At 36.5% G+C, this 144,179-nt stretch overlaps 1 pseudogene; it reads left to right on the plus strand.

The window, feature by feature from the left end:
- The first annotated feature begins 29,681 nt into the window (after positions 1–29,681).
- On the plus strand, positions 29,682–116,386 carry LOC121146403 (annotated as a pseudogene).
- Positions 116,387–144,179: the final 27,793 nt, after the last annotated feature.

Genomic DNA, 144,179 nt, shown 5'->3' on the forward strand with positions numbered 1-144,179 from the left:
CAACAATAATTTCTCACCAAGTAAAAGAAAACAATACTTTCTTCCCAGAAACCAGAACACCGAGACCATTAATTAGTATGTCTATGGGTGGCATTTGTAACTCCACCAGGCCAAACATTCTACTTGCGGGTAAAGTATCAAATTCACCCCAGGGAGAAGTCTCCTATGGGTCATAGAATGTGAGCAAAACTCCCAGCTCATTTCAGGTTGCAGAGTGAGGAGCTTGAAGGACTATTAAACAGTCTATAAATGCTCACAACAGATCGGCATAGAGCCATACAGTGCAGGTGTTTCTGTAATTGGAAAAATGCTCTGTGTTCAGTGGCCCCCCAAACTCACTCTCTTCTTCAGTACCACTCTTGAGTTTTGCAAAGAATCCGGGAAACCTAAGTGCTGACTTGACTTTTCTGACAAGCCCAGCCACCACAGCTAGTGTGAAGTCAAGAGATGGGTTTTGTTTTTCCACCAACCTCTACTTTTGACATTCCCGACAGGGATACGGGCATAAATGCTCCTCTTACAAATCTGTTTGAAATAAAAATTCCAGATACGTGACAAACTCACACATGGGGGAATAAGGAATACCTTGAAGGCTGAAAGCATTACAAGTGTTATGAACCCTTTTATTTCTGAAACTACTTTACAACCCTGAATCAACAAGATTATCACATTTTAGTTCAAATAGTTCAAATATCAATCCAGGTAACATGATCATATGCTTTATTGGAATGCTTACTACATGGAATAATTCGTGGACTACTGAACGCTATCCTAAATTTCAAAGATTAGTAATGATTAGATGCTGATACAAAATGCAAAGAACTAATAAAGGGAGAGTATCCTTTCAGCATTTAGCAGGCAGAGCGCACACATGAGCATGTTCTCTCCTCAGCTGTGTAGCACCTTTGGCGAGCCAGGCTCCATGTCAGGAATGAGATGCATCTGTTTATGATGTTTTAAATGAAGCCTGCACCTGCTGTATCATCCAAAAGGATGGCCAGTGGTAAGTCCAAAAAGCAAGGTGCTCTCTTGCACAACAAACAGCACCTGCTCACACATTTCAGAACCTTTTTTGCACAAAATGCTGCTCCTATGGAAAACGGACTCTTTTTTTAAATAATAAAGACTTCAATACTGAAGCAGTCATCATATTTGAGAAGCTTTTTATGTAAGAATTTGCTTTAGTGCAGGCATATGAACTATAAAAACACAGGTACAAAATCAAGACTTCCAAGCATGAGAAATCAGACTCCTAGTATTAGAGCGAGAATGGTCTATTTCAAACTGCCAAAACTTTCCAGAAATTAGAGGCAGAATCTGAGATCATACTTACAAATGCCAAGTAGAAGCCAGGGAACAATTGGAAGGTTAGTTAAGAGAAAACTGATCTGAAAATAGCTTTTAAAAAAATCTAGCTAACAAGGAATCTATCATAGGACATATGGAATTAGATCACCTTTACTTAATAGAAACAAAACTAGACAAAGCCTGCAATGGATATTTTTTATTTTTCTTCATAAATTATAAAGTGATGTATAATGGAATAAGCGTGTGTGTGTGTATATATATATATAGAGAGAGATATAGAGTCATTTAATTTCATTTGCTTGATAGAGTGTGAGAGAGAGAAAGACTCTTTCTGATTTGCTCCATAAATTCCTGCCATAGCCATGACTGGGCCAAAATGCAGGAACCTAGAACCCCTAGGTTCCCACTTGGTGCAGAGACCCAGGCACTTGAACTGCTACTTGCTGCTTCCCATGGTGCATTTGCACAAAACTAAATCGGAGGGAGAGGTACCAGGACTTGAACTGGCATTCCGACTTAGGAAACAGGCTTCCTAACCAGCAGTTTAACCCCCTGAACCATAGTATCAGTCTTGAAAATATATTTGGTTTTGGTTATAGGGGTTCTCAGCAGAAGGTTCATTCAATTGTATATATGAAGTACTGTAGTATGCTTACAGACTCACTTTGTAGCTCAGATTTCACTAATGATGTGAAAATTAAAGTATCTGAAATACAATTCAAAACTGATAGCAGCACTGGAAGTACTTACCGCTATTGTCCTAGATTGTTCCAGATTTTGGTCACCACTCAGTGTATGCATTATGTAGAATATATACATTTATCTTTTACAACAGTTGCATTTCATGTTTTTCATGAAGATCACATGTCAAAAAATCAGATATTTGTAATGCTTTATAGTATATATTGCTTGATATACATACCATTTGTCAATAATACATGAATATCAATGTATTAGAATGTATATTTATAAAAATATTTCACCTCACCAAAGGAAGAAATATTCATTTTGAAACCAAACTCCTATCAAGTGCTTTGCGCTGATGCGAGGTATTCTCAGGTTCCTGTCTCCCAGCCTCCTACCCTCTTAAGGTGTCCTCACATTCCACTACGATTACTCACCAATCACTCACTGAATTTTGGAGTGGTGCAACTGGCCCTGGAAAGTTCTAATCACTGGAATCTGTGGATCATCTGTTTCTCCAATATCTAGCATCTTCATGGCCAGCACTGTCCCAGGAGCTTTCTCTTTAAGGGAATTCCAGGCCCAGGGAAGGAGGTATACACACGTGCATGCACATAGAGTCTGTGCAGAGCTAACCCAAGTCCACTCTTCCATAGAAAAGGGCACTGGATTGCCAACCAGCTGAGAAAGTTCTGGAGTACTATGGACCAAACAAGCACCGGGACACATTTGAATATGTACTTTTAGTCCCAGATGCAGTTCAAAAATGCTTTGGCTTCCATCCCCACTTCTAATACCATTCCCCACGCTCCCCTCCCCCCCCCCGCCCCCGCCGAGTCCTGGAATTGAATAGTAAGTACTGCCCAGCTCCTTTACTCTTCTCATTGCAATAGATTCTTCCCTCTTCCACCATCCCATTATTAGTGATTAATTTTCTGCACATCAGATACTTTCGGAGGTTCAAAAGTAACTTCTTGTTATAGATATTATTAGTTTGAATATTTGTTGATGTATACCATTAATTTACTATCATTTTCTTGTAATTAAAAAGTATCTTCTTATGTTAGATTGATAAATTATAATTGTACTTGGATTTACCTCCTGAGAAAGAGTTCAGGTTATAGATAAATATTTCTTCACCATGTGTAGGAAATGTATAACACCAACGATAATAGAGCAGTGAATTTTAAAATACATAAATTTTTAAGGAATATTAAAATTTCAACCAGTTGATCTTAGATTAGCAAGTTTTATAAATTATAATTACATTAATATTTTTAGAAGAGAATTTAAAGGACTGAGACACAGGCATGCTTTATTTGGCACAATAGTTGATTCTTGTATAGCTGTTTTTTCCTGGCAAATTATTCTCAAGTTACATATCTGAGGGAAGACTACTAATTAAAAGAATTTGATAATGAATTTCTTTGTTAATATAAAACTTGACTAAAGTGTTTTATATGGCACAGGCTTTTGTTTATAAAATTAATTTTAATATTCATTTCAATTGGCTCCAAAGCTTTCTTTAGGGACAGTCATGCACGACAGACCACTTTGTTCATATAGGACTGTGGTCTGCTACGACCTAATGATAGCATGGTTGACTATGTAAGTCCACATTCCGTAAAACTGGCACAATGACAAAATTAGCTGATTCAGTTCTCAGAATGTATCCTTGTGATTAAGAGACTCATGACTATGCAAGTATCATGTTAACGCGGTTTTTTTTTAAAGATTTATTTATTTATTGGAAAGTCAGATATACAGAGAGGAGGAGAGACAGAAAGGAAGATCTTCCGTCCGGTGATTCACTCCCCAAGTGAACCACAACGGCCGATGCTATGCCGATCTGAAGCCAGGATCCAGGAACTTCTTCCAGGTCTCCCATATGGGTGCAGGGTCCCAAAGCTTTGGGTTGTTCTTGACTGCTTTCCCAGGCCTCAAGCAGGGAGCTGGATGGGAAATGAGCTGCCGGGATTAGAACCGGCACCCACATGGGATCCTGGCACGTTCAATGTGAGGATTTTACACGCTAGGCCATGCCGCTGGGCCCAATGGTGTTTGATAGTGAAAAAATCTAAGCAAACATAAACACTAGGGATGTGTCACTTAATATCTATGATAGTCACAGTTGCCCAAAATTTCACATTATCCATGAGTGGTAGAATGTTCATTAATAGCTGTGATGGGATGTGACAAATCAAGGCCAATGTCACAGGTGCTCAAAGCATGCACCAGAGCATATGAGGGGAGCAGAACTACATTTACTGATCACAGTACAAGGGAGCAGCAAACAGACAGGACAGGTATCAGCCGACTCCTGGTGCAGTATGGAACATAATCTAAGGGTTAAACTTACAAGCACCAGTCTCTTCTTACTTAGAGTGACTGTTAACTGATCCTCGCAAGAGAACAGCAAGCAAGACAGTCAGACTACAATATGGACCACAATCCAAGCACACTGTTTTGGTGAGTTTTCCAAGTTGGATTGTTTGCATCTCTGGGCAAAGTTGGAGAGCCTGAACTACCTTAGCTTAGGAAGTTTACCAAAGTTCTAAAGCCACCCTTCACAACAGCTACAATATCTTGTCAAGCCCAACTTGTAGATATTGATATTAAATGTGAGATATAGAAAAATATGTAGAAAGTATGTGCTGCTGCTTTCTTTAAACATTATTTAAGAAGTTGGAAATGTGAGGTTTACATCATGAATGGGATTGAAGTAGGTTATTTAATAATTCAAGTATTTTGTTTAAAACATCAGAATTGTTCGTCTCCTCATACAGAAATAAACACGGAATATATACCTGAAAATATTTACAACAAATGTATCCTAGAAAAAATACAGTATGTCACAAAAGTATCAGCAGTAGAGTTTGTGTATGTGTCTACTGAGAAATAAGACGCATATTGGCAGTTTTCCTGCTTTCTTTATCTAACAAGCATCATTTCTGTTATGTCTTTGAGATATTTTAAAATTTTATTACAACACACATAATTTAACTGTGATTCTTACATGCACGCACTCAAAACACCACATATCCACATGTACACAGAAAGATGTATCAGTAAAATATAATCAAGAATATTAACAGATATGTTTATCCAAAATAAGATAGAGATGTGAGAGCAGAACAAAAAGAAGTGAGGGGCCTACATGTAGTGTAGTGAGTTAAGCCACCACTGCAACCCCAGGGTCCTATCCTAGAGTGCCATCTGGAGTATTTTCAGTAAAGGTCTCTTATAATGTATCTGGGCAGTGAAATATGGCCAAGGTGCTTGAATCCTTCCCACATTAAAGACCTGGAGTTCCTAGCTCCTAACACTGATATGGCCATTTGGGGAGGGAAACAGAAGATAGAAGATCTCTTTGTCTCCCAATATCTCCTCCTTTCTCTGTGACTCTGCCTTTTTCTCTTCCTTCTTTTTCTTTTTTGTTTTTGTTTTTATTCTTCATGATACAGTTCCATAAGCTCAGGGATTTCCTCTTCCATCCATCCTATTCTTCCTCCGCTACATTGTTTTCTACAATATTATTACAATAATGTAGTCCTTCAGCAAGAGTCGTGTCTATTATTCTGTTAAAGTGTATCATGATATTGTAGGTATAGACAACGGCAGAAAATCCATAATCCTATTGTCAAGAAATATTTAACAGTTTCATTGGGAATTCTTGTATTGAAGAGCATACAGAATAAATCTTCAAAAAAATGAGACAAGCAGAGAATGCAGACTAACACGGTTTACTATTGGTGTTTAAAGAAACAGAAAAAATTTTTAAAAAATGTGATAATAAAGTTTAGTTAAATAGGAAGCCATATACAAATTTAGACAGATCTAATAGCTGCTTCCAAAAATATAAGGAGAAAAACAAGCAAAACTAAGGGGAGGAATAGGCAAGCAAAATTTAAATAATTTCTCAGTATCTCACAGAAATGCAGAAAAAAAACATTGAATGCAGCAAAAAATTGAACACAGTCAAAATATGATAGAAATCATTAACATGTGAGAGAAATTCAAAAGGTTTGAGGTTAAGCAAGGAAAGGTGCATGGACACCTTGAAAGCAAGCTGACATTTTAATGAGTTCTCACTTGACAACTTTGCAGACAACATCCCTTGCCAGGGAATCTTCCTGATCAATGACATCTGAGGGATGGCTCTCTTCCTATATAATAACACTACAGGGGGTCCTGCATGCAGGCATATTTCCATAAGTAATATACATGAAAGAGGAGAAAAAGGGGAAAAAACAACAAAAGCAAGATGGGCCTCTGCTTATTAAAGTCCCAGTTAAAATGCAAATGATACGATTGCATTTCTGCCAAACTGCCCAACCTGGTCTGTCAGGTGTACCCATTCATTAAAATTGCCTCGGTCAACACCTTAGCTTATCAAAAAGGCAGAGGAGAAATATCTTCCATACATGCAATCTTTGCCATCTGATTTGATTTTGTTTGTCTGTTTTTCGTGAGAAGCCTTACCAGTTAGTTTGCTTCCTTGGATGATGTGAAGATTACCCCAGGAGCTGCCCATGTTCAGTTTTCTCAGAAAAACTCTTCAGCTTCCCTTGGTGTTGCATTCACCATTTTGTTCACTTTGAGGGAATATATATATATATATATATATATATATATATATATATCTCAATTTTGGAAGCAAAGAGCTTCAGTTTCCAGCCTTATTAGCAGCTGAAAGAGTGTGACTTTTCTAGAAGATTAGGCTACAACTTTAGAATATGGATTTGTTTTAAGATGTATTTACATATTTAAAAGGAAAAACTACAGACAGAGAGGAAAAGACAGACGTCTTTTGTGTCCATAGATTCACTCCCAAAATGATCATAACTGCCAAGTCTCGGTTTCAATCCCCACATGGTCATAACAGCAAAGTCTCAGCCAAAAGTATGACAGGAGACAGCAGCTACATACTGGTTTCCCACATGGATGGCAGGATCCCAACTACATTGCCATTACCTTCTCTGCACATCGCTGGAAGCTCAATAGGAAGTAGAGTAGCCAGGACTTGAACTGGCACTCTGATACAGAAGACCTTCATAGCAACAGATAGCTTACCCCATTACATCACAAAATAACTCCAGAATACATATTCTTTGAGTGAACATAAAACATTCATCAAGATAGATGGAAGGCCGGTCAATAAGTCAAACCTTTTATAACTTTAGAGTATCAAACTGATTATAGCACATATATTCTCACTTCCTCATTACTATAATAGCATTAATAGATACCAAAGTAATGGAACACTTTAAAATCTCCAAACATTTGGAAATTGAACAATACACTTCTGAATTACTCAGATCCAAAAGGAAACAAAGAAAATTAAAATATTTTATATTGAATTACTTGGAAATGTGCTTGAAAATAAGTGAAAAATATCAAATCAGTAATGATGTATGTGATCATTCAAAAGGATTAAAAGGTGGAATTAATGATTTGCTCTTGGCAGGAGTGATCAAGCAAAAAGTAACAAAATAATTTACCAGTGTGAGGAATGCAAAAAGGGACATCATTATGTGTCTTCCAGACATCAAAATCTATCAAATTTTTAAATAAATTAGATGGACTAGAAAAAATAAAACCATAACTGGTATGTCAAGATGCAGAAATAAATGTGTGTATTGAACTCATGATTTTAAGATGCACATGAATAACTATACTTGGTAAATTCTGTCAAATATCTCATGAAGAAATATTTCATTAAGAAATAATGTTAGTATTGCAAGCTTTCAGAAAGAGGAAGAATTCGTAACTTATCTAATAAAACTGCCACTAACTGGTCAAAATTTGGTAAAGCTATAAGAACAAAAGAAAATCAAAAGTACTTAGTTACTGAGCCAATAAAAATAGGTTCAAATTCTTACAGAAAATATGAAAAATTAGAATCCAACAGGAGTAAAAGCACAACTCAGATTTATTCTAGGATTTAAGCAAGATTGATTAAACATTCAAAAATCTGTCAAAGTAGTTCACTATAGCAATACAATATTCAAAAATCCAATTGTTTCAAGAGATGAAGACCAATAATTTTATAAGATTATCAGATACTTTAATTTAATAAAGATTGTTGTGACTAAAATTTACTTGGTTTGATGAAAGATATTAAAGAAAATCCTAAAATTATAATAGAAAATGATATTTGTACAGTTAGACAATCTGTGTAATTTAATCTCAAAATAGATGAATAGTCAACTTTCAATGTTTTCTATGTGCTTTACAATATATATAAATTTCTCAGTTGTTAGGTGTATTTTATAAATTTACCAGATTAGGCTTATTGTTTGTGCCACTTAAATTACCCACACATGTATACATTTTTGAGTGATAGATGTGCATTTTAAAGTGACATTTTATATCTCTTTATTTATTTTGGAATTTCTGATTTCTGCATTTAATTCTTTCAATGCATATTTGCTATGTACATTTTCAGACTAAGTTATTCAATATTTCCTGGTAGGTTGCATGGTGAACACACATTTTCTTATTCCTTAATTTACAACATGCTATTAAAGACCCTTCCAACCATTGATGGTTGAAGTTTTTTCTCCAGCTTTTGAATTTAGCCATTAGACTAGTTTTAACAAAGGGGATGTTAGGAAAGGTGATAAAAGCTGAAAAACTAAACTCACAAGAGCATATCAGCACACATCGCTACTCTCCTTGTGGTTCCTGTTGGATCCTTTAAGAAGCCAATGATAAAGCCCATTGGCCAAAGAAACACAACAGACACCATTGTGCTCATCACTCAATCTGAGGACCATGAAGATGCTCTGAGCCCAAACTGCCAGCCCACTGACCTGCAAGTCACATAAACGATTGCTTGAAGCTACAAAGTTTCTGGGTAGTTTGTTAAGTAAGAACTGCTGACAGAAGGCATGAGTTTAAAATTGCAATAACTTCCTATTTTGTTTTGATTTTCCAGACATTACTATTCAGTTATTTTTTGAAAAAAGATTTATTTTCTTTTATTAGAAAGGCAGATTTACATAGAAAAGAAGAGATGGAGAGAAAGATCTTTCTTTCACTGATTCACTTCCCAAATGGCAGCAATGGCATAGTTGAGCCATCCAAAGCCAAGAGCCAGGAGCTTCTTGGATCCCAAGACTTTAGGCCTTTCTTTGTTCCTTTCCCAGACCACAAGCAAAGAAGAATGGGAAGTGGAGCAGCCAGGACACAAACCAGCTCCCATATGATATCCCAGCGCTTGCGTAGTGAAGAATTAGCCAATGGAGCCATTCATTGCATGTATGCCCAGAATTGCACTGACTTAAGAGAATTGTTTTCCAATTATACCATGACCCACTTTAATGATAATGTCACTTAATAGGCTACTGCTATCTTATATTGGTTAACTTTCCCTTGATTCATTTACTTACCCTAATTCTATTTGCAATCCTTTTTTCTCTCTGTGCATTTCTTGTGAACAATACATAATGGGGCATTTTGTTACATCCAGTAACAGAAGATGAGTTATATTTCGTAAATTAAATATTTATTTGCATTCACTGTATTTCGCATTCATTGTGTTACTATACATTAAGGTTTCTCTTTCTTTTTTGCAGACATCTTTTATTATGTTGTCTCATCTGTGTGGTATCTTCTTCCTCCTTTTTGTGAAAAGACTGTTTATGCATTTGTAAATTTATTTGAAAGGCAGAATGACGCAGACATTCAATCCCCAAATGCTCTCACTAGCCTGAATTAGGCCATCCTGAAGCCAGGAGCCAGAAATTCCACCTGGGTCTCCCACATGTTTGTAAAAATTAAGTCATTTAAGCCACCTTCTTCTACGTCCTTGGTGTGTGCTGGTAGTAATCTGCAGAGAAAGTAATGGTAGGACTGGATCCAGGCATGCTGTTATGAGTTATGGGCATACCAAGTAGCAGCTTAAACTGCTGTGCCATAATATCTGCCTCCTCTATCTTCTTCCTATATATAGAAACTTGCTTTAGATATCATGCAGTTAAATTCTGCGCTTTTTAAATATTTTCATGTGAATGTATGAGAATCATTCAGAAATCGAAAAGTAACTGATATCCTAAACTTAGTCCCTGCATCACAATGTACACATTTGACAATGCTTTGGGCTCTAATAATCTCCTATCCAATTTCTACTTGATTGCTATTTTAACATTATATGCTTATAGTTTTATTTTTTAATTTTTGGTTACCATTCATTTTCATCCTTCTAATATATTTAATTTAGTTTCCATTTCCTGAAAAATAAACTGCAAGCTTGCTTTAAGATTAATTATATCAGAGTCAACATTCTCAGTTGTGGTATTCCCGCATAAGTCTGTTTATTTTGCTTGGGTAACTTTGTCATTTAAAGACAACTTGAATAAGTAAACATATATAACTTGTAAGCTAAGTATATTATTTTTTTTCTTCTGACCTCCATTATTTAGTATTGACATTGTACTACTGTTTGAATTTTGTTCTTTCTTTAATAGGTAGTATCTTCCTGAATTATTTTCTTATTCATTCTTTATCCTAACATCATGTGGTCAATGATAATATTTCCAGTTTGGTTTTCACTTATACTGTTTATTGGCAATTATTCTTTTTATATACTTGCATTTGTCACTTGTGGAAAGTTTCCAAACATTACATTTTCAAATACTATATTTTTGTCATTTTCTATCATTTTAGTTATACTTTGTTGGAATAACATGAATCAAAATGTTGTCTGTGGTAACCTAGAAGACCATGGAACTCTCTCAGGTTTTTTTGCATCAAAACTGTTGCCTTGAAAAACAAAACAGAACAACAACAACAACAACAAAAGATGTCATTTTCCACTGTGTTCATGAGTTTTGTGAAAACAAAAGTAAGTCCTGAAAACAATCTGTTATGTTAACCTAGTCTGGATTTAAAAACACAATTTAGAAACGTATGTTTTTGGGCCCTGCGTGGTGGCCTAGCAGATGAAGTCCTTGCCATATGGCCTCAGGTTCTAATCCCGGTAGTCCCGCTTCCCATCCAGCTCCCTGCTTGTGGGCTGGGAAAGCAGTTGAGGACAGCCCAAAGCCTTGGGTCCTGCACCTCCGTGGTAGACCTGGATGTGCTCCTGATTCCTGGCTTTGGATTGGTGCAACACCAGCCACTATGGTCACTTGGGGAGTGAATCATCGGGTGGAATATCTTCCTCTCTCTCTTTCTTCTATGTATCTGACTGCAATAGAAATAATTAAATCTTTTTTTAAAAGTGTGTTTTATGCAGTTTTCAACTATTTACCTTGCTGTATTTTAATCTATGTAATGTTCCTAAAGTTCTTTTATTGGCACACCCCAATATTCGTATCTGTTGATCATTATGATGTCAGTCTGCTCTTCTGGGGCAAAACCAAGGTGTGAAGAACATTGAGGAGCTTAAAATTCATGACTGTGATTTGCCCAGCATCTGTATGCTATATACCAATGGGAATTTCAGAACGTTTACTACCCCCAAAGTAATGTAAACCTGGATTCTAAGGCATTTTGGTATCTTCTAAAATAATTTCTTAAATACTGTATCAGGGTACACACAGAAAGATGAAACTTGCCATCATTTTAATCTATGAAGTATATGCCTAATTTGCTGCATTTGAAAATTTTCACAAAATGGTGAGTGTTAATTAAGATTACAAAGTTGGTGTATTACAAAGCTTAGTTATAAAGTTGATGTATTAGTTAGGCAAAATTAAAAGCCCCATGGTTTCACGCAACAAGAGAAGAGAAGAAAATTATTGTTTTAGGAATTTGGACCCCAGAAAATATGGTTCACTCTATACCTGCTCCATAAGAAAAAAAAAAAAAACACAAATTTATACAGCTGTGAACACAGCCACTATAATTTCCCAAACTCCTTCATTTTCTGAAGTATTTTCAGACTTTCTTCTGAGTCATCTGGTTTCAGAACAAAGCCAACATTCAAGCCCTTTCCTGCTGTATTTTAAACTAGATGATTTGTTGAAAATTATAGTGCTGACAAGCCTGATAGGATTAGAATGCTGACACATGGACAATCCAACTGTTTCTATTCAACTCATGTGGTTTGGCACAAACACTGCAATATCACCTGCCTCCTGCATGCCCGTTAAAAATGCAAATAAATCCTGGCTTGTTTTGGCTTTAATGGTTACAATGTCTGCATTTTTTTGTTCTCTACTATCTCAGCACTGTTCTAAATCCATCCAAAGTGTGCCCTCCAACAACTTTAACTTTCTTAAACACAACTTTCTTTGGTAGTACTCAACTGAGGAGTTTATTTGGTTTTCAGTCAACAAGCATGGTCCATCTACTGCAAGTTATTGATGACATAATTTGTGGCGAAAAAGTGATGAGAAGAGTCAAAGTCGGGGTTTCCTTTAGAAAAATTTCTATCGATACAATCAAACCCTGGAAATCTGGAGTTTACTTTTTAATGCTATGCATCCAGTGAAATCTAGCCTGACTAACAAAACAGTTTCAATCACACAAATGCCGAAAGAAACAAAATATGTAAGTTTGAACCACTGAAATATTCATTCCATTAGCTAAATATATCATTTTCCAAATTAGACAGATTAAATAAGTTTTAATTTTTATTCCTAAGCTTCATTTATTTGTTTATGAAATAAATTTTACAGAGAGAGAAGAGACAGAGACAGGTCTTCTACCTACTGCTTCATTCTCCAAATGCCTGAAAGAGCCAGATTGGCATTTGAGCAGCCAGGATTAAAACTATGCCATGTAAAATGGTTTCACTGGTCGAGGAGTCTTGCGGAATGTTTATTTGTGTATGTGACAAGAATCCTCGCACACTGGAAGAAATCTCAGAAAGGTATTTGTGACTCTCCATGCTCAGAACAATCCCTGCACACTTTTCTTCTGAGTTGTAAGTTAGCCTAGATATAGAGGTCTTTTGGCACCTTTGGCCCTGTTTGCAAAGAATCAGCAATACACTTTAGCATTCATGGTTATAATTTATCCCACACAGGGTCAATGCTTTGGTGTAGGGGTAAAGCTGCCACCTGCGATGCCACCGTCCTACACGAGCACCAGTTCAAGTCCTGGCTGCTCCACTTAGAGAGACACACACAAAAGAAGGAAGGAAGAAGAAAGAAATAAAGAAAGAAGAGAGAGAGAGAGAGAGAGAGAGAGAGAGAGAGAAAGAAAGAGAGAAAGACAAGAAAATAAATAAACAACCCTGCATCTGGAATATTTGAGAGAACAGCATTCCAGAATCTGTATTCTGTCATTACAATGGAAACATAGTCTGGATCACATTGTGTATAGGTATTTTTTTCCTGAAATAATTTCTTGAATATTACCAAAGCACACATACACGATAATGAAACTGGACATGCTATTTTACCTGTTCTCCTGGTTTACTGCATTGCTCCATATTTTGCTAATATGCCCCAGAAAATGTCATAATTCTCCAGTGCTGATTATAGAAGGCATGCAACTAGGATATTTTTATGGATAAAATGTATCTCCTTCCATTTCTTATGTTAAAGCATTAATCCTAATGTGACTGTATATGAAAGGAGGGGCTTAAGGAGTTATAACATTCCATGAGGTCATTAGGGTGGACCCCTAATCCATATGACTGGTGTATTTATGGAAGAGGAAGAAACATGACAAGTCAGTGCGGCATGCATACATGAAGAACATACTACACGGAGACACCTGCTTTGCTGGAGCCTAGATGTTGGATTTCCAGCCTCCCAAACCATGAAACTTGTAAGTTTTCCATTCCAGGGTATGTTGTTTAGACAGTCCTATCCACAAGGAAGTAGATGCTCTAAAACAATAATTACAGAAAAGATCTTCAGTTTTCTACTTGGTGTTTCTCAATCTATGCAGCATGAATAACATATATGTTCATTCAGATCATTGATGGCTAAGCAAAAGTAACTGTAAAGTTATACAATACATTCTATGACACCAGGCTCTTCTGATGAGTGAAGATCATGGTAAAGTTATTTCTGAAAGTAACAATGTTAATGGTGAAAACTATGCATAATCATTTTAGTAACAGGTTTATTATATATTATTTGGTTTAATATTATAGTAATGTGTTTCCTCCATGCCAAATTTTTACTCATTTTATTATTTCTTAATATAATTAAAAACATTACCTCATTTACTGAGAAGCAAAGTGAGTTTGGGGTATAAAAATTAACTTAGGAGTAATCAGCAAGTTAATAAATGTCATAAGTACTTGGCACATTCCCAGGGAAGCACTTGAGAGAGTAACAAAGGAATATTCTTCATATTGCAGATTCAGAAAGAATAAAGATCATATAAAAACATGAACTTGGTCCAAGCTTGCATTTTAGAATATGAATAAACTGAGTGCTAACAACATTATCTTTAAAAAATACATTCAAGATTAGAAATATAATTAGAATTTTAAAAAATGGGAAATCTACCCAAACAAAATCAGTGACAAAAATGATCATCTGATTCACATTATTTATAATTATACTATAGTTACATTTCATATTATCACAGTAAGAAAATTTTTATTCTTATAATTTGCCCTAACTGACCAATTTCGTCACTAGTGACACTAAAGCAAACTGTAATACAAAACTCTCGCAAAACACCTCTCAAAAGATAATTAAGGGAGTTTGTGTTATTAAAATACAGATTTAAAAATTCAGCTGTGGGATTCCATTGGGAATCTTAAATATTTTCACATTACACCAAACATCAGAGAATTTACAATTAGAAACATCAAATTGTAATTTCAGTTAATAAAAATTTGTAGAATATCTTCTGAATTATGGCTTATTTTCTTGTAATAATCTTTTCTTCATCCATATCATTTGCCTGAAATAAAGTTTAGATAGGATGATCATACAAAATTGTTGTAGTGGACTTTTCAAGTAAAGAAACATCCAAAAAAAAAAAAAAAACCTTGATGGAATGTTTTAAATTTACTGAAAGACAAATTCTGCAAGAAAATAAGTATTTTGACATCAGCAAGCTTTGCTTTTTTTTTTTTTTTGGTTGTTACAGAAAAATTTTCAAGACATGTAATGGTTCCCAGATCATAGAAAGATTCCTCGATGGACAAGTCTCGTTAGACAAACGTTAAGTCGGAATCACCTACCCTGGGGACCACTCCTCCTGGGATGCCATGTGGAATCTATCATAAAGTGATTTGAGGAACATCAACTAAAGAATGTCAATTTGTTCATGTTATACACATTAAATAATGTCAAATATTTAAGGTTCATTTAATCAACTGAAATCCAAATCATCATATTTTCCTTGTACAATGTCACAGACGAAATAGTCAGAAGAAATTGCAATTATCAAAAATAATGAATAGCTTACAAAATTTCAGTTTGAAGGTAATTTCCAAATGGCATAAATTTGCAAATAGCAAGACTAAATTCTTAAATATGTAATTATATATATACATAAATATGCTATAACTTGTAATGATTCACTAAACACTATGAAGAAAATCTGGAGAAAATTGTTAAAACATAGTTAGAAAATATAAATTATGTAAACAAAAGAAGTTGTATTTTGAAGTTTTACAGAAAGCAAAATAATCCACTATTTTGAAGTTAAAATTGGCATTCACAAATGATTAGACTATGTGCAATCAACATCCTTAGGACTGAAGAATTGACTTTTATCTGATATCAATGTCTTCATGAGTAATAAATTTAACTATACCAGTGGATGCATTACTCCATTAAGCCAATATGCTGTGTATCAAATCAAGAGAAATAGGCTTGATTAAATATACAAAATGCAGTTTTACTAAGCAGCTACTTGAAAGTACTAAAGGCTCAGCCATCTTTCCCACTGACCTTTAAATTTTAGGTTATTGTCTTCTTTCTTACAAATTTAATAATATATCATTGATTAATATAAATTGTGAGTTTATTGTTGGCTTGAAGGAATATTGGATTTATATACTACCAAATAAAATTAAAATAAGAATGTATTGATTTTGGAAGTATTCCCTCTTAGAGATGAATTGAATATATAAATACAAGAACAGTTGTTGAGCAGTACAGAGTCATATGAGCTAAGAATTGGAAGTAGTTGCAGACATTGAATTTCTTTTCAGAAGAAGCTAATATATTTCATATATAGTTATTTTGCTTTTTTTTTAAAGGACTTGTGAATTCCTGTTACTCTTTAACCATCTGTTGGTTACTGAAAACACATATTGTAAACTGGTTCATAAATTATTGATCCATCAATTTTGGTGTTTGAAACATAGCTTTCACCTGTGAAACTACAATATTTGGAGAGTTAAAGTGAAATTTTAAGAAATAAAATATTTAACTATTGAATAAATTTGGTTCTCATTAATATCTTCCTAACCAGATAAGTAAAAAATAAAGTCACTACTATAGAAAGAGATGGACAAAGTTTAACCAACCCAAATAAATTATTTATGGATGAAAAATTCCATATATATATTTTGTGTTGGAATTTCAAATAATTGTAATTATAGGAATCCCTTTGACGTTCCAAATTGAGTCACTTCTGAAGAGGAGACTAGAATTGTAGAGAACATGATTCATCTATGAATTCAGATACAACTTGTCAAGAACAACTTTGTGCAATTTTGCCTTAAACAATTAAATAAATGTCAGCCTTTTATGACTATTATTATTTATTTTCTGGACATGGAAGGAACTATGTAATGTACCACCAATACTGGGAAAGAACACACAAGCCTAACTTTTGTTATCTCCAAAAATCTCATTCAATTTTGCCTCCAGCCCTTTTATCAGTGTTTGTTTTTTATATAACTTTCCGCCAGAAGACTGTGTCTAGTATGCTTTCTGCCGTACATACGCCTACTCATGCAATGAACTTGGACGTCAGAAATGCCATTTCTTTTTGCCACAATGTCTCATGACTTGGCTGTTTCTGATTTCCACCATGGTGTATTCACTTGGGTCTGTAATTTGTGATGTTTGATATTCTTTAGGTTGGTGTTTTCCAACTCTGTCTCATGATTAATGTTGAAATTACAAATTGACTCTACTTAAGGAAAGGTTGAAATTGTTGTAGAAAGTTATTACAATCAAGCAGTTCTGAACACACTACCTTTAATTGATCCATATTTCCTCCCTGGTCAGAAAAGGGTGCCTGGGGATTACAGAATAATGCCACGTGGATCATGCTGATCAGAATTGATTGGACTATATCTGACAAATCTCTTCCAAAACAATTAAAATAAGTCACTCCAATTACATGGCCTGTTCTGGGACTGTTATTTTTAGACAAAAGTAGGATAAGATTTTCCATGTTTTAGAGAAAAATGAGGAGGGTCTTCTTGTGGCATGCCAGACATCTAAGAGATCACAAATTAATGTTGGATAGAGCAATCAAGCCAGAAGACACTGGCAACAGCTTTAATTTTCTAGTTAGAATTCTTGGTGGGTGGGCAGGTCAATCACTGCCTTTCAAATCCTCACACCTGGGTATCTTCACAGTTTGGCTCAAAGACAAATTTAAAAACAAAAGAAAACAAGCTTTACTCCCCAGAAAAACACAAGCTTTGAAATGATGAGTGACAAATCCTACAAGGGAAGTGCTGTGCTGTGATAGTCTTTTAAAAAAAAAAAAAATTAAAACAAGATTCATGTTGACTGTAGGCAGGTGTGCGTGTCTTTGCATACTGATGAGGTCTCAGAAGCAGTGTCATTGAACTTGAGAAAGCAAAGCTTGAAAAATGAAAGAACGTAGTTACGCAGAACTACTGCATATTGCAACCACCTGCTTTTAGCCTGGTTCAGTAAGTGCTGGAAGTGTTGGGATAACTTCTTAGAAAACAGATTATCTACAAATATTCTCATAGAATATCAATGAGTAAAACTATTCTCAAATTAATTTCAATTTTACTATCAGTAGTTTGCATGAAAGAATTTAAAGGGACAATCCATTATTAAGAATAGATTTGAGAAGAGGCAGTGTCAGAGAAACTACTCAGGTTCTAGCACCAATTTATAAATCATAAATTTAAGTAATAACACTGTAAAGCATTTAATCTCATGTTACAATAATAGTGATTGCTCTATTGCAGGCTCAGCAAAGGTATAATTTCTTATTTATTTATTTGAAAGAGTGAGAAAGAGATGATAAAGTGGAGAGATACAGTAATCATCCATCTGCTGGTCCGTTTCCTAAATTTCCACAATGGATAGCACTTGGCCAGAAACCTGGAACTCCATCTGAGTCTCCCACATGGATGAAGGTATGTAAACTCTTGTGCCATGTTCTGCTACTTTCCCAGGGACATTAGACAAGAGCTGGATTGGAAGTGCAGCTGCTGGGGCTTGAACTGACAGTCCATTACAGGGTGCCAGGGACAGAGGCAGCGGCATCACCACTGCATCATGACACCAGCCCCTGGAATTTTTTGGGTAAATTTATTTTTTCTGACACCTTATTTTTCACGGTACTGTGATATTCATACAAAGAGAACAGATGCAATGTGGTTCATGGATATAATTCTGATATAATGATATGCTCTTCTTCCCTCCCACTTAGTCCCCTTCCTCTCTTCCTTCCTTCCTTATTTTTTTTTGTTTCTGAGGTAACATCTTTATTAGCATTATAATCAAGAACCTAATAAAATATATTAAAAAGTAAAAATTGTTAAAAATCCTAGGACAATGGTAACATAACAAGGGCTATACATGGTAATCAAATGGAAGGAACATTTTAACCATATATAGTACACTTTAAAATTATAATAAATCACTGAAAGTATAATAGTATATGATTCTATTATATGCATATAATAAAGTATAATAAATATGTTATATAAATAATATACAAACATAAATATAATAAAGTACAATAGTATATGATTGTTTTCACAAAAATAAGACTAAGTTTTATAAAAAGATTTTTGCAGCAATAATGATGGATGGAGGCATTTGTTTCTTTTTTATTTTTGTTTTGTGTTTTTATTTGTTTTTTTTCTTTTAGCTCCCACATAGAAGGGAGAACATGTTATTTGTCTTTTTAAATAAACATGATATTCTCCAGTTGATTTTTTTTGTTCACTACTGTATTTTCTGTGTATGAAAATACTTCATTCTTACACATATTTGGTAGAATAACTGAGTATATATATTTGGAATTTAAAGAATTCTTTGTAAATGCTTTCTATTCTATTCCCACCTATGGCCATTTAGTAATCTTGCAATCAATAGTACATGACGGTCAAAATAATCCCTCCCAACATGTGCCAGGTACTTTCACACACAATGAATCATGTAATATTCATATAAGTTTACTATATCGGAACATTAATTTCCATATTGCAAATAAACCAAGAAAAATCTCTAACCTTTTCAAGACTCTCCCAAGGTCACTCAGTTAACACTATGTTTCAAATGTAATCCATTCTCTCTAAAATTCACCTAGCTCTCAAGCCCTACTGTGAATTATTAGGGGGACGGGAATGACCTGATTGTGACTAGAGCCAGGACCTTGGGAGGTGATTAGGTTGAATGGTTGAATTGGAGTGGTTTTAGAGAAAGACAGAGAGGCAGAGAGGCATCTAGAGATCAGAGGGAGCCAGCTGGAGGATGACCCCTTCTGATCTCAGGGCTGACTGGGAGCCATGTTCCCTGCAACTGCCCACAATTAGGAGACAGCGTGCAGCCAGCCTGTGCAAAGATCAAAATTCAAAAAATAAGGTTAACTAATGCACACCACTTTTACACGATGGTAAACTTGAAAGGTTATAAATGGAACCATTCTAAACTGGAGATTGTCTGCATAGCTAATCCTTTCATTCAGAGTCCTTCCATTTACCTGTGCTCCTGGAGTTAATAGATGAGTATTAAGACGTGTTCTGCATATTATATCATTTCATCTTTAATTATTTCAGCCCATATTTAAAACACATTAGTAATTCATTAGTATAATTAAATATCCTGAATCTTTTATGTGATTTTTTCCAAAGAAAATGTGTGTGAACATTCACTTGGACTCATGCATTTGGGTAGCCTTCTGAAACCATTAATGACTACTGCCTATAGCCCTCATAAAGTATTACAGGGTAGTAACTTTTTTTCTTTTTAAGATGTATTTTTATTTATTGAAAAGTCAAAATTAGAGGGAGGGACAGACAAAATAGTCTTCCATCCACTGGCTTTCTCCCCAAATGGATGCAATAACCAGGATTGGGCCATACCAAAGTCTCCCATGTAAGGGCCAGAGCCATCTTGTGATTCCTTCAAAGGCACACTAGCGTGGGGCTGGATCATAAGACTAGCAGCCAAGACTTTGGTTGGTACAGAATTACAGAAAGACAGGAGAGAGTCTTCTGTCTGTTATTCCACTCCCTAATTGATCTTAATAGTCAGGGCTGAGCTAGACAAATGCCAGGAACCAGGAGCTTCTTCTGGCTCTCCCATTTGGATAAAGGGACCCAAGCATTTGGGCCGTTTTCCATTGCTTTCCCAGGCACATTATCATGGAGCAGGATAAGAAGTGGAGCAGCCAGGTCTCTAATTAGCAATTGTATGAGTTGTCAGCACTACAGACAGAGGCATAATTTGCTACACCACAACAATCTCCCCTTCCCCACAACAGAACACTTTTGAGAGTGAAAGGGGGATGTATGCATAATTATGCTTTTTGGTGTAAACTTGTTATAAGTTCTGGGCAGTTACTTAAGTATAATTCATTATTACTTTAATTTCTTTTAAGCACTGATTTTGAGCAAGGACATATTAGACAAATTTCCAAGCATGGCTATCACATAACTCATGCCTTTATGAAGATTTCTCATAGATATGTTAACATAGAAGCATACTCAGAATTTCAGAAATCAACATAACGTGTATAATGTTAGAAGTGTCAATTCAAATTAAAAATCATGAAAATTAATTTACTAATGAGAATACCACCTTAAAATAAATGTTTTTTTTTTAATTTCATTTATTTATTTTGTTATTCCATGACACAATTGCATAGGCTCCTGGATGCCCCTTCCCACTTCCTAATCCCCCTGCCACTAATTTCCTCCCATGGCATTACAACTGTAAAGTCCTTCACATTCAGTCATAAGTCCATCATTCTGCTATTTAAGTGTATCCTGACATTGTAGGCATGGACAATGCCATAGAGTTCAACATTACATTGTAGATATGCATTCAACAGTTTCATTGGGAGTCTATCTTTGATTTGGGAGTAGAGATGCACACTGCATTGTATCTTCCCCTCTGGATATGATACATCCCCTTAAATGAAAAACCACAAAACAAAATCAACAAAATTCAATCCTCTAATTTTCAATTTCACTATGTTGACATACAATAATTTCTTTTTTTTTTATGCCAGAAGTGGTTTTCTTATCACACACATACATGTATACTTAATGGCTTTAAATGCCCATCTCTTTATTTCAAAACATCAAATTGTAATCAAAGGAGCCTTTCAATGCTGGGTTACTCCAGTCAGTATGCTCAAGGGCAGCAAAGAGGTGGCCACCACCTTTCAGTTGACCTTGCTTAGCAGATCATTCTCTTAAGTGGAAATGGGAGCCTCATGTTGCAATTATCACAAGTGTGTTCCATCAACCTTCTTGCAGATTTTTATTAAGAAATGGGAATTTTGGATTTGGTATTCCTCAAGGTCAAAGAGACAAGAGGGGGAAGAATGAAAAGGTGTTGCCCACTGAGCGTGTGTGTTTCTCCACTGCAGACCTGCAGTCTTCTCCCAGGGTAATGACAGTCCATGAGCTGCTGTACCTCAATTTAAAGACAGATGATTGTTGGCCTGGGGCTCTTCTCAATGCAGACTGATAGTTAACTTCATGTGTGCATAGCAATAAATGACACTGGATCTCAAGGTCTACAAGGTACTAACTACAAAAGGATGGAGGTTTTCTTTAATTTCATGCCAAACTCTCTCTAAAGTGTATGAAATGTAATAGAAGCAGGCAACTTTGTCCATATACAAAAATGGCATCCAGACTTTGAAACGCCTTTTCAACATTTCCACCCAGGTCCAATCCATGAGCCTGGCATTTGTAAGAATCCAATTGTGGATCATTTTAGGTCATTTGTGTAGGCTGAATTATGAACCTACAACCAGGAGAATTTGCCCTGGGATATTCAGCGTACATTTGTTCACAGAGGAGAAAATAAAACTAGGTTTTTCTCATTTAATGAAACACAAAATAAAACATTATCCTCCTGACTTGAAGATGAAAACTGATTTCAGCAAATATCCATAATTTTCCTCCACTAGTAGAGGATTAATATTTTTTTGGTGATATCATTCATGGGATTTTCAAGGTTTCTTTCTTTTTTTTTTAAAGACCTACATGTAATTTAATGCTTGGTATATTTCAGACAATTTATATTTTGGCTATGTTTCACTCTCAGAGGGAGATGGAAAACCAAAGCCATAATGAAGTAATTAATCAAACTAAATTTCATAATGCTTTCAGTTTTCCATATCTCTCTGCATGTAGACACAGACACGCTTGAATAAATTGCAGAAAAATGCTATCATTGTATTTATAAAGAGAAAGCACTATTTATGTTGCTCAAAACTTAGTAAAGTCAGCCTCAGCATTCCTGGGTAAACTGATAATGTAATTTATATCAAACAAAACTAGGAGATTACTGATATTTTAAAATACTCAATCCAATTGCTCTGCAACACCCCAAATTAACCTAAATCTAACTGTGTGGCTCTCTAAGGCAGAGGTTATCCAGGGCAGAGGCTATTTAAACTATTCTAAAAATTGTGTATTAGTTTTCCTCACTTCTTTAGTGAGGGTTTGAATTTAAAATATGCTTATTTGAATAGTTTTCTCAAATTATTTTATCACTAAATTCAGAGTGTAAAATATCAGTTTATCCCTATACTCCTGCGCATCAACCTGATACTAAGGGGATGGAAGCTTCAATAGACTATTGTACTTCCCTTACTCCTTATAATGTAATAAATGAGCTCCTGAACCCAAAATATAGCATGAAAAACAAATATTATCCACCAGACAGTTATTTAGTAAGTGAACAAGTGAGCCATGTGCTGTAGGTCCAGATCCTAAAAAGTACACTATCTAAACTGGCAAACTGCATTCAAGGTTAGACCAAGAAGGGAAATGTTAACTTTAAAAAAAAATCTTACTTTGCATTACACCGTTTTTTAGCTATAGGGCTTTCTCCTTTTCCTCCCTCTCCTTTCTTTCTTCCCCACCCCACAACTGTCCCCTATGTTTTACAATAATACAGTCTGTCAGCTACAGTCTCGATCCAGCATTCTGCTCTTCACGTGTGTCATGGCATTGCAGGTGTAAGCATGGCAGAGTCTTGTATTCTGTTGTTAAGGTAATATTTAACAGTTTTATTGGGGGCCTATTTTTATTTGGGAGTAGAGATGCATATTGCAGTTCTTTGATTCTTGGTACTCTGCTCTGTATTAAGTCATTCGTTTAGGAGATTACAACTGTCTACTTCTTTACCTTCATAACGTTTTATTTTATATTTTGGATGAAAGTTGTCATATCAGAGAGAACATATGATTTTTGTCCTACAGGGACTGGCTTATTTCACTGAGAAAAGTGGTTCTCAATTGGGATCACTTTGTTGCAAGTGGTAGAATTTCGTTATTTTAATGGGTGATTAGTATTCCATAGAGTAGATGTACTACAGTTTATTTATCCAGTCCTCTTTCATTGGGCATTTAGGTTGCTTCCATGTCTTTGCTATTGTTGATTGTGATGCAATGAATATAAGGATGCAGGTTGACTTCTCATATGTAGATTTCACTTCTTTAGGATATATTTCCAGGACAGCGGTTGGTGGGCCATGTGGTAGATTAACTTTCCATTGCCTGAGCACTCTCCATACTGACTGCCAAGTGGCTGCACAAGTGTACAATCACACAAGCAGTGGAGTAGGGTACCTTTTCTAGGGGAAGGTAATGTGGAAGAGCTCTACCAAAAGAAAAACAAGAAAAGAACAAAAGAAAACACAAACTTTGACATTACTGATGCATAAAGAACAATCTGTTCTTCAAGGGAGTAATTGTCCATAACAGATTGATTAGGAACCAGAACAGAGATGGTCTCCCCAAGAAACTGTTGAATTTATCTGGACAATAAGATGCTGTACTTTATGCATGGTACATATTTGCAATGAAGGAATTATGACTGGATCTGAACTGTACTACCACAACAATGTGGAGGAATCCACCATGGGGGAGAGTATAGGGAGGGAGTTGAGCCTATGAAACTCTGTCGTAAAATGAAATGAAATTGATTAATCAAAAAAAATTTTAAAGGTATATTAAAGCCCTGATTAACATATCTGTGTTGATACTGAAGTTTAGATGAGAAGAATAAGAACAATCACATGCTGAGAGTTTCATAATATCACTTATGGGTTCTGGAATTTATTTTTAAGAATATAGAACAGGGACCAGTGCCATGACATAGCAGGCTAAGCCTCAGCCTGAGGTGCAGGCAACTCCTATTGGTGCTGTTTTGTGTCCTCGCTGCTCCACTTTAGATCAAGATCCCTGTTTATGACCCGGGGAAGCAGCAGAGAATGGCTTAGGTTGTTGGAGTCTAGCACCTTGGTGGGAAACCTGGAAGAATCTCTTGGCTCTTGGCTTTAAACTGGCCCAGTTCTGATCACTGCAGCCATTTGGCAAGTGAACCGGGAGATGGAAGATTTGTCTCTCCCTGTGTCTCCTCTCTATAATTTTGCCTTTCAAATAAAAAATTTTAAGTAAATATTGTTTAAAAGATAGAATAGATATTTAAGTATCAATGTGATGTATGTTATATGAGCAATGTTTATAAGTGTTTAATGTGGAGACTGTACAAATTGTGTTGGAGAAGAACTTAAAGGGATCTAAAAGGTCAGGATTCTAGTTTTTCTGAAATCTAGAAAATCAAGGATATAGTATTGGGCACAGAAATGAAATGAATGGAATGAATATAAATAATAGATTGAAGGAAGATTCACAGATATTTAATGACTGAATTTTGTCTAAATTTGAAGTTGATATTTTTATTAAACTTCTGTTACTAGGAAATGATATTATTGTAGACAGAAATAGTTAATAAATCATGAGATGAAATAGTTATATCTAAACCCATGAACTCAAAATAAAAATCCTATTGGTATATATGTTGTCTCTAAAATTTATTATGGAAGAACCTTTGAAGAGTTGCACAATCTTTATGGAACTTTTTTGTAAAGTTTCTGAATTGGAATAAAAACAAATGCCTGCTTATTGTTAGGATTAACTAATATACCAAATGTTAAGTGACTTAGCACATGATGGCTCAATTAATGTTAGTAGCTGTAGTCTTTGCCAAAATAAGACATCTGGCTATATGGCAGTTGTTATATTATTATTGGTTTAGGGATCAGCTAGACGATCCATTAAGGATGAAATTTGAGCATGAGTTAAATATACCTACCACAGTGAACTTTTCAACAGATAGCTAGAGATATGATTTTGGTTCAGACAAATCATTTCTTGAGATATGGGATTGAGACACACATTTAATTAAGATGGAATAGTAAAGTCATATTGTAGGATTGGCTGCCTTACCAGGATGAGGTAGAATGAAACAAGAGAAGTCAAATATTTTGTTTTACTTCACAAAAGATCTGGTGTGACCATAATTGTCCACTAAAGACTCAAAAAGTCAAGTCTAGAGTAATAAGTCTGAAAACATGTGTACCAATATAGCAAATTTCTTTACTTAAAGGGGCCAAGACATTGTCAGTTTAGGATTTCCTACTGAATTTTCTGTAGAGTCCAAGATCTGCTAGATAATATAACTTTGGAAGTTTCTATGATATAACATACTTCGAAAATATATTAAAATTATTAAAAGACCTGCAGGAAATCAGGTGGTTTACTTTATTAACAAGAATTCCCTAATGTTATTCAGACAAACTGTCCCCCCTTCTCAACACTATCTGTTCTGAGAAATTTGTGTTCCAATGCACAGGCTTTAAAGCAGTTTCAGAATCCTTTCAACTACTCACAGCGATAATTAACCTGTTTCATATATTTCAAGAAGCAAGAGCCTTAGAAATCACATTTTACTGCATTAAGAATCACACAGAATTAGCATTAATCAAAAGTAAATGTGTTGTTCCCCATCTTCTCTGGTGTGTGTGTGTGTGTGTGTGTGTGTGTGTGTGTGTGTATGCACACTGCGACTTATGAGCCCAAACCCCTCTGTTCATACCTACCTACATGTCACACAGCCCGTCTGTGTACCTCACTCTACTGAATTCAGGGTAAGTGCTACTCCCAAGCATGTTTACTGACTGCCTTGTTTGCTATGATACAACACTGAAGGGGAAAATGTTGACTCAGGTGTGCCAAATTCTGAGAAAACTATGTATTTCAACAAGTTCCTGTCTCTACTTTGAGTGTTGAAGCTCAACCAAGAACTATTTCAATCTGTCTATGATTTCTCCCACTTACACTCTGTTGTGGCTCAGGGTAACTGCACATACAACTAACCCTTCTCTCTGAGAGCTGATGACAGAGGCGATGACAGCATCCTTCCTGTACTAAAACCTTTCTCTGACACGTTCAAGGGGTTACAATAAAGTTATGGCCAGCCACTCTTCCCCACTGCAATGCAAGTGAATTTTCCTTTGGTCTAAGGATAAGAACAACAATGATAACATATGGGAATGTTCAGTATGAAGGACCAGTCACCTCTAACTGAACTGCTTCAGAGAGAAATTATATCTATATTAAGGTAATAGAAATATAGGGCTTCATATTGCTCAAACTAAACAATCACTTTCAAAACTCTTCAGGGTATATACTCTAGCATTGCCCAAATTTTACATCAGGTGAATTATTTTACAAAAATAAAATAAAGTTTCAGAGACTAAAATTAAGCATTATTTTTAAAAATAAAAATTTAGTGATGCTCAGATAGTTACAACCACAAATGATACTGCAGGACAGTAATCAACTAACATCATTTTTGGTTTCCATTTCCTAGTTAGTGTTCATTTCATTGGCCTGTATTATGATAGGCATGTCTGGGATGTGTGTGTGTGTGTGTGTGTGTGTGTGTGTGTATTACCTAGTCCATGCTAAGAAATTAATAACCAGCAGCTATTATACAAAAGATGCCAAAATTGTTAGAATTAGGTCCTTACTGTCTGAAAACCACGTAAAAAACATGAATTTTGTTCTTTTCCAATTTGTTATGGAATGATATCAAAACACTAAATCTAAAGGAACTCATGCTTGTTTCAGAAGTTAAATATAAGTGTTAGATATATTGGGATATCAGACATAAAAATTGGTGTTAGTAACAATATAACACTAATAAGTGTATGTTTAGGTGAAAAAAATCAATTAATTGTTACTTTGCACTTTTCCCGACATCTGATTGTAGGTATTCCATGTGAATGGAGTGTGGAGAAGTGACAGGTCTGACTGCCTTGGTAAATTGGCAGATTGTATAATTTGAGAATCTGGTGCAAAAATATTTTGCATGCCACAAATAAAGTGACTAAAACACTGAGGAAACAACGCCAAAAACTCATGTTTAAAAGATGTGCTGAGAAGTTTTCTGCCATCAGTCACACTGTACAATAAAAGCAGATGACTTGTAATCAGAAATGCTATTTTATTGTTATTATTGATCTACATTAATAGGAAAACCAACTCAAATTGACTTAAATAGTTCAGGAATTTATTACCCCACAGACAGTAAGTTCAGGGATAGTGCAACATCTGGCCTTGTATTTACAGAGCATCACTACTTTGTAATTCTCTTGGCTCTTTCGTGCTTAGTATATGGGTCTCATCTTGATGATACAAAGATGTCTGAACAACTCCAGGAATCACTCCACATATAACAAAAGACTAAAAGAACTAGCTCTTTCAGAATCTTCTTATGATTAAAAAAAAATCCTAGAAGCCTCTGGTCCTGCTTCTTTAAAGCTTTCCCTCAAATTTCATTGGCTAGGAGTGATTTAACAATCTACACATCCATTTACATGCCTATAAAAGATAAGGATGACAGGAATCAAATTTTAGTCTTTGGTTTCAGCTGAAAAGTATGTAGCCAAGCATTTGTAATATGAGGCTACTGAATTCTGAGTAAGAAAATAGTCTGGTTATTTTGGAAGAAAAAAACAACATAGAAAAAGCAAATTAGGGGCCATGTTATTTTTGTTTTAAATTTAACCTTTTTCCTAAAGTAATTTGTAGTCTAATAAACAAAAACTAACAGCCTGTTGAGTGGGATGTCTCCTTTTTTCAGAAAGATGGTGAGACCTGAAAGCATCTCTTCATTTGCAATTTCAGAAGGATGCTTGGCACAGTGTTCATGAATAAATCATGAGGAAGAACAGGGACTTTGACTTTCCTTTATTGCATTAATTATTACTCTGAAAAGATACTTCTGCCCAAGTTTTGAGTCCATAAAAATCTCCTTCATAAAGGAAGAAGGCTTTGGACATGACTCCTGGACTGTTACAGTAGTAGTATTTTTTTTTCTTTGAAATGTGCAAGAATAGAAATGAGAAGGAACAAAAGGCTGAGAGCTAAATTACTCTTTGATAACCTCTGCCCTAAAGTTACAGACCATGACCAGGAGCAAACACCTGAAACATTTTCTTAAATGCCTAGAGGGAGGCTACAGATTATGTGCCCACACACCAGACAGGGCACAAGAGGACAAACTAAAGAACACATAAACAAACCATTTGCAATTCATATGACGATATTCGGTAAATACTTTCCAGTTTAAAAAAAAAAAGCTTAGACTATGTTTCCTCATGGACAGAAACCACATGATCCAACAGGAATTATATTTTTTTCAAGCATGCAAGATTTGCTTGGATAGCAACAGACGCCTTCTTCTCACTTTCAAGCACAAAATAAATGTGTGATAGAATGTTTAGCTTAGGCAAGAAAATCTGGGCATAGCTAGGTGGCAATCCTATTTCTGTAACATTTATCAGACTTTGGGCAATGTCGGGACACCAAAGAAATGATATCCAATCAGTTAAGAAGAGATTAGTATGTTAGTTGAACAATAATTCAAATTTAAGCCAGATACATAAAATCCCAAATAAGGTCATATATCCCATTGTGGTTCATCATTCCAATGTGCATGAGGAAAAGCAACCTGAATTTCTGGAACACGTTCTTAGACATGAATTTATTTCGGTTGTCAAATATGACATGAATCAGGATTTTCGTGCCTTATGATGTTTTCTATATAAACACAGTATTACTTATCATTCTGTAGAAACTGTGAAACTAGCAAGATGATTTGCATATTCACCATAACTGTCTCATGAAGGCTTGACACTCCTCGAAAGGGGCAAACAAATGGGGCTGGCCTCCTGGCACTTGGATATTTCATGCAGGCTAATGACCTCTGCCAAACATAAAATTCAAGTGTCCTCCTCCATAAGAGTGGTCACTTAACCTCAAGAGTCCCCACTTCGGTAACAGAGCATTACTTGACATTTCTGAATGGCTAATCTAGGCATCAAAACTTAGAAGCAAATGGCCAGAATATCACTTCTCAAGGCTTTCCAATGAATCTCACTTCAATCCTCTAAAATCCATTAAGTGTGATTTAGATGCCAGGTTATATTCAGTGTAGAATATTAAAAGCAAGCATGGCCTGAGACCTACAAGACAAAGCGTAACTAACACACATGGAAGCAACTTGCCTGAGAGTGCAGGACGGCATAAGCTTTGCCGTCGATGATGACAAAACCTTGTACTTGGCCCAGGTTAAACTGCGTGCTAAGCACCACCCACAACAAGCAGTTACTCATGCCACTTGTAAGACAAGGTTTGAACATGAATGGCACAGGTAAGTTCTTCAAAAGCGGCTCATGTTTCAAACAAAACTCCCTGTATACAGTATGTGGCCCTTGATTTAAAAGTATTTAAACGTATTTGATAAACAGTCATTCACTTGGCATTATTTTTGATGCATAGTTTTGTTTATTTACATTTTGCTAAGAAATAATTTACATGTTTACTTTATCACAGACATGGTAAAACTGCTCAAAATAATGTGTTGACAGACTCTTATAAAACAATACTTTGGGAATATAATATAAGATAATATCACAATTCAAGCAGCTACGAGAAAATTCTGACCAGAATAGATCAGAATTAAATTCTCAAGATACCAACTGGTAAGGGCAAAGCCTGGTGCTTATTAAGTGAAGTAAGATGAAACTGGATTTATTTTACTAATAGATGGTTCTAAATGGTCTTACAACAATTTGAAACTGAGAAGTCTATCCACAGGGATAGGATAGATAGGACACACATCAATGCTGGGACAGTCCAAGTCCAGTATGCCAATCAAGTAGGGATAAGACAGTGAAGAATTAGTAGATATGAAAGATGCAGGACAGCTCCTTTCTGAGATTTTTTTTTTTTTGGCTAGTATTAAGTATCAATGCTCTAAAATTTCTAATTCACTAAGGGAAAGCCACCTATAAATAAAATAAATGTTGGAAAAATTAGATTAAGAGCAGGCTTTAAATATTATTTAAAAACTAGAATGGAACAACATAATTTACAAAAACATGAATTAGGAAAATAGTTAGGTCTCTGTTATATTAAGGTTAGAGCAGGATTCTATGGAGAATTCCATTAAAACTCGGGTAAACAGCTGCTGAGTCTCCTACAACCTCTCCTGCAAAAAAGGCAGGATAATCCTAGGCTTCCATCTCCAGATGCTCCAATGAAGATGGGATGTTGATGTTTTCTTCTCCCAGTACAGATAAACTTGACATGAGAAGCCCTATTAGAATGTAATATGTGTATTGTGCCTCCAAACTTGTATTTTTTCTTTGTTTATTCTGCGTGTCTTGTTGCAGAGACAGACACAGGCTACATTCCCCAGACTCTAAGAAGACTGGTCAGGTTGATTAAATGTAAGAAATTACTTCTGTCACATTTAAACTTCAGTCAAACTACTGTGCCTACCCATTGAAATGTTATAAGGAGGTTATTTAGATGAGGCGTCTAGGAGGCACTGATCTTGAAGAACAATAAAAACCAAAAAGAAGGTCTGGGTATAAACATTCTTCCATCCTGTTTTATATAATATTCAGGGTTAAATACTAGTATATACAGCAATTTTGGATCAATCAGCTTCACATCCTATGAACAGTAACATATTTCTAATTCAAATCAAAGACTGATTCTAGAATTTTACATTCAAACTTAATATGGAAAAAATCTGAGTAGTCATGACAAAGGACTTTGGACCAAAAGTTTAAAAGTTATTTATTACCACTAAAAATATTTCTAGATACTATTGACTTTTTAAAAAGATTTATTTAGAGGGAATCCCAGTGCCAAAAAAATCTGTGTCAATAATGCAATGTAATAATAAAAAAAAACGAAAAAAAAAGATTTATTTATTTATTTTTATTGAAAATTCAGATATACAGAGAGGAGTAGAGACAGAGAGGAAGATCTCCCATCTAGTGATTCACTCCCTTTGCAGCTGCAATGGCTGGAGCTGAGCTGATCCAAAGCCAGGAGCCAGGAACTCCTTCCCGGTCTCCCACGTGCATAGGGTCCCAAAGCTTTGAGCCGTCCTCGACTGCTTTCCCAGGCCACAAGCAGGGAGCTGGATGGGAAGCAGGGCCGCTAGGATTAGAACTGGCACGCATATGGGATCCTGGGCATGCAAGGTGAGGACCTTAACCACTACGCTATCGCGCCGGGCCCACTATTGACTTTTAAAATGTTAGGCTCCATTTGATAATGCAGTCATCCTCTACATTCCCAGTGGGTTAATTCGAGGCCAGTTGATTCTCACGTCTCATGTAAAAGTATGAACTATTCATATGTAATATATACACAGTATTCCACATATTTGAAATCATCTCTGGATTAATTGTAGTAGCTAATACAATCTAAATAATGTACAATATTTACTATCCTGCATTGTTTGAAGTATACGGACAACAAATCCCGGCAGCCCTGCTTCCCATTCAGTTCCTTGCTTGTGGCCTGGGAAAGTAATCAAGGATGGACCAAAGCCTTAGGACCCTGTACCTGTGTGGGAGACCTGAAGGAAGGTCTTGGCTCCTGGCTTTGGACTGGCGTAGCTCCGGCCAATGCAGGCACTTGGGGAATGTATCGTCATCGGAAAGGAGATCTTCCTCTCTGTCTCTTCTCGCTATATGTCTGACTTTCCAACCAAAATAAATAAATCTTAAAAAAAAGAAGTCCTTACAAGTTCAGTACATACACACATTTTGGGGGGCATAGTTTGATCTCTGATGCAGAACCCATGAAGAGAGATGACTGTGTATTCCTTACATTCAAAAAATTTTACCTGAGGCCTGCTATGTGGTATGTGCTATTCTACTATTTGATCTGTTTAGGCAACACATCAGCGTATAAAGCAAATCAAAAACCTTGCTGGCTGGAATTTACTTTCTAGCAAGAGGAAGCAGAAAACAATGACTACAATAAGTCAAGTATATTGTAGGTCATGGACAACGAATTCTTCACATCAAAATGGAGCAGAATCAGGAGACATGAAAATCTGTAACATACACAGGTTGCAATTTTAAATAGAGAGGTAGGTTCTTTCCACCCATGCAAAGCCCGTTTTAATCCCTGCCCCATTGTACATGTTGCAGTCTTCTGGGAGTCAAACAGCAGATGGAAGTGCCTGCATATTCTTTCCTTTTCTCTCTCTCTCTCTTTTTCTCTTCCTCAGTGTCTCTCTACATTTCAAATAATATGAATAACTAAGTAGTAATTTAAAACAAGTAAGGTTGAAAAACAATATGGTATGGATAGGAAGAAACAAAGTAAGAAACATATCTGAATCATCCATTAAAATTTCCCTAAGTTTTAAATTGTATCATAGCTACCAAAACAACAAACATATTGAGTCTTTTACTTTAGAGTTAAAATAGTTTTGTTACATGGTATTAAAGTGTTTCTATATTTAAGTAGATGGTAAAAATTAAGAATTCAGACAAATATCCTGGGGATGGGAACCATATTCTTCTTTGGAGAAGTATAAAGAATACATACACATGTGGGGTATTTTAAATTCTATTTTCTACAAAACCACCCAAGCAGAATATATTTCAACACATAAATGGGTGGGTAAATTTTAGATTTATTAAATTTTTATTTTGTGAAGGAAAAAATCCATGACACAAAAGATGAATGAGGTGTGAACACACTTAATGTAGGAGTAGGAGAGATCTGCACCGCATGAAGCTGGAACCATTAGACTACAAATGATGCGGGAGGGCTTATTTTATTCCAGCAGAGAAATCATTAGTTTGAATGAGGCCTTTCTATACTCAAAGCCTCAGCGGAGATGATTAAAATAGAACAAAGATTCCAGCATATGTAGAAAGATGATATTCCATTTCATTTCAAGCAGACCTGTCATCTGAAGTACACACTTGAATGATGTACAAAATGTGTCAATGATTGCTTACATATTCAAAGTCAAATCATCATTCCAGAAGATTACAAATGTCCTTAAATAGACTGTTCAGCAGTTGTAGCTAACACAAGCCACAGAACTATCTGTTAACTTTGAGTCTACCTTCAGTAAATGCCAATAAGGCACTTAGAAAAAGCTATTCGATTTCGCACACTTCATATTATTTCCTTTAAATGTAGTTATTTCTTTGGAGGCCTAACCACATTCCAGATTTTAAATGGTTTTGTTCAGCTATTTTAGTTGTTGGTACATTTATTCCTTCATAATTCAAAAATAATCGAAAGGATTATTTTTCTTAGAGCTTTCCAAAAGAAACACCTTATCACTTAGATGAACTGTAGAATAGCTGAATACTGAAGCCAAAATGGTTATGAATGTCCAAAGCACTGAAAACATGGGGTTATAAGGACAGCTTGGAACCACAGTTTCTAAAACCATGTTTGCCACTTTATACACCACATTTTTTCACTCCATTGTTATGGCTATGCTTACTTTTTTTTACAACTTGAGTCTACCTATACATAAATTAAAAAACGGAAGTACATTTGAATTTTTTCAAGTAAAATGTATTGAAACCTAAAGGAAAGTGAAAACATAGTATAAGTAAAGGGTGGAATGCAAACCATCAGTCTTTTCCCTAGACACAGTCTGCAACCCCTTCACGAAATAAGTTACTTGTATTTCACATATACAAGTACATATCGTATAGTCAAAACTAGTGTTGGAGACCATTTTCATTTATCCTGAAGGCTACTATCTTTGATGCATGATGCTTAGCAAACATAAAATGCCAAGTTTCAGCTATTTCACTTGCAATTAATGATTTATTCCACTATCAAAATCATGATGCCTGACATAAGGAGCCCAACACAGTAAGTCTCATTAAGTTCCTCTCTAGGCAGATTCAATCCCCTTATTCTCAATACATGCCCATTTAATAAATCTGAAGTCTTTCTCATTTAACAGTATCTACAGTATTTCTGCTCTGAGGCAAAGTTACTTAGGTAGCAGTAAGTTCAGCTTTGCCCATTACAAACACATCATCATTTTTACTTTGCTTTGAAGACTTAAGTTCTGTCAGGCCCAATGAAGTACATTTCTGTGTAGATATGTTTGCCACGTTCTTCCTCAAGGATATATTTCAACTGAATGCTGTGAAATGAATCATAACCTGGTAAAAGCTGACCTAGTACTTGGGTTGGTCCAGTGGAAATGGAATTTACATGGAGAAAGGGGAAAGAAAAAAGATTAGCTTTTGCTTAAAGGTCACTCAATTACCTTATCATGCTATTTGAAATCGGAAATTGATTTCTTAGAAGCTTTACTTCAAGAGTACCTATAATAGTCAAATATCTCTGAGATTGTTAAGGACATAAAGACAGAAGAAATTTATGCCAAAGGGTTCCTACACTAGGTGGTTGATCTAGGGAGTAGGTATCTGTGACAACACCTTCTATGTATATGTAAGTTCAGGAGAAAGTGAAGCTGAAAAGAACTGGGCAAAAAGGATAAAGACAAACGTCATTCCCTTCAGTGTTTTTCCCTGAGTCCACTAAGAGCAAACCTTGGTCCAATTCTAGTGACTACTAAGCAACAATTAACACAACTCCCGTGAGCAATGAGGTGACAGGTTTTCTACTGCTAAGAAACTCACAAATTATCATTTCCTGAACCAAAACATTGTCAACGTTAGTGACTTATTCACCCATATAGTCAGATGAATATTTCTGAAACTATAGGAAGAACATTAAAAGAGATAGAAATGAGTAAGATATGGTCTTCTTTTTCCTCAAGGAACTCAAAATCCCCCAGGAACACTTTTTCCTTTTTTTTTTTTTTTTTTTTTTGAGAAACAGGTAATAAGAAGTGAAACGCTCAAAGGGTGACAAAATGTTCTGGTAATGTGTGATATGGAGAGGGAATTTTTCCACAAGGAACATCAGTAAGAAGCTGGATTGGGAACAGAGCAGCCAGGAAAGGAACCAGTGCACAATATTGGATTCTGGCGTCCTGCATACCATAATGCTAGTCCCAGTAAGGTATTACTAAATGAAATAGCTGAATTTGGCACCAAACATTAGTTTAGGGAAGTACTTTGCCAAAGTACTTCGCTTTAGTGAGAGAAGCGTGATCTCCATGCTACACAACAAAAATCCTCTCACTTTTCCAGTGCTGGGGACAGTGCCAGGAAATTCTGGTACTAAGAAAATATGATTCAAGGTACTAATTCTCTTCCTGTTTACTACAACACTTGCATATATTACCTAAGAAGTGTAACCTTTTAAACAGCAGTACTCCACACCAAAACTACAGCACCATAACATTTACACAGCATAATATTTACCATGATTACATGAGAGATATCCTTTTGAGTCACACAAGAATTTATTTTGTAATGAATATGCCATGAAATATCACTGCATATGGAATGTTATTTCTTCTGTCTCGTGTAAATGTGTGCCAATTGGCAGGCCAAGAAAAGAAATCCCCTTACTATATGCTAAAATGGTACAATTATAAAGAGTTTAAACTATATGTTGTATCAGAGTATATGTAAATATCAATTTGTTTATTCTGAGTTTTCAGATGGATAAACAGTCCCTTTATTTTGAGCATTAGTAAAGTCTTTTCTAGCTACCCTAAGGTTAGACAGAGTTGCTCAACCGTGTTCATGTGCCTAAAATGCCTGTAGAATTTAGAGAAATCAGTTAAACATCTTAAAACAATTACAAACATATAGATAATTGCAATGAAGCAAGAATATTTTTGTGGTCCATAGTGGCTTTTATACTTCTTTTTAGACTGAAATTATTGACATAATGGGTAATTATTTCAAGATTTAGCAAAGGCCATAATTATAGATTAGATAAAACCTGAAATAGGTTTGTTGTTCGAATATACTACTGACTTGGGGGTAGAATGAGATACAGTGATGTTTATTTACTGACGTTTTGGACACATCACTGAACTATTCTGGGGATCTGTACCCTCACTGGCAGAAGAACAGTGTATTAAACATGTATAGAATTCAAAATGTTTTTCTGAGATTTAGAAATACCATATGGGGCCAGTGATGTGGTATATTGGTAACACCTTCGCCTGAATCAACCACATTGCGTGTGGAACCTGTTATAGTCAGCTGCTCTGCTTCTGACCCACTCCCTTACTGATGGCTTGAGAAGAGCAGCGGAAGATGATCCAAGCACTTGGACACTTGCACCCAAGATCTGGGAGAGGTTCCTGGCTCCTGGCTTTGAGTTGACACAGTTCTGGCCATTGCACCTAGTTGGGCAGTGAAACAGTTGTTGGAAGATCTCTGGCACTATTTCTCTCTGTAACTCAGGCTTTCAAATAAATAAAATAAATCTTGAAAGAAGAAATACTACATGTCACTTAAGAAAATTGACAAATCGTATTATGTGCCTTTTTCCATTCACAAAGACTGCTTAATGAGCCCTAGTGACTCATTGTACTCAAATATTCAAGAGTTGTATTTGTTTTTTATCATCATTAGTGGAAACAGATTGACTTTCATTTTTGCCATAATATACACATTAAAAAATATCTTATTATGTCACCTGCTTCAATAATCAAATAATGCTAATAAATTGAATTGTTTAGAAATCAAAATAAACCAGCACTTAAGATTTATTCAATATTTCACATTAGCATGCCTTCAGTTACTTCACTTCATTACAGCTTACTTACTTTTAGTGAAAATTTCTGGGGAAAAGCATAATTAAATACAAATTTAATGTAAAAACCAACACAAGAACATGCAAATAGTATATTATTTTGCTAAACAGGTAAATATGATGCCTCATAAATTGATATATCTAGTGGATTTGGTTCCTTTATCATTTATATTTATATTTAGAATTTTTAATGTTGTATTAGTGTTATAATTTAGCACCTGTCACTTGTAAAACCTTTGCACTGGGATTAGTATACTAATCCATTATGCTTTGTAGAACTGTTTTCTGTTTTCTGTTTCAGAAAATGTTATAATGTGCTTAAAAATAATTCCAAGAAGAGAATAAATTGGCTTTAGTTTTTCTATACTTCCATTTTGTTAATCAACTTATAAATGTTCTCTTCATATATTTCTGCTTTCCTCTTTATCTCCTACTGATTAACTCTATTTTAGCTATATAGCTGCATGCGTTACTTGCTAAGCAAATGTGAAATTAAAGAGTACCATGACAGCATTTCAATATAGCAACTATTTTGCTAAGGGCATCTCACAGTGAGATACAAAACAATGCATAAGAAGAGACATCACTTAAACATAACAGAGCTATTAGTAAGTCACAAGAAATCAAATGTGCATGAAAAATCTGGATGTAATATATTCTGAAACTTCAGGTACAAGTTTTCTTTTAACAAGGATTTATTAACTGTGCAATTGCCCTATTACATAAATATACATTTCAGTATATTCTCACTAATGGAAAAAAAGATTCTTCAGCAGAGAAAATTCCAAGTCAGGACCGCAGTACCTCTCCCCACTCATACCTCAACATGGTCTTAGGTATACAAGAGGTTTGGTGGAGGAAAGGATACAAATGAAAGCAAGAGGACCACTATGCAAACTCCTATTCACAAAAGGGAGAGAAAACAGAAGATTGCCCCTGTACTGCTGCAACAGTATGGATATATGCATCTTTCTCCAAAGAAGTGGCTCATAAAGGTGCTTGCTTTTAGAGTCTTTTTAATTTATTTGAAAGGCAATTGCAAAGAGAAATATGGAGAAAGAGAATGATCTTCCATCTGCTAGTTCACTCCCCAAAAGCTACAATGGCTGGAGTTAGGCTGATCAAAAGCCAGGAGCAAAGAACTTAACTCTGTCTGCCGCATGGTGGAGGGACTGAGCACTTGAGCCATCTTCCACTGCTTTCCCAGGTGCATTAGCAGGGAGCTGAAGTGGAAGTTGAGTAGCCAGGACTTGAGCCAGCACCCATGTGGGATACCAGTGTCACAAATGGCAACTTTATCCACCATCCCACAGCACTGGTCCCAATAGAGTCTTATAAATGAAGAAGTCCATGAACAGGAGCTGCATATTGCTTTTCTTATTCATCTTAGTCTTGTTATTGGAAGTACAACACCACATCTAAAAAGCCTCTGTAAAAAGCTGGGTGTGGTTCATTAATGTACGCCAATGTAGACCTTGGGAGGCAATGATGATGGTTTACTGGATCAGGTCTCTGCTAGTAACTTAGGATAACTGAAGAGAGTTGCTGGCTCTTGATTCTGAATCTGGCTTGATCCATTGCTGGCCATTGCAGGCATTTGGGAAATGAGGCTTCTTTATTTCTTTCCTGTTTTCTTTCCTTCTTGCTTATTTTCTTCTCTCTCTCTCTCTCTCTCTCTCCCTCCTTCTCTCATTTTTTCTCTCTCTCCAACATTTTTTTTCTCTCTCTCCAATGTTTTTGAATAATATAGAAAGTATTTTAAGAACAAAGTCTCAACAGGATATAGAATGTCATCAAAATAGGAGCTTTAACTACACGTACTTGTTAAAACAGCAATCAAGACACCATATGTGATAATTACAAATAAATTCCAGGTAACCTATGCCAAAGACATAATTTTTATACACCCAGTTTTCTCCAAAATAATTGAATTAGCATAGCATTCTGGCTTACAAAAGATCAAATAAGAATAAAAGAAGATGTATGTCCTTTTTAAGCTTCTGTAATGGGTACTTGATCCACTTGTAATAAATATAAATGAGTATTTTCAGAAACCATGTTTTTCCAATCAAAAACTTAATTTCTAATCAAAGAAACACAAGGACCAAAGCAGTTGAAACTATCAGAAATACTGGTAAGATTTATAGCTTTTGAAATTCACTTAGCGAATGAACTCCCTCGGTTGGCTACACATTGTCTTTGTTGACACAGGTATTAAAATCCAGTGTCACTGTAACTTTGACTCCTAACTTCATGGTGATAATAACAATGGCCACTGGCAGGATAACTGTGACCTGGACTGACCGCTGCTGTGATCAGAGTTCTTGTTCTCCAATGAGGGTACACTGATTGATTCCATGTGTGTCGGCTGAATGAACCAATTTTGAACTGCTAAGCAGGAAATGGTCTGCTCATTCAAAGAATAGCTAGGCCTCTTGGGGATGGGGTGATGGCAGAGAGTAGCTAATTGACAGGGCACTGTTGGAATTGATATGGAAAAGGGAAATCTCTGTGACTGTTATACACTTGAGCTCATTCTGACCCCCAAAGTGTGCAGAGGAAGTCACTAGGGGTCCGAAGGGTCCCACTTATCTTCATAAATGCTGTCCAACATGTTGTCTGAAAGCTACCTCCAAATGATGTGAAGCACACGAAGCCTTCTCTATAACTTACACAAGTAAAATTGTAAAAGATATGCTAAAGATAGGAAAACAGCTCAAAGATTTCTATGTACTATCCTTGGAAAATTAAAGAAACATAATGGCATAGTACAAAATTCAAGGATATGACTGACAAAATAATACTGAATGCATGAATATGTGAGTGTTGGCAGATGTGCCAATAGAGAATTTTTGTCAAGTCCACTAAAAAAAATGTACAGTCAGGAAAATTCCAATCATAATATAATGTCAAAATGATGACTAGTGTCTACAAAGGGATGTTATTCCATATGCAGTCCTAAAATTTAAAATATATGGACAGGGTTCTATCATTGTGTCTAAAACAATTTGTTGGACTGAACAAGTCCCATCTTGATGGAATAACCTTTGGGTTCCTTTGTTTACCATTGGATGGGGACATCAGGACCTAGAGAAAGTATAACAGCACCCAAAATGATTCCCTAGAGCTGTTGAATCATTCTGGCTTTTCATTTTTGTGAATGATCAAAGATTAGGACTGCTTGCTCAATGGAGATGAACAATCCAATCTCACTGCAGGACTAACTTAAAACTGATATCCACAGTAAATCCTTGCTCTTATGAGGTACTGAATCACATAAGTCTGATGCATCAAATCTAGAACAAGATGTTGGATCTTGACAGCCAAATATAAGTATAATGAACTGAGACAATGCTTAATCTGTAAGAATTGTTAATCACAAAACATAACAGATAATTAAAGTGATTCATATTTGATATTATTTAAAAAAGTAACATGAACTAAATGAGCAGAAAAAGAAATGTTTAATGAACATAATGTTTCATTTATTTTGTTCCTGTTACAAAATATCTTCCAAGTAGTGACATAACATAGCCGTGATTTCATGCTTTATCTTCTGCACAATGGCCACTGCTCAGTCCTTCTGTTGGTTCAACATGTATTCACTCAGGCAGCTGTAGGCTTCTGATGACTTCAGGCAAGTGTGGGATCCAGGGTGACTCTACTCCAGGGCTGGCTATCCATGAACTCTGCTGTTTGGAGCACCTGAACAATTTACCTTTTGACCATATTCTACCATTTTCTACCAGTCACATCAAGTCAAAAATTCTAGAATGGATGTGGCAATATATTTTTGGAGGCATAATTCAATCCTAACTGATTTTTATGATATTCTGCTCCATTTCTTCCCAATTTGCCTTTCACAAGCTATTCAGTATCTCAGTCGAGTACCTAAGGAGGTATGTAATATCAAAGGCAAAGGAAGCAAGAGACAGAGGACAGGAGTTAATGGCTATAATCGAATGCCTAGCTTTGTTGTTTTCCTTTTCTCTTGAAGTTCATAGGTCTGAATTGGCAATCATACAGAAAACAAATAAGCCAATTGTATCAAAGCCTTTAAGGGAAAATTAACTGCTACAAGTGTTTCACAAAGAAAGGCATGTGGGAAAACAAATTATTACTTTTAAAGCTAAAATAAGAAAGTTGCACTGAAATATGTTTATATCTAACATGGATTTCACAGAGCAATGCTTTGTGTAAACCCCAGAGTATCAAATATTGTCCCAGCTAACTTGTTCATGCTTTTATTGCTTTAGTTTTATAGCCAAAGCATATCCCAAACCTAAATCAAAACCAGTTTGCCTTAGGAAAAAAATTAAGTTTACTCTCTTGATATAATGGAATAAAACATTTTCCAAGTCATTGTAAACAAGGTGGAAAACACAAATAGGAATATGATCGGCTTTTGTTTTTGATTTTTTGTTTTGTTTAAATTGTACCAAAAAAAAAAAAAGAAAGAAAGAGAAGCAATTTCCAAAGAAAAAGAAATAGTATGTATAAGGAAAACCTCCTAAACAGTAGCTAAAAGGAAAATTGATGACAGCTGGGGTTCCCAGGCCCCTGAACAACTTCTGCTCTTCTGTCCTTAAACTTCGAAAAAAAGGGAGGTTGAGCCACTGGGAAATGGCTGCCCAAGAACAGCAATGACTTCCTCATAATCCATAAATCAAAATCCTCCCTCAAGAAACACGGGAGTTTGTATGTGTAACTCCCATGGGAAGGATCTGAACTGAACTGTCACAGCTTGCTAGGAGCAGCCTGCAACTCAGACTCCCATCTTCACTCAGCACATCGATCACACACTTTCTTTCAACAGGTGCTGTGTGACCTCTCCTGTATCATGTGGTAACTTGCTTTCTAATGACTCAGATCCTATACATCTTTCAAGATCAGCTCACTTCTACCACCCTTTGCTAACTCTGTACAAGTATTTTAGGCTCCCTAGACCTCTCTCCACTTTCCTAAAGAATTTTAAGTGGGTACTGTTCATTTGGACTGGTAGTATTTAATAACTATTAGAAGCACAGTGGTAGCTTCTATACTTGGAGGTTTTACATGTACCAATACAGTGTGTTGTCAGATTTTGGCATCCTAGCTCCTGTTCCTTCTCCTTTAGCAGTATCGCTATAAATAGTTTTCCCACTTGCATGGATGGTCTTGAATTGAGGAAAACTTTGAGGAATTGTCTACCAATACAAAGGCAATATTTCGAGGTCTTTCTGATATTTTGCTATAACCCCTCAAGAAACAAGCACTTGACTTTTCATACAAAGCAAGTGATGTAAGAGCTGGTACTGTGGCCATAGGTCACTCATGCCATGCACAATTACATTCTCCTCATACAGTACAGGTTAATTTAAAAAAAATTTTATTAGAAAGACAGATTTGCAGACGGAAAGAGAGACAGAGAGAAAGAGTTTCCATCCGCTGGTTCATTTTCCAAATGGCTGCAATAGCCAGAGCTGAGATGAACTGAAGTCAAGAGTCAGGAGTTTCTTCCAGGTTTCTCCCATGGTTACAGGGTTCCAGGGCTTTAGGCCTATCTCTAAGACCTTCCCAACCAGTAAGCAGGGACCTGCATGGGAAGTGGAGCAACAGGGCATGAAGCAGCTTCCAACTGGGATCCTGGCAGTTACACAGGGATGATTAGCCAATTAAGCTACTGTGCTGGGCCCTCTGGTTATTTAATTTTTAATACTGGTGTGTGGAGTCTGTCTTCCTGATTGTTGATTTCTGGAACTTCATGGTTTCTGTCATTTCTATATGTACTCTGGAAAGCCCTCCATTCATTCTTTGAGTTTCATGAAACCCTTTGGTAAGTTGTTTGTTTTGTTTTGTTTTAATTAAGCTGAATCTTTTTTTTTTTCTGCTATTTGCAGTCATTTGTCTTGATATAGCCAGTATGTCAAATACGAGTAGTATAATCTCAGGTTACACACAGAGCAGAGAGAAGCTACTTTTTAATTTTTCTGTAATTGTGTTTAATAACTATGTATTTTCCAGATAGCATAAATAATTCAATTAATTCAAGGCAATATTAGGGGTTTCAAAGTTTCTTCAATCAATTAAAAAATCTCTTATGCTTCCTTCTAATTAATATCTGAGGGCTACAAAAATAGAGCTGGTTGGAAAAGATACTTATTCCAGGGTAATAATAAAATATCCATGTTGGCATCACAGGATGTTTGATTTCCCTCCAGATTCCTGGCTATAGCTAGGAACGGAATTGTCTCCTCCCAACATTCATATGCTCAAGATCTAACACTTAGTTCCTCAAAATACAATTAAATTTTTCCTCTCGAGGGGTGATATTTTAAGGATGAAATCTTAAGCTTTGGCCCCATGCTAAAGCTGGTGTTCTTTTCAGAAACCCCTATTAGGACATCCGCAGAAGGACGCCAGAGGTATGCACACACAGAAGACAGACCCAGAGCACACAGTTGGAAGCATCACCTACAAGCCCAGGACAGACTCATTGGAAACCAACCTACCAACAGCTTGAACTTGGATGTTCAATTGCGATTAAGTAAATATCTGTTAATCAGGACAAGTCTGCATTGTTTTTCTTAATGATATTCCTAGCAAACTAATCAATTTTATGCTGACCAATTTCTTTATTTGTCTTACATTATTTATGGTTGCTGCAGATCTAAATTTCAACTTTCTTCATATGCTTTTTTTGGTTCTGTTGGGCAATTTCAATTTCCTTTGAAACCTATGCTCTTCAGCACATCTTAGCCTGCTTCCTAGTAAATTTCATTGTCATTTACTTGCGGCTATATATTCTGTCTTAAATTTATAGCACATGGATTAACTGGATAAATCTTAACCTCAAAATAAAATGGCAAATTGACACTTTCCTAAGTTTTAAAACCAATTCACTGTACGAATACCCTAACTTGATGCATGAATCCTGTTCTTAGGCAAAACATATTCTTATGGATCAATAAAATATAATTATTGGTCAATGAGTCGCTATCAACTACAAGTACTAAAGAGAAACACGTCAAATATCTTACCAGTATGAAAAAATACAAGCTGCATTTATAACATGTAAAATCCTCTTAATTTTGGTCATTCTTGAAATTTTTACCATTATTAACTTACAATCAAATTGAGTGTGTTATCATCCTCTGATCTGAGTAGTCAATTAATCTATATTTCCTTACTACATATAGAGCAAAATTAATATAATTCTTCACTTGTCGAGGTTAATGACAATTGATTAACTTTTGTTTTACTTTTCTGCTAGAGAAATGGAAGGTTTTCATGAGGTGGAAAAAGTAAGAACTGATTTAACAGCTGGTAAAGGAACAAAATATTGCTGGACAGCCAACATCTGGTATTATTTAAATCTGGTCCGTATAGGTAGAAGAAAATAAAGATTATGCCAGAGGGATCAACTCTGCACTTGTGGGGAGAAAAAGGAGATGACATGGTATCTTCTCAGTGATTAAAAGCCCTCCATTCATACAGTCTCATTATAAGTAGAACACTTATCTTTATTCAACTTTTGCATTTCATTGTCTTTTACACAATTCTATAGGCAAAAATTTGGATTTCCATTTTTTCTAGGAAATGATCTCAACTAAAGCTATGCTCACCTTTCCAAATCTTTCCTTCCCTCTCTTCTCAAAGCCTGATATTGATTAAAATGCATTAAATGTAAATGGGGACAAAAGGTAAATTGTTCTTTTTCTCAGGAAAGCAAAGAAGAAAAAGCATGTCCATTCAAGGTCACTGTATATGCTTCCCAGGAAATCTGCTTAAATGAAATCCACTGGTGTTGGGAGTACAGATGATAATAATCTGGGAAGCAGGTAATAATCCCCATATAAATCAGCAGTGAACTGAGTGTTGCCCATTTGCCTTTTCAACATTGTGAATTGGGTCAGAATTCAGTGCATTTGCAACAGAACCATATGGCTGCAATGTACAGAAATACAATTTTCATGTGTGCTGAAAATAACCACTTCACCTGAGTCATAGGAGTTTGAGAGAACAGGCCAATGTGCCACATCGTTTGGCCTGCAACTTAGAATGACTCTCTGGTTGATCAGAGTTTAATCTATGCTCATTCATAAGCATTTTCACTCATCAGCCTACATAATGATCCCTTTGTGCAATTATGATGCTGTTCTTGGTTCTATACGAGTATACTAAAAAGCTATGAGTTGTAAACTTTATTAGGTAGTTACAATATTGATACTAAAATTTAAATGAATGCAGTATGGCTGGAAGTTGACTGCCTTTAGAAATGTCTGTTTCTTAGGGAAAGCTAGATTATTGAAGTCAAAATGTCAAACACATGTAATAAAATGGAATTATTACTTTTATAGAGGAAGTACATATCCTATGTCTAGTATCTAATCATTTAGAATCTGTATTTCAGAGTGATAGCTGATTCAAGTGGTTAGTATACAGCAAGTGGCACAGAGCAAAAAGATGCAAAATTTAAGAAACAGAAAATTTCAAAAATAGCAAAGATTAGAATTTGGCTATTACTTTTTATTACTGATATATAGAGTGTATGTGTTCTTCCCTCAGTATCAGTGAGAAATTGGCTCCAGGGACCTCTCACCTGCTCCCCATTATCACCAAATCCATTATATTAAATGGTATACTATCTTAGTGTAACTTACCATGTCCCCCTGTATACATTGAATCATTGCTAGGTCACTTCTACACCTTAATACAACGTAAGTGCTATGAAAGTGGTTGTTAAATTATATAATTTAGGGAATTATGATAAGAAAAATAGTCTGCGATCAGTACAGATGAAGTATTTTACATTTTTAGCTTGATAAATCTATAGATGTGAACCTACAGGTACAGAGAACAGTCTATAACAACAATCTTTAAAAAAATCCATGAAGATGTGCAATAGAACAAATATGCATGAATTTAAAATGCATGGATTTTCTTAATCCAATCCTCTGTGAATAATTTAAAGTTCTCTATCCATTTAGATACTGACCTATTTTTAAGCCTACATGTATGTATATGTATGACTATACATATATAACATATCCATCCTTTAAAAATTCTATGTGTTTAAAGGAAGAAAAATATACACACATATTTATCTACTTAAGGATAAATAACAGCAGTTGCAAATACTACATATTTCCTGGATAACAATGGCCCAGTATTCAAAAGTTGTGTTCTTTTTGTAAAACAGAATTGAATTTAACAAACAGTTGCACATTTCTTCATCACTACCTTCCTCATCATCAGAAATGAAAGAAAGAAAGAAAAAAAAAAAAGAAAAAAACAACCAACCAGAAAACAAAACAAAAAGAGACCACATTTTTGACACCTTTGACTGCTTGGGCATGTGGGAGGATGTGGCTGAGGATTGTTGTTAAAGTTGTCTTGTCTGTCCCACAGAAAGGCAGGTTTGCCTCTTCCTTCCCAAGAAGTACGCTTTCGAAAGCAGACCAGCCTAAACACAGCAGTAGTTCATCCCTCACCTCAAAAAAGAATGGAATGGCTCATATTTTTCTCAAATTCCTCAACCAGATCAGTAACTCCACCTTCCCAGGTGAAAACCTATTAAACGAATTGCCATGAGAAGTGAGTTCAAAGCTTATACATCTTAGTAACTGCAGTTTGTTGATGAACGCTGCAAGTAATTAATATTCACAAAAACAGACACATTCTTGGACCATTGCAGTTTTAGCTTGATCACATGCCTTCCTAAGGAGCAGAGACACAGCTGATGCAGTCTTGGAGCTGGATTAGAGTAATAGATAGATAGATAGATAGATAGATAGATAGATAGATAGATATTTTTTTTTATCTAGACATTCTCATCAGGATGAACAAGGGCTGTGATTTACTTATCTTTGCATCATCACCAGTCCAGAGAACAATAAGAGACACTCAAATAACACTTGCTCAACTAAATCAATAGGAAACATCACTTCTGAAAAAAAATATAATAAGCCATCATTGTGTAACAATGGAAGATGGTAGATTAAAGTGTAAGCCTGGAATATTCTACACATCAAGAAGCTCTTCTGACTGTTACGTTTCTACATTAGAGCAGCTCTTCAACTCTGTATCAATGAATCAGTGGCCTCAACCTGTGGCTGCTTGCTGGGTGCACTAGCTAACTCTGAAAGCACTTCTATGCTCCCATGTGTCAGATAGAATGTGTTATTTGAAGAATACAATTATGGATTATTTCATTTAAAACTTCTTTGAGTAAACGAATGGTGTCCTGAATAGTTTACTTAAGTGAGTTACCAACAAATTTAGTAATGATACAGAAGTTGTGTCTCCAGTGTTTGGGATTTATGAGATAAATTCTAACACCACAGAACATTCAAAATTAGCTAGAAATCTGGAATCTTTGTGGGACAACACAGTTGACCCTTAACAGATAACAGAGTCATCAGATTACCCTAACTCACAATGAGCATTATGTTGAGCCTGCAGAATTGTCCAACAACCTGTTTAACAACATTGCTAGCAAACTGCTTTTATGAATGACAAGTTAAAATCTATATGTTTCACTTCACTTCAAACACCATAGATTTGTAAAAATCTAGGCTTGATAAAGGTTAAGTTAGCTGAGCTCTTAGAAAATGTCTGCAGTAACTTTGGTTTGCACTCTCAGTTTAAGCATTAATTTTTGTTAGAAACAACATGTACAGGCAGAACTAAGACAACCTAAAGTAAATCCATGAGACTCTTCTAAGGTTAAATGGGAATAAGTAGGAAATCTGAATACATATAACCTACCAAAAGAGCTCAAATTTTGCCATCACCAACAGAAAGAGGCAAGGAGGGATTTGGACAGAGTATACTTGTCCATGGCAATTTTAGGAAAAGCAAAATACAGGCAGAAGACCTGTACACAAGATGACTGTGTTGCAGCCAGAAGTAAACAGGATACCCATCAGGATAGAATCACCCACCTAAGGGGTCCCTCAAATTATCCCAGATGATATTGTCATGGTGAATTTTTAGGCAATCAGAAAGGACAAGGTACATTCAACAACTGGAACAGATTTATCACATCATCTACCTCAAAAGGAAACTAAGTCCTTGGGACAGGAAAGAGGCTCTAGTTGGAGTACTCAGTATACTCCAGAGAAGTGAGGGAGGTCAGCGGAAATTTAACAGGGACCTTCTTCCAGCAATATGGCCATTTAGCTCCATGGACCATTGCCCAAGTCCTCAGACCAGTATTTCCAGAGGTCATAGGAAACCTGGCCCTTCGATGGCTGTTGCAAACGGTGGCAATGGAAGCTCAAGAGGAAAGTTCAGTTTAGTGGAAGAGGTTTTCATGTCCAGTTCTTTGTGCAATAAAATTGCTTTTGCACATATCTGTCTCAAAAGACTGCAATGAAGTTAAGTTGGTCTTCCAGAGGTGTCAGTTCCACACCTTAAGATCCAGCCTGCTGTAGTTCCAGAGCCATGGCATCTCTACTGAACCTGGGCAGACTATTTTTCCAGGTGCTTATTCCATAAACAGTACAGGATAATATGATTTGCATAATATTCACATGTATTAGGTATTATGAGTAATCTAGAGGCTATTGTATTGTAGGGTGGTTGTGTGAAGGTTATAAACCAGGCTTCCATAAAGAAGGAATTTGAGCGGTCATAGGTATCTATATAATTCCCAAATCAATATCCCATGGATACAATGGAGTGACTATGACACATGAGGTAAGACAGGCATGATATAATGACTGGCAACAGTACGAACTGAAGTATTTCATAAGATGATAAAATCACTTATGAACTATATACACAGTTAATTGAGACTGATTTTTTCCTTAAGGATCTGTGTCATGAAAATATGAGGATATACATGATAAGGAAATAGCATTTGACAATACTTTTTTTCACAGAGCCCAATTTTTCTAAAGTGCCCAAATCATCACTTTTTATGTTTTTGTATTCATGCTATTCTATTCTTCTAAAAGCCCATGGTTTCAGAATTCTCAAGGCAACTCTGACACACAAAAAATATAGTCTAAGTAAAAATAAAAGCAGAACAGAGAAAGAAACAACACAAACAGCAAATGTGCGCATATTTGCCTGAATATGTTTGAAAGAAACTCCTTTGGTTTTGGATTATCTAAGTGTGTTGATTAGACATGTGGTAATCATGTGTATCTGAAGAAAAGATATCGTATAGAGTATGATGATTAAGTTAGGGAAATTAGCAAAATAAAAGAGATAGAGATACATTTAACAAGGAAAAAAATAAATCTCAAAAATAGTTCAGAAAAACAGTCCTGAAAAAGAAGATTGCTGGAGAGTAAGTTGCATACCCAAATTTACAGCCAATAGTCACAGAACTTTAGGCTGTACTCTCCCTACCTGAATATCTTTCCAGCTCTTTCTAAAATTGTCCTTAAGCTCATTTCATGTCATAATCTAGATATTTCTTTTCACATGCCTCAATTATGAGAACACATTGAAAATGAAACAATGTTGTTACATATGTAAATTCTGATACTTTAAAATATGTTAAAAGTTAAATTACGATATGTCCCCAATAGTTACTATATGAATACTCTAAAGTGAACACATTGCTAGAGTTGTGAAGTGAGTTCTTCCATCAGAATCTTCAAATTGAAGTTTTGGAGAGATTTCACAGAAATCATAATTACTTGCCCTCATGAACCACATTGCATAGACAGCAAAGTGCAAAGCTCCCAGACGAGCTCTCTGTGCTAGTGGGTAATTCACATTTTGCATAAGAGACACTTCAGTACATGATCCCATTATCCCCTCTCACTGCAGTGAAAGCTCAGCAGCTTAAGAATCAAGACATGGAACTACCAAAAAAAATGATGATGCTTTGGGCTGGATGCCTTGATACTCTGCTAACGAGCTACGTGGAAGTATTTTACGAAAGCACATGGAGAAAAATACTTTCTAGTTTCTAATTAGCTTCACAAAGAAATCACAAAATACTCCTTCCATTTCTTGTGGTGATAAAAGCTGAGTGACAAAAATCACATTTCTTTCTGTATCTTTTTCCCCATGTGATGTTTTAAGTGAAAGCTGATTTTCCACGTTACTGGCAGAAAGATCAATAAGGCCATGTACTGAAATTCTATAGGGATATGAGAGGGAAGAGCTGTCTTTAAGCTGTATCATCTAGGCAGAGAATTATCTGTTTATTCATGGCGTCCTCAAGCAAGGCTGGGTAGGAAGGAAGGCGGCAAAGATTCACGTAGTGGGGTGTAGGCTACATACGTGAGAGGCTTGTATTGGGGTTCCATTTTCCAGCTTCAGCTGCAGTGACTTTTACGGGTATTTGGGAGATGAACTAGTAGATGGGGTCAGTTCTCTCTCTCTATCCCTCTCTCTTTCGCCTTCTCTCTCTCTCTCTTTTCCTGCCCCTCAAATAAATAAAGAAAAAGTAAAAGTTAAGGATATTTCACTCACATTAATTTTAAATAAAATTTATTTTATATTGTAAAATATTTAATCCCATAGTTTGAAAAAAGAATCTTTTTTTAAATTAATAAAATTTTAATTAACTTTATATATAATTTTCTAATCCATGCTATTTATTGGGTCACATGAAATATTCATTTAGAAAAATATATAAACTTAAGGGTTTTTTTAAGATTTATTTATTGGGCCCGGCGGTGTGGCCTAGTGGCTCAAGTCCTTGCCTTGAGCATGCTGGAATCCCATATGGACACTGATTCTAATCCTGGCAGCTGTGCTTCCCATCCAGCTCCCTGCTTGTGGCCTGGGAAAGCAATCGAAGACAGGCCCTGCACCAGTGCGGGAGAGACAGTTCCTAGCTTTGGATCAGCGAAGCACCAGACACTGCGGTCACTTGAGGAGTGAATCATCGGACGGAAGATCTTTCTCTCTGTCTCTCCTCTTCTTTATATATATCTGACTTTGCAACAAAAATAGCAGCTGGAGCTGAACCAATCTGAAGCAAGGAGCCTGGAGCCTTTTCCAGGTTTCCCACACAGGTGCAGGGTCCCAAGGCTCTGGGCCGTCCTTGACTGCTTTCCCGGGCCACAGGCAGGGAGCTGGATGGGAAGCCCATTTGGGAACCAGCGCCCATATCGTATCCCAGCACATGCAAGAGGAGGACTCTAGCCTCTAGACTATTGCCAGACCAAAGCTTAAGTTTTAAAGTTGCAAAATCTATGCTCTGTCTTAATGAAGGTATCTTTGTTGAGAAGTTTAGAACTGTTGAATTTTTTATTTAAATTCACATCTAAAGCCCGTTTCTGAATCAGGCCATAGTCGTTGGCATCATTGCATATTAAGCGTCCACCAGTGATGCCAGCATTCCACACGAGTGCCAGTTCAACTCCCAGCTGCTCAACTCCCTGCCTTTGGGAAAGCAGCATGTGATGGCCCCAGTACTTGGACTCCGGCTACCAGGTGGGAGCTCAAGGAAAAGTGCCTGGATCCTGACTTTGGATTGGTCCGTTGTCAGTCTGGGTGTTGCAGCCATTTGGAGAGTGAACATTATAGAACTTCATATATTAAACGTATTTAGAAATCATTTGAAGGCTACTGACAGTTGAAATAACGGGGATGTTTGTGGCACTTAAAACGAGTGTAGAACGCATAAAATTGGAGCCTGAATTGTCCAGGACACTACAGTTTTATTACATATTATCCTAATGTCCAATTTGTTCCGTTTTCCTTTTCTGTCTCAAAAGTGCAACAGTTTGGAATATAATTTATGTGTCAAAACTCAGTGGAAAAAACAGAAGCCTTAAACAACACTTATTGAAAGATGATGAAGGGAAAAAAAACTCAAAGTGGCAATGAGAAGAAAACGTAGCTTAAGTAAACTTGGAAATTTCCAACTGCATGAAACTGCTTATAGTTACAAATAAGTGAGACACATCATCACTTTATTTTATATTCTTAACATAGGGTATAAAGTTAATGCCAGTTGATAAAGAGAATAGCTGACACATAATCTACATATATTGTTTTTCATGTTGGGCTTACATTTCTTTCTTTTGACATTTTAACTTAATTTTTAAGCTGTTGAACTAAAATAATTTAGACTTATTAGGCCAATACAAGCTCAAAGTAAAATAAATTGGCCATGATTACATGGAATAGTACAGACAATGAAAGTGTAAGTAATTTACCTAGAGGTTAATTCCTAAAAATTTTTCACTTTTGAGATGAGTAAGATGTACTCTATACATATTTCTTTTAACATGATTCTATTTATTTTTATCTAATTTCATCATTCAATTTTAGACTTCCTCCAGGCAGTGATAGTTCTTTAGATATTTCCAGAAAAATCTCTGTACACATCAACTATAAAGCTAGGATGGTTTCTATCAGAAGAATATAAGTGTTCACGGAAATAGCAGCCTTTTAGCCACCTCACAAGCTGTGCTGTGCATGCACATGTATTAACAGCTTGACATGTCTACTGATGACCTGGAGAACCATCCAGAAAATCTGAGTCATCGGCAAAAGCCTTGCTGACTCATGGGCCTCATGCTTAATATTTTCATTACATTTTCTCTATAGGAGTCTGATTACAATAAAGAATACTGAATGGAAAGCAAATACCTTTAAATGGAACTGCATATCTGTATAAAAGGAAGCCATTTTAATGTCCATTTGCTTCCTCTTCACTGATGAGATGTGATAGATATTTACTTAGGGAATATACCTTATATTGTTGTTATAATGATTAATATTACTCCAAACTATCTCCTAAAATACTGGCTTTGCTCAATTCTCTCTGTTGTATTGTCTGCTGCATTTTAAGAGTTTGTTTATGCATATTCTTATGCCATTTTAATAAATGTAAATTGGGAAGGTTCTCTTGTGCTTAAAGATCTGAATTTTTGTTTCAAATGTATTTATTTGAAAAGGAGAAAGATACAACTCTTCATTCACTGATTTACTGCCCAGATGACTACAAAAGTTCGTGTTACCAGAAAAGCTCTATGGATTCTTCCCTCAGTTTAGTTTAGACGTAAAAAGGCAGGAACTGGTTGGAGATAGTGAAGTTTTATTTGTGAAGCAATCAAATAAACATGGAAAGAAGAGGGAAAGAGAATGTACCTTCCAGGAAAGGCCCAGGACATGGGGTGCCTCTGGAAAGGAAAGAAGAAGGGACATCTAGGCTTTAGGCAGGGTCCTGGGATTTTAAGCTTTTGCAACTCCTCCTTGGTTGGGTGGGAACCTATGGGGAAAATGTTCCTTATTGGTGGTCTCTCAAGCTTTTAGGAAATGGCTGCACCCTTAACCCACCACTCGAAGGCATTGCCAAGATTTTAGCAGGATTGGACAGTGTCAGCTGGAGCTGGGCTATAGCTAGGATCCGAGAGCTTTATCCAAGTCTGTTATCTGGGAGTAGGGTCTCAAGCATCTGAACTATTTCATATTGCTTTCTCAGATGTATTAACTGCACCACAAGTGGAACCAACAGGGACACAAGCTGGCACCCAATGGGATGCTGGTTTCCCGGCAGATAGCCTGTTCACTCACTACACCATGGCACTGGCCCAGAATCTCAACTTTTAAGGCCTTACATTGCTCAAAGTATTTTAATCACGATCACTTAGTACTTGCTGACATAGCTTTGAAGCAGCCTTGCAAAATAATGGTTTAGCCTTGGATTTGTCTAGAAAACATCAGAGAATCAGAATATTTACAAATACAAAGTAACAGAAAAACAACCAAATTTAGGCATAGGTTATTGTATTGAATTTTGATAATTTAAGTCTGAACTTCTGTCTTGGCTTTTTCCTCAGATTTATCTTTTTTAAACATTTAAGTCTCTAATTTTTTGTTCTTTAAAACTATGATGAACTATTAAATGCAGTATTGATTTTTTTCTTTTTAAAGGCATTCATTACATACATAAAAAGTGCTCATTTTAGTGCACTTCAATGCTTTTAAAAAACTACATATTTAGATAATCTCTCCCAATGTGATTTCCCTCAACCACAAGTTTTCTCATTCCTTGGAGAACCACCTATTCACTCCCTCTTGCTATTATTGTGTTTGCTCTATAATTTCATAAATATGCAAGACTATTGTGAAACATTTTTATGTGTCTTACTTGCTCTGTAGTAGTGCATAGCTGTTGCTGGGTTCCATTCATTTAGCAGAGGTATTGTATTGTCTGAATTACCTGTTTTCATTGACCTACTGATAGACTTTTGAATTGCTTGTTGTGCTCAGATACCATTTATAATGGCCTGTCTACCTTTGAATACATGTTTTTCTTTTAATTCTCCTTTGAATTTTCTCAGGTATATGCCTGGTAGAGGAACTGTTTTAGCAAACAGTAAATGTATTTTAATGTAAGTTTATGGTTTATCTTATAATTTTATGCTAACTGCTGACTCTGCTAAGTATCCATTCATCCTATACTCCCAGCAGCAGTACACGAAAGTCCCAGCTTTCTGTATGAGAGCAAGGAGATTTAGATCAGATCACCTATATACAACTTCCTAGAATCCAGAATCATTGTTTTAGTCAAAAGCCTTCCATTTTGTTTGTTAATTTGTTTGTTCATAAAAGCCACAACAGTCTTTGCTCATCACAATATTCTCCCTCGACATTTTAAGGAGATTGTCTCTGTATGAGTTAGGAAAAGGGTATTTTAGAGAATACATTCCATGTGATGTTCAATAACATTAATTATAATTAAATCATCCAATAAAATGCTACGATATGTTGACCTTAACTTCATATGCTAACATAATTGAATGATTTGGAGGGAGAAGAGATAATGTATTCATTTGTTCACGCCTCCAACAACAGTCCAGCCTGGACGAGGCTAACCACAGGGGTCGAGATTCCACCTGAGAGCCCCCACATGGGAGTTATTTGGGCCATCATCCAGTGACTCCAGCAGAAAATTGCATTGAAAAGACAGGGCATTGGGGTGGAATGAGCACTCCAGTATGGGGTGTGGCATTCCAACAAGCGACTAAAGCTGCTGCATCAGAGTGGCCATTTCTAGTGTGTGTATTAGCGCTCCAATGTGGTATCCTTCAGGAATAATCTGCATAGCCAACTATGTTTTCAGGAAGTTATTTTTTCCATAAATTAAATGAAGTATGCAATACCTATCCTGTAGGCTCTTCAAATAATTAGATATCATGATATCTCTTAAGACTTTGATAAATATTCAGCTTCATAGGAAATGTTTGAAGCATTCAAACATAAGGAATACGGGTGGCGCTTTGGATGTCTTACGTGAAAATCATCTAATGTGTGTTATCACATAGAAAAAAAAAGCGGCTTTCTTGGATATCTTATTAGCCATGCTTTTCAAAATGTACCACTTGATAAATGTCAAGTTTTTCAGAATTTTTGCTACTACCTTTTGTTTTATTATTTCCCTTCCACTTTGCTGTTTTTAACCTGCTGCATCTGGTTAAGTAGCTCTAAGGTAAAACAGACCCCTACAAAGGTATTGTAAGCTAGCACTTTCTTCCCCTTGTTAAATTTGACAGTGTTTTAAAAAACTGTGGTTAAAACAAAGATGAGTTTGTCTTTCTTATATTTTCAGACATTTTGGATTGCTCACTTGTAGGTTCAGTTCTTTTCCTCACTGCCATAGCATGAATGCACCCACCCTGTTGTGTTCTTATCACAGACGACAGGATCGATGGTGCTGTTTCTAAGGTTGGTACCAGGTTCATTTTAGAAACTCCCTTAAGAAATCACTACCTTAAGATGAAACTGCAAGATTGTGCAGGTGGAAATCCACGTAATGAGTACCCTGTATCTAAATGAACCCAAGGATTTTCTAGAAAATGACAACACAAAGCTGTTAAAACCATCCAACGAACTAACAATGCTACCATGATAACTATGAATAAAACTATCTCCCCCGATTAGATTCTGCTAAGTAGGTATGGTATTGAAGTACATTTGTAAAAACCTTTTTAACAGCCAGTGACCTAATCACGCAAAATTTTCTGCAAGACACATTATGATAAAGCAGAAAGCATTTTAACAGAGTTATTGAGATAACTCATTGTATTTCTGAATCTTGTGCCTTTAGACTCTACAAGTCAACAACACAGAAGTGTCAGTTTCTCATGAATAACAAATCAGATTGAATTTCCCCAGTATCATCTGTGGAACTCCAGATATGAAGTGACAGCAAACAAAACGAAAGGCATAAAAGTCAAAGACTCCTAAAAAAAATCTGTTCAAAGTGCTCCACTTCAAAGCTGATATAGCAACTTCCATGAATGTGGTTCTGTTTCAAAATTCTCACATTTTTCTTTCATTACTTTCAATTCAGATTACACCAAAATACATCTCACAGGCAGCTGGAACCTCAAGAGTATGGAGACGAATAGCTGGCTTTGAAAGAATGTGTGTCCATAAATTGACTTACTGTTTCTTTCATATTTGAAAGAATTAGTCTGTAAAATGAAACTTTGGTCTGCTGTGGTATGAAATTAGTCCATCTTGAAACTTTGAATAAAAAATAAAAATACTTCTAATCTGTACCACTCATCTTTGAATAGCTATGTTATTGCTTTAGATTTTCTTACACATTTGGCATTTCAATCATTACAGCTTCCCATAGCACACATTCCACAGTATTTTATGAGTGTTTGTGTCAAAGAACCATGAAATGAAGTGCTATTAACGTCTGTCCAATATATACTTCAGAGTACTGCAATGCTTCCAAAATGCAAATAATTGTCTGATTGAGCGTTATTAATTCATGAGATGCAAATGCAAATGCAAAAAACCCGCTGATTTTTGAAAGCACTTTTCACAAGAGCCAAAGGACAGTATGTAATTTTCCCAATTTTAAACATTTCTATTATAGTGGTTTTTATATACTTTTTTCTTACATCACATTTCTTATTAACTACATTTCAGTTAAGGAAAACAAATTTTCTCCTGTTTATATTAACACATTCAATGACTTGAGAAAGGTGGTGAACTGGAAAAATATAAAAACTGTATAAGTATGTTTAGTAAAGAATTGACTTTTACATGTAAATGCATATTTTATCTCTTAAAATATGTGTTTTGTGTGGTTTGTCTGTTTGGGACTTTAACTTCTTACTGTTAATTTCTGGGGAAATGCAAAATAACAGGGCCACGCTTTCAAAAACCAGGCTTGTGTAAGTCCCAAAAAGACATCAGGGAAGAATTTCAATTACTGGTCATGGTTAGCAACAATCAAAAATAGTTCAGGAATGTTAAATATCAGTAATCAGGACATATGCCTTCAAGTGCCAGATACAGGCTATACTAGCTCAGGTGCATCTGACTCCAGAATCAGCATTCTTTTTCATGGAGATATTTTTGCTCACTTTGAAAGACTGTCAGAAAGGGACAGAGAGAAAGACACAGAGAAACAGAACTTCCATTGTCAAGCTCACTGCTCACTTGGCCAGAAGGCTGGATTTGACTCAGGCCCAAGTCAGACGCAGGACCTGCACGGAGGTTTCCTGCAGCATCAGCATTAAGACACCTGGGACATTATCTGCTGACTTCCCAGGTGCATGAACAGGACGCTGAATCAGAAGCAGAGTGCAGATCCAAGACTCTCAATCTTTAAGCTACATTTTCTTAAGGATGAGGCACTAGCTTTTGAATCTCTTCACTATTAATTATTTTTTTTCCAAAGGAAGATATTCTTTCGTATTGTGAACTTCAACCTTAAAGCTCTAGAAGACAAAACAATATAAAAAAACCCGATCCAGCTTTTATGTCTTTTCTCAAGCATGCTGGTTTTTATTTAAGGTACTTGTCATTTCATCTAATTTTTATTTTTTAAAAACATCAAGCCTTTTAATTCCAGCCTTCATATTCATAATCTTTGTATTTCTTCCAAATCCCGGCATGGGTGAGTTGAGGATTTAGACATTGAGCCATCGTGCCAGGCCAAGTCTGGACTTTATTAACAAATGATTTTTTTTTTCAATTTAAAATCCAAACTCATTTTTTTTTATTAAAACACATGCACCTGGAGTAAATATGATGCAGGATTCTCAAGTTATTCATGGACTGTTGCTTAATCAGTCTCAGAACCATACTCAAGTTGAAAATCCATCTTTGACTCCTAAAGCTAAAGAAGTAATTTTTTTCATGTGAAATTCGGGAGGTATTGCTGTAAAACTACATGACGACATAATGGTTCTGTAACCATGGAACAACATATCTGGAAAGTCCTTGAACTATTTGATCATTTATACCATCTTATGGGATACACTGGAAAATATAACATTTTTAGACTGAAGCATTCTTTTTTGGCCAGAAGTGGAAGTATAATGCTGCTGTTCATTTCACTCCAATAATAGCATAGCCTGCTGCCTTAATGCTTGTTGTATCTCAACAGCACTTCAATTGGAAATATGTGTATTGAGGGGCAGCTATGGTGGTTTGGCATACTAATCATCAGCCTGTGAGGCTGTATCCCTTATGGGTGTTGATTCATGTTGAACTGCTTTGAGTCCAATCTAGCTCCCTGTTTATGATCTGGGTAAACAGTGGAATACAGCTCAAGTCCTTGGACCCTTCCATCCCAGTGGAGACCCAGAAGAAGCACTCCTTCTCTCTCTCTGTAAAATACGCCTTTGAAATAAAAACAAAAAAAATCAGTCTTTTTAAAAAAGAAATATACAGATTGAAAAGTGAAACAGCTTAATACATCTACCAAAGGGAGGTTCATAATTAATGTATATTAAGACACTTTGTATAAGTAAATTGATTATTACTAAGTAGTAAATTTAAATGGTCTCCAGTAAAAAATAAATATAAATTATATATATATATATATATATACACCAATGAAAGAATGACTTTAGAATTGAAACAGCTATTGCATGAATCTCATAAATCCTCAATCTGAACTTAGTGGCTTAGAAACTTAGTTGTGAAAACTTTAGATTGTCAAATATTACAAAACAAATTATTGCTTGCATTAGCTTCACAATTTTATTCAAAAGTTAAACAGTCATTTCTGTTTTTGTAAACATTCCCTGTAGGTATACTATACAATATTAGCATATTTGTGATTCATTGTGATGGATGCTTTTTCTGCTTTTAATTTCTCAAATAACCATTTAGTTGCATTAATTGTTTTTCACTTGCTCCAATGTTTAACATAAGAAGAATTATAAATCCCATGTTTATATTTAGAACATAATTTGAATAATAGCATTAATTTTATTTGGTAGATTCCTCAGTAAATACAGCTGACTACTAATCAAATTCTATTTGCTAATCTATAGAATAGCTATAAAAATAATTACTGCAAGCATATACACCGAGCTACAGATTACCAAAAATTTGCCTAGACTTCATACTCCACAAACCAGAAAGTGAACTCTGATAAAAAAAAAAATTTCCTTCATGCTTTCACATGACATATCTGACAAAAAAAGAAAGAAAGAAAAAATGAATCATTTTGCTTTGCTAATTAATTGTATAACCCTGGTCCAGTGAAGTTCCATGTGTTTTCTGATGCATTTAATGACTCTGCTTTAAAAAAATCTTTGTTTTAAAGAAGTTTATAACTTTTTGGATCTAATCCATTGTTTTGATTGAAATGCTCAAATCTGACTTTTGTTTTGACCAAATGGTTTAAACTTTTGATAATTCTTTATATATATGTATGTGTGTGTATATAGACACACATATATACACAATGTTCTAAAACCGAGTCTTCAACATTGCAGCTTCCAGCTCAATCCTTGAAACTCTTGAATAATGAGACTCTCAATTTGGAAAGATAGAAGTGACAACATGCTTGGCATTGTGCATGTCTGACCAACTACCAGTCATCTAATTCCACGCAGTACTCCAGATGATGCCCCTTAGGACATCTACACTCTACCAGGGACCTTAGACCAGCCCTCACAAGATCTCCTGCGGCTGACCCTCAATGGCACCCCTTTGCTGCATGAAGTAGTCAGAGTAGTCATTACCCCAGATCCCTAGAGCAGTCTGTTCTTCTAGGGGGCAGAGAGTGTGACAGATGGGCCAATAGGTAGTTAGGGTCACATCCCAGAAGGAATGAAAAAGGGAGATCTAAGATGCCTGCTCAGAAGGTGTTTTTAGCAAGAGTTTCTAGTTTTATGATGAAAAAGTTGCTGACACATTATTTTTATGGCTTTTTGTTACGTCTGGGTGAAGTAGACAGGATTACAATTCTTCTTCTGATGGGTTTTGTCCCTGCCCTCTTGTTGATTCTTAGCTATTATTCTGCTCACTCAAATTGTGCTTAAATGACAGTACTTTGAACATTTCCTCAAATCTTCCTCTCTTGAGGCCTCTGTCTGTGGTGGCAGAAGGTTTCTGCCTTTAATAAGTCTTACTTCACTCAACATAAACAAGTAAATAAATGAAAGCCATACCTGCAAACATTTCAGGTTGTGCTGCTATCTCACAGAAACCTACTTCTCATCCCAATGTAGTAACAGTCTTTATATTGTTAGGTAGCAAGAGAAAAAAAAAAAAAAACATCTCATAACTCCCAAGAATCTGGGGACAGGCATTTGGTACATTGGTCAAGAGGCTGTCTGCCCACGTTCCACATTCCTGGATGATGCTTCCAATTCTATCCTCCTACTAATGTTGGACCATTGCAAAAAGCAGATGAAGTAGCTGAATCCCTGCCACCTACACTGACAACATATGTCATACTATATGCAGAAAATTCCATGCAAAAATTCTGCTCTGGTATTTTTGAAAAATTAGATCTCCCCTCTTAAATGGCAAAACTTCAATAGGAAGTCACATCTCCTGCCCATTTGAAAGGGTCTATGTGCTTTGGTTGTTTAAGTCTGAATTTCCTTATCACCTGTTGCATCACCTGCTGGCTCCATGCGTTGTAGAATCCACATACTGTCCTTGCAAATGCACTTCAAGCCCCAGACATGTCCCCACTCTCCTTGCCCCCGCCTCTCCTTGCCTCTATCTGCATACTATCTCAAATGCCTGGTTTGTTCTGTGTTTCTGCTTGTAAGAAGTCTTTCTGTTCCTTAGGGGCACACTCAAAAGTCACTGGATACAGCAATTATAGGCTTGCAGTATTTAGTGTTGTTACAAGACTGTCCATGTTCTCCTTTATCCATTTTTTGCAGTCTGACTCCCTTTTTAATAACTTTTTATGATGACTTCTCTCTGTTTAAACAAATGAGAAATCCCTTTTAATATAATTGGAGCAACTGAGCACAAATGATTGTGATAGTAATCATGTATTATTTATTTCATAATCATATATTTCACCATCAGTCTTAAAAATTATTTTAGTATATCTTAAAAATTATTTTAGTATATCCAATCATCACACAGCCTCTTTTAAAAAAAGACAAAATAAAAAAAAAAAAAACCACCATAAGCCTTATAATATAATGTTCTCAAAATCAGAAGCAATCTAAAAAACTGTTTTGGTATTTTCCTTGGAAACAAAGTCTTTAGCAAACAGACTTATCACCTTCCATTTGAGCTAAAAGGGAACAAAGTTCTATTTCTTGATTCCATTGCTCTTTGTGCATTGGACAATTATTTTATTCAATAAGAAAAGTGGCTGTTACGAACTGCCCCCGCCTGGTGTTTATTCAGTCTGAAAGCTCTGTCACCAGCTACATTTCTGAGAACATGGCACCAAGGGAAAGGATGAGCACTCAAAGTGCTAGAAAATTATCTAATAATTCTCAAACTGTCCAACGTCTGCTAAAACAAAATGACACATTTGAGAAGAAAACATTTATTTCCTTCCTGGCGCATTTCCAAGTTGTCTTGAGTGGTTGAAAATTTCGGTTACATAGGAATGTCCACTAATGCTTTTCAATGGATGTCCTTGTGCATAATCCCCCAGGCTAGAGAGAAAACCTCTCTCACAATGCTCTCCTTACAAAATACACTCAACAGTCTGCTTAAAATAGAAGAGAAAAAGAGTCTTCATAAAAGAAATACAGAAAAAAAAATTACAGCAACTTAATCATAAGGGATTCCAAAATGTTAAGTCTTATAATCCACAAGCCAGAGGGAGATCATCCCAATGGGAAAAAGGATGGCTACACAGATTCAGGGCAAATTTTCTCATGATCAATTTGACGATTATTAAACATCTAATTAGTAAATAGAACGCATTGTGCTTCCAATATTTATGGCATCCTTTCTTTTTCTGGTGAAACAATTTGTCAGCTGCACCCAAAACATAAAGATGATTAACTTCATTTCAGCATCAATATTTTTAAATATTAAAAATCTTATCATTTCTTGGACAAATATGGTGATTTTTCTGGCAACCGCATATGGCAATGTAGGAATAGTCTGAAGCTGTTTGTCAGACAGCTGGCCAGCACTGATGCCCGGGGAGTCAATTGTTTGTTGTTAGTTTAACTTGTATCTTTTTATTATATCTCCTTTCTATGTGAAAAGCTGTTCCAGAAATTAAGTTTAGTTATAATATGAATGTTTAGTTACATTGTGAAAGTTTAGTGTGTGATGAGAGTACAGAGTTAGATACAAAATGCTTGAGTTGGGCCAGGAGCCTCACAGAGTACTGAATGGCATTATTTCTCTCTCAAATCTCCAGATACCCACTTCAAGAACTGTGGAGCAACGGTCCACACTTCACTACGGCTGTAGGTATTGTAACTCAGAGCTCCAGCACCTCTGTGTGAAAGATGATTGGATGTGTGAGACAGGATCAATTCCAATTGTGATTTGACCTCAAACACTCCCCTGAGTCCATCGCCAGCAAACTATCCTACATTCTGACTTCATGTCTCAATTTAATCTCTTTCCTTCTCCATTCATTTGTAAATATTCATACCAAGATTTACTTTATCATATAAAACAGCTAGAAAAAGTAATCTGAAGTTTTTAAAAAAATGTATTATGTGTATCTGTTTGGAATGGTATGGTATCAAAATGTCACAGTCATTTATTCATCATACAATTTGAAGTTTGCTCTGCTGAATATCATAGCCTGTGGCTGTATCCTGCCCTCCCCAATCCCAAACATCAAGCAAACAGAGCAATAGGTAGTGTTTATATCAAAACAAGCCCTACAGCAACAAGTCCAAGCACATCTGTGTAGCAAATGAGTAGACAGGTATAGAAGCGCCACTGCCACTTATTTTTATTTACGTTTCATTCAGCCAAAGTGCTTGAATCTTTAGTATATACTAGACATAATATCCATACCCCCTGAAACTATGAAATTTAACTTTCTAATAAAAGCTCTTAGGTTCCAGTGGGTAACACTGTCATTGCTTATGAAACTACTGGTCTCCCCCCTTGTAAAATTGCCACATGTGAATGAAAAATCACTTTTCAAGAACTTTTAAAATATGATCACCTACATTTCCTCAAACTAGGCATTAAATCTCTACATGCCTTAAACACCGGCTTAGGAAACAAGAAAATAATGTCTGTTATGAAGTAGATGGAGCTGGAATAAGAGTGGAAAGTGTTTGGCAATTCTACTATTGTTATTCTAAGGTAGAAATTCTAAAGCAGTTTCACAGCTTCCTCTGTGTCCCTAGAACAGCTGTAAAATGTTCTTTATGGATGGAAATGATTGCTGAGTCAAGTCTGGGGGGAATAGCTGTGGTTTGCTCTTCAGCCAAGCACTAGCAATATCAAGACATCCCCATAAGGCATTAGCTCTTGAAGTGAGCATGTTATGGTTCCCAGGGGCTTCCTCTACTTGATGGATGTTCTGGACCTGAAATTATCTCCAGGGATCTCCCACAGGTCTGAGAACATGCAAGGGTCAGCTCTAACCTATGGGCCGGATATTTACTGCAAAGGACCTGGGGCTATGTATTTGCACAGGAGGCATTCAACTCAGAGAATCCTTCAAGAACTGGGATTTCTCTTGGACACACAGCCCTCTCCCCTAGAGTCAAGGGAGGCTCAGCTTTTAACTCAGATGAGTGCATGCTGGTGTTCTCACACTCTGGACCCTCTTGGCAGTACTTTCCTACAGGGCCACTTGCCAAATGAGATCTACCTTTCCCTTCTACCCAAGGTCATCGGAAAGCATGAATATACCCCAAATTCAAATCTGTCCATGATTCCAAGCTCAGAGCATTGTGAGCTAGCATAACCTTTGCTAATTATTTAACCTTAAAGGGGTGATGAGGCTTTTGACCTCAGTTTTTCTTAAATCCCTAAGTTTCATTCCTGGGGACCTGTGTGTATCTGTACCTTGGCCCTTTGAACATTGTAGCGTCAAATTTCATATATGAAGAATGGTTACCCAAGCAAGCATACTTCAAACATTATAATCACTTTCCTTCAATAGCAAATAGTTTTCACATAAAATCTCTCAGATTTAGTTTGGTTTTATTTATGCACTTTGTTAAGTTTATTCCTTAAAATTTAATAGTTACATTCCCAAAACTGCTATTGTGATCCACTCAAAGGTTGTGGCTAATCATTTAACTGGAAACCCTGTAAATACTGGTACAAATTTGCAGAATGTAGCAGGAGCTGGACAAGTCCCCATGGCAAACAGCCTTTCTTATCATCCAAGACAGTGATGAGACAGCATACAAGTTTGCTGTAGAAAGGTACATTGAAAAGGCACACATCTGTAAGCTGAGATTCCCAATTAGATGATGATGACTTATACCCACTCACTGATATGATCAGCCATGATATTCTCTCTTCGTGAGTTTAAAAAGACTTGGCTCTATTATTTCTACTGCCCTTGAAAAGTGGCCATTGGGTTATTACAACTGGCTCAACAAGTTAAACTGATTTGCCATCTGATCCTGAATTCTTTTCTGTGTTAATTTGAGTCATTTGTCAAGTTGATCTCTCTAGGCAGATGAGGAGCACTGGGGAGAGAAAAGGAAGGCGGGCAGAAAGATCAAAGTATCTAGCAATCATGGACTAACTACTGGATCCCAAGCTAGCTGTGAGGATTCTCCTAGAGGTGGTTTGTGCTGGAAGAAACTGAAGAATAGAACTCCAGAGTGCTCCATCCAGCGTCTGAGACCTCTGCTTTCCCAAACACTAATCATACATTATAATTTTTAAGTAAAAGTCTGCCTTGACAAATGAGCTGACAGACACTTATGCTTAGCCCATAAGGATACCAGATGTTTCTTCTGTTGTCTGCTTCATTCCAAACTTGATCAGCTTCTTCATATCTTTCTGATTTTGAACCTTCTGCCCATGAAAATGTGTTTTTTTTTTCTTCAGGCTATTTGAAACAACTTTACTTATTCCTTAAATTCTCATGTTGAACAATGCTCAAAGTATGATCTTCATATATAATTTTTCCTAGTAATTGCTCTAAAAATGTTCGCTAGTTTATATTAGCCAATTAAGATTTTTCTGCATAGAATTCGAAGGAGAATTAAGTTAATCTAGGAATACCTACTACAATGAAATATCTATAAACATTGTTCATGTATGTTTCTATGGATTTATTTTGTATCTTGTCCTAGGAGTAGTTATCATACCATCTTTTCTACAGTAACATTTTATATGATCAAACACAAAGAACTTGTGCCCGCAATTCAATAAATGTTGAAACTGATATCCTAACAATGAAGAAAGCATTTCTTTTTCCTCAGATGCTTCTTCTAAGCCCTCTTGCTGTTCCACAAAAAAACAGCCAGTGTATTGATTTCTATCATTATGCACTTGTTTTGATATTTGAACTTTATACAGGAAACATAAAATGCAATGAAGCAATTTTTTTCCAGCTCCATTTGTTCCATGTTTACATGAAGTTCACTCGTGTTTTATGTATCATTGTTCTTTGCTTTTACTGTTGAATAATGTTCATCTATTCTCCAATCACTAGATATTTGTTTATTATTTTGGCTACTGTAAATAAAAAAATTATTGAACATTTTAATTCAATTTGTGTTTGAATATATGAAGGGATTTTTAAAAAGTTCATGTGAAAAGGAAATTCAAAGGGTAATTTATCTTGATGTAAAATTTTTGAAATGCACCTGTAGATTTTTCATAGTGTGACTTTCCTGTGAGTATTTTGAAAATTCTGTATATGCTTTCCTTTTGTTTAGAAAAATACATACTAGTGAAATTGTTCTGTGAAAGCAGGTATTTGTATAGTTTTCTATTGCTGAACAATTTTCTGATGGTATCATTTTATAGTTCTACCAGCAATAAAGCAGAGTTTTACTGCTATCTTCTTTTTTTGATAAAATTTGATTTGTCCATCTTATCCTTTTTTTTTTCTATTTGTGTTAATGTCTATTGGATAATTCTGTGAGACTGAATTTGCACAGTGAGTGAATGTGGAATCTAGTTCACATTACAAATAAGGACTCATAAATTAACACACTTGACAATATTAAAGAGACAGATATGTTAGAAGAAACATTGAAAATGAGATTTTACCCCCAGAAGTGGATTCACTTTCAATCCTTAATGACTTCAGCGTATAGTTACAGAGTAAAACATCTGTGCTATTATTTTCCCTTTCATATGGGTAGAAAGTTACTTGCAAAGAAAATTCTTTAACATGCTTCTAGGAGTCCACTGATTAATTTTATAAGGAGCAAGCAACTAGAATTCAAGTCTCATGTCTATGATCTTGGATGTCTTGAATTCTCTGAAACTGACATCAGGGCATGGAGTTTTTTGTTTGTTTGTTTTTTTGTCATTAAGATCAATATAACAACCATTCTTTCTGAAAGTTAGAAATATTAAATAAATTCTTTAGGCTTTCCCCACAATTAGATTTAGCTTCAGCTAACTTTTTTAAAAAGTCCCTAATGTATTATACATAATTTTGTCCCTTCAACTTTTTTTTTTTTTTTTTGCTAAATAGGGATTTTAACTAATGAAAGTTACTGTACAGCCATTTGTTGTTACAGCTGCTTCCCACCATACATTTCTCACTCAACTTTGAGACTAATCAGAACTCTTGCTTTCTTGTTCAACTTCCTCATACATAGACGCAAAGATTTTATCAATTCATCTGCCCGGATTTTTTTCTTTTATTGTTTTGTTTTGTTCCTGGGTTTTTTTATACATATATTTCTTATTGTTTCCTTAACATATCTGATGTAAAAGGGAATTTTAAGGGAGAAGCTCCACCCAGTCTCCCACCCCAGGTCCCAGATGTGGGGCATACTCAAGGGTCTTGCTCAAGCAGTTTTGATAGTTCAACAGTTATGAATTGCTGCCAATCTCACCACTCACCACTCCAAGCACAATAAGGTCACTGGAGAATCCACTGACTGACATAGTCCATCACAGAGTCTCCATTTGCCCAGTTTTTCACTGCCAACATATAGCTGAGGTGGTTGTTTGACTTGTTCTGTCCTCTATCTTTTCATGGTTAGGGTTCTGAGTCTGGAAGCTCCATTGGTGGGGATCCCCAAAGAAACTTTCTCTGAGCTGTTCCCAGACCAGATTCTTGTATGTGCTAGCAAGTACAGGGCCGGGCACAGTCCATCACCCTGATCAGCTGGTGGTTGCAATTGGGGTTGGTTCTGTTTCCAGCCCTGTCTTCCACTGGAAACAATGGGTGTTTGCAGTCCAGCCTGGTTCTGCCCAGCACATACTTGGCCCTCACTTAAACAAGTGGGAGCTGCAGCCTGGTCAGAGCGACCCACAATAACCCCCACCAGACCCGCTCGCTACCCTGGTTTGCCAGTATGTGTAGCAGACTAGTCCAGTCTGCCCCACATCCCATTCGGCTCTCATACATGTCAGTGGACATTAAAGCCTAGTTCCATCTAACCAGCTCAACCACCCAGCCCTCACAGATGTTGTTGGGTGTCTCTGTCTAGCCACCACAGCTCCTGTCCTTGGTTTCATGCCCTCCCTTGGGAGTGGTAACTCAAGTGGGAGGAGCCCACTATTTCCCTCCCAGGCCATTCCCACTCCCAGATTATGCACTCTCCAGGTGGTTCTGTGGTTTAACTTGACAGAATTAGCCCCCAGTGTCAGCTTTTGCCAGCTGATGCTGTGGCTAAGCCCAACCAACCCTCTCCCACTCTAATTGTAGTTTGCACCAACAGGAACAAACAGCCCAGCCTGGCTTTTCCCTGATCTAGTCCACATGAGGTCCATAGGTGTTGTAGCCCTGCCTAGTCTGATCTGCAGCCATCCCAGCTCATGCTCTCCTGTGGGAGTAGCTGTCCAGCAAGGGAATCTCTCCCTGCCACCCCATATTTCCCCTGCCAGCTCTGCCCCCTCCCTTCCTGGTTCTCACGTGTGCTGTTGGGTGCTGCATTCACATCTGGTACAGGTAACCTCACCTTGGCATTCCGTGTTGTGTATTGCTTTTGTTGCAACCGAACCTGGCTCGACCCACACTCTGTTCTGGTGCTCGGGTTTGCCAGTGGATAACGTGAACTGATTCAGCCTGGTCTGCCCCCGACCCATGCCAAATGTATGCAGTGATTAAACTTTCCATGGCCTGTTCTGGGCTGTTTCCCTCCATGCTTCTTGAACTTACCTGCTGGGTCTATGTCTTGCCAGAGGAGTTGCCCAGGCTTCTCTATCAGAACCCCTCCGAGTGCCTGATTTTGTGCATACCAGTGTGTCCATGAGCCAGCCCTACTCAGTTCACCTCCTGTCCTAACAGGAACAGTGGCTTTTCCTAACTTGCCTTGAACCCATTCTGGTTCTTGCTGTTGGATGTTTCAGCCCAAGCACGGCTCATCCATACCCACATATAACTCATACATGGCTCAGTAGGGGTTGAGACCTAGCCTAGTCTGTCCCATATCTATCCTGGTCCTCCAAAACACCAGAAGATGTTGCAGTCTGTCCCGGCCTGGAGTGTCTTGTCCCAGTCCACACTTGTGCCAAGGGAGACTACAACTGTATCCTGACCAGAACGCAGCCCCTTTCTAGCTCGTGCACCCCTTAGTGGGAACCTCCACCCAGCTATGGGGGAATTTGTAAGGTTCCACCTGTGCCACCTTTTCATTAGGAAAATCTAGTAATCAAGGTCCATATGGTGAAGTAAATATATACTTATTTAGAAAGTTAGGAATCTGGAAGAAATCTAATGTGTTACATTAAGATAGTTCTAACATGCTTCAATGAGCAAAACGGACACAGCAAAACCATCACAGTAGGGAGACACTTATTAAACCAACCACACTTTCAAGTTAATATCCTAAAATCTCCTGGCACCTATTTTCTGTCAGAAATTATTATTTCACATGTATGCCTGCTTCTGAAATATACAGTCTCCTTGAGTAAGTTTCTTTTAGAACCCATGGTAAAGTAAAAGAATGCTTCATTGCAAACACAATTACAAACATGGCTCCAACTTAAAAGAATCACTGTGATTTAGTCAATGCTTTTTTCCAAACAGCTAAACACTTGAGAATTTTTTTCTAGAAGACACAGTTAGTGTAAGTTTAAATGGTTACCCAGTGGGAAACGAACAGCATTTGATAATCACATCAACAACACGGATACAGGATAAAGGGAGGATGGAATTGAATCTGATCAGCACCCAGGTGTGGCAGAAGAACCTTGAAATTCTCAACTAAAGGCAACAGCAGTGTGATTGCAATACTAAATGTGAATGCTAGAGAACACAGCCAGGAGATAGCAAGATTGGAGGAGAGAAGTAATTCATACTCCGTAAGGAGATAAAGCCCAGCGAGAACATGTGGGAGGGTCCCAGGGAGACTGCCTAAGGAGCAGCAGGGTAAGCTAGGGGGGAAATCAGAAAAATGGAGGCCCACTTTTCAAGATAAGAGCCAGAAATAAAAAAACACCCAATGTATAATTTAGATTTTTTAATTTGTTGCTGCTATAATATATAACCAAGTAAAAAATCCTCTGATGGACTAGCAAAATGTGATACTAAAATGTCTCCTACTGGAGATTTGCCAAAAATAACATTTTAGGAATGAATAAATCACAGTGAAAGATTAAGTTTCCTTTTATACTGCTTCAGAAATTGATATGTTTAATAGAACTATAATGTACTTATCAGTCATATTAGACCTGAAATTCATTTCTCACCATTGCTTTCCAGACATACATCCCTGAGAAGCACTTGTGGAAAGCATATTAGTTATATTTCAAAGAAGAGCTGGCATCCATTATAACTGAATTATTTTTCCTACATATTATGGCTGCCTTCTCTTCTGCGCCTTATAATTTGTATTATATGAACAAGTCACATGAAGGCATACAGAGATAAATGCAGAAGGCTTCCCATTTATACAACATATTTAATCACTCAGGAATTGTTACATTGTACTGTACTAACAATGGCTGGGTCATTTTCGGACTTTCAGAATGATTTTGAATACATCTGCCATTGTCTTGTCTGATTCTGATGTTAACCCTGGGTTAGTCTGATGTCACTGCCCTTCTAGCACTTAACTCCACTTAGAACAAATTTTTATATTTTTGGCCATCTTGTTTCTGGGATCAAAATCATACTGACTGAAGAGATTACATTTTGAGTATAAATTTCTTTGGCTTATATCTTTAGTTTTGAATATTCAATATTCTTTTTTATTGACTGGATTGAAAAATGCATGGTATAAGTTCTGTTACACTATTGGTTAGAGCAGACCCAATACTCATCAAGATTCAAACAAAGAAATATACACTTCATCACTCTGTCGGATAAGTCATAGTCATATTGCAAGAACATGGATCACAAATGTGAGTCCACGTGTGTGCATGTGCACATGTAGGCACACATATACACATATGCTCAAAAGAAAAATTTAGAAAACCTAATGTTCTGTTTCTTCTTCTCTGGAGTCAGAGAGTAGCGTAGGATTTCTCGAGGATCTCATATGAGAAAAGGAAGGAAGCAGAGAGAAAAAATCTTCTGCAGTGATGGAAATATTTTTAAATCAGCTATTTATTTTAAAATATATTTACATGTACAATTGAAACAGTTAATTTTTATTATGAATACTCAGGGGTGGATTACAATTATGTCTGCAAAAAACTGATAAAGAAGAGATGGAGTGTGGGAGGGGAACTGGAGAAAAGGAGGAGTGGAAACTTATTCCTTTGTGGGACTGTAGCCATGGAATGTATGAAATTTGTCCTTTACATAAAGATAATAAAATTTTTAAATTTTACTTTTAAAATGTCTCTAAACCTTCATCTCAAGATTATCTGCCTTGCCATTAAGGTAGATGTTTAATGCTGTGCCAATGTTAGCTGGTCTGCTTATTGCCAACAATGGACTTTGAGAAAATCCATTTCCTGCAACCCAAAAGTTAAATCCTTACTTTGAGAACCCACTGAATTTCCCACACATGTTATTTTTTCCACCACTCTTTAAATTATTACTCTCACAGTAAATGTTAGAATATAGTTATTTTAACAATTATGACAATATTTACAGTTAATGCTAAACAGTAATGTATTATAAACACCATATTATATAGTTATTTGCAATATGAAATATTACTTATATCTGTATATGTTTTTAGATAACAGAATACAATAGCAAATAAATCTTTGAAAATTTAGGCTTGTACATCAGTTCAAAAAAATCTCAATTTTATAATCTGAAAGGCTTAAGTCGTTGCTCAGCATCAAAAATCTACAAAACAGCTTAAGCCATCTTCTTACTCATACTATGTGACAGATTTCATCTTCTATTTCTAAGGTGAAAATTTGAAAAAAAAAAAAAAAACCTTTATAAATCCTACCTCCAGAATTTGAAGCATTCTTTTCTTAAGCAAAAGAAAAAAGGAAAGAATACTTATGCCATCTGTGAACTGAGGAATTCAGATTGTCAGTGTTTAAGTTGAATTCTCCACAATGAAGTATCAGAAAAAAACTAAAAAAAAAATCCCTTTTTTTGTTTTTCATTCTAACTTTCAGAAAAAGGATCCAAATAAATGATGCATTTATAAAGTCTAAAGGAAGACTGCCACAACAAAGCTCCTCCTGTCCCCATGCAGCACCACGCCAGTGTTGCTCACAGTAACCCATCAACGAGCATTCCCTGAGCTGCACCACTGCTCCCAGCTGCATCGTGTTTTCTAATACAAGAAGCCAGCAAGTGCTAGTGTCCCTTTGTTCACAAGCAATTACTGTAACATTGTTCACTGCTATCCTGGATTTTAAACAATATTCCCGACTCCAAAAAACAGCATTATTGTCCCAACATTTTTTATTCCTCTTTAGGATTGATAGATCATGCTTCCTTAAAACATGTCTGCTTTGCCATTTTCAAATACAGTTTGTACATATCATTTAACATACCCCAAGCTAACTAACTTAATCACACATGCATATAGATATAGTCATACACATGATGCTGCATTTTATCCACAGGAGAAAATTTTTAATGAAAATATGGGCTTTCCTAAAATCTATAGCTTACATTAAGTGTCTTCAACATTGGGGGCCAGTACTAAGGCTTAGGGTACTAAGTTGTAGCCTGTAGGGCCAGCATCCCGGGCTGTTTCACTTTTGTTTCCAGTTCCCTTCTGATGTGCCTAGGAAAGCCAAATTGTTTGGACCTCTGCATCCACATGGCAGGCCGTGACAAAGCTCTTCACTATTGGTTTTGGCTTGGCCCATCCCTGGATACTGGGGCCATTTGGGGGAATGAATCAGTGGGTAGACACTCTTTCTCTCTCTCTCTTTGTAACTCTACCTTTCAAGTAAATCTTTTTAAGAAATTGTTCTGCCTTAAAATTTCCCCAAATAAAACTATCTGCTCCGGCCATTGTGGTCATTTGGGGAGTGAGCCAACAGAAGCAAGTTTTTTCTCTCTGCCTCTCTTTCTCTTTGTATATCTGCCTTCCTAATAAAAATAAATAAATTCTCTCTCTCTTTTTAAAGGATAGATTAAGAAAAGTACAGATTTTATTAGCAAGTACATCCTTCAACACATAGGAGCAGTTTAATTAGTTGTCACTCATAGGAATCTACTTACCAAATTCATAAGGAAAAGGGAAAGGAAAAAAGTGGACCTCGTGAGTAAACCAATGAGTTTTTTGTTGTTGTTGCTGTTGCTATTGTTGTTGTTGTTGTTTGGTTTGCTTTTTTTTTTTTGTAAAATAAATGGGCATCAAAGGGAATAGATGCATAGATGTGATAATGAGCTCTGTGTAAGATGACAAAACCAGTACTGCTTCCATGAGGAGAAGGAAAGGCCAATGAGTCTTTCAGAAGGCTCTATATTAATGCAGATAAGAGATTTTATCAACCCAAATACACTCACCCCAAAACAACTTTTATCCCATTTTTGGATATTTTGCATGATACACCCTTGTAGAAGGACATTCAGAATCTTTGCATTTGTGGGAGAGAGAGCCAGTTGAATCTCCTCTGAAGGCACCAGGAGCAACTGATAAGGAGATGAATGAGTAGGATGCATCCTGGTTCACAGGTTTAGATAAACAACCTGCTAGAGGAACTAGCTGTGTTTGGGGGAACTGTACCTTGCTGTGGAGATGTAAATGGCTCAAGCCCCTCCTCCTTGGATGCCTATATGACAACCTTCCTTTAAAAGTCTGGTGCTACAGAGCAGGGGGATGGACCCCAGAGTGGAGCAGGAGGACAGAAGGAGGCTTGTATCCCAACCCTGGAGATTCCCGGATCCTCACCAAGGACTACCAGTATAGGCACCAAGGACTATATCCCAACTGCCAAGGAGACCACTGGGAATTGGAGTGTCCTCGTAGGCCAAGAACTCTGAAGTCATCCATTCCGTATTAGATCTCCCACATGGGATGGAAAAAGCCCAGATCCTTCCTCACAGGATCTAATGTCATTGGAACAACAGCCAGGAGTCCTGAGTGGTCCTTAGAAACAGAAGAACAGTAAACTTCCTTTGGGACTTGGGACAGGAGCTTTCTCTGGTCCTTATTTAGTTCCAACTTTGTATCCCCACCCTCTCTTGCAATGACCATCATGGTTGCTCCAGAGTCCCCCCAAAATTAGATCAGACAGAGACCAATAAGGAAAGCTTAGAACAGACAGGAAATAGTCAGCTTGGACACCTATATACCTTACTACTAGGTAGGACACAAAGATTAGTTACTCCTCAATAAGGTATTGAAGATTTCTCTGCACACCCCGCCTAAAACTGTTCTGTACCTCAAGTGTTAAGCTATGCTTTGCTAGAGTTATAAGCCTGTTTGGACTATCCTAAAATTTGCCAAGATCGGTAAAAATCATGGTTCAATACTATAAACTGCTAAATATAAAAATGAAAATAGACACGAGACAGCTAAATAGTACCTATAATCATTTTAAGGTGTATAGCAGCCGGTTGTGTATAAACTAAAATTGAAATGTCAATGAAGTAGTCACAGGATGTAGTTAAGAACTTGCATTTTCTAACATACTGGTCACTCAATACCATGTCAATTAACTCCATGATGTTGTAAATTGCTGGCTGTTGGTGTTGTGTAGTTGCTTTTCATTGGAGCAGATGATATTCTGCCAGCTCTACTTTCAGACCAAGGATGGTCTCCCAATGAAACTGTTGAATGTATCTGGACAATAAGATGCTGGACTCTAAGCATGGTACATGCTTGCAATGAAGGAATCATGACTAGATATGAACTGTACTACTGCAACAATGTGGAGGAATCCACTATGGGAGGAGGAGATGGGGAGGTGTCAGGGGAATTCCAGAGCCTATGAAACTGTGTTATAAAACAAAAGAAAAAAAAAGTCTGGTGCTATTAATAAACTTTGGCTATTGACCATCAGTTAGTAGCCCATGTGTGTTATTATCGTCTCGGTGCACCAAGTCCAGCACAGCGGGACAGTGACACACCCTTATCCGCCATAGCTGCTTTCATTATTATAAAGCAGTAAATACTCTCTGGAATAATTGCATTATGTTTCTCACCTGCCACATTAAGTTGAGTCCACAACTCATTCAGTCCTTTGTTTCGCCATGTAATTTATTACCATCCTTCTAAAATATGTATTCAGCAATAGCGTTAACAATTAAGCAAACCTCAAATTCATTTTTATAAAACTTAGGAGGATGTCTACATTATTAAAGGTAAAAAATACTTATTTCTTAGTGAAAGTTAGCAGATATAGCAAACAGTTGGGAAAATTCACAAGTCACACAAGATAGAATCAATTTAACATATATGAAATTATCTGGAAAAATGAAATTAAAAAAGATGAATTCCATACATTTAACTTTATTTTGAAATTTGCAAACTACCACAAACCCTTAGTGGTGTTCATACCAAGTAACCCATGGGAACCCCTACGACTCTGGTCCCCTTCAACCCATTCTTTCCTCAGACAACGTTTGTCAAGTTACACCACAGACAACAGTGAGAACCTTGAGTTTTGTCTAAAGAACATACTAGTTTTTGGCTTTGGCATCTCCTTTGTCCCTTTCAATCCCCATCCCCAATCACTCCACCTATGAGTAAAATGCTACCCGACCAGAGCTACTGCAGGGATTAGAGCAGTGACTATTTTTTTTTTTCCAAGCACTGCAGTAGCTGTAAAACTTTAATGAACTCATGAAACTTTTATTGCTTTCTCTCTTTTTGTGCAGTATAAAAAAATCACCACCCTCAAAAAAAAAAAAGAAAAAAAAAAGAAAAGATAAAAGCAAAACAAAACAAAATGGCAGAAATCACTATGGATACAAAACACTCCACAACCCCTTAACACGTTGCACTAGCAAAGCTAGAAATCTTGATTCTGCCCATGAATGATACCTGATGATCTCTCACCACACACAGAACTCTAAGAAGACAATGGACGACACACTGTATGTAATTTTGGCCCCTGCCAGATGAGAAGCATGAATTCTGTTCATTCTGTTAATTACCCTTTTTGAGAAGAAAGAAAAGAGATCTTTAACGATGGTGTTTTAGGATTCTGTTTAGCTATTTACACTACCATAATGTAGTACAATGATTTGTACTAAAAATAAACATGACTACACTGTTCAGAAGTCCAAATTCAACATTCAATCTTTTTCTTTCTTCTTCTTTTCTAATCTTCTGGATAGCCTACTTCCTGCATATTTGGAGAGAGAGAGAGAAAGAGAAAGAGAGAGAGTGTGTGTGTAGAGGTTTTATTGACTGACTCCAGTTGAGAGTGTTTACCTAAAGATCTTTCTGTATCTCTACTCAATTTTCCATTCCTTCATTTTGTTAATATTCATCCACAATTACTTCTTCCAGTATTTTTACTCTCAGCTATAACCCAGGGAAACAATGTAATTTCAAATAGGAGATAGTGATGTTATGGTCCCCAGATCCAACATGTTCTTTCCTATAGCTGTCAGAGTATTTCCTATTTAACTTCTGGCTCTGCTTCACACAAAGTCCAGCCCTTTAGCTCCCAGGAGCTTGCCTGACTGAAAGCTAAACACAGTAACCGCAGCCCAAGTGATTTTCCATTTTGTTGATAAGTGTAAGAGACATCATTATAAGACAAATAGTAAAGTAAGACACAGTTCTAACATGACCTGAGGGATGAATTAAAGTGACATGGCACCAATTACTGCCTTTAATGGGACAGTAACAGCTAGAAATCCTGACCATTTTATCAGGGTATAAAGCAGCAAATCCATCAAGCATTCTCAAACCCACAACATCCCTCATCAAAGTTACAGTGACACTGCAATTTTACACTCTCTCAATTTCTTTGTATTTTTTTAATTGTCACAGGAATACATTTGATATTCCTAAAGTATGTCACACTAAAATGAAATTCCCACACTAAAAAAAGTAAAATAAATAAATCATCAGGCAGCAGGAAAAAGACACAAATCTTGTTTAGCTACTCAATTTTAATTAGCCTCATAGGAGTCTCAACTTGGAAAGGAAACAAATGTTACTAAGCAAAAACAACATATTTATTTTTATGTTGTGACTAAAGATTGCTTTGACACACTATTGTTGACACACTATTTATTAAAAGAAGTAAGGCTTCCTGTTGTCTTCTGACAATTCATATTTGCAATCCATCTATCACTAGGAATTTATTGCAGGACTACAAAGCTCTGAAGAAGTCAACATTATTCTTGTGCAACAGTCATCGTAATATTTGCTTCTGTCATGGCTTTTAAAATTTGAAGCCTAAATGTTTAGACAATCTACCATGTCTAATAAGCAAACTGAGTCATTGTTGAAAGCTAACAGAAAATCTTAGTCAACCAATAATACAATGTTTCAGTGATTCAACAGACATTATTTTAAAGCACAATTAATCATATTTTCTGTTTTCAATTATCCTAACACTAGCTCAGAAAAATATAAATACTAATATAAGAAGAATGATTTCAAATTAAAGCTTATTTTTGCATTGGGGTTGTTTGGGTTTTTGAAAATAGTGACTATTTGTAGAAACGGCATGATGTTTCATGATAAACTTCTTATGTGAAAAGCGGTGAGAGACAGAGAGAGGGATAGACAGAGAGGAAGACATCTTTCCTGTCCTGATTCATTCTCCGAATGTTCACTTGTCTGAGGCTGGTCCTGTGTGAAGCCAGAGAAGCCTGGGACTCCGTCGGCATCTCCCCTGTGAGTGTCAGGGTTCCAAGCACAAGCACTGTCATCCACTGCTTTCCCAGACATGTCAGCATGGGACTAGATCAGAACTGGAGAAGTAGGAAATGGTAGTAGGTCAATAGGCAGTTCCTTCACTGCAAGTAGCAGTCTGACCTACTGTGTCACTGACTGCTCTCAAGAAAATTAATTTGTACAATCCTTTCATTAATATCACAATCTTGCAGCTAAATATCTAAGGAGAAGGAAATGGTAATAGTTTACTTTTCATTTTCTTGAGTGCTGAGTGTTCATTATATGTAGAATCAACTGAGTTATTTACCAACTAATATCACAAGGGAAAAAGGTCTCTGGCTAGGTATAATATTTTAATTTAAATTAATATCAAAAGGAAACACTGATATATGTTTGTATTTTAAAATGAACATATTATACAAGCCCAAGTCTTTATTTTGTCAAAACTCTAATGTTCTTATTTTTCTTTGAGATCTCGTTGGCAACATCCTTTCTCTTTGGATAAAGGGTTAGTACATGGGTTAATCTCTGGGTTATCAGAGCCTGTGCAAACAGCTGGCCGCACAGCTGGAGCAGCCCTGGGGCCTTGCATATACTGAGAGCACTGGTAAGCTTCCTCCAGTTGTGGCACCCTAAACTGCCTTCAGTCAGCAATCTGATGCAGTTTCTATTTTTCCAAAATGATTCTTAGAACTATATTTCCCACACAGGATCTAACAGCACTCAACATTCTACTACCTCAGCATGAGGACAGTAACATATGAATATCTGGAATCTTTTGAAGGGTTGGGAAAAATAAAATCAAATTCATTCATACACTAGTCTATGTCTGTATAGATAGGATTATATGAAGAACGTATCTGGCATGAAATTATCAACATTTAAAATGGTGGTAGCTGTGTTTTAGAGTAGAAAACAAGCAAGTAATATTAAATACAGCTCTTGGGACAATTGTGAATCAATCAGAATTGTTCACTCATTGTGTTCAAAGTAAACTGTTAACTAAATAAGCTAGCCTTGGCTTCAGCCTTATATCACAGAAATATCTTGAAGAGCTTAACAAAATTGACTCAAATTTTGTTAGCTCATTGCAAGTTCTCCCTCCCCCCCACAGGATCATTTATGATTGCTATGGTGAACCAAATAATTTTCTGCTGAAGCAATTCTACTGTATATGTTTTCATTATATAAAATGATATGGCTTAATAATGGGATAGTAATGTTTGCTATCTTCCAATATCTAATCTGTAATCCAAATGTAAAACTTAACCCAACTTTTCTATCCATTTAACATAAATATACCTTTCCATTTTCATAGTTATTATAACATTTTCATTTTTTTCTTCAATCTCATTGCACGTTACTGCAAAATATATTAACCTAACTAAGCTATGCCCTGCTTGATATGTAGGACATTTAGATAAAATGAGGGAAATTCTACTCCTAAAAACAAGAAAGGAGCTCCAACTAGGCTTCAGGCCACTCAGCCTGCCTCAGGAGGGAGCGCCTCCAGTGGGCCAGAAGCACTGACCATTGCTTGGCATGTTGGTTCCAATTTTTCTTCTCTTTAACATTGTCTTCCTTCTGCACCATGCTTTTTGTTTTCGTGTACCCTTGACTTGCTTTGGTGCCAGTTCTAGGATAGTAATAAGCTCATTCAAACTAGTGTTATTTACTGAACATCTTGCTCCAATTCTGCAGACAAAACATTTGAATAACCCTGTCTCTGGGCTGGTCTATTCGAAGAGGAGACTTCATCCTGTTAGTCTAAGCATGTTGGGCTAGAAAGACAAACTCAATACTTAACTGAAGTTAAGAAGAAGCTCTACTGTTCAAACATCACAGCACTTTTATTTGAAACCGAATAATCTAAACCTAAGTTGCTAATGGGAAAATGTATGGGACCAAAATAAGCAATACAGAAACATGACATATATGTATACCTGTACGCATATTTTTATCAATGTACAGAAGATAGATAGATAAATAGATACATAGATAAAAAGTTACCATGTATGTATGTCTATGATTAGTAGTTTTGTAGAACAATTTTAATGGTACCTGAATTCTCTTTTTAGGGTAGTCAATAATAGTTAGAATAAAGTGTTAAAATGCATTGAAGATTTGTTTGAGTTTTCCAATTTTATTACAAGGATTTTTAGAGACAGTTGAGGATAGGTGGACTATTCTGCTTTCCCTGAAGGAACAATTTTTGTCAGAAGATAAATCTGGAAGCATATCACTTTGTAGTAAATACGAAACAGGAGGTAAATTTAAAGATCTGCACACATTACTTGTTTCTTTGTGTAAGTGTGTGTGAGCATATACTCTTTAACATATGATTGAAGATCTCCAGAGTATGCAGTTAGTCAGAGGTACAATAAATGGGCACAATAGTTATTACTTCACTGTAACCCTAACATAGCTGATGGAGAATGGTGTCGGAAAATAAATTTTTATCTGTGGTCCATACTCCTTGGACCAATCTCAAAATCAACATTACTCAGATAACAGGTATCAAATCAGACTCAGATTGTTGTTCTATGAAGGAAAATGGAATTGTAAATTAGAGAGCAGACAAGAGTGTTCAAGAACACCTTGGTTCTCACTTAACTTTCTTCCCAAGAATATAACTGCAGTCGCTGTTGTTTGCTATCAATGACGATAAACAAATACTTAATCTGATGTGTTGTTGTGATGTTTTGCATGAAGACTTCACACCCACATACATGGGAACGTAGACATCAGAAAGACAATAAGAACGAAAAATCCTCCTTAAAAATATGTTTGTTTCAGAGTTGTATGATCATTCCACTTAACAAAAATTTCTATGCTCTAAATTAGGCAAATCAGAAACTAAGCTTACATTGATAACAGGTCATATATTCTTACCAATACATAACATTTTTTATTAAAAAAAAATATTTTACTTGAGAAGTCAGAGTTACAGAGAGAGAAGATGGAGAGGCAGAGAGATAGCTCTCCCAATGCTGGTCTGTTTCTCAAATGGCTGCAACAGCCAGAGGTAGACTGGTCTAAAACCGGGAGCCAGAAGCTTCTTCTGGGTCTCTCACGAGGGTGCAGGGGTGCAAGGACTTGAGCCACGTTCTGCCACTTTCCCATGTCATAAGCACAGAGCTGGATTATAAAGTGGAATAACCAGGACATGAACCAGTGGCCATACTGGATGCCAACACTGGCAAGCAGAGGATTAGCCTGTTGCATCAACATGCAGGCCCTTATAACATTCTTACTTATAACTTTTTCTTGGAAAGTGATATAAAAACTGGCCAAGCATAAGAAAGATGAGCTCTGGCCAATAGTATTGCCATCAATAGCACTGCTGAAAAGCTGCGAAGAAAATAATGATGATAAAGGTAATGTAATTACATGATTCTAACAAAGGTATTATCTGCAGTCATAAGCAGAGAGATTTTAAAAGCAGATATATGTTCAACAGATTTAAGGCTTGCTCAAATAGAACTCATCAGAGTCAAATATATTCAGGCATTATAGTTGCATAAAATGTTACAAATAAGTTGGCAGTACTTATAGTCATCTCTAATCACGAAGAATATCTATGGTATAACAAAAAATTAAAACTATGTAAATCAAAACAGATATTATAATAAAGCTTTTCAACAATTCCTATAGATACCTAGTAACCAAAAACTGTATTATACTAAGTAGTTATTTTAGACCCAAAAACATGGGTAAGTATTCTACATATTGATTAACGAACTAGGAAAATAAATCAGTGGGTTCTCTTTAAGCTCCTACTCCATGTCTCGTAAACATTCATAACAGAGTTGCCTTAGCATTGTGGAACTGCGTATTCAGCCACCACTTATAGCAACAGCATACCACCGGGCACTGTGAGTCCTGGCTGCTTTACTTTCACTAGAGTAGCGGGGACACTACTGCCGCAGGGAGAATAATGGCAGAAAATCAAAGTGCTTGGATCCCTGCAGCCACGCAGAAGATTCAGATAGAGTTCTACTTTCTGGATATAGTCTGGTTCAGCCCAGCCCTGGTCATGGTGGCCATCTGAGGAGTGGAGCAATGAAAGAGCTTTAGTTCTCATACTCTTTCTCTCTCAGTAATATATATGTTCAAGTAAATAAATACTTTTAAAAATTCACTATAGATAGCCCAGTATAATGGTTCAATTGGCTGATACTACCTCTTCAAATGTTGGGATCCTATATGGTTTTCAGTACATGTCTCACCTGCTCCACTTCCCATCCAGCTCCCTGCTTGCAGTCTGGGAAAGCAGTGGAGGATGGGCCAAACAATTGGGACCCTGCACTTGTGTGGGAGACCTGGAAGAAACTCCTGGTTCCTGGCTTCTAGCTTCAGATCAGTTCATCTCTGCCTACTGTCGACACCTGGGGGAGTGAAACAATGGATGGAATATCTTTCTGTCATCTTTCCTTCTCTCTGTAGATTGACCTTTCCTATAATGAAAAATAAATCTAAATTTTTTTAATTAGAGAGAAAACAGGGGGAAAAAAGCACAAATTTTTGTTGATGGTATCTATTAAAGTAAGTTTTGACATTTTAAAGTTTGAAAACTGTGTGCGGGAAAATGTAAACTTTACAGCTATGCAATCAACAATATCCAAGAAGTGGGAAACCCCCCAAAGCAAGTGGCTCAGATTCACTGACCAAGAAAATCTAGAGATATTAAAAAGATATCAACAATGTAACAGTAAGTTATGCTATACAAGTCTACTTAGATTCCAGATAGACTTTTCAAACAAATTAGATTCATAAGAAAATTACATACATATTTTATGAAAGACAGCATTGTACTTTACTTTAGACATGAAATGGCAATAAAGTTCTAGAAAATAAGAATTCTAATCACTTAGAGGACCTACATTTTTATCAATATGAGAATATTTCTGGGAGTTGGTGAACATAACACAGAAGTGGCAGAAAACAGTGAAAAAGAAATAACTGCCTTTAACATTTTAAAAATTCTTCGTAATAGAAGGAGTTTAAGAAAGCATCAGATTACAGAAAAATGTGTTTCTATTAATAAGTTTTTGGAAGTCATCAAATTTTGCACCAAACTATCTGCTAATTTCTCTTAATCAAAGCCAAAGTCTTTCTGATTAGCTATTAAATATGCACACATACATGTATATGTACATGTGCAAATATATGTATATATATTCATATCTATAGCCTATATGTTTATATGCATAAAATAGAATTTTCTTATTGAGGATGAGCTCTAATACCTGTAGATATGTTTATGTTCCATGGACTCCTGAGAGCAACTGGTAAGACATGTTTCCTACAAACCTCACTGATGGGGACTTTGGATTCCTAAGCACAGTTTGGCACATCTATGTGACATTGAGTATGAACAGGCAAGGAGAAACTTCTTTTTTTCAAGATTTATTTTTTATTGCAGAGGCAGATATAGAAAGAGAAGGAGACAGAAAGAAAGAATTTTCATCCACTGGCTCACTCTCTAAGTGGTCACTATGCCCAGAACTGAATCCATCCAAAGCCAGGAGCCAGGAGCTTCCTCCAAGTCTCCCACATGGGTGCAGGGTCCCCAGACTTTGGGTCATCCTTAGTTGCTTTCTCAGGCTACAGGCAGGGAGCTGGAAGGAAGTGGAGCAGCCAGAATATGATTTGGCACTAGTATGAGATCTTGGCACATGCAAGGCATGGACTTTAGCCACTAGGCTCCCGCACAGGGCCCCGAGGCGAAACTTTAAAAAATAATTGTTTGGCCTGTACTAAAGTCAATAATGCATTCTCCAACACTGACTTATAAAATAATTACTCAAAATAACTACTGACATACTTATTGCATAAACTAAAAAGCAAAATAAGCTTATTTCTCTGCTTCACATATTTTGACCTGTTCCCTACATACTTGTAAAAATCTCAATAGGATTTACATGAATTAAGCACTTTAAAACCAACTGAATATTTTATATAAACACATAAGTAAAAGTTACTGAGTAGTAGGTGGCAAAATACAATGGAAAATTAAGCGCTGAAAATGAGAAAGTCATCAGGGGAAATATACTGTGGGGATAATGAAATAATCTGGGAACAAACTGTGTCCTTCAGATCATTTATCATCTGAAGAAAATCCTTCTACACCCATAAGTATTGTCAAAATGAATACTCAAATATTATATGAAATTCAAAATTTTAGTAAGGTATATTCATATCAAGCTCCCCCGCAACACTAGAGTCCTGAGAATAGTTTCTGTTAATTGACAACAGTGATGACTGAAGGAAATAAAACATTTTGACCTTAGCTAACACTGAGCCTGCATAGCAGAAGAAAGTGTACTAGTTTGGGTTTAAAAATTAATCCTTAAATGTGAAGAGGAAAATCACAATTTGTACAAGACACATGTGTAGCTTCAAGCAATTTGCTAGATAAAATATTTTTAGAATGGGTTAGGAAACAACTATGCTGCAAGATAAAAAGGATGTGGAGTGGAGTACAGGAGAAAAGATATTCGAGCAGCCAGGTCAGTAAATCAACTTCAGGACCAAGACTATCAAGTGTTGGCAAACAATCCTCCCAGCATTTTTGCCTTCTCTCTGCCAATAAGCTAAATATAGGCTATCATCCATTCATAAGTTTTATATTTTTTCACAGAGCTGGCAGTAAATGCAAGCCTAAGCCCAGAAAAGCAAAATAATGCAGAGTGAGGAAATTGAGAAGCAGTGAAGACAAGCTAGAGCAGGATTCCTCTTCCCGTCTGACTGTTGCCCTGTCCCTGAGGACCAGCCTCTCCCTATGCCCTTTCCCTTCCTCCCTCCAGTCTTCAATATCGACAGCTCCACTCTCCATTCTGTGGGAGCAGTTTTTTTTGGATTGCACATATGAAAGAAATCATAGGATGTTTGTCTTTCTGTGCTTGAATTATTTCACGTAACACAATGTTCTCCAATCTATCCATGTTGTCACGAATGACAGGAGGAAAGCTTTTCATGGCTCAACGGTATTCCACTGGGTTTATATATCACAATGCTGTGTCTGTTTGTCTATTGATGGACATTTAGTGGGGTGAATGTAGTTAACGATAGTACAGTTCATAAATCAAAATGTTAGAAGAGAGGATATTGAATAAGCACAACATAAAATGACATTATTTTAATGTTATGCAAATGCTCTTTACCTGATTTGTTCATCATATAATGACTTGTACATAAATTAAAATACTATATTGTACCTCACAAATATGTGCAAATATTGTTGATAAAAAATAAAAAATTTTTCAAGGATAAATAAAAAGATCACTTCGAGGACAGATGGGAGTGTTAATACATTTGAAATATTGGATCATACAAAATCAAGTACATACTTGACATAGAAAACGTTCACAGCCCTTAGGAATATCAAAAAGTAAGGATAACCTGTTGGGACTACTCAAAAGAAAGCTCTACCAAAGAACCAGAAGGTAAAAATCCAGGAAACCTCACAGAAATGAGAAGAAAAGGATAGAGTGAGAACATTTTAAAATGAAATCGCAGTCTTGAGTCGGAGCAGACAATTGCATCAGTGAGTTACTTGTAGGTGGTGACTGAAGTCATGGCCATGGCTGGGAGTAACTAGAGGTACTAGCCTGAGAGGAGGAGGACCCCAAGCAAACCTTGCCTACTCCAACTTCAGTAGGCTAAAAGAAGAAAATGAACCTGCAAAACAAAAAGAAAAGAAGTATCGTAGAGGTCAGAGTTAAAGAGACAGACACCTTCTCCAAATCAAGAAGGAATAGTCAATAGTTAGAAAATATTCAAGAGGACAGTGCAGTTGAGGACTGAACACAAATAATTCAGTATTGAGGTTTTACACTGAATTTAGCAAAGGGTTCTTTTGTTTGATGAAGTGTCAATTAGAGAATAGGGGTGTGAGTTACATATGCAGTAAGAGGAGGAAAAGGCAGAACACTTTTATCACCTGATGCTTGAAAAAAAAAAATGTATCGTTTTTTCAAACCCACAGCCCAGAATGGATTAAACTGAAACATTTAAAAAGGATGCTGAGTATCATCAAGAACATAACTAATACCTATAATTGTTGATTGAGGAACATAAGTTCTTTAGGTATAAAGATGAAGCTATCTCTTTTTAACAAGTGTTAAAAATCATGCTCTGTGTACTTTTCTGGCTATCAGGATTTCTTAATTTTGTAAGTGACTGACGAGAGAGGTCCTCACTATGTGACAAGCAAGATATCCCCTATTCCATGACCCCTTTGTGGTCTACACTGAGTAAGAAGTGGATTTCAATGAACCCTTCTCAGCTGTGCCTTCGCTCCTTTAGTCTTTTCTGTACCCCGAGGGTCCTGTGTGCCCTTGACCGTTCTATGGACAGAACAGCACTCAAACAAATGAGGATCATTATCTTTCTACTTCAATAAAAGGGGTAAGAATAGAAGTTCAAAGACTCAAAAATCTCAGGTGGGACTTTGAACCAGTGCTTAAATGCCACCTGGATATTTTACACTCTGTGTTGGAGATTCTGGGTTGGAGTGCTGGCTCGATTTCCAATTCTAGTTTCCTGATCATGTATCCCAGGGACTCTAGGTAAGTGGCTCAAGTACTCGGTTCTCTGCCACTCGTGTGGAAGACCTAAACTCAGCTTCTTGCGCTCATCGTTGGCCTAACCTCAACCTTGAGTGCATTCAGGTATTTGGGGTAAAAGCCAGCAGATGGAAGTTTTCTCCCATCAACCAGTCTTTCTTTCTCTTTTAAATAAGTTGATGCTGATGCCTGGCAAAAATTCCAGGGGACATGTAAAGCAGAGGACACTCTGTGTACATGCAAGGTTATACATAGACCTGACCCCAGACAGACTGATGTTTTGTTGTCCCTTGAATGTTGCTTGAATGCTTTTCCTCACAGTAGTGTTACTTATTTACCCTTTATTTAGAACTGTTACGGGCAACTCCGACCTTGCAGAAACTCAGCTAATTCATGTTCTGTGCACCTACTTTCCCGCCACTTGCACTATTATTTTGTGAAAGTATAAAAACTCTGTTTTGGTGCACCACCCTGGGAGATGATGGCCACCCTGATACAATAATAAAATTTCAGTTCTGCATGACCTTTCATGCTCTCCATTAATTCATCTCTAATTGTAAGCGGACAAAATGAAGACAAAAAACTGCAGAAATACTCCAGATCTTTCAATCGGTTCTTCATGAACCTTTGCAAAGTGAACAGCATCTCCTATGACCACTACTTCTTTTGAAATACAAGGAAGACTATAATATAAGTGTTACAGAAGTATAGATTAGAAATGAATTAGAATCTTAGAATCTTATTCAAAAACCTGCCACTGGATGAAGACTATATCTTCCCTGTAGCCTTGTTGAGATGTGCCAGTCGGCAAAGTCAAGATTGTCTGGGGGTGTGAAGCTCTGACATTGCTGGCTGGCACATCTCAGTAAGACTACAGGAAGAAAGGAGACAAAGTCACTAATTCTGTCCTAAGCTGTAGGCCTCAGTATCCAGTATTATCACTTGTCAAAAATCCTTCCTCTCACACTTGTATTTTGCATAACTATTCAACACTGTTGCTTGAATTCTGGCCAATTATATAAGACAGGAAAGTAAAAAAAAAAAAATTAGCATAACCCTATATAGGGTAAAATGAATTTTTTTTTCTAGATAGAAATTTACAGACACACACAAAATAAGCAACCAAGACTCTTGAAATTTATAACAGGGTTTAGAAAAGTGGTTTTAAAATGAACACAGAATGATAAAACTTACTATTAGAAGATAGAGAATTGAGTGTCAACAAACCTACTTAATAATGGTACACATTAATAAGTCTGAAAGATTTTAGAGAATATACTTAGAGTTCCAAAATACTCACATTCCTTAATCTCTCAATGCAGATTAAGGAAATTACTCTAAAATTGATTTTAAAATTTGGAGAGAATTACATGCAATCAACTTAATCAAAGATGAAAACTACTATTTGATGATATAAATTGAAAAGAACACACAGTAAAAAAAAATAGAAAGGCAACCCGTGTTCATGCATTGCAAAAGCCAGAATGTTGCAGTGTCCATACTGAAAGCAGCCACATTGGAGACACTATCGCATCACCGCACACTGAGCTGCTTCATATAAAACAGGCATCTCACATCAGAGTGCCAGTTGTGTTCTGGCTACTCCACTACTGATAACAGATTGCTAATGCATCTTGGGAAGTGGCAGATGAAGACTGAAATACTGGAGCTTCTGCCACTGTACGGGAGACCAGGAAGGAGTTCTTCACCCCTGGCTAAGGTCTAACACAGACCTGAACAATTGTCATTTGGGGAATGAAACAACAGGTGCAAGATTCTTCTCTGTCTCTCTCACTCTCTTTCTTGCTGTCTCTTCAAACTTGCCCTATAGCCCTGCCTTTCAACTAAATAAATAATGCTTTTAGTTTTAAAATCTATACTGTACAAAGTGACCTAGAGAGGAGGTGAACTGAGTAGGGCTGGCTCATGGACACACTGGTATGCACAAAATCTGGTATTGGGAGAGGTTCTGATAGAGAAGCCTGGGCAACTCCTCTGGCAAGACATAGACCCAGCAGGTAAGTTCAAGAAGCATGGAGGGAAACAGCCCAGAACAGGCCATGGAAAGTTTATCACTGGCATACATTTGGCATGGGTCGGGGGCAGACCAGGCTGAATCAGTTCACGTTATCCACTGGCAAACCCGAGCACCAGAACAGAGTGTGGGTCGAGCCAGGTTCGGTTGCAACAAAAGCAATACACAACACGGAATGCCAAGGTGAGGTTACCTGTACCAGATGTGAATGCAGCACCCAACAGCACACGTGAGAACCAGGAAGGGAGGGGGCAGAGCTGGCAGGGGAAATATGGGGTGGCAGGGAGAGATTCCCTTGCTGGACAGCTACTCCCACAGGAGAGCATGAGCTGGGATGGCTGCAGATCAGACTAGGCAGGGATACAACACCTATGGGCCTCATGTGGACTAGATCAGGGAAAAGCCAGGCTGGGCTGTTTGTTCCTATTGGTGCAAACTACAATTAGAGTGGGAGAGGGTTGGTTGGGCTTAGCCACAGCATCAGCTGGCAGAAGCTGGCACTGGGGGCTAAGAAAAAGTAGTAGAAATTCTAGATACGTCATCTGCAGTTAGAAAAATTAAGCATTCAACAGAATAAGCTTAAGACAAAAACGGAAATTCAGGTTAATTGCTTTGTGATTGAATTATACAAAATTCTACATATGTACAAAATAAAAATGAAATTATATAGAAATATTAATTGGGATTATTTTTGAGTAAAAAATTATGCAAAACCAGCCTTCCCTATCTCTGCATACTTTTATGCAAAATAGTAAGTACAAAATTTTGAAAAAGATAATCGAAAAATAGATTAAGCCAAAGAGAAAGAAACTTAATGCCTCTAATTCCCAAACCTGTTTTCCCTTCAAATCTGAGAACCACGATCTTCTGTTGAGGTATCAGGTCTGGGACTAGCATTGGCTTTGTTAAGGCTTTGAATCCTTCAGCAGTTCAGGTTTCATGAAGCCTTGGACAGCTTTAGCCCTGACTTTGACCAGGGAAAGCATGCACTATATATATATTTTAAATCTAATTAATGTTTGATTTAAGGACAATGTGGCACATTATGAGATATTCAATGAATATCTCACAGCTGAGGACAGTGTGGCACATTGACATATGTAATGAATGCTGCTTAAAAATCAGAGATAAAAATCTTCATATTGAAGATGAAATCATGTTTATAAAGTAATATAATATATAAAATAACCATCTATCATCCAGTTAATTAAAGATGGTTGACCTACATGTTGAACATTCATCCCGTACAATAAAAAAAAAAACAAAACAAAAACAAAATCTGTGACAGCTCCCAGAATTGTTCAGAGTATGGCCATTAGATAAAGGCCTACTTCACTGAAATTTCTAATTGGAAAAGGGGAAGGGCTTTTGCTTTGTTGTCATTCTTTTCTATCTGTACTCCCACCAACCTGAATACATCAATTACATTCTCATGTTATTCCTTGAATATAGACTGCATGCACTTATTTGTCGTAAACATTGGCCTGGTTTATTGTGCTATAAATTTTGCTTAATATCAAATAAGAAAAGGTGCATTTCTTCGCCATTTAATTCAGCTTTCATGTACCAGGCTTCCCCTCCTCCTGCTTGCTCTGCTCCCTCTTGACCCATTCCCACCAATTCTGAAAGCATTCTGCTTATGAGCAGTATAAGTAATTAAAAATTTCAGTGGTTAAATATAAGTAGTTTTAAAAAGTCATCTTAAGAGACAGATGGAGAAGTAAACGCAGATGAATAATAAAGGCATGATGCAGGAACTGAGATCTAGAACCAGAAAAAGAAACGCTGACACCATTCTCACTGAAGGAGACCAGTGGTGAAAGTTAAAGGTGTGTGGGAGCCCATAAGGGAATTAGTTGCTCTACGATATTCACAGGCAGGCACTTTATGGGTGAGGAAAAAATCAATGTAAACATTACATTTGCAAACTAACATAGAGGTTAGTGTTTCATTTGTCAGAGTTTTACGCCACAGAGTAGAAACACTTAAATAAGCGATTTAAATCAAGCTAATCTTTTTGAGATTGTCCATTTACTCAAAACATTAAATTTAATTGATGCTTCAAGACAGATTATTTTTTCCTTTCTATCTTGATTCCCTTGATTCTGCCTATAGCCTCCCTGCTGGTTTATTTTATTAGACTCCTTATGTCCCACCAGCAAAGTTGATACACATTTCCACTCTTTCCACTTGGTTTATTAATGTGTGATAGCTCTTAGCCACAACCACCACACTTCCCCCTGCAAATTCTAAAAAAAAAAGGGGGGGTGGGGAGGCTCGAAAAATGATGTGATAACAATACCACCTCCCTTATGTTTTAAGAGAAATTCGTACCAGGTTCCTCATTTTCCTCTCCTGTAAGTAATCTCAAGCATTTGTTACAATCTGATCCTAAATACCATGACATTACTTTAGGATTTTTGCTTCTTAATAATGATGACTCTAAAGAAGAGTAGTTATTGTAGATTTAGTTGTTTCTTTTCCTCTCTACTTGGTTTCTCACCAGTGATGTTCAGCAGGTCGAAGTGGAAAAATCCTAAGTGAAAGGGACAATTGTGACACAGAAGCTTGTCCAGCTGTCTCTTCCTATTTGAAATTCCCTGAAGAAATTTTTTTTTCCATTCATTTTAATTCATTTGTCTTCCTGTTGTGGAAATTTCATCGTTCCTAATGCGTTGTAGTCACTCCTCTCATGGGTTCTGGAAAGCTCTGAGTTTGCATGTGGAAACACTGATTTCAGAAGCTCTGAATTATTTTTTTTTCCTCTGTGATCGACAATAGTAAGCAACAGAACTAGACTTTGTCTCTATCTTTTCATCCACACCTGACAGTAACAGCATTGTCTCCCCGATGGCAAGGGCTCAAGCGGTTAATGTGTGTCTACTTGGAAACAGGCCTGATCATATTCATACTTCCTAAGTGACTATTACTACTTGCTGTTGCCTCTGCTAAGTGCAAAAACAAACAAACAAAAAAGAAAAAAGAGTGCGCAACTGTTTGATAACCACTGCCATGTAGCATTTCTTGAGGTGTGGATTTGTGATTTCTGTAGCTTGAGTTTTATTCTTCAGGATAGCTTGGCTATCTGTGGTGTCCTATGCTTCCAGATGAACTTTTCAAGCCCCCTCACTGTCAGGGAAATACAAATGAAAACCACATTGAGGTTTCACCAAACTCCAGTGAGATTGGCCTACGTTCAGAACTCTGCTATCAACACCTGCTGGCATAGACGTGAGAAGAAAAACACCCTCCTTCACTGTTGATGGGAGCGTAGGCTGGTATAACCACTTTGGATGGAAGTCACTATGAAGAGAGCTAACAGAACTGAAAACTGATCTGCCATATGACCCAGCTATCCCACTTCTGGCAAGCAGAGCCAAAGGAAATGAAATCGGTATATAAGAAAGCTACCTGTACTCCAAAATTTACAACAGCACAATCTACAATAACAAAGACATGGAAACAACCCAGATGCCTGTCAAAAGAGGAGTGGATGACTAAAATGGCACAACTATTCTATGGAATACTACTCAGCCATTAGAAAGAATGAAACTCTACCATCTGCAATCAAATGGTCTCAACTGAGATTATTATGCTCAGTGAAATAAGGCAAACCCAAAAAGAAAAATATTACATTTTTCTTAGATAAAAAGCAGCCTTCATGCAAAATACAATATCAATAAAAATACAGGTAAGCATTCATGTACATGCATTTATCCAGAGGAACCGTATAATGGTTTCAAGTGCAACATAACATTGCAGTATGCATATCTACTTACACATCAAAGGTGGACTCCCAGTGAAACTGCTAAAAATATCTTGACAGTGTGATGCTGGACTTTCTACCATTGTCCATATCTCCAATTTCAGGATACACTTAAACAGCAAAAGGAGGGAACTGTGGCTGTTGCTGAAGCACACTATCATAACAACACAGGGGAAACCAGTGGGGGAGGGTGATGTGTGCAGGTGAAATCCCAGAGCCTGTGGAACTGTATCATAAAATAAAATTTAAAAAAATTAAATTAAAAAAATATCTTTTAAAAAAGTTACAGATAGTTTGTTATCTCTGAAAGCAACATTTGCCAGACAACTAATATGGATCATCCATTGTAGAATCACCTGGGTGTCTCTGAAAGGGAAAAATTCCTGGATCCTATTTTAGGTCTCCTAATTGGAAACTAAGCTTGAAGCTAGGAACCTCTCTAGAGGTTCTGAGAGTAATATGTTGGCAGAAGTCTCCATTAACCTATTCTAGTTTACTTACAGCATGTATAGTGGGCCCATGCAAGGTGAATGTAAATGAAACATTACTGGCTGCAGAAATGATGAAGGGAATGAAGCTCTATGTTGGTTTAGTCACACATTATTTGATATATGACCTTGCAAGTCAGACATCTGGGGAATGAGACATATGAGCAAAAGTGTTACTCTGTACTGTATTATTTTAATACTTTGTAAATTTTTAAAAATTTTTGCCTGATACAGTTCAAAGGGCACAGAGAGTTCCCTTCCACCCTCAACAATGCTCCTCTCCTTGTCTCCACTGTTCTCCCCTGTATTATCACAATAGAATAGTCCTTCGGGAATAGACACAAGTCCATCATTCTGCTGTTTAAACATGTCCTGACATTGTAAGTACAGACAAAGGTAAGGCCCAGCATCCTATTGTCAAAATATATTTAACAGCTTCATTGAATATCCATCCTTTATTCAGGAGTAGAGTACATACTGCGAAGTAGGTACACTTCTTGGTTATCCAGTCTCCATCATACAATTCCATGACTACATGTACATACATGTTTTCCTATATATCTATTGAATTTTGCATGAAGATTTCCTTATATCACAGAGAACATATGATATTTGTCCTTTTGTGATGGGTTTATTTCACTGAGCATAATATTTATGACAATGGCAGAATACAGAAAAACATTATTGAAATGTTGGGCTTGAGCCCTCCTAACTTATAACACTACACAAGTATGTGTCAGGAACCTCTGTTTAGATATTTGTTAGAGATTTTAAAACCAGTCACAACACAACATTCTCACTTACCAAAAGACATAAAAAAGAGAATCAACCGGAAAATTGTGAAGTTGATTAACAGAAAATGACCAGTTAGCGGAACAACTGGCTTCTTAAAAACAATAATGACACAAGCACTAAGCTACAGTTAAGGGGAGACACAAGTGCACACCCCTGTTCCTCTTTAATAAGTATCAGCCATTTACTAATCTGTCTCTCATCCCTTAATTCTGTAATGTCTTCCTTTCTTTTCATTTCTGTTTGCTTTTTTAAAGTCAAATATACAGAGAGGGGGAGAGACAGAAAGGATGATCTTCTGTCCACTGATTCACTCCCCAAATGGTCGCAACAGCCAGAACTGAACCTATCCGAAGCCAGAAGCCCGGAGCCTCTTCTGAGTCTCCTACACAGTCGCAGGGTACCAATACTTTGGCCTGTCCTCCACTGCTTTCCCAGGCCAAAGCAGGGAGCTGGATGGGAAGCAAGGCCACTGGGATTAGAACCAGTGCCCATTTGGGATCTCGGCACCTGCAAGGTGAGGACCTTAGACATTAGGCTAGCGCACTGGACTCTTCATCTCTGCTTTTATGCTTCATATATACAATAACTAAAACTAAAGCATTATTTAATCTTTTAAAAAGACCAAAATGTTCATTCTTAAATGAGAAAAAAAATGCCTTAGTAAATCCATTTAATGGTCTTGTAGATATTACTGTATAATTTCATGCCTTTAAGTTAGTTAATTTTCAGCTAAAATGGCTCCTCTAATAAAGTTTAAACATTCCAAATGCATAAGCTGCTCTTCAGAAAAAAATGTGAGGTGCGTTATTCACTGCTGATTCACGGTGACAGATTGTCACATCTCTAGATCACACATACTCTTCTAAAGGTAGCCAAATTGAACTTGAATTTCTGGTGGCAATGCAAACATGGCATATATACAGACAATGAAACCACCGGTTTTCCATTTGATATGTGCTCAATTATATGTGAAATGTATTGTCTAGAAAATCCATGAAGGAATAAGCATAGTGCAATGACTCATAGCCAATGACATCAACGCTAAATGACCTTTTGTCATTGTATTCATTCACACGGCCCACAATGCTCACTATGTCATAGGTTGATGTGCGGAACCATCACAAGAGGAACCTAATTATCCTAATGCTAGAACTTCTCCTGTTTTAAAGATTTATATATTTCTTTTAGTTGATACAAGGTATTGCAAGTGGCAGCTTAACTTTATCCACCACAACACCAGCCCCTGTTCTCTGTTAAGATCTTTTAACAACTTAACCAGCTTGATCTTAAACAACTATAATACACAAGTTCAACACATTCCAGGTGTGGCTAAACCTCACTGATTCAGGTATGTATCCTGGCTTTATGATGGGAATCGAAAGTATCATCTCCAGTTCTTTCCAAGAGGAGATATGATCAACAAAGTGGAGATGATTAATTAATTTATTTTTCATGAGACTATACTGCAAAAAAAAAACCACTTGAGTATTTCAATTATCCAATAAAAGATCACCATGTTTAGGGATTGGTGTTGAAGTACAGTGGATTAAGCTGACACCTGCAATATTGGCAACCCTTATTAGCATAGGTTTATGTCTTAGCTGCTCCGCTTCCAATCCAGCTCTCTTCTTATGAGTCTAGAGAAACAACAGAAAATGGCCCCAAAGCTTGGGACCCTAAGTCTATGTTAAAGACATGGAAGAATTTGCTGGCTCCTGTCTTCAATTGGCTCAGCTTCAAACCTTGAGGCCACTTAAGGTGGCAGATCTCTCTGTCTCTGTTTTGATTTTTCTGTTTCTTTGGAACCCTGCCACCACGTTTGGCTTGTTCTAATAGTCTAATTCACTTAAGAGAACTGTGCAACAATTTCGCCACTACATTTATTTTGGTAATTACACAAAATTCATATACATGGTCATTCTTGTTTACTATTAAAAGTTAATTTTGCAAAACTAGTTCTTAAAATAGCAACAACAAAATGAAAAGCAAAGTTCATCCAAATAGATGCAACTCAACTTTGCCAAACCATTCATGAGTCCATGTTATGCTTCTCACACATTTTTATTTTAAGTTAACATAAGTAATTTTTACAACTAGAACTTCTGTTTCCCAAGAATATAATTTTTCTTCCTTGTCAATAACTTTCATAAATCTACGTGTACTGTAATGGGCTAGTTAGCTCTTTGTCTCCAAACTCACATAAATCACCAGTAATGTCTACTCTACTCCAAGCTCTGGGGCAAAATTTAACCCAAGTTAATAATATACATATATCAATTCCTTTTCTATCTGTACATGTCACACTCTGAGTTTGGTACCTAAATTTCTCCCAGTGAAAAGAATTCCTGATGTTCATGTTGTGATCCCATTAAAAGTACTACTTCTCTGAAGGAAAGATCCTGTAGAAGATCCTTATGTATTCTGCTGAAATTATAAAAATCTCTATCCATTCCCCTTGCCTTTGAAATATTACTGATGACTTAATCCAGCTTCTCTTCTGCACTTGTACACTTAGTAAGCACTTCCTAGTTTTTCATAAGATGTTCACTGTTTCAACTGTATCCAATGATACATCCTCCCAGTTAACATCAGATGCTGCTGCGTCTCATGACTTTAGTCAAATATCGGAGGATCTTGTATAAATTAAATGAGAAATTCTGTAAATTATTTCAGGTATGGAAGATACCTGATATTCATTTTGTTAGTTTTTCAATTATTCTATATTCTGTGCAACTGCTTGCAATCCTGGGACTGGAAATTCTGTCTGTGTAAAATTCTCAAGAGTTCCCACAAACCCCATATTTGTATTAAAATACACACATGCATATTTAACAATTGTGCTAGGACTGTCTTATATGATGAGCACTCATTAAGAACAGAACTACATTAAAAAAATGGGGGAGACTCATGGTTAAATCATCTGTTTGGAATTCCAACATCACATGTTGCAGTGCCTGAGTTGCTTGAAATTCAGCTACTCTTGCTTGAAATTCAGCTACTCTTGCTTGAAATTCAGCTTCCTGAGGCTGGCATAACATGGTCCAAGTGCTGGGGCTCTTTCAATGCACATTCTTCACTCTGTGCGTATGACTTAAAAAAGGCTTGGCACTTAGAGGCATTCACATAGGAATTTTTGAATGAATAAATTGATAGAAATCAGATTTGCATATAATACAGTTCTTCTATACAAGCATTATATACAATGCAGTCTTACCAATGTCACAACTCCCCTGTCAGAAGTTCTAGAGAATGGTAATGGTCCAAGATCATGGGTTGATTAGTGAGATCAAGCGTCCTCTGGAAGACCCTGGCCACTTAAGAGGGATGTGTGGATCTGACCCTGGAACCCAAGAGTACTCACTGAGGGTCTGAGAAAAAGATTATGTTGAGTTGGATGCTATTAAAGACTAAGTACACCAAAAGGAAATAAAAGAAGTGTCACTAAAGCGAAGACTATATTCAAGGGAATTAAGAAACATGATAAAATATAATTACAATAAGTAACACTCTTTTTAAAAATATAAACCAGTATTTTATTTTTTGTCATTAGTACATACAAAGACTAAGTTATGACCTGACAATGAAGCTACATCAAATAATGATCAAAAAAGAACAATCTATTCTATACCTTCCTTTTCTGATCACTCAAGAGATATGTTTTCAACAATTATTGTTGTTACTTGTCACCTTATTTCATTTCTACTCATTTAGCCTATGTTCTCTTTCACATAAATTTCAGACTTCTTCACATACCAACATGTAGTACCTCTAAAGTCAGCTCAAAATATTGATATTTTATGCCATGTTGTCTTTTGACTGATATTACTCATTCAGTATATATCATCATCCCCTGGCTCCTAAATTTCATTTGTTGCTAGAGAAAATATTAGCATTTGATTTTGTCCTTCTATCTGTGTCATGAAGCTGTCCTAATCCACTTACACAAGTAACTGCACATGATTCAGAGTTCTTTCAAATATAAAAGTGCTAGTGATTTCAAACTCGTGTCTTGCAAACTGACGAAGCATTTGTAATAAAGGTCTTTAAAATATAACTTTCATCTATTTCCTCTTTTTAAAAATTAATTTTTATACTTTTTCTGTTGCCCTAGCCAAGCCAGCCTCCAGCCAGAGGATCATTTATGGGGCAAACAGGGACACTTCAGAGGTAACGTCCTGGTGCAGGCAATTTGGTACTGTGGGTTGAGTGCTGGTCTTGCTGCTATACTTCTGATCCAGCTTTATGATTTTGAATCTGGGAAAGCAACAGAAGATGGTTCATGTGCTGGAGCCATTTCAACCCACATGGGACATATATATGGAGTTCCAGACTCTTGATTTTGTCCTGGCCAAGCACCAGTTGTCAAGGAGAAACTCAGCAGATGAAAGATTCTCTCTCTCTCTCTATCTCTCTCTCTGTCTCTTCCTCTTCCTGTCCCTCCCCCAATAACTTTCAAATAAATGAGTCTTATAAACAAGGAATAACACTCTTAAGGAAAGGAAAATAAGTGTTAGTATCCATGTATTATTATAATAAACTCATTACAAGGAAAGGTATACATCTTTCTTTTTTGTCTTATACTATAGAACTTGCCCTAGAATAGGCTAAAACATCATTAGAGGTTGCATTGGTTTTACTCCAGGACACTTCTTACTGAACAACGCAAAACCATACTTAGAGCTCAGCGTGGTAGCCTAGTGGCTAAAGCCCTCACTTTGCATGTGCCAGGATCCCATATGGACACCAGTTCTAATCCTGGCAGCCCCACTTCCCATCCAGCTCCCTGCTTGTGGTTTGGGAAAGCAGTCAAGGACAGCCCAAAGCTTTGGCACCTTGTACCCATGTGAAGACTAAGAAGAGGCTACAGGTTCCTGGCTTCAGATCAGCAAAGCTATGGCCATTGCAGATGCTTGGGGAATCAATCAGCAGATGGAAAATTATCCTCTCTGTCTTCCTCCTCTCTGTATATCTGACTTTCCAATAAAAAAAGAACAAATCTTCAAAAAAAAAACATATTTAATCATTTGCTTCTATAGTCTGCAAGCATTGATATTGCTCCTATTCCAGTCTTCCCCCATCAGTGATAGAGGGTAAAACATAAAAGCCCAAATTGTATTTAGTAATGAATGGCACATTTTCAGAAGAAATCAATAGATTTCATTTCAAAAAAAATGTAACTGTATGTTCATTCCATAGTAAATAAATATCACCTAATAAATCAAAATCAGGGCCTCAGACAGGAAAAAAGGAGGCTGAGTAAAAATTCTAAATGTGTATTATTATGACTAGTAATTAAGCAAGTCAGACTGAGCACACTGCCTATCAACAGGTGAATTGAACCAAGTAGGGTGGGAGGAAGTTTCAAGCTTTTTATTGCCTTGGTGAAAATCTCCACATCATGACTCAAAAAACATGAACTCTCCTCCAAGTTAGACGCATTTTAAGTTCTGCAAAGACAAATGTTATACATTGAATCTCTGAGTCTCGCAAATCTAGCCAGCATTCTCTTCAATCATAAAAGTGACTATCTCTCCACCAGCTCATACGATACTTGCATTTGGATTCTAATGGCAAAGAAGATAACTCCATAGCCAATGACACACAATATACTCAACATTTCTACCCAAAATGTGTAATACATCATTTGTACAAGTCCAATATCATACTCTTGAAAAAGGTAAAATATATCAACAAAACAAATAGAAAGGCAGAAATTTATTCATGCCAAGTTCAAACTTTCAGATTCAATATATTGGTAAGACAATTCCTTCCATACACTTTTTGTGATTATCCCTTAAGGAACTAACCTAAAATAGAATGACAATTAAAAGCAGTTGATGTGGAACAATGAGCATAGGAGATATTTCAAACTGCCTCAACAGTATCTGCTTTCACATTCCCCAAGAATGCTGGGACAATAGTAATGAGTGTAACTCAAAAGCCATGATGTGTGTTATCATGTAACAACAGCAAAGAAAATCATAATGAAAAGAAGTCTGTATTTACTCAAAGGGCATTTTAGCAGTTACTCTAACATGAGCTATGTGTTAGTAAGACCTGATTTTAACACTGTGGTGTTACAAAGCAAAAATACTCAAAACAGTATAGGGTCATTGACAGAAGCATTTGACCCACCCTTTCTTGAATCTTATTTATTTTCAAACTGAGTACTGGAGTGACTTAATATGGTGAAAGTGTTTTGTATTCAAGACTAACATTCATTTTTCCTCTCCTCAAAGCAAATGCTTATTAGACAAATTTTTCAGGATGTATGAAACTCCTTGAAAGAATGTCACATATTTGTAGTCTATCAGGAAGACCTGAGCATGCGAGAAGCTAATATATGGTATTGTTAAAGTTTGGATTAGCAATATCCTATCTGATACTTTCTTCTCAGTTGGATCTACTCTATTCCCAGGCATCTCCTGAGGCACAATACAGGACGCTAAATCATGATGAGTGAGAAAACTCTAAATCTCGCACCATTAGGGATTTCCTTACAAGCTCCTGACATATATTTTGTACATTTTGAGGTTGATCATTTGAATGTTTTCACATGTGCAGATCATAACTAATGCCATCTCAACATCTGACACATAGGTGGCAATCCCAAATAGTCATTAATTTTAAGACATATGCTAGCTTTTTTTTGTTACAATGTGAAAAAGCATTTATCATAAAATTGACACAAAATAGTAGAGTTACTATGTGAATTCAATTTTTTTACTTCAACTTCTATAAGGTGAACAAAAGTCATGTATTCTTCAAATCCAGATTTAAAAATACATGTATGTATACCACCAATGTCATGATATACTTCAATAGCAGAATGATGGACTTGTGACTCTTTCTGAAGGACTCTACTATTGTCATAATGTAGGGGAACAGAGTGGCATGAGACAAAATGGGTAAGGGGCAGAGGAAATCCCTGAGCCTACAGAATTGTACTATGAAAAATAAAAAATTTTTAAAGTAATAAATACATAAATCTTAAAAAAGAGTACATGAGTATTTTTTTTTAAAGATTTACCTATTTTTATCACAAAGGCAGATTTACAGAGAGAAAGAGATACAAAGTGAAAGATGTTCCCTCTGCTGGTTCATTCATCAAGTAGCCAAAATGGCAAGAACTGAGCCGATCTGAAGCCAGGGACCAGAAGCTTCTTCCTAGTCTCCCATGAAGGTGTAGGGTCCCATCCTCTACTGCTTTCCCAAGCCACAATCATGGAACTGGAAGGGAAGTGGAGTAGCCAGGATATGAACCAGCACCTATCATGGGATCTTGGTGCATGTAGGCCACCACACTGGGCCCAGGACATGTGGATCTAAAGGAGTTATATTTCTAAAGAGCATAGTTGATAACAGACACCGTGAAAGCATACAACCAATGCAATCACTTGGTTTTATTCATAATTAAGCTAGCACATGTTCACAAATTCCAGTTTTTTTATTTATAGAAATTATCTCACTCCTTTTGACTGCTTACCATGAAGAAAGTTCTCTTGAAACATTAACGCCAAAGAAATGTCATCATGAATGGCTTCTAATATGTTAGAAATTAAATCACTGGCTCTGTGGAAAAATTATGAATTTTATAAATGACAGGACTATTCTGGCTTTCCACAACATGACATGTCTTCAAAAAAGTTCATAGATGATAGCCATTCTAAGTGACGTGAAATGAAACCACATTATGATTTTTGATTTGCATTTTCCTGATGATTAGTGAGCCTGAGCATTTGCCATGTGTCTGTTGGCCAGTTACATTTTATACTTTGGGAACTGTCTGAAGTGTGTGTTGTGAAAAAGCTATGCACACATTTTGAAAAATTTTTAACTACAAAGTAAACTTATCTTTTTATCCCATTTTACCACATTTTGAAGTTCCCTGTTATATTGTATATGTCAATTTTAAGGGAGAAAAGGTTTTGCATCATTTTACACTAATACCTCACCATTTGAGCTCCAGGAGCAGGGGTATGGAAACATGGTGCTTGAAGGTGAGTTGCTTTGTTTTTGCTATATAAGTAAGAGGTGACGTTCTCACTCAGAAGACTTTCACAACCCTAGATTGGAAGGATAGACTGTCCTATACCTGATGCTGGTGGCTGAGGCTAAGCTCTATTCAAAACAGCATTTAAAACACTTTATGTATATTTTTACATGGTAGAAGAGGAGGGGTGAATACAGAGAGAGGAGAGAGAGAGAAATTGGTGTTCCATTAAGTAGTTCACTCTACAAATGAACACAATGGCTGTTACCAATCCAGGCTGAAGCCAGGAACCTGGAATTCTTCAACATTGGTTGCAGGACCACAGGTTCTTGGACCATTTTCCCTGATTTTCCAAGATCATTCACAAGGATCTGAATCACAAGAAGAGGAGCTAGGTCAGGCCACTGTGATATGGGATGCCAGTATCACGGGAGGCAGTTTAATGTGAGGTGTCACACCGCCCACTCCTCAAGTGATACGTTAACCATTGTGTAAAACATGCATTCCCCACAACATTTTCAACTACTGAAGTTCATATTTTTATGACACTGAAGAGCCTGCTTGGAAACGGACACCTAAGGTTTGATTTTATTTCAGAAATTCACCTTCCATTTAGGATCCAGCAAATTTAAAGTCACATCACTGAAACTGTGAAGGATCACTGCCACCTATAGACAATGCCTAAGAAAAATAAGTGTTCCAGAATTTCAGTTAGAAAGCTTGTGTACCAAGAAATAGCAGCTTATTGCAGAACAGTAAATCAGAGGCCAAAGTTTTGTCTGTTGCTTCACTACTTGATGGGATCACTTACAAAAAAGACATCAGTTGTTACCTGTGCAATGAATGAGATGTGTTTGTTTATATATGACAAGCCAACGTTTCAAAATACTAATATTTTACACAGTTGGAAACATGCTGAATAATATATGTGGCTTTCTGGTTTGCTTTCTAAGGGCAGCTTTGAAAAACGAGTGACTGCACAACAAACATGAGCCTGCTTTGTCCTCTAAAATAAGCAACAAGAAAAAAAAGTTGCTATTGGCAAACAGAAATGGAGTATACAGAGTATGAATCCAATACTAAATCTGTATTGGAGTATTTCCTAATTTTTGCAAAGCAACGGCTCACTGTATTTTCTGTAAGCCACCCAGATGTCCAAAAAAATGAACTACCACACTGTGAAAACCCCTATGCTTTTGGCATTTCTGACATATTCATTTAAAAATGTAGCTCTTGCCAGATCCCTCTTTGTAGATAAGAAAGATTCCGTTACATTTGGAGTGAAGCATAAATATCTGCAACTCACCCACACCAATTCACACTTTTATTTCCAACATTCTTCATTTTTGACCTGGGTGTGTAACACCATTTTCTTCTCTGTGCACCCTTTGGATCTAGGAAGAGGGTTGGCCCCGAACCAAAAAATTGGTTCCTTAGAAAGAACTGAGGCATTTATTCTCTCTTAGAACAATAGAAACTCACTCCCTAAGAAGTGTTTTGATAACAGAGAGGCTCGTTTCAGAAACCATCTCAGTGATGGCGCCTATGAGTGTATAGTCTCCCCAGAACACACCTTGATGATGATGCAGACCGTGTTTTTTTCTTTCTGTCACTCACAGGGATAAAGAATATTTGAGTCTCACATTTAGATGAGGTAAATCCAGGGTGCTTGAATTAGCAGTAATAAGGCTAACTGCACCACCCTGAGCTAAACTTCAACTAAATATTTCTATTCTAAGTAAACTTATAGCAAAGATAATCATTCAATGGTTTTTGTAAACATACACTAAAAATTGGATTGAAATTATGCTTATTTATATTAATACAAACAGAACAGATTTTATGTATTCCATAGATAGAGTTCCAAGAAGACAACACACTTGCTTCACTGCCTTGCTCCTTGCTAATAATAACTTCTCTACTATTTCTTCATCAGTTTTTGCAAAGACATAATTTTAATTGACTCAATATTCACATTATTGAGTCACCAAGAATCATAATATTCAACAAGTAAAAAGTAGGAAACCTGCAATTCCACAGTCATAGCAACATGGACTAAAAAGGACAGTCATATTTCCAAGGGACCATTTCATTTCTGTAAGTTTTTTATATGCTCAATTAGCTGTCACATATCTGAGAAAACATGATGTTTGTGTTTTTGAGACTTGTTTGTTTCATCTAAGCATCATGTTTCCATTTGTATCCATTTTGTTGCAAAATATAGGATTTCATTTTTTTATGGCTGAGTAATACTGCATAGTATCTGTGCCACATTTTTTATCCACTCACCAGTGATGACATATGGTTTGATTCCATACATTAACTATTTTGAGTTGAGAAATTATAATAAAAATGTGGGTACAAATAACTCTTTCATATGCTGATTTCATTTCATTTGGGCAAAGTTGCAGGAGTAGGAAGCCTTGGTCACAGTAGATCTAATTTCAGATCCCTTAGGGATGTTTTAAAAGACAAAAATCAAAGTTGTGTGATGAAGACCAACATGGCATCTAATTCTAAGTTGGCTTTTAATTGTTCCTGGGGCAAGTTGTGAGGTGATTGCTGTTCCCCATCACTGACCTCTGGAGAAAGAAAAGATCTGATACTTAACAACCACATAACTTGGAGTTTCCTAACTGCATCAAAACACCAATGCCTTCAACGACCATTTGTTTTCTGCAATCTCAGATTTTGAGGTAGTGTACCTAAAAGCACTGGTCCTTGCACTTTCCTTTCTATCCACAAGAAAACAAACACAAGAAGTTTGTTTTATTTCTTCCTTTATAATTGGACTTGAATTAGAATTTTCCTGCTCAGGATTTTAATTTAGACAAGCAGAGAATTAATACAAGTTTGTACAGAAAGTACTACAATACTGTCAGTTAAGAGGTCTATTAAGTGCAAATACTTTTAAGGATTTTTTACCGCTACTTAATAAATCGAGAAACAGATGATAATGCAGATTCAGTAGTGCACAGCTGCTAGATAAAAAGAAAGGATTTGATCCTGAGTGTCCCTACACCCTTTTCATTACATTTAACTTATAAATCACCCTGAGTGTTCCTGCGCCCTTTGCATTCCATTTAACATACAAATCAAAGGACTAGGAAGGATTACTATAACAAACCTGCAAAATTCACTGGTTTAGTCAACTGCTAATGTCTGCTACACAATTACCTAAAGATTTCCTGGACAATCTACAGCTATAAGGAATCTTGTACTTTGCTACAGAAAATTAGTAAAGAACTATTTTATTCAATCTCACAGAAAAATCACAATATATCATTATGGCCCACAAGTCTATGAATTAAGCAACTGCTAGAGTTCTCAATCCTTGAGAATAAACCAAAGGTATCATGGATAAGGATTATGTTTTGTATACTGACAGGTCAATTCAGCATGCCGTTAAAATTATTCAAATTAAGAATACAAAGCTTATAATAACAATTTCAAACTTTTGAAATAAATATTAGTATATATTTCTTTTGTGGAAGTATACATAAACAAAGCAAGCTGTCTTTGATTTTATTTATGAAAGACAACTGAAATAGCTATCCTAAAGCTTATTTGAGCTTGTGTTAAATCCATTTTTCTAAAGTAATGAGGCATATGTGCTTACTGGTTTTGGTAACACACCATAAACAATCCAAAGCGAATATCAAGTCCAAACTGTGCATTAATGACCTCAAACTACACTTGAATAAAGGTCAGAAGAATTGATGCAGGTAAAACAGTTTTCAAAATACAAGAGAACATTAAAAATAAATTGGAATCTCTAACTATAAGAATTTTGATCCATAACAGACTTGCAAGAAGAGAAAGCAAATCAAGTATAATGTGTTTTCTTTTTTTTTTTTTAACTAAAAATTGTATGGACTTTAAAATGTAGATTAAAAGTAAATTATTTATTTATTCTTTTTTGAGAGACAGAGATAGAAAAATAGAGCCATAAAGAATTCTAGGGTTCTCACTCACTGTTTCAAACCCAAAAGCCCACAACAACTCATACCTGGGCCAGGTATTAACAGGAAACTTAGATTGGTAAAAAGTTAGGGCTTGAGCATAAGCACTCTAATGGGAAGTAGGCCTCCTTCTAAAATAATGTATGTGCACGCACATGTGTGTGTGCACAGATGTATATGCACACTCAGGGCAGAGAGAGAAGATGTCCACAAACACAAACAACCAGAAAGAGAGAGGAAGAGAGAGTCTTCCATTTCCTGATTCACTCCGCAAATGTCTGCCTCACCCAACATGGGGCCAGGCCAACGATAGAAGTTGAGAACTTAGTCTGGTTCTTCTACATAGCCACCGGGAACTCAATGTACTTGAGCTATCACCTGCTGTTATCAGGTGCATAAGCAAGAAGCTGAATCAAGTGTGTCCATGAGCCCAGAGCGATAGCTCAATGGCTAAACCTCATCTCGCAAATACCCAGAGTCCATATGGGTGCTGGTTCCTGTTCTGCTCCTCCACTTTCCTTCCAGCTCCTTGACTGTGCTCTGGGAAAGCCTTAGACGGTGGCCCAAGCCTTGGGACCCTACATCTCCATGGGAGACCCAGAAGTAGCTCCTGAATCCTAACTTCAGCTGGCTCAGCTCAGCTCAGCTGTTGTGGCCAGTTAGATCTTCGTCTCTGTCTCTCCGTCTCTTCATAAATATGATCTGCCTTTCCAAGAAAAAAAAATAAAGAAATCTTAAAAAAAAAGTAGTAAAGTATCACAGACTTCAACCAAGCACTTTGATATGGTATGCTGGCTTAATCCACCATTCTATTCTGCACTCCCCGCCCCAGATGTTTCTTAACTGTTAGGCCATATATTCACTTGTAAGAAACTGATAAGTTTAAATTAATATAAATACATTTTTGAAAGATGAAACAGTCACATTTTTCATAAAGTGTCTATATAATTTCCTTACTGCAATTATAATGACTTTGGATAGATTATAAAATATTATCACGAAAGAAACTCTTTGCAGACAATCTAATTGAATTCATCTGACAACAAAAGCACTTTGAGCATATTGTCAATAATTGGAACAGCAATGTAGCAATTACTATTTTTAGAAATGAAAACAGGTTTTTATGAGAAAGCAAATACCTACTTTCAGCTGTAGTAATAAGAATACCAAACTTCAGAGAACTCTTAACATGGACAGCATCAGCTTAACACCAAACCTATGGTGGGGGTCAAACACACATGTGTGGACTTAATAAATATGGAGTGATCTATAGATAGAACAATGTATGCTTACTCACACTTTTCAAAAGTACAGTATAAAATTCAAAACACGAACCAATTTTGAGTGAAGCCAAAATGAAAAATACAAAGCAGAAGTTGATGTTTGAATCATATTTCTCCATTAGTTTGATCAACTATATTTCTAAATAACATATAATTTAAATTCTATTATGTTTGAAAATTAAAAGCTCAGGTTCTTAATTCGTACTAAGGTTGACAAATTATGGTTTCTTATGGTATCTGTCACACTTGATCATAAGTAGCTTCTCTACAGGTAACTCTTTCCATCAAATTGAATCTAAGCTTATTTGTCTAACACAAAACGCCACAAGCTCTATGTAGTGCAATGAATCACATGTTATCCATTAACAAGTAAAATGTTTCATATGAGGAAAATAATTCTCCAGCTTCCAAATGGCTTCAAATATATATATTCACAAAGCTGCTGCTGCTGCTCGTCAGCTATTATTTTACCTCTGGTATAAACATATACTATAAAGTTTTTGGAAGTAGCACTACATTCTAAAATTATTAACCCAAGAGGCATTTAAATATCAAAGATTATATCCACACACCTGCTGACATGCACTCACATAAATAAACAAAAACACACACTCGGGAATTTCAAGAAGTTTACGGAAAATCAACTTCAAAGATTATTTCACACAAATGTTTTTCAGCCTTCCAAATGATGTCATTTTTATGATGTTATCATGCACCTGCTTTTATCTTTTTTAATGGTCAAAGGTAGGACACACAACCATTATGTGCATGATCATTCTCCAAGAGAACACAGTCTCTGATAATCTACATCTTCAGGTTCTCGTAAGGATTCTGAGTCTATTTGGAATCTACTAGTCATAGAGAAATGGAAATCTCCAAAGTCACAGTCATGAGATCACAAGAGACAAGGCTTAAATATGAAGTACACAAGCATTTGGTAATGTGTTCTTGAATTAGCCACTTCACCTATTACCTTCAAAATGTGTATAATGGTGCCATTTTTATTATAAAGATTAAGGAAGATTGTTTCTGTAAAATATACAACTTAACAATATGCAGCATTGTAGATGCTGAGTAGACACTATATCATTATTTCAGCTTTCCACTTTATATATCCACATTCCAGAATTAGTTGGAAAAGGAAGAAGGAAAAGGTCTTTGATATTCTTTTTCCATTTAAGCACATGGTGAATGTATGCAGACTAAGAAATGAAGTTTAGTTTATACGCACAAAGGAAATAAAAAAAAAATACTGTGATGATTCCCGAAGTGATAATGTAGTAAGAGATTTTTTTTTGTAAAGAGAAACATTACACTATTTACCAGAAAGTTCCAAAATAGTATGACTGCCCCAAATTCTTAGACCCATTCTTATCTCATTCAATGCTTCTTTCATGGTGCAGATGTCTCAGCATAAGCAGAATGAATCAAAATGCCAAATTTTACCCAGCCTGCGTTAGCTCTTACTTTATGACAGAAGTCAATGTCAGTCTCATAGAACTTCCATGGTACAAATTAGGCAGATAGGCACTGTTACCACCTACGTCTCTATGATGTCAGAACACTCTATACCTGTCAGACTACTCTTCTTTCTAGAAATTTAAAAAAAATCATAAAATACAAAACTAGTATACGTTTTGTGACTTAATGAATTAAGCCTCATCTGCAAGGCCAGCACCTTATATGTGTGGAAGCTGAAGGCCCAGCTGCTCTACTTCTAATCCAGCTCCCTGCTAATGCTGCTAGGAAAGCAGCATATGCCCCAGGTAATTGGGTTCTTGTATCCACATGGGAGACCCAGGAGAGGCACCCATCCCCTGATTTCTGCTTTGTCCAACCCTGATTGTTGTGAAAAAGCAGAAGAAAGATTTCTTTCTCTCCATCTCTCCCTTTATATCAATAACTTTGTCTTTCAAATAAATAAAATAAAGCCATTTTAAAAAAAGGATGAAATTTCTATTGGCCATAACTTGGAAATCAAGATATTTCCAGAATAGTTAGCTATAGTACACAACATGCCTTAGGGTGATGGCTTCTCAGTCTTCTACCAATTGTGGATTGATGTTGTAGGATTATCAAATTCACTAACTAACCAGAAGTTAGCAGAAAAAACAAAGACGAAACAATGATCAGAAAATTCTCACTAAGAAATATTGATTACTGTAATCATTGTGTGACAATTGACAATTCATATGCACACAAAATTAGAGCTAATTTTCTAAGAACACAGTTGAAGTAATTATAAAAAGTATTTATTCATCCAGCAGATAATAGAATCCCTTGTATCCACATTTATTTCACTTATTTCAATTTTGGATTTGGAAGAAAAGAAAGTTAACAGCAGGATGGCTACAGGCTATGTGGTAACTGAATGTGCCTGTTGAACTCCTTCTTGAATATGTCTCTTAAGATGCCAGACCTTCCTCCTTCCTTACAGAAATGCTCTCAAGACTTGTGTAAGTAGCTGGAACTCAAACTTTAATTCTTGAACTTAGATGATAATGTTAGTTTGCAATCCTGATGCAATTTTGTGGCTGCTGTGATAAAACATGCTCAGTCCCCTGAGTCTTTCTGACACATTGCACAGCTGGATACTATTGTATGGGGGGAGAAATGAATCTCCACAATATCTTCCTCTTACAGGTCTCAGCTCATTCAAGATCTAAAGTCACATTACATTTTATCCAATTGTGCAAATTCTCAGCATGCATTGGTTGAACTGCTATGAGCTTCTCTGAGAAAATAGTAAGATCTAAAATAAAACTGTTTTGTTTTGTTTTTTTATCTTCACCAAATTTAAACACATTATCTGAGAACACTTAAAGAATGAGGCTGGAACGGGGACAGCTCCAGCCTTTATGACACCTAGGACGTAATTGCACAGCAGTGTCTCAAGTCTGCGTCAGAACAAAGTGGATTCATTTTAGTGAATGACAAACTCACCAGTCACTATTTCAGCTTTGATGCTATTTATGCTTTGGATCACTAAACTCAGACAGGTACTGCAGTTGCTCATTTTACAGGTCAGTGGATGTGGCACAGACAGTTCTGATTCCAAGGCAAGGCTTTCATGCCAGGGAGAAAACTAGACAGAGTAACTACAACATGATAAACTGTGATATTGCTAATAACCTCATCACCCTACACCTATATTGGATTTTGAATTTTAAATGAAAATCTTGCATATATATATATATATATATATATATTTGCATATATTTAAATTTTTTTCTAGAAGACTAAATCAAAGTACAAAAGAATTATTAAATGCAGAATATGTTTATTTTAGTCCCTTCAGTATCTATATGAGAAACTATATATATGAAAAAAAAAATATATATACACACATATTCAGAAGTAAGTAGGGCTGGCATAAGTTACCCTGATTTTAATACCAAGAACTAATGCCAAACTGTGAAAATCTATCCTTTGTTTCGAATGCTAGGTTTATCTATGACCACATTCTGCATGTTAGCAAATGTGAAAATATTTTGATTGTAAATGCAAGGAATTTTACAAATTAGAGGGACTATAACAATATATTGATTCATAAATTTGCAGAGTCCAGGATACTATCTGAGATCTAGACAATCAGATGCAGGGGTTCCCCCAACTCCACAGATGGTGCAATCTTCTGCCATCCCACCATTTATCTCTTGGCATTTTTAAATATATCATACACATCTGTTGGAAAACTTGCTATTTAATATGTTCTTAAGGAATTTTTTTTAATATTTATTTCATTTTTTATTAGAAAGGCAGATGTACAGAGAGAAGCAGATATAGAGAGAAGGATCTTCCATCCACTGGTTCACTCTCCAAGTGGCCACAGCAGCCAGAGGCTAATCTGATCTGAGGCCAGGAGCCAGGAGCTTCTTCCAGGTACAGTATCCTAAGGCCTTAAGTCATGTTCTACTGTTTTCTCAGACCACAAGCAGGGAGCAGCAGGGATATGAACCAGTGCCCATATGGGATCTTGACAGATACAAGGCAAGGAGTTAGCCACCAGGGTCTGTCCTTAAGGTTTTGATAGCAAAGGAAAAGATACTCTCTGATATGCAGAATATAAATGTCATGTCTTTGAAAATGATCAGCCACATCTGTGCCATATACTCTTCTTTTAATTAAACAGTATTGCCACAAAGTGTGATCTCTCTTCAGATAGAACCCTGGACCAAATCTGAGAGTCTGGAAAACAACAGGATGCAGCACCACTTCACCTGATTGACATGAGAGATTTCTGCCGAAGATACTCTGCCTATTATAAGAATTAGGAACACTGTATCTGCCACGATGACTGTCACTCACCTATCTGAATTACAACATTTCACCCCTGGTTTGACCTTTTTCCTTAACAGTTTGATTCATGGGTATTTTCCAGGCACTTCTCTGATGTAGCAATTGATACCATTCACTGAACATTAATTAAATACCAGTGACTAAACCAATACTTTCTTTACACAGATTGTGTTTTAACATAAGGATTGGTTGTTATCCCTATATACAGCCAGAGAACTCTGATTTAGAGATGAAAAAGCTTTTCATGTGCCAATAAACTTGCAAAATGTGTAACGAGGATTGTGACTCTCACATTCCAACTCTAGAGTCCACACAATCGGCACGATGTAACACATTCAGCTCCAGACATTTGGGGACATCTGAGAAATGATAAATGATTATTCATGTGGCTAAATTAGCATATTTCACAAAGTTCACAGAAAAATGGAATTAAGGGATGAGGTATTTGGACACAAGACAATATTTAAGTCCATGAATAAAATTTCAGAATACACATTTGCATGAATTTTTAAAAATATTTAAAAATTTATTTTATTATTTGATGATATATTTCCATAGGCTCTGGGATTTCCCTTACCCTTTCCCTAACCTCCTCCCATCAATTTCCTCTATATCATTACAACTGTATCATCCTTCATAAACAGTCATAAGTCCATCATTCTGCTATTTAAGTGTTTCCAGACATTGTAACTACGGGCAATGGCAGGGTGTCCAACACCCTATTATCAAGATATATTTACCAATTTCATTGGGAGTCCATCTTTGATTTGGAAGTAGAGATACATACTGCATTGTATCTTCAGATCGGGATATGACCGTCTCTATTACAAAGTTACTATACATCCCTTTAAATGAAAAGCCATAAAGCAGAACCAACAACTAAATATATTTCCATGAACTTTTGATGACACCTGGTATGTATGAAACTTAACATTTAAGTATTTGTTTAAATTTAGTATTTAAAGTTGCCATATAAATGTTTAATTATGTACTCAAATGCAGAGTGACTAAGAGAAATAGAGAGACAAAGAAGATAAATGCCTCCCATCCCCATCCTCTAAATCCTGACAACAGCAAGGACTGGAGCAGGTCATAGGCAGCAGACCAGGAACAACTTCCATGTTTCCTGCATTAGTGGCAGGGAATTACCATGGGCATCAACAGGGAGCTGGATTGAAGCAGAGTAGCCAGGACTCCAACCAGCATCACAGGAGGAGTGGTTTAACTCTCTAAAAGACAATTCCAAACCTTCAAAAGTTTTTGCAATAAAATACTTATCTTAGGGCTAGCAGTGTGACACAGCAAGTACTGCCACTTCTTATGGCTTCAGCATTCCATTATAGGTACCTGTTTGAATTCCAACTGCTCCACTTCTGATCCAGCTCCCTGTTTATGGCTTCAGAAAGTATTGGAGGGCATTCTAAGTGCTTGTCTCCAGCACCTGCTTATCTTTTAATGCCACGTTACATCCACTTTTCTAATTACTCTCATGTATGTGTTTATGTATATGTAAATTACATGAATATATACATGCCAATGCGGGCACAAACGGGCATACATGGGCATATGCCTGTGGGCATGCCTGTCTGCATGTGTAAATTTGTCTACATCGTGTAGTTGTGGTAGAAAATACCATGTGTCAAACGCCAGGTGTTCAATGTTCTGCCTGAATTGACACAACAATGAATGAAGATGACGATCAGACAAATCAACATTTTAAAGTGCTAAATTTTTCCATAAACACCTGGACCCGGAGGTAGAGAAGGAGAATAGTCCAGCAAAAATTATGAGATGTCAGCTGCTTTCCAAGATAAACATTTTTTAAGCCATAGAGAAGTCAAACCGAAATACATCAACCTGCTGACAGATTTGTTGTGTTGCCTTAACTAACTGTGGAACTCTTTGAGAACTCTTTGTTCAAGTCAAAGCTAAAATATGTAAAAAATATTCCATAAATGTTCCTATACATCTTAAACTGGCAAGCCAGAAATTTAAAAGAGGAGCAAGAAATATTTATCAAAGAAAAATATGCATGGATAATGAAAAACGTCTGTGGGAATATTTTACATTAGGGAATTAGAGATATTAGAAAAAGTAATGTAGAATATTCAATAGACATCTGATAACTGTAATGCTAAGCCATGACTATCACAGGTTAATCCTTGCAACATCAATTCCTGTGAAATTTTATTAGCTTATTTTGGTGCTTTAAAGAATGTTGGATTAATTGTTGTTATTACAAAAGTTTAGGATGATGTAGTTTCATGCACAACTTCTAATTATATCTCTTTCAAAAAGGGAATATACAGAATTGTGCAGGTGGAGGGTGGAAATGAATCATCCCAATTTTTTGCTACTAATTTGGCAGCAAGCCCTGAGTTGTTACTTGGCCACAGAACAGTTGTATGCCAAGCAATCAACAATTTTCTGGACATCTATTATCTTGTCATTAGGAAATTCTAATTACTATGCGTGGTAATTTTTTGTTTGCTTCCAATGCCTGGTGCAAGTAAAACTTGAATTTCTGGTGTTTTTTTTTTCAGGAAATAATGAATGAAAAGCATTATTATCTTGGTCCAGTGATAGATTCCACAATTTCTGCATTAAAGAAATCCAGAAGAGTGACTTCAAGTTTGCAACATATTTTTACATTCCAAAAATATAGATAGGATGACAGTTTCTGTTTTGATTGCATTCTGAATTTGTGTATACTGTATGTTCCAGCTTTTTAATTCTCATTGCTATTAAAATTTTCACTGTTGCCAAAGCTGTTTTTCTTATATGTTACTTAATTATCGCTTTAATATGACCCAGGCAAGCAGATTCCTAAGTATCATTTCTGTTTCTGACTTTCCTCTCCCATGTCCTGGGAATTTACACTGTTGGTTTCTCTCTTTCTAACTGAACCTATTTTGTTAACAGTAAATTTTTATAACCATATATTACATACAAAGAGCTACTCAGTGTTGGGTTCTGTCAGAGTTCCTAGTATTAGCATGTATTTTCCAGAAGCACATGATGAGGTTTTTCTGGATGAGTCTCCACTGTTTCAAATGCAGTAGCTTTAATCTAGGACAGATTTCCCTTTATTCACTAAAGGATGGTAATTGCTCTCCTCCTTATATATGTGTGTATCATCCTGAGAAATGCCCAGAAACTCATGGGATTCCCATCCAGCCAGCTAAACAGCACTACTTCAGGTGGCTATGTTAGGTCTCTTGGCTTCATTACATTCTCTTTTCGCATATCATGGATGTGGGTCCCAGTCCTGAAACTGACACTGAAACTATTGTTACAGCTCTCTCAACTTATATTCCCTCCACCTGCCCCCCCCACTCATATACACACACACTCATATACACACAAAAAGAGCCTCACCTCACTGATGCTCCACTGACTTTATCATAAAAATGTGGCATGCATTCTGATTTATTAATGCTCAGAGCTTTGTGCCTCCCTCAAACATTTTTTGGAGATTAAGGAGTAACATGTACCCACTGATGAAGAGTTCAACTTTAAGTGTCCGCTAACATCTCCAACATATCTCCAAGATGATTTCTCCTGAGAGTACTTCAATCGCACATTCTATGGTCCTCACTTTATATTAATGATTAAATCTACAATTTCATCCTCTAAAGCATTTGGAGGCTAATAGGAAAAGGAGAAAAGGTAAATTTTCTCACAGACTAATTTATTTTGAATTTAGAATAAATCCTCAAGTATTTTATGCACAAGATTACAGGGACTACTGTCAGGATTAAATATTCCTTATTATGACTTCACTAACATTAAAAAAATTATATCCACCAATAACCAATGTGCTTACAGAATATGGAAGCTTCAAATCACGTGATTTTTCTGAGATCATTGTTGAAAATCCTCTGTGTGGATATTGTGATATCAATAAAAGAATAAAATTTTATAGCTCAGTCACTTTTAAAGTTGCAGAGTCCTACATCTGTCCTGCATGTTGCCATGAAATAGCTCAACACATCTACATAGTTGCCACAAAGTGCTATCAGGTTGAAGGGGAACGAATGGTTGCCATATTAAAGTTAGCAAAACCTTATACCAACTGAATGCAGGACAGGGTATGGATGATTTGCAAACATGGCTCATCACGTGCACCAATAGGCTATGCTAGCATCCTACAGTAATTGCAATCTAGAGAGTCTTCAAACAGAAAGCCAGCTTCACATTCTACAAATCATTCAGAATAAGAGACTTATAAGACATAGTGTTTGCTTCAATTGGTCTCAAAATAATAAAGGGTATGTACTATTACTTTCCAATCCTCCTTTCACTCAGCTGGCTCTGTGTTGACTTCCAACTGCTGGTCAGGCTGAACGACAGCACTCTTCATTCAAAAACTAGGAGAGCTCATATTTAATGAGTGCTTCTCAGCTCAAGTTGCATCAATGAACTATGAATTTTTATGACTGAGAATAAAACTGTCAAGAAATAACCCAGAGAATTCTCTAATTTTAGCTCTACTCTTTCTTTATGTGATAGCAACACTTGCTTTTCAGGGTTATCTAGTATGGGAGCTTGCTTCTTCTCCATTTGGCGTACTGGGATAAGAAACACAAAATGATAAATTGGTGGTTTAGCTTGCAGGTCATCAAAACACTCTGTTTCCTAATGTGGGATCAACTCTTTGGGGAACTAAGTACTTTGTACCATCAACATGTAAGTTTGTTTGAAGGAAAATATAAACTCTATAAGTTATTGGAGTGACAGAGAATGAGCACGACTTGCTTACATACTTGGTTGCTAGACCCAAATATTTCTCCTGTAGAGACACTTTTCCAGCTATTGGATATTGATTCTTTCTACATATCTTGTGTTTAAGGCAGCGACCCCCAACCACTCAGGAGGTTATCTGTTAGCTGTCATCTTAGATGACCATTCAGTTGGTCACATTTTTGTTAGCATACTGTCACAAATAGTACGATAAATGGAAAGACAAATGGACTCCACAGCTATGCACACTTGACTAACATGGATCCCTTCGTTAAATTCCATAGCAAGAAACCATGGAATGATATTTATGAAGACAGCTTCCTGTCCCTCCCTAGCTGCCATCTTGCCTTCCTGTGAGTGTGTGCTGTGACTCCATTTTTGCTCAGGCAAGATGAAGAAACTATCACTAATCACAAAGACTCATCAAACTGCAGGCACAAGTGTGTATTGGTGGAAACGGAACTGCTTGCAGAAAAAAGGTCACAGATCAGTAAGAGCAGATAATGAGTAAACAAACAATCTTAAGGTCTCCTTAGAGAAACTAAAGGTAAACAATGGCTCTGGTATTGAAGAGGTGAATATGGTTACAAACCAAAGAACAGTGAATCATGTGACCAACCCTAAAGCCAGGCTTCTCAGGCTACAAACACTTTGGTCATTACAGGCCATAGTGAGACAAAGCCACTGAGAAAGATACTCTGCAGCATCATAAACCAGCTTGGTTCAGAAAGCCCAACTATTTTGAAGAGGCTAACCTAGGGATAGAAAAGCACCACTGCTACTGAAGAGGATGACGATGAAGAAGTTAGAGATTTTGTGCAGAATTTTTATAAGGCTTCTAAGAAGGAGGCAAACTGAACAAAGTCAACTTCTGAACAAAGTCAAACTTCAGGAATTTACTGGGAGCTGGTATTTTATATTATGACTGCTTTTAAAAATGGCTTTGTTTATGATCTGATAAAATCTAGACATCCACTATTTTTTTTAAGCACAAAGCCCTTGGACAGCACAACACTTTTCAGATTTTGTTTATAAAAAATTTACTCTTGGAGATTAAAGCTGAAGAAGCATAAAAACAAAGTTTGAAACAAAGATTAAGAAATCCTCATCTAGTTATAATGATGATGATGATGATGTTAAGATAACACTTCTGAGGTTGGAGCCAGGAAAGACCGAACTGACTGTGAGTAAGAAAATGCTCTTCACAGTGGCGGTCAATGCTGGTTTGCAAAAATGGTCCTCCATGAAGGCTTGGAAAGTTCTGAAGTAACTGGCTTCCATGTCTAGTTGAATTCCCTCCCACCACTGTGTCCATCTTTATAATGTGCTTTTACTAATGTCAGTTGGTTTTAGAAAGAGTCTGTCTCCCTACACAAATCATCATAGCCACCCAATCTGTATAGTGGATGGTGGATGTTGCCTAGAAGACCATGTCATGACAGGAAAAGATAACCATGACTCTTGTACTGTCCCACATGTTTATTTACACTGTCATTCCAATGTGCCTTTTGGACCAACATATTCATCCAATGCCTAGTGCTCTGTCTCCTTCAGCCTTACTTGTCTTTGTACCTAAAGCTAATGACCAGGCACTCTGCTTGAAGCTCTGCTAACAAGAAGGATTTTCACTAACCAATTACTTTCAAGGCAGGTCCTCGGGGTGCTGCAGTTGACAGCAGCCTATTTTTGTCTGACATCAATATATTAGACCCCTCTTATAAATGAAGTTCATGTTTCTTCTCTAACTGGTCATAACATCCATCTCAGAGGCTGTCAGTGGCAAAGGATATTCCCTTTGTGAAATGGTGCACTCTGAAAAAAATATGCTACCAGTAAATTGATATAATAGAGAAAAGTAAGGAATACAGCCTTTGCTCTTTTGGGGAAAATAAATGTTATCCACTGAAATGTGTTACTGCCTTGTTAAAGCAAGTATTGTCAAGGACTGTGGAAATGGATTAGCATACATAAATCTTTGAATGAACCTCAGTGAAGACAAAATGGATAAAGGATAATTCAAGGTTAATGACAGTTACCTGTATATGAACAATACATTTGACTATATTATTAAAAGATTTTAAGTTATGGAGCTGCAAAACATAGTGTCGTTAGATTGGTATGGATACTGGCCTTTTGGAATTAGATGCTGAAGTTTTTAATGGTATAGCATTCTGATATCTGCAACTTCAAAATGGTTTAGCAAAAGAAAGTGAGTGAGTGTGTGTGTGTGTGTGTGTGTGTGTGTGTGTGTGTGTGTGTGTAGGGGCTGGGTAAGTGTATGTGGAAGAGAATGAAAGAGTATAGACAAAGGAAATATTACCAAATGCTAAAACTTAGGTGTTTTACTCTTTAAATTTTCCTTGATTTAAAAAAAATGTTCATAGGCTTAGTGGCTAACTCATGGTTTCCAATGCTTATGTCCCATGTCAGACATTTTGAGCTTGATCCCTCTCCACATTCCCGACAGCAAATTTAAATGTCATTTTACACATATCCATGAAAAAAAAAACAAGGAATTAAAAAATACATTTGAAGAAAGTATACAAAATGAATTACACATTTAAAACAAGTAGAAAACTGAGTTACTCAAATATGTTTCTCACAAGTTATATTGCTAGGTTTTCCTATCACTATGGTTCTTACTGTCACATATTATACACATTAGCATATGTATACTTAGGAGTGGGCTCTGTGACGCAGCAGTAAAGTCACTGCTTGTCATTCTGTCATACTTATTTGGAGTGACAGTTAAGTCCTGGCTACTATACTTCTGACACAGCTTCCTGTTTATGTGTCTGGGAAAGTCTCAGATGATAGCCCAGATACTTGGGTCCCTAATTTCCTGACACAGATCCTGGTGGAATTTCTGTTTTCTGACTTCTGGCTACAGCTTGGCCCAACCCAAAATGTTGCAGTCATTTTAGGAGTGAACCAGTAAGTGGACTCTGTGTGTGTGTGTGTGTCTCCCTTTATCCTCTACCTCGTATGCTCTTTCAAAATAAATAAGCATTTCTGAAAGTATAGGTCTACTTTGGGAATACGAGATAAAATTTGGTGTCTGTATAAAGCTCTCCTCATTTCCTATTTATCATAGAATTGATATATAAAGTAGTATCCTAAACAACTCAATCAGTTCTATCTATGATGGATAATATTAGCTAGATGATTTCTTATGGAATGAGGAATCCGAAGATATTCTTTTTTTTTTAAGATTTATTTATTTTAATTGAAAGGCAAATATACAGAGAAGAGGAGAGACAGAGAAGTAGATCTTCCAACCGATGGTTCACTCCCCAAGTGACCACAATGGCTGGAGCTGAGCCAATCCAAAGCCAGAAGCCAGGAACTCTTCTGGGTCTCCCACACGGGTGCAGGATCCCAAGGCTTTGGGCTGTCCTCGACTGCTTTCCCAGGCCACAAGCAGGGAGCTGGATGGGAAGCAGAGCTGCAGGGATTAGAACCGGCGAACATATGGGATCCTCACACATGCAAGGTGAGGACTTTAACCATTACGCTATCGTGCCGGGCCTGACATTTTCAATCAGTCAGTGCTTCGGTTGGTAATATTGCTGTGCTTTATATTTACCTATTTATACTAAACTTCCAGTCTATATTCCAGTAATTTTGCTATAACATATTGGAAACAGAGAAATTCTAGCTTGTATTTATTTATTTATTGCATTAATTTGTTGTACTTATGCTTTTTTAAGCATAAGATGGGCAATAGGGGAAATGAGGACTATCCCAGATTTTATTGTCATTATTTTAAATAAAACATTTTGAGAGTCCTTATAATATCCTCTTTGAGTAAGAAATTAAAATTGCAAAACGTGATGAACTTCGCCCACATATCTGTAGCAAAGCAGTACACCCTCATCTCATAAATCTGCTACTAAGCCAAAACTTACACAACCTTAACTGAGTCATCTATTTAAATGACCTTCAAATCCTCTGATGTTAATATTGGCCATCCTAAAACTTTAATGCAATGTAACCTCACCAGAAAAAAGCTAAGTGACTTTCAAGTTCCTTTCTTAAGAACTGTAATTTACTTCAGAACCATTTCTGGGCAAACTTTGTTTTACAGACATCTTCGGTCTCTTTTTGTTGTTGTCCATCATTTTAGTCACAAAATAGAATATTTGTGCTTTGCTCATCACTGTGACACATCTCAAGACATAAATCAGATAATATTGAATGTGGTTTACACTTCCGTTTCCATCTAAAAAACTCTTGCTGTTGGTTTGAAAATGATTATATTATAGATGTTGTTATCCATCTCTAAACAGTTCAAAATCAGAAAAAAAATGACGTATGAAAGTTATTTTGGTGTGATGTGATTTTAGAAGCTAAATGAGCATTTTATTTGTTTTTAGTGTCTTCCCTTTAGCTTTCAACCTTTCCTCCAATTTAGGTCAACTCAGTTCTCTTTGGTAATAATTTTGGTAATGTGGGCTTTGATAGATCTATGTATACCTTTGAGTTAACAACAGGAGAGCTTCCACAGAGACCAGTATTCCAGCAATAGCAGTTCCAAATCACAAAGCAATGTTTGGTAAATATTAGTGCATCCAACTATTAGATAAAGAAACTGAGATTCATAAAGTTTAAATAAATTTCCAAAGCTCAGATAGCTGTAGGTAGCCGTGCTGAGGTTCAGCTTAAAAACTTTGAAACCAAAGGGTATATGATCCGTCCACTGTGTCACAGATGTCTCTACAGTGCAGTGGAATTGAAATGGTTATCTTGGCTTTGTATTCCTGCTGTAAGAAAATGTGCAGTTGTGTACAAAGCTGCTGCTGCAACAGTATACAATGTTAGAGTTCAATTAGAAAAACTATTAGGATAATTCTGTGAACCTGAAATTTCCTTATTTTTTCCCATTCAAGTAAAGTGACCAGGTTGTAGAATATTCCTTTTAGAATAGTAGGCAAAATCTCCTGAAAAATATTTACTTCATTGCCTAAATTTCATTTTGTACTAAAACAAAAATTTCTCAGTGTGTCTGTATGTGTTCAATTGTTTTATGCTGCTTATGACCATTTGACATGTTCATTTCTAGGCAATTAAAACTCCCATTTCTTCTTTAGTTCGTTCCTTCTGTGATAAAAATTGCTTTGTTTCTGATTTAAGATGACAGATTCAGTAACATTGAAACTCCAGTTCCAATAAACATACTAAGAATAAAACAAAATGAGCAAAATCGGGCATGGTTCATTCATGGTTACGAATGTACTAATATAAGATGTCAATATGGGAAATGTAGTGAGAGATTTATGGGCAACTCTTTGAAACATTCCCTAAATACATTTTTAAAATATGAAAGCATAAATTATTCTGATATAAAGCTTCAAAATTTGTAAAAAATAAATCATAAAAAATGATGCTTTTAAATGTCACAGAATTATAAAATAATCAAGAAAAGCATCAGTGGATCTGAAATTTTATAGGCCATATAGAAAAAAAGAAGAAAGGTTATTTGACTTGATGGAGAAGTCATACAGTCATGCCATAAATATTTGTACACACAGATATTCTGGTGGAGCTTAAAAGCAATGTGACAGTGAAAAAATAAGTATATTTTGATTATACTAGTGTTGTATGTAGATGAATATGTTGTTCATAAAATTTACTGCTTATTCTAAATGAAAACAATGTGCTAAAAGATACACATACACATCATGGATTTAACACTCAAGGTAAAGATGCCCACATGGGCCCGGCGCGGTGGCCTAGCAGCTAAAGTCCTCACCTTGAACGCCCTGGGATCCCATATGGGCACCAGTTCTAATCCTGGCAGCTCACTTCCCATCCAGTTTCCTGCTTGTGGCCTGAGAAAGCAGTAGAGGACAGTCAAAAGCCTTGGGACCCTGCACCCGTGTGGGAGATCCGGAAGAAGTTCCTGGCTCCTGGCTTTGGATCGGCAAAGCATCGGCCGTTGCGGTCACTTGGGGAGTGAATCATTGAATGGAAGATCTTCCTCTCTGTCTCTCCTCGTCTCTGTATATCTGACTTTGTAATAAAAATAAATAAATCTTTAAAAAAGAAAGATGGCCACATGGCATAATCACAGCAAATTTTAATATTGCTAAATAGATGAAAGCAGAATGCTGAGAACTCTTTCCTTCTGAATTTCTGTTGGAAGAGTAAAGGATGCATCACTGACCCACCTTTCACACCCCTGAAGCCCAGAATACAACTAACACATCAATGAGATGTTTCTTGCCTGTAAACTACAGATTAAATTTTAAAGACTCAATATGAAAGAAAGGATTGTATATATGTAAATATCTTTTTTCAACTATAAGTTAAAGTCATGTTTTGATATATTTAGTAAAATATTAAAGTAATTTCATTCATTTTCTGAAAGCTTTTTAAATGTATCTAAGAGAAAGGGGATGTTTAAGTTGCATTGTATTAACAAATGTTTCATACAAAACTGATTGAGATTATGAAAACTAGGCTTGGAAAAAACAGTGATTTCAAGCACAAGAAACAAGATTGTAGGAGTAAGCTGCTTGTCAAGGGAGCTAATTAGCAGTATCACCACTGATACTTCTTGGAATATAGTCTTTCTCCCAATAATCTTACCAGCATATTATTACATAAGCTAAGAATCACTTCAGTGTAATCTTTCAGATTAGGTATACAAAATTACTCTCGAATGGATGCATATATTCTTTGAAATATGTTAGTTGCACAAAGATGAAATATTTCATTTGACTTTTTCCCCTCTTTTTGCTGTTCTTAAAGAATCCTTTTTAAAAAATGTTTGTAACATATGGAGAGTGCTAAGAGAACTGAAAATTGATCCACCATATGACCCGGATATCCCACTTCTGGGAATATAGTCACAGGAAATACAATCTGCATATGAGAAGGGAATCTGTAATCCTATGTTTATAGCAGTGCAATCTACAATAACAAAGACATGGAAACAACCCAGATGCCTGTCCAAAGAGGAGTGGATAAAGAAATTGTGGTACATCTACTCTGTGGATTACTACTCAGCCAATTAAAAAAAAAAATGAAATTCCACCATTTGCAATCAAATTGTAACAGCTAGAAATAAATATATTCAGTGAAACAAGTCAATCCCAAAAGAACAAATACATATTCTCTGATATAAGGAAACCTCCTTGCAAAAATATAAGATCAATAGCCCTCTCAAGGCTGTTTTTTAAAATATTTTTTCATATTAATTTCTCTACTGATTCATAGGTAATACAGTAGCATTGTTTGCTTCAAGGTTTTAATTTTTTTCATTTCTTCAGCAACACTTTGGTCATTCAATGGCATGTCATTTAATTTCACGTTGTAAATTTTCTATGTTTTTCTTCCTGTTGATTTTGTTTTGTGGCTTTTCATTTAAAGGAATATAGAGTAACTTTGTAATAGAGATTATCATATCCAGATCTAAACATACAATGCTGTATGCATCTCTACTTCCAAATCAAAGATGAACTCCCAATGAAACTGTTAAATATATCTTAATGATGGGCCCGGCACGATAGCATAATAGTTAAAGTCCTCAGCTTGCATGTGCGCCCGGGATCCCATATGGGCACCGGTTCTAATCCCTGCAGCTCTGCTTCCCATCCAGCTCCCTGCTTGTGGCCTGGGAAAGCAGTCGAGGACAGCCCAAAGCCTTGGGATCCTGCACCCGTGTGGGAGACCCAGAAGAGTTCCTGGCTTCTGGCTTTGGATTGGCTCAGCTCCAGCCGCTGTGGCCACCTGGGGAGTGAATTGTCAGATGGAAGATCTTCCTCTCTGTATATCTGACTTTCCAATAAAAATAAGTAAATCTTTAATAGATAGATATATTTATAGATATGGATATAGATGATACAGATATAGTAGATATAGATATAGATAGATATATCATGATGATAAGATGCTGGACTCTCTGCCATTGTCTACAATGCCAGGATACACTTAAATAGCAGAATTATGCACTTATGACTGTTTTTGAAGTACCATACTATTATAATTATATTGTGGAAATCGGTGCAGTGAGGGGAGGGACATCCCAGAGTCTATGAATGTATCATAAAATAATAAAATTAATTTCTTTAAAATAAAAGAAAATGTTTATAACAATATATTATTACTCTTCTAAATTATGTCTCCTGTGTTTTTAATGATGGGGCTATATACTGAGAAATGTGTTTTTATGTAGTAACATGCCATGAGCACCACAGACTGTACTTACATGAACTGAATATGCTACAACATCAGTAGGAGAGCTTAACAATGTGATATTTGCTGAATAGTTTAAAAGAGCCATTCAATTATTAAGGGAAAGCATTCAGGTAGAAGGGACAGCTGAAAGCTTCACTTTGGGAATGTCCCTGCAGGATTTTAAAAAGTGTACCAAGACCATTATACCAGCCAAATAGTAAACAAGGTACATATTGTTAAAGAAAAGATGAGCTGACCGGACAGGCATCGTAACAGACTAAGGCACTGCTTGTACACTTGTGTCTCAGATTGGACTGCAAGTTACTACTCTGCCTCCCATCGACGCATGTACACCCTAGAGGGCAGCAGATGGTGATTTCAGTGTTTGGGCTCTTGGTGCAAGACATAGAATTCTGCCCCAGCACTGGCTTTTGCAGGTATTTGGGTCGTGAACAAGCATTATTAGCAGGTGAAAGATGATTTTCTGTCTACTCTCCATTCCCCTCTTCCTCTTCCTTTCTTTCCCTTCCCTTCTCCCCTCTTCTCTGCCCTCCCCTCCTATCTCACCTCTTCTTTTCCCTCTCCTCCCTTCCTCTCCCTTCTACCTCTCTCCTTCTCTCCTTTGCTCTTCCCTCTCTACACCCTTCTTCTCTCTTCCTCCTCTCCCCTCTCATCGCCTCCCTCTTCTTGCCTAATCCTTTTCCCTCCCCTCCCCCTAATTACCTCCTCACCTCTCCTCCCATCCCCATCCAATCCTCCATCTCTCTTCCCATCTCTTCTGCTCCCCTCCTCTTCTCTTCTCCCCTCCCATCTCTCCTCTTTTTCAAGAAGATAAACAAATATACATTTTTAAAATAGTTGAGAAAAAAAGGTGGAGGTCAAACCACACAACCTCAGATGGTGCACTATAAAGATTTCTGAATGTATATTAATAAGAAATTTTAGGAGACATTACATAATTTAAAAGTCTTATTTTATAGGCATAGTTTTGGATGCTACAATGTTAGTGGATACAGTGGGGAAAGAACAGAAGGGAGATTTGTAATTTGGGTGACAGAAGAGGATGTTTGGCTCTGTTGTCAGCAAAGGCAGATAAGACCAGGCAGGGCTACAACACCTGTGGGCCTCATGTGAGTTAGATCAGGAAAAAGCCAGGCTGGGCTGACTGTTCCAACTGATGCAAGCATAAATCAGAGCGGGTGAGGGTTGGTTAGGCTTTGCTGCAGCATCAGCTGACAGAGGCTGGACTGGGGGCTAATTCTGTCAAGTTAAACTGCAGAACAACCTGGAGAGTACATCATCTGGGAGTGCAAGTGGCTCAGTAGGGAAATAGTGGGCACCTCCCTCTTGGGTTACCACTCCCACGGGAGAGCATGGAAACCAGGACTAGGGCAGAGGGGGCTAAACAGAATTACACTACCAGCTGGCTGGGTTGAACTAGGCTTCAATGCCCATTGACATGTACAAGAGTTCAATGGGATGTGAGACAGACTGAACAAGTCTGTGATACATAGTCGCAAGCATGGGAACTAGGGTAGGGGGCACGCCTTGTGGGCATTTCTGGGTGTCGCCCCACCTAGGCTGCAGCCCCACTGGTTTGCTTGAAGACCAAACATGTAGTGGACAGGATCGTGCTGGACTGCAACACCCATTGGTTCAAGTGGAAGACAGGACTGGAAACAGAACTGACCCAGGAATTGCAATGACCAGCATGTGCATAATCTGATTGGGGCGATGGACTGTGGCAGACCCTGTACTGGCAAGCACACACAAGAATCAGCTCAAGGATCACCTCAGATGAAATTTCTTTGGAGATCCCTCCAACTGAACTGCTGAGCTCAGAATGCAAACCATGAAGAGAGTATGTCAGCCAGTGGATTCTGAATAGATTTCATCATACTTGGAATGGCGAGACTGACAGCGATTCAGAACTGTTGAACTATCAACACTGCTTGAGCGGGACCCCCAGAACATGCCCTACATCAGGAACTTGGGATGGGTTGGCAGCTGGGTGCGGTTTTTACCTTTGTTTCTCCCCTTGCCCCAGATACAGAAAAAAAATTAATAATATTAGTATGGAAACAATGGTCTAACCCACTTTCCTGTAACCCTTGACCCTTTGTACCCTAATCAACTATGTAAGATTATCAAAGTAAAAAATATATTTAAAAAATAAAATAAATTAAATCTTAAAAAACAACCAGTCTGGAGGAATATCTGATATAAATATCTTGAAATAAATCATTGTCACAATTAAAGACATAGAAAATATAAGCAAAATTAAAATTGTATAGTAGAGTATGAGCAGCACTGTCTTGCCAATTTCATGGACTTTGTATGATACACCTTGTGAGACATCTCGCAAAATAAAGTACATGATGAAATAAAATTTGTGAACATAGGTTAAATAAACTAGCTTCTCCCTAACTTGTTATTGCTTCTTTTTTAAAAAATCTTACTATCATATAAGTTAAAAAGTAATGGTAATATCTATTATTCCATCACACTACACTAAGAGCATTCCATGGGGGATAACGTATCCTACAATGCATACTAGAGAATAGAACCGAAGCCATAGTTCCATCGATATTCCTTTCTGAGGAAATGCTTTTCATAAGCACAATGTTGGCAGAATTTTTCATGTTCTGTGGGTTCAGGAGTAAAACAAATGTTTATTGTTAGATTCAGTCTGGCCAGGAAAATTATCATAGCAGAAAATCCTCATTTTCCGTAAACATTTTATTCATGGACTATAAAAGTGCTATTTCCAGAAATGATGCTATGAACCAGTAAAACATAACTTGGAGCCAACAAAGTGGCCACAGATGTAAGACCACAAGATAAACAAAAGCAAACCTGAATACAAGGAAAGCTATCCACTGACACATGTATAGATTCTTTTGCGGTTTAGGGCCACAATGATTATACCTTGTGGTGACTTTGTTTATGATACACATTTCAAAGATGAAGGAAAAAAAAAACATAAGTATGAGAAAGCAACTAGAATCCTTTGGAATATGTCTTAATTTTTATTTTGTAATTTGTTCCCTTCTAGTGAGTAAGAGGTAAAAGAATGTTTGGCTAATGGAAAATACCTGTATTTATCCTTGAAAGAATGCAAAGATATCAGTAAAACAGAAAACAGTGTAACATTCAGAGTGTAATGCCTTCATTCACTTGGAATTCTTTAAAACCTATGTTTTAAACTGCAGGTAAGATAATGAAAATTTATAATAGTAATTTCTATTGTAAAGACAGTGATTACCAAAATAATCTGAATGTCATAACACTGTAAAATCTCAGAACTTCAAAATTGTTAATTTCCTTAGCAGGTATATGACATTTTGTGATCCTGCATTATGCAAAAGCATAGATTCTCAGATACCATAATAAAAATAAGGAGCTTCTTCAAATATAACACAGAAATGCTAACAGTAATTAAATAAATCTTCTAGCTACCTCACAAAACTGTTTATAGATTATGCCTACAATTGACCAGCTAAATTGATTTTGACATTAACAAGGATTCTTTACATTAAATTCAGAATTAAACTTTAACAGCTGATTTAAACTTATCTAGTGGTGTTTAATGGCATCATAAATCATTGGTTATGAACTGATTATTCCTCGAAGTTAATATGAACTTGGTCTAGAGTCAGAAAAATAAAGTGCTTAGCATGAGGGATTGTGAAGATACACAGCTGTCTTTCTTTAAAATTTACACTATTTTCATTGGCTCTACCTCAAGAAATTTTTGCTGTATAAGATGCCAGTATGAACATATGTCTTACTTGATAAATCATTCAGTTTTTAAATTACGGTGATTTTTGCTTTCTGTTGAAACAAAATAAGAAAAAAAAACCTATGAATAAGACATGTAGTTAAAGTGACTACATGTGACTAATCTGACAAGCACTTTAATTAATTAGCTTCAACAAGTAAGAATAAAGAAATGTTTTCTGTTTTATACATGCCAATTTCTAATAGTTCATCTATGTCACACTTAAGAAACAACAGTCATTGGGCATTATCACTATGGAAGAAACTGTGTGAACAAAGGTAAGATATGCAAGTGTTATCATACCTAAAAGGATTTCTTAGCTGATTAGATTGAGGCAGAAAACAAAATGTATGTGCATTGATTTGCTCTTATACATTTTAATATGGAACATGTTCAGTGCTGTTTTGCTCGATATTTTAAAGGAAAATTCCTAGCTCTGCTTCAATAAAACATAAATCAAAAAAACTGTCAGATATTGTTCCCAAGCAAGAGCATCCTGACTATTCCTGACTCTGTGGGGCAACTCATTACTGCATGTCCTCCAAATTGAATGCACTCTCCAGCATTTCAGAGAATTGTTTTTAGCATACTACTTACTATTATTCCTATGTATATTAGCAATTTCAGAAAACTAGTTTCATGATTTACTGTTGTTTATTTGGAATCCTTGTAAGAACAAGGCATTCCAGTTGAGTTTACTACTGATAGGCTAGCAAAAAAATTTAGCCTAAGGAGTAAAGCTAAATTTTTAAGTTGCTTTAATTTTGAAAGAGGTGTATATAGGAATTTGCCTGTGCATCATTAATTGCTTTTCATAACGCAATAAAAGTTAACTGCCAAAAGGCAAGTTCATAAAAATAATTTACTGCTGTCTTGCTCATGTGTCCTATTTTGTTTTACTAGGACAAATAATACAAAAATATGTAATGTCAAGTTAGTAACAAGTTAGGAGATGAAAAAAATTGAATTAGATTAAGAATGCTGCATATGATTCTGGTAAACATTGTCAAAAAACTTTTTGTGGTTGGCTTTTATTCAAATAAGCACCCTATTGCCTGCCTCAATTTAATTAGATAAGAAACAATTTTTCTTTTAGGTATAACCCTGCACACATAACAGTATTTTGGCCAGTAACACAGAATATACACATCAGTAGTCTAATAATATTATAACATAGATACAAAAGTCTTATCCCACATTTTTACTTTTCTTTTCTTTGTTTAGATACACAGATCCTTACCATTGTCTTAAAGTTGCCTGCAATACTCAGTATTGTGATTTGCTATAAAGTTTATAGCCTAAATGCCTGAGGCCATATGACACAGTCTAGCTGCATGGCAAGCTATTCAATCAGGTACACCCTATGATACTTGCCCCAAACCCAAAATATCTAATGATACATTTCTCAGAACCTATTTCCACTATTAGGTGACATGACTCCATTAGTAAAATCAGATGTGAAATGTCATAATTACAGAGAATGTCAATATTTCCTATCATGATACAGAGGTTTAAATCATATAAAATTTAAATACCATATATTACTTAAATTTTCATTTTAATAACTAGAAATGATTAGATAGCAATGTTTTCTAAACCAGAAGTCGGAACACATGTTCTAACACCCCTTGCATCTGCTCTAGGACGAGAGTGCTTTTATTTTGGAATTTTTTCATGTCTGCTATATTTAGATCATTATTAACAGGAATAAAAATAAAATACTAGGCTTCAATGATATGAAAACAGCTACATTTATTCAATCAAATATTAATCAATTATTTACTGCTCCTTTTTCCACTCATGGTGTGATTTAGAAATATAAAGATTATACACACTCCACCATAAGAAGCTCATTATGAAAGGTTAAGGGGAAACAGGTTTGGAGTCAAAACATCTGAAGGAATAAATGTGACCCTCCTTAGAAGAAATCGGTTTTATAGTGTTGAAGACATAAATCTGACTGTAAATCTCCAGAATACTTTGTTGGAAAACAGTACTGCAGAAAGACTCTTCAAATAGAGAGGAAAACTAAAATATAAAACTTAGAAGCAAACACTAATTACATCTTCATATATTTGCACATTTTTTTTTTACTGTTGCCAGGTCACTACTTTTGCTAATCATACTGATTGAAAAGGTTAATATAAGGAATGTTGGCATCATAAGAAAGGAAACTAGAGGTTTCCTTTTTGCTCCCAAGAAGGAAATTTTTCATAAAATTAAAGTCTAAGTTGTTTTATGTCTATGAAGTGGAGCTTAGGTTCTACTTTTTGTGAGCATGAAGATGTCAGAGAAACATATAGAATCCACACACCAAAATAGACAAAAGTAATGAATGATCCATTTCAGAGCTTTGGAGAAATTCCAAAGGCCAAAAAGGAAAGTTGTTTGTTTTCTCGTCTTAAATACAATTGACATAACATTGCACTACAGAACAGGTGTGGTCTGTGTATCCTTCAGTCTTCACAGGTGACAAGGCTGAAATATAACCCTTCTTGTGAGATATTGATAACGGAAACTTATTCTGACTCTGGCAGTCAAAGCTAATCTCTTTTAGAAGTTACCACAAGTTGAAATCATTAGGGGTATGGGAAGGGTGGGGGGAATCCCCAGTGCCTATAAAACTGTATCAAATAATACAATGTTAACAACAATAAAAAAAAAAAAGAAATCATTAGGGTAAAGCTCTCATGACTAAACCTCAGGAACTCAGGAACTTCATGAATAACAGATCAAGCAAAGACACACATGCAAACACCTTGTCTTTTGCTTTGTGATACTTTCTGTTGCCTTGTGACTCTTTCAACAAGGAAACAATCACAAGAGTGGGTCCTTAACCCAGGACACCCACATCTGTGAATCACCTCTCTGGAGTGAATGTTTGGCCAAGCAGTTCAGACTGGTTAGCTTAGATGCCAATGTCCCACATAGGATTCACTGTGTTGGATTCCATTTTTAGTTCCTGATTAGAGCAACCTGATTATGCAGATCCTGGCGAAGTAATAAGAGCTAAGTAGTTGGGTCCCTGCCACCAATGGGCAGTCCTAACTCCTAACTTGAGCTCTAATCTGATACCAGCTATTGCTGGCATCAGGGGAGTAAATAAGGAAATAGAGCATCTCTACCTTTCTCTGTCACTTTATCTCTTCTTTCTCAAATAAATGCACATTTGAACAATTTTAGAAAACATGTAAAAACGTATCCTGACTGTATATTAGGTTGAAATTTAGTTTTTGAAATGTGATAAAGGCAGAAGGAAGTAGATTAAATATAAAAGGGTGAGAATTAACATAATGGAACTGACAGGCAGGGAAAGCAATGTAGTAGACATTTAGAAGGATAAGGAGAATATCAACAAAGAGTTGTGTAGATATGTATGTGTCTGGTAGTTAATATAGAATATTAAAATGTATAAGAGTGAGATTGACATCTTATGGTTTAGTTATTGTAGGTATCTCTTGTCTTTGCTCCTGTGGAACAGTGGTCTTTCTACTTCTTACTTGTTGAATATTCTGGTAGTACTACAATAAGACTGTGATTGTAAGGAAATTTTGTGAAAAAAAATTAAAGAAGGACGAGACAGAGTGAGGGAGAAAAGTAGGATTATCTTCTTAGAATTATATCTGTGAAAAACATGAGATCTGTTTTCTTTAAATTAACAAAATATTAAAATATTGATGAAAGAGAACTAAAATGTATGTGAAGAAAGGACACCATAGAGTCAAGGTTTAAAAAATCAGGATGGTAGGCTGAAAAGAGCAGTGTGGAGGAACAGGAGAAGAATCTCAGGATTTACAAAACTGAATAGTTTTAAGAGCTGGGATGGTGTGGGCCTCATAGGACAAGGGTAAGAGAAACAGCAGTACACACTCTTGAGTTGAGAAGAGGAAAGCTGTGTGAACTGAGAGCATCTGTCCTTGTTAATGTGGCTATTGCAGGTTAGTAAGGAAGACAGAAGGAGCCAGATCAGGAAAAATAATCATCCAGTGATGTAGAAACATGACCAACGACAACAAGGAGAGAGCTGTTGTCAAGACTCAAGAAATAAGGGAAGAGGAGACAGGGCTGGTTTTTACACAAACGGTGACGTTCATGCTGTGATTCAAATAGGGAGATTTATAAATGCTATTTCTCATTTCTAAAGTGCCACAGTTTGTGGGAAAATAAGCATTGTTTTGTCTTCAAAACTTTTCTGGCAACACTGCATGCAGGATGTATTTGCCAGAGAAAAAGTGAAATATGCCTCTCTGGATATATTCACACAAACTTAGAATGAAATTTCACTGTATGAAACAGATTGGTAAACTCTAGTTGCCTGAAAAATTTATAGCACTGCCTTACAATTCAGGACTTGACATAACTCTTTACAGTTCTGTGAAATGAACAGTGGATTGTCATCCTCAAAAGCTGTGCTCTTTGGTTGAATCTGTAATGATTTGCTTGGCCTTTTATTGCTTGAGAGGTTAAGGGGAGGGAGACTGCTAAGTTATGATGTTTGCCTTGGGATTTGAGCAGCCACCGACCTGAGGAACAGGCTATATTCTCTCTTTCAGCATTTGCCTTTTTTTTTAATAGTGATTTTATTATTGTGCACCGCAATAATAAATAATGCATCTCTCAACACATCTCCAATAGCCATGGAATTCAAAAGCTATTCAGTCTCAGTTCCTCCCTTTGCAACATTAAGTGCAGTGCATCTGATTAAGATGACCGCATTCTGAATATTCAGAAATAATATATGGTTAGAAGTTCAAGACACCTATGCTATATTATAAAAGCAGGGGACGTATAGCAATGCTACCATAGTTAGGCCAGCATAACTCAAATGAGATCTCTTTCTCAAGCAGTAAAAGCCCTAACCCATTAAAATGACTAATAATATTGCTCTGTATTTATAGAGTATCTTCCTACAAAGCAGTTTAAAATGTTTTACTAACATTTTCTCATTAACTCTCCCTTCCTCTCCATGAAACATCGAGTGAGGGTTGTTACTGCTGTTGGGTTTGTTTTATTGCTCTACCTGTGGTTAATGTGGTGTTTGATCCATTGAGGATATAAATGCAAGGTCACTTTGTGGATTTGATGATTAGAAGATCATCTTTGATTTGTCTGCTCTTTTTACTCTATGCTCAGTGACTATGTCTCAATTCAGGTTATCAGTTCTCAGAAGAGAATATGTATAATTGGATGTAACTGAGCTAAGTAAGCCTACAATTTATTAATTGATCCTATTGGCCAATGTTTGCCGAAATACAGGCAGCCAGCAATCATGAGGCTGGTGGTACAGGCCACTGTGTGGACATAAGCTTTATTCACTAGGGCAGTAACTCACACATATCATTCATCTTACCTCTTCATTTCTGACTTGTTTTCCAAGTCTATCATGCTGATATACATGGAACCAACTTATTCAGTGTACAAACCTCATATTCACATTGTTTCACCTTGTAAGTATACTACAATGAGCTAAATTGTCCTCATGTCTATAGATGTGTAGATTACTCATACAGTACACAAAGCTACTGTTGCTATTCCTTTTACAATACTTTTTATCTTAAAATAAGATCTAGTGATCTGCTTATTATGACATAAAATTATGATATGCTTGTATGATTTCTGATTTGTCATGCCTGTGCTTTCTGTTTCTGTTTCATGTTCCTGCCCACTGTTGGGTAGACTGCATTTCCTTAATCCCCACATTTGCTTTCCCTGGGTCAAAAATCAAAACAATATATTTTTTGGTATTTGCTTATAAATTCCCAACATATATGGTTATGTTTTAAAAGGCTATTATGTTACAATATCATAGCCATCTTCTCAATACAATTTCTTACCCTTCTCATTTTCCATATTCTTGAAATGTGGTAACATTCACCTTTTAAAAAGTTTACCTAAGTGACCATTATACTAATGTTTAACTACAATAAATAATTTCCTAATTTAGTGATTTTTATGGAGTTTGTATTTGACATAGAAAGATGCCCACATCCCATTGCAGTGTTTTATTTCATATCTGAGGTTCCACTTTTGATCCAGTTTCCTTCTTTTTTTAATTTTATTTTTTTATTAATTACATTGCATTATGTGACACAGTTTTATAGATACCTGGATTCTCCCCACCCCTCCCAAAACCCTCCCTTTATGGTGGATTCCTCCACCTTGCTGCATTGCCACAGTTCAAGTTCAGTCAAGATTCTTTCATTGCAAGCATACACCAAGCATAGAGTCCACTATCTTCTTGTCCAGATAAATTCAACAGCTTCTTGGGGAGACCATCTCTGGTCTGAAGGTAGAGCCAACAGAGTATCATCTTGATCTAAAGAGCATCAAGAGAGGGAGCAGGTGGTCACTAAGGTAACCTGGAGACTGAGATAGAGTTCCAGGAGCCTGACTTTCAAATGGGCCAGTCCCAGATGCTTGGAGAGTAAAGCAATGGATGAACGGATGAAACACACACACACACACTCTCTCTCTCTCTCTCTCCTCTCTTTCTCTCTCTGTCTCTCCCTTTAAAGTAACATGGATTTTCTTTTTAAAGAGAAAAGAGGTTGGTATTGTGGCACAAAGGATTAAGATGCCATTTGGGATGATCACATCCCATACTGACTGACAGTTTGAGTCACAGCTTCTCCACTACCAGTTCTGCTTTAATGTGCCCAGAAACACAGCAGAGGATGGTCCAGGTGCTTGGGTCCCTGCAACCCACTTGTGAGACCAAGATGAAATGTCCAGCTTCTTGCTTTGTCCTAGAAAGACCTGGATGTTGATCCTATTTTGGAGAATGAACCAATGTCTGAAAGATCTCCTTATCTGTCCTTCTCTATCTATCCTTTCTTGTCTCTCGTTCTGTTTTCTGTATTGATTTGCATTTAAAAGAAGAAAAGAAAAGAGAGGAAGAAGGGAGAGAGGAAGGGAAGGAAGGAAGAGAAAGAAGAAAAAGAAAGAAAGGAAAAGAAGAAAGGGAAGGGAAGGGAAGGGAAAGGAAAGGAAGGAGAGGGGAAGGGAGGGAAGGAGAGGAGAGGAGAGGAGAGGAGAGGAGAGGAGAGGAGAGGAGAGGAGAAGAGAAGAGAAGAGAAGAGAAGAGAAGAGAAGAGAAGAGAAGAGAAGAGAAGAGAAGAGAAGAGAAGAGAAGAGGAGAAGATAAAAGAAAAGAGACATGAATACCAGTTCAAGTCTCAACTGCTCCACTTCCATCTTCCTGATAAAGCACCCGATAAAACATTGGAGGATGGCCCAAGAGTGTGGGCCACCCTGCCACCATCATGGGAGACTCAGATGAAGTTCTGGGATCCTGACTTCAGCAGATAATGTCATGGCTTGTTGTGGTCATTTTGGGACATGAACCAATAAATCAAAAATCTCTATCCATCTCTCTCTCTCAATCTGTCTTTCTGCCTTTCAAATAAATGAATAGATCTAAAAAGTCAGGGGGTGGCTTACAAGCATTTAAAGTTTTACCAATTTCTTTGTGTGCTATCATTTCTCATCAACTTTTCTCTATTTTTTTTTGAAGTGCATCTTTAAAAAAAGGATTTTATTTCCTTGAAAGGCAGATGCATACAGAAAAGAAGGAAAGGAAAGAGGGAGAGAGAGGATGAGAAAGAATTAACAAGGATCAGGAGCAGAATTAGAACAGCTGGGATTCAAAACGGCACCCATAGGAAAAGGCATGGCTGCAGGAGGTGTTTGCCTTGATGTGCCCCTGAAACGAATCTTCTGAAAGAAATGTGATTTATGATACTCTTGAATCAGGGATAAAAAATTGAAATTCTATTTTTACAACAAAATGAATGCAACCAGAAATCATTATGGTTAGTGAAATAAGTCAATCCCCAAAATATAAATATCATATATTTCCCACAGTTTGTGGTAATTAATAGGCACAGTCCAAGAAAAGCTGACACGTTCAGATTTGATTACTGTTATAGTCATTGTTTATACTCTAGACAAAAAGACATTTTTTCTCCTTACTACTTTTGAATTCTTTGTTTAGTGGAGGGGTAAGCTTGTGATTATAAAATAAACTGAAAATGTGTCACTACCAAATTAAATGAAAAAATAAGAAAGAAAGGAAGAGGTAATGTGGATGTGTGACAAGGAGAGCAGGGTGGGAAGCGTTATTATGTTCTTAAATCTATACACATGAAATACATGAAAGTTGTTTCCCTTATGTAAAACATTTTCAAAAGAGCTTCTGTGAGAAGGAAATTCACCCTTGTATTTCTGAACTGCTCTTGTTTTCCACACAGTCCCTACGCACTGCTATTTGATCCTCACTAATGCTAAGGGGTAAACCCACAGTCTTCTGGCCTTGCCAGTGACTGGCAGTTTTCCTTCATCTTCAGTGTGTGGCCTGCACAGCAGCGCAAGTCTGAGTGGACACTGGTTTCTACATGGAGAGTTGAGAGCATGGTGTAAGTTTTCCATGTGCCCACTCATAATTTTTTTTCAATTATAACAAGTCTTCAACAAATAACTTTAGAATATTGCCTGTCATCAATGTTTCAACTCCCTGCTTCTGCCACTTTTAATCAATGAAGCTCAGAGCTTTGTCTTTACAAGTCAATTTTTCAGATTTTCTTCCTTGTTTTCCTCACTTATCTCTGTACAATGGCCTCACCCAGTAATTTCCCAAAGAACTAAATTTACTGATAAAAAGGCTTTATTCAACTTTATATTCTATTTTTTTTAAAGATTTATTTATTTTTATTGGAAAGTCAGAGTTACAGAGAGAAGGAGAGACAAAGATTTTCCTTCCTCTGGTTCACACCCCAGTTGGCCACAGAGGTCTGAGTTGAGTCAATCTGGATTCAGGAGCCAGAAGGTGATTCTTCTGGATCCCCCTGTGAATGTAAGGTCCCAAGACTTTGAGCCACCCTCAACTGCTTTCCCAGGCTACAAGCAGGGAGCTGAAAAGGAAATGCAGTGGCTCCCATACAGAATCCTGGCGCATGCAAAGCAAGGACTTTAGCCACTAGGCTACTACACCAGGCCCTATATTCTATGTTTTAAATCATTTGACAATATCTTCTCTCTTTCAAGAAGGAAATATCATTCCTGAAGCTTAAATCCTAGTCAAAACCTCTCACTTTTATATCAAACAATTTCACTCCTAGCAGTTTGTTTTCTGAGGGTAGCTGCATTTTTTATGGTGATATTTATGAAACCTGCTGTCTTCTCTTTCAATCCAAAGTGTCTATCTTGTGGCATCTGTTCTTCTTAGGATTTTCATCTTTTCCAAAAATCTGAACTAATTTTATGTTTCTTTTTAGGATTTCTCTCCATCTATGTCACATGAAATAAGATTCTTTGCTATGATTTGGCACATGTTTAATATTGCTTTTTGTGTGGATGACATGTGTGTCAGGGATAATGAGCAGTTTTCGTCCCTGCTTCTTAGAGGAATCAATCCTGAGAATTCTTGGCATGTGTACATTTGGTTTCTCCTGAAGTAAATTTGAAATTCCATCCCCTTACCCCATGCTGGTTATAAAGACCCAAATGTTAAGCTTACAACTGATTCTAATATTCACATGAATCATTTTTTTGTCCAGATGCTTTGCAGTAACATCTACTTAGATGTTTCCCAATTTTGTTTTCAAAGTTTGTTTTACTTGTTCGTGCTTTTGTAAACAAAGCAATGTGCTTTCCTCCAGCATAATTCTAACATTTTATTAAACTAGTTATACCTAAAATTATCACCTTGCAAATATATCATTCAACTTATTTTGTTATAGAAACCAGCAAAACACCTACCAAAACTAAACATCAATATATCTTATTATAAGAATTAGTCATTCAAGTTTTGCTGCATCAGATATTAGGAGGGTGGTTCTGGGTCAATTTCTAAAATTCTCTGAGTTTCATTTTTCCATATTTATTTGTGTCTTTTCCCATGTATTTTGTAACATGCATAACCCCATAAAACATTGAAAAGTGGATTGTTTCATGTTTCTCCATTTATATTAACTGACAATAAGTAAAATGGAGCCTTTGTCACTAAGAGTTCTTACTACAGGGTTAGCTATTTTGCCTAGTAGATGAGTTGATAGAACATTTCAGGAATGAATCAACAGATGGAAACATACACATACGTATGTGTGTGTGTGTGTGTGTGTGTGTGTGTGTGTGTGTGTCTGTATGAGTGTGTGTAGATTATAAAGCTAATATTATAATCTCTATATGTCTTTATCCAATTAATTTTTTAACTCTGTAAGTCCAGAAAGTTTTGACCTTAACATTTATAATCCCAACTGAAATCCATTGACATGGTTTCACGGGCTTCACTGGCCTTTGTGAAACTGTTGGTTGATGCTACATGGAGAATCATGTCAGAAGAGAGCTTCTGGCTCCTTATGGGCATACCTGGCTTGCTCAAACTTTTCTTATGCGTAAATCTAAGTAAGAAGTACAGATGAGCAAAGAATCAAATGGTATTCCTTAGCTGAAGAGTTCTGTCCATGAGAAGTTCCTAACATCTCCATTAAAATTATAAGAAGCCTTTTAGTGATATAGATTTACTTCAAAAGAGTTACAGGTAAAATCCAAATGGATCTTGGCTTTATGCGGAAAACTGTGGTACGAATAAATCTCAAAATGTAAGAAAAAGATGTTGTCATTTGCTTATCCAACTTACAGCTGTATAAATACAGGAAAGCATTTAGTCCTTTAATTGAAATATTTGAATTCTTTTTATGAATAGGAGACATCTGTCATTATCATCCAAATTATCCAAATGATGATTCCTCTACTATATAAAACATATCACTGTTATGGCACTCACACACTCTAATTTGGTGAACAATGTTCATTTTCTCACCAAGTGGTGAACTATCCATATGTGGGGTATTTCTTATGCAGAAAATTGTGAAAAAAAACACACTGCAAACTCAGTAATAAAAATAGCATATTACCCTATAAATGCCCAGGTTATACAATTATTTGCCTTATGTTTCTTTCAAAGTAGTTGTTACTATAAGATATTTTTAATATCACTTAGATAAATGTTATATATTTCCTCATCAATTTCCTTATAGCTCAGTACTCTAAGAATTATCAGTTCTATCCAGAAGTATTTGAGTTTATACAACCCTCTTTTTATTACTCTGAGAGCTGTGGCTTAGATTCAGTCCTACTATGAACAAAAACAAATCATAACTTGGAAATTTTAAAGGAAATTCAACAAGAATAGCACACAAAGAACTAGTTACAAAAGAAAAACAAAAAATATAGGAGAAATTTTGTGTAGCAAACAAGTTGCAAGAATCCTCTATGAAGAGAAATATAATCAAGCATTGATTTTTATGTCTATTAAACTAAAAAAAAGTCACTATAAATATACTATGCTATAGCATGAAATGTTATTTTCCTTCCAATATTTATAGCTACTCATTGGAATATTGAAGCTGATTTGTTTAGGGTCATTCACACACTGAAGGAATACACAAGGATTTATTTGCACTTCAAATGAAATAGATTTGACAAACATGATATCATTTGGAATCACTGAAGAAATTAAATAGATATCGTATACAAGCGCAAAAAAGCAAAAATGGAAACAGATGGTCAAACAGAATTCCTTTAAAATTATTACATAAATTGAATTTACCTTTGTTTTCCACTTGTAGCCATAATTTATTTAAGCCCCAAGTGAAAGTATTAGTGTATTTTAAAAGAGAATACAAAATACCTATACAGTGTATTACTATTTTTATAAATGTTTTCCCATTTCTTATTAAAATTTTTGAAATAAAAGCTTGAAAAAATATCCTTACAAAACAAACAAAAGCAAATAAATGGAGTGGAACACATTTAAACAAATGGAATAGAAGAGCAAGATGCATATGGAGGGGAATAATTTGCAAATCATAGTCCTATGTCACTAATGGCCTGCAAAACTGAGAGCCTAAGAGCCTGACATACCTGCAAAGCTTCAAGCTCAGTTTAGGCTATTTAACTGAACCCTGTAGTTAACCTTTGGATGAAAGTGTATGCAGATGATGGGGCCTGGTGCGATAGCTTAGCAGCTAAAGTCCTCGTCTTGCATGCATGGGATCCCATTTGGGCAATGGTTCTAATTCAGGTATCACACTTCCCATTCAGCTCCCTGCTTGTGACCTGGGAAAGCAGTCAAAGTCAGGCCAAAGCGTTGAGACCCTGCACCTGTGTGGGAGACCCAGAAGAAGCTCTTGGCTCCTGGCTTTGGATCAGCTCAGCTCAGGCTGTTGTGGCGGCTTGGAGAGTGAATCAGCAGACAGAAGATCTTTTCTTTCCACCTCTCTGTATATCTGGCTTTCCAATAATAATAAAAAAAAGTATATGGAGAGGATGAAAATGCACATGTAACTGTACATTGAGCAACAAACATGAGCAATGTATGTTTAAAAACACAATTAAATATAAAGAAATGTTTAAAAGAAAACCCACCCTACTCCAAAACTTTACAGTAACAAAACACAGTATCTTACAAAGCAGAGTATCACATCATGCATGTGAAGGTACATGTGCCAGAAATGCAGTTACAAGTGGGCTTCTGAATTTCCTCTGAGTCTATCTCACAGTTTTAATGTCCATATTTTAGTATCTACACATGTTAACAATGCTCCTATCAAAATGTAGATGCAGGATATTGCAAAGTAAAAAAGACAGCCATGATTACTTGAATTGCTGCAAATATGGGAGTGTGTGTATGTGTGTGTGTGTGAGAGAGAGAGAGAGAGAGAGAATCTTCTATCCACTGGTTCACTCTCCAGATGGCCACAACATCCAGAGCTGGGCAGGGTTGAAGCCACGAACCAGAAACTTCTTCAGATTGTCCATGTGAGTTCAGGGGCCCAAGTATTTGGGCTATCTTCCACTGCATCTCTTTTTTTTTTTTACTTAAAATTTCATTATTATTATTATTATTATTATTATTATTATTATTTTATGATACAGTTCCATAGGCCACTGGGAGTTCTCTTATCCCCTCCCCAATTCCCTGCACCTACCTGAGTTCCCTTATATCATTACTAAAGTATAGTTCTTCATACACAGTCATATAACCATTGTTGTGGGCATGGACAATGGCAGAGAGTCCAGCATCCTACTGTCATATAATAGACGGTTTCATTGCAAGTCAATCTTTAGTCTGAAAGTAGAAATCCATACTGCATTGTATCATAACATCTGGCTATGTTAGTCTCTATTTCACAGTTACTGTACATCCCCTTAAATGAAAAGCCACAATACAAAATAAATAGCAGGAAGAAAAACAGAAATGTACATTGCAATGAAGTTAAATGAATATTACTGAAGACTCCCCTACAAAGAAGCAAAACCCTTTGCCAATCTCAGAGTTCACTGATGAAGATATTGAGAAAACGGGACATACAGAATTCAAACCACTTGTTATAAAGCTTCTTATCAACAATGAGAAGCATGTCAAGCAAGTGTTCAAGGAATTTAAGGAATTTAAGAAATGAATCAAATGAAAACCGATACATTAGAAATGAAGAATACAGTGGAGCAAATTAAAATTACAGTGGAGAGTCTCCAAAATACAATGAATGAAGCAGAAGAAAGAATCTCAGAATTGGAAGATATTTCCTGTCACCAGAGGGAAACAAAAAGCTGGAAGCAGAGCTGGATCAGGCCAAAAAAAGCATTCAAGAATTGAAAGACACTATTAAAAGGTCAAATATACGAGTTATGGGAGTCCCAGAAAATGCAGAAAGAGAAGCTGGGTTTACACATATATTTAATGAAATAATAAAGGAAAATTTCCCCAATCTAGGGAAAGAATTGGGAAACAACATTCAGGAGGGGAACAGAACTCCCAACAGACTTGATCAAAAGCAATCTTCACCATGACACATGATAATCAAGTTCTCTTCAGTCGAACATAAGGAAAAGATTCGTAAATGTGCATGTTAAAAACATCAACTGATGTAGGAAGGAATGCCAACTAAACTCACAGGAGACCTCTCACAGAAAACTCTACAGACCAGAAGAGAATGAAGCGACATATTATAGATTCTAAAAGAAAAAAATTGGTGGCCCAGGATAACATATCCAACAAAGCTTTCTTTTGTCTTTGAAAATGAAACAAAATTCTTCCACAGTAAAGAAAAGTTAAAAGAATTTGCCTGTTTCATCCCTGCCCTACAAAGGATACTTAATGATGTTCTCTTCACAGAGAAAAAGAAAAGCACCCATCAAAATCAAAGAAAAAATGTGAAGAGCATTCCAGTAAAATGACAACAGAAGACTAAACCAATGAACAACCCATTGCTAAATGACAGGACCAAATTAACACCTAAACACATTAACCCTGAATGCAAATGGCTTAAGTTTATTAATCAAACATCACAGATTAGTAGATTGGATTTAAAAACAAAGCCCATCTATTTGTTCCCTACAGGAGACACATTTCACAATAAAAATCAGCGGAACCTATATCTCATGGATTTTGATGTTTTGTTGTTAGTTTCATCTCTTCAAAACATTTTCTTCTCATTCAATTCTTCAGTGACTCATAGATCATGCAGTAGCATCATTTTCTTCAAGAAGGTTCTTGATTTTCTTTTACATTACTTCTGCGACACATTAGTCATTTTTCAGTAGCATGTTATTTAAGTTCATGGTGTGTTAATTTCTTTTTTTCTTCCTATCGTTGATTTTGTTTTGTGGCTTTCCATTAAAGGCGACGTATAGTAGCTGTGTAATGGAGACTATCAAATGTAGTAACTTTCCTCCCTTTTATTCAAAAGGGGATGGATCAGAAGTGGAGAATCTCAGAAACAAATCAGCACCTATATGGGATTCTGGTGTCAGAGTACACTTTTTTACCTGTTGACCCCTAATACTGTGAACTTTTGGCTTACTACCTTAGAAAACAGTTCTTATAACTCACCACAATGTTCAACTTTCATATCTCACCAATACCTACTTTAATTCTGATAAAACACCACTTCTTAGACTTTATTATCGGTAAATATCAAGAGGAAACTGCAGAGTTCAGAAAAAGTGACCAACTGAAAACAAACCTACCTCTGAAGTTTAATAGAAAAACTAAGGCAAATTTCAAATTTTGTTATACTTTAAAACAGTATAATAATGTCTTTCAAATTTACTTGCATTATTTCATTAAGTATACTTACGCTGATATTCCTATTCTTTTTTATTATTATTATTATTACAAAGTCAGATATACAGAGAGGAGAGACAGAGAGGAAGATCTTCTGTCTGATGATTCACTCCCCAAGTGACCGCAACAGCCGGCACTATGCCAATCTGAAGCCAAGAGCCAGGAACCTCTTCCAGGTCTCCCACATGGGTGCAGGTTCCCAAGGCTTTGGGCTGTCCTCAACTACTTTCCCAGGCCACAAGCAGGGAGCTGGATGGGAAGTGGAGCTGCTGGGATTAGAACCGGCGCCCATATGGGATCCCAGGGCATTCAAGGCTAGGACCTTAGCTGCTAGGCCATGCCTCTGGGCCCGATATTCCTATTCTTATTGTATCATAGAGAAATTTAGCATTGATTAAACTTGGAAAAATCACAGAATGAAAAAAATAAATTTGGAGAAAGTATTCTCTTTCACCTTTCCTCTATTCCAATCCACCTACTCTGTCTTATGAAAATATCACAAAACGATTTACAATAGAGACACCGTGCAAGACGTGTCCAGGATTGAGACTTTCAGGGCTATCTTATGAAGGATCTGAGAAGAAAAATGCGATAACTGTTGGCTAATGCTCACTCCAGAATTAAATACAGTGAAAATAAGCAAAGGCCTCATTGATATATACGGAGGGAAGCAAAGAATAATATAAGAACATCTCAAGTTCTTGTCATCGCAACTATTTGAAAAGTTATGGTTTGAAATAAGCTGTGTTAAAGCCCAAGACAAACAAGTAAAAACCTTTCTCAGTATTTAGTTACGTGGTACTCACGTTAGCAGAATAATTAACATGAGTTAAGCTTATAAAAACTCCAAAAAAGGCTTTTAATAAAAAAGTTTCTAATACAAGCTTTTAATAATCTTGTGCAAAAATTTTTAAAAAGCACATGGACTAAAAGGGGATAATTTTCCTTTGGCTTTAAAATGTTTTGAAGGCATTCAAAGGCTTTCCACAATGTGTGCTTTCCATGAACTTTAGGATACATCTGAAATGCCGAATGAAATGTCAAAATTGTGAAAACCTAACAGTAAAATTTAAGATATTTGCCATGAAATTTGCTGAGTAGCAGTGGAAACAGTTATTTAATTGGAATAATGCAACAATGTCAATTTCTAGAGCTCAGACTCACATCTATATAAGCTGAAACTAACTGAAAGTGAAATTTCCTGTTACAAAATGATTTTTCCTGGACTCAAAGGCATTGTGTATGAACCAAAAAAGTAACTGGCTGCTATAAAACTTCGGAGGTTTTCCTTTCTCTCACAGGTTGAGTACAAAATTCTAAACATATGCTGTGTGCTGTCCTAGGTCACTTTGGTTTTTCACATTTGTAGGATATATTACAAGGATGATAATTTGCCTTCAACAGTTACAGAATAAGAGAGAATTACACGTTGCCTTCCAGCATCTGCCATTACCAAGTGGCATAAAATAAAACCTCAGATCTAATTCTACTACACATGCTCACACGCTTACAAGCTATCAGACACACACAGTATCATCTAATCTGTTGTTTCATCAATGATA

The sequence above is a fragment of the Ochotona curzoniae genome, unplaced genomic scaffold (assembly GCF_017591425.1).
Source record: "Ochotona curzoniae isolate NIBS_2020 unplaced genomic scaffold, NIBS_Ocur_1.0 scaffold_4505, whole genome shotgun sequence".
Lineage (NCBI taxonomy): Eukaryota > Metazoa > Chordata > Mammalia > Lagomorpha > Ochotonidae > Ochotona > Ochotona curzoniae.